The sequence below is a fragment of the Lytechinus variegatus genome, chromosome 15, assembly GCF_018143015.1.
Source record: "Lytechinus variegatus isolate NC3 chromosome 15, Lvar_3.0, whole genome shotgun sequence".
NCBI lineage: Eukaryota > Metazoa > Echinodermata > Echinoidea > Temnopleuroida > Toxopneustidae > Lytechinus > Lytechinus variegatus.
The window spans coordinates 17711008-17855186 of record NC_054754.1 but is presented as its reverse complement, the minus strand read 5'-3'; the positions used below and the strand labels follow the sequence as shown (position 1 = coordinate 17855186).

Genomic DNA, 144179 nt, shown 5'->3' with positions numbered 1-144179 from the left:
CAAGTCACAATCTAACTTATATTTAAGCAAAAGCTCATGGGAGCAGACCGTCAGAATATAAGGTAGACAATATCTCATGGTAGATATCTGAAATACAAAGTAACACTATACGCAGCTACATGTGTATAGGCAGGATCAATATCAAATTCTTCTCTTCATTATTATGGGTGGGGTCTTCCTTCCGATTACACAGAAATGTGTAATCAAGCTTTGAACAAAAAGTGCATGAACCTGAAGTACCAGTGGATTAGTCTCCGGACTTTGAAACAGTGGGTCGTGGGTTCAAATCCTAGCCATGGCATAGTTTCCTTCAGCAAGGAATTTAACCACATTGTGCTGCACTCAACCCAGGTGAGGTGAATGGGTACCTGGCAGGAATTTATTTCTCGAAATGCACTGAACAGTTGACGGCCGATTGAGCTACTGCCGGGGTTTGGAAGCACATTGAGACTTTATTCGTAATGTGTTATGCGCCATACAAGAACTGACTATTATTATTATTACAAGCTAGTTGGGTCATGATTGTTTTTCTATGATTTGCATACAATTCTGTAATTCATTCCAGTCTAAATATTTTTTAAGTTGACAAGTTTTGCAGGTATCCGAGCGAAGCCTTGGTTGTTCTGTTTGTATTGAGTGTTGACTATATGGGAGTTGCTTTGAAAAATACCTTTAAAAAAATGGAGAATAGATTTTTGGCAAATATTTGGGATAACCGTGAAGCTATTGCACTTTGGTATGCAAAATCAGCATTTTTCACACAGTCTGAAGTCCAAATAGATCAAGTAGTTTGTCCAAAATAGACCATTTTGCATAAAAAGAGGGCATAATATGCAATGTTTAAGAAGTGTGGACTTTGCGATCTTTGATGAAGTCGGTGAAAGTTTGTTATCATCTTTGGGTGATTATGTTTGAGATTCAAAGGCAGGATGGGCACATTTTGAAAAGCATATATTAAACTTGGATTAGAAAAATGCATTTCACCAATGAGCGTGAATCTTGATCATCATCATCATCATCACCATCAGTCCATCATCGTCATCATCATCATCATCACCACCATCATCATCATATTCATCACCACCATCATCATCTTCATCATCATCATCACAATCATCTTCATCATCTTCATCATCATCATCATCTTCATCATCATCATCTTTATCTTCATCTTCGTCATCATCACCACAACCACCATCAGCAGCATCATCATCATTATCTAGCTTAGGCTTTTTTTTGTCCATAGTAACCATTTCTAGGTGATTTTCAGACCTTCAGCTCAATATTACAATTGCCATCCCGGATACGATACGCAGAATAAAAGCATGGGCTTATATAGTGGGCTGGAAATTTTGTACATGCACAGCTTGCCAAAACCTTGGCCGAAGACCAACTTTCAACTCGTTAATGACATAATGTACATGACTGCCAGGCAAAACCCTGAATGGCTCTGAGGTACTTCCTGATCAATATTTTTCTTTGATGGGTAATATTGCGGTTTATTCTTCATGATTGGTAAGGTATTGGATTCAAAGCTCTGTAGACCTAAAGCAAGTCTTTTTGAAGATGTTAATTGCCATTTGACCTATAGAAATTCTTTATGATAAATTTTAGTTTTCAATATTTCATTTCAAAAATCTTATTCTCAGTTTTAAAAAAATAATGAAATAAATGCAACTCTCTGCCCAATGCTGCTTTGTGAGAGCATCCATGTCCTGGGTGAACATGTAGGCATAGATAATATTTATGTGAGGTTCTTTGATGATGAGGTGATTTTATCTTCATATGTTTATTTCATTATCTTCTTTGTAGTGACCTATATGTAATCTCAGACCAATGTTATCTTCGTTTTGAACAAGTACTTTGAACTATTTGTTTTCACAATTAGGGGTATTTTATTGTCATTTTTAGGGTATTGGCGGGGAAGAGGGATGCTCCTTGTAGTTCAGTCTGGCCTCTCTGAAAGGGCAGCTACAATTTCTCAGCTGGATGAGTGGGGGGGGGGGTGGCGCTGAGGTAGCTACATCAGAGGCAAGACTGGGCCACCATCACAGCAGTTGTAGTCTTCTTCGTCCTACCCCATCTGACTGGGCAGTATACAAGTTTGAGCTGTTTGAACAGGGACTGTGGAACAGGGGGGGGGGGCTTCACCCATATACTTTTACAACGAATTATGATAGGTGTACAAAACAAAACGTTATCATCTGATTGTATTATTTTTCTTTATACATGGTCAGCCACCCCCCCCCCACCTTTAATAACCATTCAGCAACCGGCCCTAGCTAAATGGCATAGGACATAGGACTGATATCAAGCTAATTAGTCTCACCATTCAGACCCCCACACATGTGATGATGGTCAAGCGTAGAGGCCTAGATTTATCCTTCACCATTCAATGACATTTTCTGCTATGACTGTTTGCCTAAGGCTGTGTTTATGCTTTCACTTTTCAGGCCAGAATCAGCCTTTCCATACGTGATTGATACAAAACATGGTTGCGTCCATGCTTACTTTCATTTAAATCACGTTTCAAAACGCCAATCGTAAACTCACAAAAAGGTGCATTTGTAAACGTCGTTTGACTAGAATCAGGCTTCCTGGGGAAGTAACAGAACCACGATCGTAAACGTGTTTAAATTACGATGCAAATCCAGCTGGAGGTGGTGATTTCACCTCTGAAAAACAGCACTCCCAGAACCATGTTTACGATCAGTGTTTTGAAACGTTTGAAAACGCTGATTCTGTCCTCGCAATGTAAGCATAAACACACCCTATGACTGTTGGCCTAAGAGCCTTGCACTGTCCTTGTTCACCACAGACCTCATACAAAGGTCCCGAGACGAGGACAATTAGTATCAAACTGATGATAATGAGTCATTACTAAACATGACCATGGTCAGCCCAAGAACCCCTCATCATGCTCAGCAGGGATGTGCATAGTAGAAGTCTGTCACTCTAACAACAATTTCTTTAAAAAATTTAAATAAATAAATGTTAAGCTTTTTTGAAATCGTTACAAATTTTAACAACTTGTTTAGGATTTAAAGAAAAAGAAACTGGTTAAAAATGTAAAACTACTTGTTTAAAACTTTAAACAATAGTAAGAGGCGGAAACAATGTGCTTCAAATTTTTGACAGCATTTTTACATTGTGATGAGAAAGAAAAAGAAAAGTAGCTCCCCGCCATTATTTTTACTAAAATCTCCTTTCATGACTAACAGCTTGGTGTCAACATGAATGTGGCATGACATTGTACATTCAATTTACTTTTCTGCAATGCTATTGGTCCATTGTGATTGAAGTTTTATGAGGTACATGCATGCACCATGAGGTCGTTAAACAATAGCACGCTCTTGATAGGCAACAAAGATGTGTTCTCACATTTCCGCTATGGAAAATTTGAAGAAAATTTCATCTAAAAAAGATATCAGGCATTTGATTTTCATGGAGTTATATGATTGAATTCACTTGGTATCGATATGGCTGGGTGTCGTGATTCAAGATAAGATTTCATTTCAAAAGATATCGTGCCTGTAATTTTCATGGAGTTTATATAAATTTACTTGGTATCGATGTGACTGGATGTCATGATTCAAGATTTACATCTTATCAAAGTCCCAACTTCCAAAATATAATCTTACCTGTAGAAAATATATCTTTGAATAAAATGAAATAACCATTAATCACATCATGGATTCATTTCCTCTAGGTACGCTCTGCCAAAAAGCTGTCGATTTTGAATTTTATCTTTAATTTTCAGCAGAAAATAAGACTGAAAAATATATTTGCTTGGTAAGCAAATTAAGTGACGCATTGAACTTCTCATACATGTAGGAGAGGTTCAAAGTTCTTTCGCCTTTCATATTTTGTTCGCACTGTTTCTTGAAACAAGTAGATGGTGGTTTTCACCGACTTTGTTATAAGCTACTGAAATCCTTGCACCTGATTGGTTCAGAGCAAATTTGTCAGTGGAAAATGACAACAGACGCCTCATGAAACACCCCTGATATATTTGAATTTGTCAGCTGCAGCACTTACCTGCTGTCAGAAACTTGTCTGCAAAGGACCATATTTTTTGTTGTTAGTTAAGTAAACTTTTTTTTAAAGGTAGCTAGCTCAAGGGATCGATGTCCAGGGTTTCTGTGAGAAATAGGGCATTGGATCAGTCGCTGACTGGGCCCTGTAACATGAAGCTTATCGTTCGATCGTAGGGTTTGTTTCTACAATCGATTGCATTGAGTATTATGTATGATCATTTATAGATATCAGGCTTATGATCAATTACAAAGCATTATGTTACTAGACCATGTTCATTGGACTATGTATGCTTTAAGTGATTTTCTTCAATATAGCCCCTTTATGTTCTTGGTTACTGTATATTTTTGTAAAGATTAATTATTTGCAAAGTTTTCAATTGTCATTGCCACACATTTTATTATGAAATACATTTTTTGGGGGGAAAAATACATTTTTTTTTATCACAGAATACAATTTTTCATTCCCAGAGGTTAGCAGGTCTGGTTAATCATTGAGATTTTTTTTTTAATGATTTAAAATCTGATACTCATTTCATTTATAGTAAAAATTGGGTCCCCCAAATTTGTGTATTTTAAAGTTTCTGGTATGATAAAATCATGTCTCTATTATTAAATGGTATACAAATTCAAGATACAATCTTTGTATGTAACTTTCTGGTAAATGCAACATCTAAAAATAAAGAAAAATATCAAATTACTGATTACAATTAATATATGATAAATTAAAATGAAGGTCTAATTATTAAAGTGCTAAGTTTACTTCCGTAAACCCTTCATGATGTATAAAGCGTTATATAAAAGTGGAATTTTATTTGTGATTATTATGAGGTGTAAATTAAAATATTTGATCACTAGATCACCTATTATTCAGTGAAGAGCTTGCATTAGGGCCATAACAATAACATCCTAATCATTATTTTTTTTTTGCAAATCTGATATTCCTGCTAAGTATATATATGATGTGTATAAATCAATATAATTGTTGCAATTTAACATGTATTTCAATACAGCGCATAGAAGAGCCATACTAAAGCTTTTTGTTGTGCATTCTTCAGAATATGATGCACAAATGAATGGAAGCGAACACAACAAAAGAATATAACAAAGGGCGCGTAGACAGACTTGCGTGAAATAGTTAGCGCAGATTGGCTATTTATGATGCAAATATTGTCATTCATTCTTCTTAGCTGTTTGATGATAATAATAATGATAAAGCTTTTATTTGGTGCTGATTTTCTTGTTGCCTATTCAGTGACAAACTTTGTACATGTAATACCTCGGCTTTAGATCCATTTTTTTAAAGGCGCTTGGTGCATTTAAGGGATTAATCTTGCTGGGTACCCATTTACCTCACCTGGGTTGAGTACAACACAATGTGGATCAATTTCTGGCATAAGAAAATCATGCCATGGGCTTTTTGATGGCTGGTGTTTGAACCCATGGCCCTCTGTCTCAAAGGCAAGAGTCATTACCACCAGACCACAATGCTATCAAGAGCTGTTTTTTTCGCCACTCCTAATTCTAAAAAAAAATACCTAAAAAGGTACTTGTATATAGTGGCTGAAAAGTGCAGTACAATCCTGGAATGTAGGCAGTTCTGTCTTTATTGTGCGTGTGAGTACCACGTTAATTTGATTAAAAGATGCGGTACTTAACTTTGAATGGAATAATAAACAAATAGAAAACTGGAAAAAAAAAACAAAGTTATTACTAGTGGACATGCTTTGGTTTGTCTAACCTTGATACATATGGTATACTAATGAGCACAAAGAAGGTCATTTTCACTGATTGGCTGGTTATAGTACTAATGCTTTTTTATATTTAATTAGGCCCATTATATAGACCTTGTCATTTGTTTATCCTCTGCTAATCACTTTCTGCAGGCACTGATGTCATTTTCATATGTCATAATTTGTATTATACAACGCCTGCTTTGCTTGTTCTTCGCAAGCAATGGGAGGCTACACGTGCAACATTAGTACCATCATCAATCAAACACGTACTATTCAATGCCATTATTTTTTGCTACCTTAAGAGGCATTATACAAAACGAAATAACAAATATTCATATTCGTGCAATGGTACAAAGCTGCATTCTTTTAATGAGAGGCCCTCTAATCAGAATGTTGAAAAGTATTTTTCTTTCATCTTTGTACAAAATATGGTACCATCACAATCATGCCTATTCGCTTTTTGTAAACTCTTTGTATCCAAATTGCATAATATTCTAAAAAAACGGTTGTAGCTTTGAGATTCAATTAGAGTATTAGACCCTGTTCTCATTACCCCCCTAAAACTAGTTTACTGGAAACATGTTAAGTGGAAACTAGTTTAACGTGTAATGGGAATAGTCAAAACTAGTTTTAGATAGTATAATGAGAAGTTGAGAATGGTGACTTATTTGAATCTAGACTCTTCCAAGAGTGGTTGTGTCTCCTCTACGCTTAACCAGTTCAATGAGGCAAAAAGTTCTTGAAAATTGATTATTAGAACTGGGTCCTAGAGAATTCTGCTGGGTTTGAGTGATTCTTGCAGTAAACATTAAAAACTCATCTTTTGAATGTTTCACGTTTTCAAATTGCTTTCTGAATTGGGTTATATAAAGCTTGTGTAGATGCATTGCAATGCAAGGTGGTGTTGCTTGAACACATCCTTAAAAGCACCCACAAAATAATGAACAAATGGTGTTAAAAGGATATGCCCAAGATTAAAAAGGGATTGGTGGAGTCCTGTGGGGGAGATATGAGAAAACATTTACCTAGCAAGTCAGCCAAGCATTGAACTCTTTTATATCAAGGCGGTTGAAAGGGTATTGAGGATTCTCTTTGATTACAGAAGGATTGTTCAAGCCTTTTCATGGGTTGGATCAATTCTGTAGGTCTGGAAGTATTTCCTCTTAAAGTAGTTACAGGTATTGATCAGGCCATCTCACGTTCAAGTTTATTGTTTCGATTCAAGCATTTAATACATTGTCTGCTGTAACCAGAGAGAGTTCTGTTGGTGAAGGTGATGGGCATAGCTCAAATATGTGATCTTCTCAAGTGTGGCGGCAGAGGATACCCAGAAGATCTACTAATGCAAATTTGTATCACAAAAAGCTACTCACTTTGATTCAAGATCACAAACTTACAAAATATTTACTTTAGAACTTAGCAGTTGTTACTGGAGGATCATTGTCATAAATGTGACTTAAAAGTCTCACTGCTTAAATACCCTTACTAAAAATGATTCAATATTTTCTTCACTTCTTGAGTCGTAATTCAAAATCAACTGTCACAGTCTATGTGTGGGGCGCTGTGGTCTAGTGGTTAAGACTCATCTTTCAATCTGAAGGACATGAGTTTGATTCCAAGCCATGGGGTGTTTTCCTTCAGCAATTTACCCACATGCTGCACCCAACCCAGGTGAGGTAAATGGGAACCGGCAGGATTAATTCGTCAATAAGCTGTGCGCATCGGAGTCTGTAGATAAGCTTAGCCGGGGTGATGTAGGAGTGCCTTGAGCACCTGGCAGGGTGGATACATACACTATACAAATGCTATATACATTTTTCTCCTTATCATTGTGCAATATGTGCAATTTGAACAGAATCAAAAATAAAAATTCATTTTTACCAATTTATCGTGTGCCCTGGCAGTCACTGAGAACCACCAGATGTACATTGCTCTATCATTGAACACCAAACAGGGTTTTGTGTTTTGACTCAGCGGGGCATGATGCTCTACCTAGTGAGCCAACACAAAGATTGCCCACACACGACTAATTCTTCCTGTTTCCTTTTACTAATTTTGGCATTTCTCCACCAACATTGTTTTAAGAGTGTAAGAAAAATATTTGTGTTGAAATTTAGTATCTTACATGGTGGCATCATTTTTATTCCAGCTGACGAAGCATCCAAATGCAGACTCTCCCCTAACCAAACAATAGACCAGTTCCTAGTTACTTCATGGACGATTTTGGTCAAATGACCTTTCATTTCTTTCTTTATGATAGGCAGATTTCAAAGCAAGATATTATGTAAGCATGCCTTACATAGCAGAAATTGAATAGACCAAGTGACTAGAATAGCACACCAATGAACACTCTATGAAGGTATTGTTACATTTCTACTTTAAACAGGCCTGTGAAATCTCCGCCATTTAGCAGAAATCCGCTATTTTCATTTTTAAAACCGATTACAATTTCCGCTTTTTTCGTGTTCCATTTCCATTTTTTCTTAGTCAAAATTCCGCTGTTTTATCCAAAACGGCTGGAAAACAAGTCTAGGTAAATGGATGCGAGTAGAATGTGTGTGTTATTAATATATACACGTTACGGGGCCTTGTATTTTGCCTTCGCGAAGTTTCGAATTTTTAGTATATGTAACTCTATGAAACTGCTGCGGATCACACCGTGCACCGTTGCCTTTGTTGGCATACAAGCGCAAAGCAGCGGCTCAAATCGCGATATTTTGCGACTGGTAAATACGTCTGTAAGGATGATGACGTCATCCAAGATGGCAACTTACGTTGACCAACAAAAGGATCGAAGATGAGATGTTTCGATCATTATTTCAAAGGAATTAGCGGTAACTGCGGTCTAATGTACGATATTTCTGAATTTTAAACATTTTTTCGTAAATATGGATGTGATTTCTTTTTCATAATGTGACATTTTATGTACAAAAAACGATCGGAAAATCTGGTTTCCACTGTTAGATCTAGCGTTACTGCTAAAATACGTTGTCTGTATGTACGGGCCTCCAAGCTCTTCAGTCTATGTATTGGTGAGTGAGCCAACGCAGTTCAGCGGAACAACCAAAATACAAAAACTGAAGCTTTTGGTCTAGAATGCACCGTGAATCGTGATGGGCAAATGCGGCGGCTTGGCGATAGACAATAGTAAGGTAAATTTTCAGATTTTTCCGCTATTTTTTTTAAACCCCACTCACAGGCCTGTTTAAATGAATTGACAAACTGAAATACCAGTTGTTTGTGGACGCATTGTTGTTTTTGTGGATATAAATGAAAAACACAATGCAAAAGAATATATAATCAAGACATCAAAGTTGGTGCTTATCTCATTAGATTTTAAACCACCATGTCACTTTAGTACAAATGACCTCCCTCTGATCATGCGCAGAATCTTCTGACCATAGGCAGAGTTGAACTACAATCTGGCTTATTAACTTTAAAGGGGAATGAAACCTTTGGAATGAGTAGGCTTGTGTCGAAACAGAAAAATCAAAGAAGAAGAAAGTTTGAGAAAAATCAAACAAATAATGTGAAAGTTATGAGCATTCGAATATTGCAATCACTTCTGCTATGGAGATCCTCCCATTGGCAATGCAACAATGTCACATGTGAACAACTTTCCATTTGATGGACCATAAAACACCCTTAAAGTGTCTCTTTCTGCTTTTTCTTGTGGTGATACAACCTCTTTATCCATGATGTATTCTTTAAAAATCTTTATTACATGCCCTCTTATAGAAAGAACATATGATCTACTGATAGATGTGATAAAAGAGGCAATTTAAGTGAAATATACTATAGTAATGGGGAAAGTTGTTCACATGAGACATCACACATCCTTGTCACATTGCCTATGTCAGGATCTCCATAGCAATGGTGATTGCAATATTTAAATGCTCATAACTTTCTCATTATTTGTTCGATTTTTCTTAAACTTTCTTTGCTCTTATTCTTTGATTTTCTGTTTCAAGATAAGCCTACTTGTTCCAAAGGTTTCATTCCCCTTTAATCATACAATTGGTTGGAGCTAGCAATGACTGAAAGTACCAGTCAATGTTTTTATTGGCAGCCTTTGTTCCTGAGTAGGAAATGATGATCATTCTCCAGCCAGCTGATTCCAAGGTCTCGGGTCAACCGTTTGAACTTGACCTGATAGTACTTACCTTTATCAGAAATGTTTGTTTGCACAATGCTGACATTTAGGATGTAGTCTGCCTGTACAGACAGACCCTGATTCAAACTTTGATTGCAAAGTGTGTCTTTACACAAAACTAGCACAAATACAACTACCAATTCAATTTTTTAATAAGGGGGGCATAGTACACAAGTCGTTGGCAGCCATTGGTATACCAACAAATATCTGTCTTTGCTGCAGCCTTTTGCTTTTAGCCAAAAATGGCTGGATTTTATTCCTTTAAGAAAAAAAATCCAATCCTAAAACCAAACACGAACGCCATACATTTATGATGTTCTCCTATTTCTAGACAGTGTCTGGCACGATCAGTCCTATTCACAAAACATGATTTTACCTTTAAACTATTCACATTCTAACCACGCAGTGTGTGAATATAAGGACCCTGTGGTGTTTCCATCCTGTTCTGAATAACAGCCCAGGGGCACGTTGCAGAAAGAGTTGCAATCAATCGCAACTTGATTTTCAACCAATCAACAGTGTGCATTTGGGACTTGCGATTGATTTTTTGACTTGCGTTTTAACACAACTCTTTCTGCAACGAACCCCAGTTGCTTGTCTAACGAGCTTTGCATGGTAAGTAGAGTTTGCACTAGTTTACATGAACTTTAAAGTGATTTTCCTATATTGAGAAAGAAGAAAACGTATTGTGAGCTTTCAATTTCTTTTCCTTAAATTAAGGAGAAATTCGTAGACTGCAAAGAATTAGTTTACAAATGCATGCATTATTATATCATGAGAAAACCATGACAATTGAGCCAAAACAAAATAGTGAAAATACATAGTTTGTTATATTTTGCACTATGAATTTTACCAAAAAATACATTGACAGATTATATGATAACATTGATATTAATAATGAATAATAGGAACTAAACATATTTTTTTCCTTTCAACTAGTTGAAAGAAACAAATACTTAAAGTGAATTTTCATTAACTTGCAGACAACAAGGATTGTTTTAAATGGATTGACTTTGAGACAACCTTTTTTTTTGCAAATTAAAACTTTCAAACGGCCTCTGTACGGCTAAGTGGCTAATGATCCTAGGAATGATTTTTATGATTTATTACAATTTAAAATTTTCAATCATAATGTTCAAGCTTGGAAAACTACTAGTTCTACCCCCTAAACCTATATCACAGTGGCAAGAAGTCAGGCAGTGAAATTCCACCAGTAATTAATTCCAAGTCCATGATGACAACCCTTCCTTCTTGTAATGTTAAATGTATTTCTTGACTTGCTGATACACAATACACGTGCTCTTGCTCTCACGTGGTAGTGTAATGAACGAAGGTTTTGTTTGTCATACATTTCATTATTTACAAAGCATGCATTTTTATATTAGAAGAAAAAAAAAACTACTGAGCCCAAAGAAAATAGTGAAAATACATAGTTTGTTTTATTTTGCACTATGCATTTTACCAAAAAATAAATTGACAGATTATAATGATAACATTGATATTTAATTATAAATAGTAGGAACTAAACTTTTTTTTCATTTCAACTAGTTGAAAGAAACAAATACTTTTTTCACTAACTTGCAGATAACAAGGATTGTTTTAAATTGATTGACTTTGAGACAATATTTTTTTTTTTAAATCAAAACTCTCAACCAGTCCTCTGTAAGCTAAGTGCCTAATTATCGTAGGGATGATTTTTATGATTTATTGCAATTTAAAATTTTCCATCATAATGTTCAAGCTCAGAAAACTGACTACCCACTAAGCCTACCACAGTGGCAAGAAGTCAGGCAGTAAAATTCCATAAGTAATTCATTCCATGATGACAACCCTTCCTTCTTGTAATGTCTTATGTCAATGATCTCTTGACTTGCTGATTCACAATGCACGTGCTCTTGCTCTCACGTGGTAGTGAAATGAACGAAGGTTTTGTTTGTCAATCATTTGATTGTTGACATTGGACATGAACTCTTCCTAAGGATAAGCATTTTATGGCCTGGGTATGTTCTAGACTTCCAGGGTATGTTTCAGGTTGTGAAATGTCAGATGTGGCCATGTACAATGCCAGAAGAAAAGTAATGCATGTTTATATGGTGACACGACATTTGCTCCGGCGACAAGTGCTCCGGGCTTTATTTTATGATTTTATCTAAGATGTAGGGATAGGATTTGAGATGCAATAGGGTTTTATGTTAGGTTTAGGGTATTGTTTAGGATAAGGTATAGTGTTAAATTAAGGTTGAAGTTGGCAATTCCCTTTGTCCTTTGTGATGTGGAATTTCCGGGGGGGGGGGGGGGGGGGTACTCGACCAAAAATGTGGTAGGTATGTGCCGTGGGCGAGACAAAAAACGGGGGCCTTGGAGCGGGCTTATTGTAAAAAGGAGGGTCCTCAGAACGGGCTTCGGAACTAAACATGTTTGTGAAAACGGCGGTCCTCGATATGGGTCGCCTCCGTGTGTATGCATCCCTATGGAATGGCATACATGCATGCAGCTAGCCTGGCGGCACGGGTGCCGAATGTGCTCCATGGTGCGCTCACGCCGAGGCAAAGGTCGGACAGCGCTCTGCGGCCGCTTTTCACCAAAATTGCAGCTCATTGTCGCAGATCAATTCGGCCGGAACGGTGTAACGAAAAATATGTGCAGCTTTGGAGCGGATTTCTTTGTTCTTTTTCCCAATAAGACAAAAAATGCTATGCCTTGGAACGGAAATTTGATTGTACATAATGGTTTCATGTTCATATATCACACCCATTCAGAAAACTCTTCATTGGTTCCCTAGTTATTCCCAAAGCTGTTACGACATGGGGGTTCGGGCTTTTGTTCACGCTGGCCCTGTTGTCTGGAATGATCTTCCCCTGGTAATCTGTGCATGCACATCCATTAACAAACGTTACCTTAAAGACTCGTCTATTCAATGCTTCCTACTCTTAATTGTTCTTGAATCTATTACTATTATATTTGGAATCTATTGTTCTTTACTCTTTCTTTCACTGCACCTTGGGCACTCTGCCGAGTGGATTTGGCGTATTACAAATCACAAATATTATCATTTCAAATTTCGCGCTAAAAATGATATCAACTGGGAGCGTTTCCTTTAATATGTGAAGTGGTTCTGGAAATCATTTCAGGAGATGATGCTGAGAATGCTCGTGAAGCGATTTTCTAAACTGGTTTTGCGAAGTGGTTCAAGGGAAACCAAAACCGGTTCTGGGAAGTAGATGAGAACGGGGTCATTGTACCTTGATCGTGAAGGCCAGACCAACGCTCCTATCTCATTTCATGTAGATAAATGATATCATGTTCAAAGTTGAATTCATTCTCAAATAAAATAAAAGAGGATAACATCATCGAAGGTCAAGAAAAGTTGGATTGAATGGATTAAAAAAAAGCATCACACAGAATATTTCATCATATTCAGGTGGAAACTTTCTGACTATATAGAGTCTTGCTTATTCAGTTCCTGCCGAGCTATAGTATACAAATACACCAGGCTTTGAGTAGTTAGTGGAAATTGTTTGTCTGAGGTTGGACTGGCATCACTATTTTTCGCGGCCCGAGGGAAAAAAAGTGATTTTGCCAGTACAATCAAGGATGAATAATTCCTTTGCTTCCAAAATACAGGCCTGGCAAATTTGTTTTATATATGAAATAGGAATATTCTTTTTTTTGGGGGGGGGGAGAAAATTGCCATTTTAACTTGTGGCAGTTGTGTGTTCCTTTTTCTGTAGTTTGAATAGGAATTTTGATATTGTACTGATTTCAGGAAATTTTGGGGGATTTTTTCCCATTTTTTGTTTGCCAGGGTTGGCAGGTATGTTATTTGCACAAAACAGTGCATTATGCATATTTGTGCAGGTGAGGGAGCCAAGTATGTCTCGCACAGAGGCCACATTCTCATCTGCTCTCTTGAACCGATTCCCCTTCAACCGGTTTAGAAGATCGCTTTGTTAGCATCCTCATCACCATCTTCTGGACTGGTTTCCAGAACTACTTTATGTAAAGTGGCCCTGTTGCTATGCTGGGAATGCTCTCAGTGGAGTCGCGCGTTTTGTGCGAAATTTGAACTCCAGCATAGGAATTCTACACATAGTGTGTACATAATAGCGCCCCAACATGCACACACTTCCTTTGCTTTCATGCAAAGATTGTTTCTCGAAGAACAGTTAAGTGTCCTCATCTATGTTTAAACCAGTTTACGAGGGCAAAGTGGTCTTGAAAACCAATTCAGATCTGCCAACCATTACGTTTTTGCAACCAAAATATGGCAGTATGTTTTTTCTTTAAAAAATATGTTTTTGTAACAAAATCGTAATTTATTGAGAAAAATCATCTCTAAATATCTGTTTCATAGAACTTACTCAAATATTGTTATTAGATCAGTGTAATTTCAGGTAACTTGCTTTTTTTTTCAATCATTTTGTTAAAACCAGGTTGAGATACACATGTTTAATTGTGTTTTTTTTTCATCTGCAAGAACAGTGCGCATTTTAGCTTGGCAGCTTGAGCGCCGCGATGAGCGAGTGCGCCACGCATTTTATTATGAAATACACTATTTTGGGGAAAAATACACCTTTTTTGTCATAGAATACAATTTTTCATTCCCAGAGATTGGCAGGTCTGCCACATTGCAAGGTGGTTTTCAGAAGTGGTTTGGAAGATCACTTGAGGTCGCTATCAAGAGCATTGCTATTACACATTCACCTGGGCCCCGTTGTACGAAGAGTTACAATTGATCCAATCAATCATAACTATGGAAATCCATCAGTGTCATAATTTTTTTCTACAGGAAATTTGCAAAATGTCCTTTGTAATCAAGGGAGAACACCCCTAATTGTCAAGAAATCGATGAATTTATGGATATGCATTCATATCTAGAATTTTTTTAGCAAGCATGCATTTCATACGTTGACTTTGCTGGCTTTCCATAGTTGCGACTGATTGGATCAATCATAACTCTTCGTGCAACGGGGCCCTGGTTTCCACTAAACGAGTTTAAGAATGTAGATGAGAAGGGGGTATAAGTTTCTTTCATGTTTTATACGAGTAGCGTGATGCTGAAAAGCGTTGTCATCACCAGATGTTTCAGCAATCAGAATCCTTTTCCCATCGTAATGACCCCTTCGTTGGAAGGCAATGAATGAAAGAAAATTCCACCAGTTTTTAATCACGTGAACATGCTTGAATCGGAGGTCCATACACGTAGATGAATGTGGAAACTAGGCAGTGCGATGAATCATTCAAACACAAAACCAGCTGGATTCACGTATTTGCTTGTTTCTGCCAGGAAACACCACTTTTTAAAGTAGAACATACACTGTAAATACCAGTTTATTTAGAGTTTAAAGGAAGCCAAAACTTGAGAAGAGAAGCAATCTTATTGGAAAGAGTAAAATGAGTGGAGCAATTTAAAAATAAGTTTCATCAAAATCGGTTAAGAAATAAGGAAGTTATGGACGTTTAAAGTCTTGTTGTACTTTCTATGAGAATCCTCAAATTGGCCACCATGCTTCAGAATCACAGATTTTGTGGACAGCTCTCCATTTGTTTTGTACACAAATTTTCAGATTTTCCCAATTTTCTTTCAATTTGCATATCCCCTCTAGTCTGCTGGGCAAACCCTTCGATTGAGTTAAGGGTCTGAATGTGCAGCCTACTCATGCCGTGCGTACTGAAGGGTATTGGAACAGCAAGCTTTGTATGTTATAGTCTGCGTGGAGGCACACTTGTTGATCAAAGTTCCAATGAGAGTCTGCCTGCAGACTATCTCCCCTCCTGAGCATAATATATGTCAAGGTAAAATATAATTCAGGAGATCATGTGAAATATGTAAAATAAGGGGGGAAATCTGAAAATTTGTGTACAAAAGAAATGAAGAGTTGTCTACAGCATCAGCCATTTTGAAGCATTTTTGCCAATTTAAGGATCCTCATAGAAAGTACAGCAAGACTTCAAACTCGCTTATTCTATAAACAATTCTGATGAAACAAGATTTAGATTGCTCCTCTCATTTTATATTCTTTCTCATTCAAAAGTAGAGTTAAACCAATTCCTCCTATTTACTACAATTTGTTTATATAGGCCTATACAAACACTCTGACAACAGTGAAGTTTATCAGTATTTTATTGTTGATAGTTTGAGTTTACTCTATAAACTACCAAGGAGTTCTCTTTGAACTTTGGAACCAATGGCTTAAAAACAATACTGTTTGTGACAATCGGCTCTGACCATGATATACAAAAGGAGATAAGGATGTCCTACTTCTCGTAATAGTATTTGTTTCAATTGTCAAGAAGATTGAAGTCAAATATTGAATGTGTAATAAGTAAAGGATTATCATGGACTGGTTGTCCTATATACTCTGATTATGTCATTCTTGACAATAAATGTGCCATCTGGTCTAAACACAGGAAAAAGCGTTGCATGATATAACGCAACGCTGTTTACCACAGTAATACTGTATATGAACCTTACAGCTGTTGTGTAACAGTTTTAAACAATCCTGCTTGATTTGTTGAAAATTTGATATTTCAAGTTAAAATTTGAACATTTGTTTTGGCCATGTAAACAAGCAGTGTGAAGTTCATATTTTAAACAGCATTGTATGAAAATTTTAAGCAACATTTTTTCTGTGTACTTGTTTTGTCTTCTTTTGTTTAGGTTCATCCCACATGGTCTTATCCTGGTTTACGTATAACCAGTTTTGTCTGCTAACCATATAGCCCATTACCATACCATTTTGTATATTTTCCAATAAGACTGGACCCAATGAAGAAAGGGTATCTATTTCGCTAAGAAAGCTACGTGTTTAGGGACAAATTTGCGAGGGTATGAAAAAGACTAAAATGTTTTATAAAGGATGTACTTTTTGCCCCAACAGTCAACACTACGTGTTTAGAGTCCGATTCGTGCTACGTGTGGGAGGTGGGTCCGTTTTAAACCCAATGATGTACATGTAGGTGTGACATATGACAATTAAAATATCACTGTACTTGTTTAGGGGTTCAATTCAGGGAATACTTCCCAAGGGTATAGTTTGATTCCAATACTTATTAGGGATAGGGTTTCACATGGCAATACTTGTTGTTAAAGGGGTCCATTTTCAGAATATGGAAAATATTTGTTTAGGGTGCTGACCCCATGGTTGCGCATGTTTCCACTCGTCAATGGAAGAGCCCCCCACCCCGGGACTGGACCCATGTATTTCAGCCATTATCCCCTTGGTCAAACACCACATATATTATACAAATCTACCAGGCTTTGAGTAAGTATAGCAGAAATTATTTGTCCGAGGTTGGAAAGTCATCCCCCTCCCCGAGGAAAAATAGTCATTTTGCCAGTACAACCGAGGAGGAATAATTCCCTCTTTGTACTTTCAAAATAATGGCCTGGTATAATTTTAAGTTTTGAAATAGTGTCATTAACTTTGAAAGTAAATGGATCTGTTGCATGGAACTTGAACATATGGAGTAATCACTGATAATTTGCACTATTGTCAGGGGTCACATGATCAAGGTCAAAGGTCATTTAGGGTCAATACACTGACTTGTGTTGTGGTATCAACATTGAAATCTTAACCATGAAGTTTTGAAATAGTATCATAGTCACATGGTCAAGGGTGATGAACTTAGTAAGAATGGTGTTTTTTGTAAATAATTATTCATCTTTGTTGTTTTCAAAACCAGCAATGCTGTTATATTGAATTGCGTAATTCAGGCAAGACTTCCAGATGCATTCCACTTGTAATATTTTACTCTGCTGTGGTATTCTTTTGTTGTAATGAACACTTTGATTTTTACCAAAGTAAAGTATGATGTTGATGAATGATCCAGATGTTTATGAAATCCTAAAGCTACAAGAGTTATAGGAAATATGGTAAAATTTATTGCTAAATATTGTTTTCAAAAGTTAACATGATAATTGTTCAATGAACACCTTTTAGTATTCATTTCAATGTTGATTGAAATGTTGATTTAATTTAAACAGTATTTTGCAATGACAGTTACTGTACTGTAAACTCATGTAGGATTATGACTTCATAGACATCTGGATTTATTCATGGCATTCATTCATGAAAATGATTTGATGTGAACAGATAAGGAAAAATCAAACAAAACTCTGAAAATTTTTCATATATGCTGTACACACGCGTGACAAAAAAATGCGTTTAAACTTTAAAGGTTTTTTTTTTAAGTTTCAGATGCGGGCCACGCTTGCACTCATTAAGGGTATCAAAAACATAGATTTTCCACAAAAAAGGGGGGTAGTTTTGAAAAACTGGTCAATAGTTTATTGCGGGGTCAAGCGTATTGAGGGTATTTTTTTTCCAAAGTTTTTTTTTAAGACTAGCGAAACATGTTTATGGTATGTTTTTTCCAAAAGTTTTTCCTGGGGTCATATTCTGGTGCAATACATTTGACTGCCCCCCCCCCTGGAGTCTACTCCAAACTCCCTGCTGAAACTCATCTTTTGCCTGACTTTCCAACCATGAACTAGTCCCGTGCCTACCTTGAATCTCTGTATGACGTTCTGTCTAAACAGGAAATATTTGTTATCTCCAATCTCAGTGTCGATCTTGATTATCTATTAGAAACAATGAGAAGTCATATGGATGTATGAGGGTTATGCTTTCATTGTCCAGAATATAGCTGGGTTCTTACTAATACCTAACTCTGTCGATTCCAAAGTTCCATCAAGGATTAACTTTAAACTGTATGGTAGTAAATAATTTTGTTTAGCTTTTTGTTTTATTTCAATAGTTACTTCTTTGTGAAGTAAATGCAAAATATCAATATTCTGCCCAATGAAGAAAACTGATTTTCTAAGTATTTGTGAATATTGGGTCTTGTTTTCCTTTTTCTGTTTTATGTTTTAACCAGATTCCTCCCCCCCCCCTCCCTAAATATTTGGATAATGCTAAACTTCTGGTCCAAGAAGAATTTTTTTTTTAAGAAGCAAGTTCTTTTAAAAAGTATGTAGTCAACCTGTGAAGACCAACAAAAGCTTATTTCCAATGACCAAGCCACCGTTTTCACCACCGTCCTGAAACTAGTTTACTGGAAACTAGTTTTGCGCGTAATGAGAACGGTCGAAGTAGTCATGGAAGCGATCTTCCAAACCAGTTTGGAAAACCACCTCGACATGTAGTTTTCAAGATCGCTTTCCCTCATTAAACTGGTTTTAGCGTAAGTGAGGACACAGCCGTTCTTCGGGAAGCGAACTTTGCAGATTTTGAGCACGCTACTCCACACACTGTGTGTAGAATGTCTACGCTGCGGTTTCGAATTTCGTGCGAAACATGTCACCCTACTGAGAGCATTCCCATAGCAACAAGGCCACTTTACGTGAAGTGGTTTTGAAAACCTCTTTTGGCTGATCAAGTGGGAACGCTAGCCAAGCGATCTTCCAAAATGGTTTTGTGAAATGATTTCCAGTGAACTAGTTTTAGAAAGTATAATGAGAACGGTGTCATACCGTCGCTCATTTTGGTGTCTGTTTAGTTGGTAGAACGGTAGCATAATAGCAATGAAATGTTTGAACACAGCTTATCGAGTGGTAGGAATGGCCATATGTGTCAAATCCATCCATTGTTTCCATACAATGGCCGGGTGTTCACCAAAAAGCATCTAGTTTTTAACCGATTTCATTGTTCTACATGAAATAATATGTTTGTTATTGTGTAATCTTACAAAACATATGCTTGAAATTGTGTGGGTGGATAGCACATTGTGATTAATCTTCTGAAAAAATACTCCTGGGCCCCGTCTTACAAAGAGTTGCAATCGATCAAATCAATTTGAACTATGGAAAGCCAGCAAAGTTAACATATTTATTAAACGCATGTTTGTTCAAAGAAATTCTAGATATGAATGTATATCCATAAATTCATTGATTTCTTGACAACTTGGAGTATGTTCCTTTGTTTACAATTGACATTTTGCAAATTTCCTGCAGAAAAAATTATGACGCTGATGGATTTCCATAGAGTTACAATTGATTGGATCAATCGTAACTCTTTGTAAGATGGGCCCCTGGTTTTTAATTTACTCCTATATTGTTTGTTACATTGTTAGCTTAACTTTCTTCTCGGGCTCTGCATTCATAATTGATACAAAACTTTTCACAATATAGCACACACCTGTGTAATACATAGGTGTACATTTCAGCAATAGATGATATATTGAAACAAATTTTTAGATGCAATTTGAATGTGCTGTGCTAATGAAATTATAAATGTTGAATATCAGTGAATGGTTTTAAGACCCCTGAAATTGTTAAATGAATTTAATATAGTGAATTGTCAAAGATATACAAGATCAAGACCACAGTTTGTAACAGGGAAAAATATTAAATCTCACATGGGGGCTAAGGGCGATTGCCCCCCCCCCAGTAATATTTAAAAGAGCCCTGGAAAATTGAAAAATTGCCCCTGAAAATTCCCATGATATTTTGCAGATTTAGTTGTGGGCTGGGAAAAGTAGCTCCCAAAATAACAAAAATCCTGGTTTATGCATTTTATGGTCATATTGATTATAACATTTATTTACCTAGCAATGTCCCAGTTTAATTACGATGACACATATTGTGGAAAGATTATTAAAAGACCATAGGTTCATGGTTGTTTTGGTTCAGATCATGGTTTATATGAATTCATTTCCAATTTAAATGGAGACAGATCTAAGTAGTGTATTGGATAGTTAGGAAATATCGAGTTAAATGGAGATTACAAATATAAGATTTCAAAAAAAAAACTGTAAATGTGTACTGAGGCTTTACAAACTTTTGTACAACAGCGCAGGGTGGGGTACAGAGGCAGATCCAGGATAAAGCAGGGGCACTTTTCACGAAAATGACCAGCCCCCTTTTTCCTGTACAAATGTATCAACAAAGCAGAAAGGGTGAGGGGTATGCATCCTGTGCCCACCCCCCCCCCCTCCAAGGATCTGTGACTGTTGCAGTAAAGCTGGGCTGTGAAAATAATTTAATGGTAAATCTAATATTATCTTTCATATTGAATAGCATGCATCTAAAGCGTGAGAAACATTTCTGTACTAAAATTTGTCTTTTGGGGTGGAAAACACAGTCATTGACAAATAGTTTTAATACATATGTTTACATTTCAAAGGCAGAAGATTCAATAATTAACACAGCACTTGGTGTGTGGTTTCATATTTTGATTCATTTTTTGGGGGGTCATATTTACTATCTTGGCCATATAGAGCAGGGGAGCTGTTGCCCTCCCCGACATTTTCAATTTTCATTTTTTTTCCTCAAAATTCACAGAGCATTGTGCACTCAAGCCTCTGCTTGTTGCTTTACTTACATTGATAATATAGTTGAATAGTTTGCACACCCGCCCCTCCCCAGAAATAAATTTCTGTGCAAAGTCAATTTTTTTGTTAAAAATCTATGCACTTCTATTCTGTAGACCTCTTCATTTGGAGAAGGAAAAGAACAGCGCACCACACAAGTGTTTAAAACTAGAATGAAGCTACTAACACTAGCTCCGTGATACTAGTATTATTCATAGACACCGTATTCACTATGTTCTTAAAATTAGTTTAGTGGAAACTAGTTCACGTAGTAAGAACGGTTGAAGCGATCTTCCAAACCAGTTTGGAAAACCACCTCGTGATGTAGTTTTCAAGATCGCTTCACCTTGGTAATCTTGTTTTAATAGCGCAAGTGAGGATACAACCATTCTTCGTGGAGCGATTTTCGCACATTTTGAGTGCACTACTCCACACGACAGGTGTAGAATACCTATGCTGCAGTTTCGAATTTCGCACGAATTGTGTCACCCCACTGAGAGCTTTTCCTTAGCAACATGATTGCTTTACATGTACATGAAGTGATTTTGAAAACCACTTTCGTGTGATCAAGTGGGAACGCTAGCAAAGCGATCCTTCGAACTGGTTTCCTGAACCGGTTTCCAGTAAACCAGTTTAAGAAAGCATAATGAGAACGGTGCCATAGTACATCTTTGATTTGTTTTGCATTTTTCTTGCTAGTCATACACTCGACCTAAAAATAAAAAGAAACTGAGTCAATTTGTTTTTGAGGTCTTCTCACAACTGTGATCAGCCTTTAGATTTTGCAAACAGAATCGAGAGAACATTAGTGCAACAATAGTGCAAGTTGGTGACATCAAAGAGTATTGTTAAGTGAGTCAATGCAAAAGTGTTTTTTTTACGGGTCACATTACAGACCTAAATCAAGAAGTGCAGTATATCCTTCATGTCACGTTGGAGGAAGTACAATTGTAGCAGAACCATTCTTGTCAATATGCTCCAGGCTGAAGATAATATCATATGAATAGATAAAGAAACATAAGACAAACGCAACACTGAAAATTTGATCATGCTCGGACAATGCAGAGGAAAGTTATGACATTCCGGTAAAAGAGTTTTAGGCATGTCTTCATGAAAAAAAAATCCTCCAAGAACTAGAAAAATTGGATTGACAACTGATTTAGTGCATTAGATATTCATTCTTGCAACTATTTCACTATAAGGGAGAGATATCATTCACACATGTATGAAATAATGAAACAATTATGATTTCATGTAATAACATAAGAAAAGGGAAAGTGGGGATATGGCATCATCAGCCCTCCTAATGAATATTCATGACAATGTGCATTTAACTGTTTTCACAAAATATTGCTAAGTTCAATTACTACATTATTTGTTATCAGTGTTTTCAGCATTTTGCTCTGTGAATTTTACTCTATTAAATTAGATATCAATATTTTTCAGCCCAGAGTACCCCTTTTAATTCACCTGACAAATTTACTTGAGCAACTAAGAGAGAAACCAGACAAGTACAGTACTGCATTACAGAAATGGTTGTATAACAAGAAAATGAAGAAATGTATGGTTTTAAGTTTTGTTTGTATTCTTTTAGAATGGTTCAGCATTTCTAAGTTACCCATTTTTGAAGAAAAGGGGTGTTGCTTTATGTACATGTACTTAAATGCATTTAATATGGGCCATGGACCAAATTCCTTCACATCAGAATCAACAATAAGCTACCTAATTAAACCATTTACCCATTCACTTGATGTTTCTCGACTTTACTCTTTGCATCAAATTGTATTAATCTCTTTATAAAGCCTTAGTTCCATGAGTGTGGCATGTCCATTATGGTTGTCAAAGATGCTTGAGTTGGTATTCAATTCAATAACGAATTACTTTATAAAGCAGGATACAAGATCAATGTATCCTCTTGATAAAATCAGTCATGTGTAGTAGAGCTGTTTAAAAGAAAGAAATCATCCAAAGACCATGTAGTTGGGTTTTCTTTTATGTGTTAGCAATTTTGAATTCCCTTGTGGAAGGGGCGTGAAATGAGATTGCATTGTGTTGCTTATTGGAGGAAATTTAATCCGTTCAAGACCAGTTTACAAACTGGTTGGTTTTTGTTCATGGACTGGTTGGTAGCTATATATAGATTAGATCGCTCTATTCAATTTACATGAAAGGACTTGAACTTTTCAAGGTATAAGAAGTCTTCAGATGTGTAGAGATGTCCTGGATGATTTCTTCTTGAAATTGATATATAATTGGCCATATAGGCTTAGAAGTTCACCTTTTATGAACTCTGAAACTTGTTACAAACAATAAGAACACATACATAATTGTATTTCATCCCTTTCTTATTTTTTTTTCTTTTTCCATTTGCAGGCTCACATCTTCAATGAACTGGGCTACACGGCTGAAAGGAACAAAAGTGCCCTCCTCTTCCGAGACTTGGACCAGCAGTATTCCATCTTTCAAATACCACCCTTTCAGATCCTATGGCCCATAATATAACCTTATCTCTACAAGGGGACTATTTCATAAAGCCAGTGGAGGATTCGGGTGGGGGCCCTTTTGTCCCCCCCCCCCCACCCTGAGAGCATGAAGAAAGATTTTTTAGTGGAAAGTGTCTGTCATGCACATGTGTAGACTTTTTTCTTTGCTTGTCAAATTAATCTTGGAATAAATAACTATCATTCGAGAGTGAAGACCTTTTTTTTGGGGGGGGGGCTTGTCAATTTTTGTACCCACCCCTGCATAAAGTTATTTACAAAGTTATGCACACCTTTACAAGCAGTAGGAATATAGCAAGCAAAATGTTATAGCATAGTGATTGATCATGTGATGTATATTTACAATTGATTATTTTTATATTATCACTTGAGATCCGCAATGTGATTAATTGCAATGCTTTGTTGAAAAGGACCCAGATGTCAAAATGAAATCTAGATGTTATATTGTACCACAATAAAATGGTAAACATAAGAAATATACAATATAAACAGAACGTTTTTAATTTTGGCTCCCCATAAGTTTTAGCACAGATTGTGGTCTTAGTTAAAACCTGGCTTCAGAATACAGGCCACTGAATCTATGTATGTAGTCTCCAGATACAGACCCAGTCTATATAATTTTATGTTTTCAGCGGCAGCATGTCAAGCAACATATGAGACAAGCTAAGACTAATACCCCTTTCATAAACCCAATTATGCGGCTAATAGCAGCATAATTTGGTCGTAAAATCGGAGGAGGACCAGAGTTATCCGCATTATTTTAATGCTGCTATTATCCGCATAGGCCTAATAGCAGCATTTTGACCAGATTTTGACTTTATGAACGCATTTCCAAATAATGCGGATAATTGCCATGGTGCGGTCACAAGGTCACCCTTTTCCAACACCACCGCATCGGAGGGGGCGTGTCCAATTGTCATGACGATTGTCTGCCTTTTTCAGGACGGGCGCTCGTAAAAATAGTGCGGATTATTTTCGGAGTTTGTGAACGCAATTTTTATTGAATTATCCGCATTACTCTTAGACGGCTGATTGGAGGATTGGTTTATGAAAAGGGTATTAGTCTCCTGGCAATGACAAATTTAAGATGTTTTATGTAGTCTGCGGGCAGACATTTATTGACACTTTAATAAGCAAGTCTTGAGGCAAGTCTAACATAATTTCCACTTCTAACTTGCCCAAATATTCATAACAGAATGAAACACGCCATATAAACTAAAACAGCAAATATTGCTCATTTGGGTTGAGCATGGTTTGATTCAGCGCGTGTAGGCTGAAAATTCAGACCACTCTCCACAAACTAGTGTGTTTGCACCTGTCAACTATTTCCTATGTTTACTTTCAGTGAAGGTCTTTGTAAAAGTGGTAGGTCCATGGTAAAATGTAGTCTACTCAAGCAGAATCTCAGAACTTGTGTGTTCATGCATGATTAATTGTCCAACCTGTGTTTGTGCCACTACAATTGATTGCTTTTACCAGATAGCAGACAGTTCTGGAGAGGAGCCAAGAAACATTGTGGTAAAAGATAGGAAATATTAAATGGCCTTCACGCTTGGAAGTATAGCCACACCCTGGCAAGAATAAGATTTTTCCAATGTGATTGAAAGAATTCTATACTCAGCTTTAATTGTTTAATGGAATCCTACTATATTCATTCCTCATTATTATATCATATTCATTTAAATTGTGGTTTCCAATTCAGGTGGAGCAACTTGTGACACCCCCCCCCCCCCCCCCCGCTGAAAAAAAAATACACAAGTACATGACACGTAATAGTAGTAGACAAGTGGATTTGATAACTTTTATATTTTTTCTGTCTTTGAAAATACTAATTTATATGTATTTCCCTGCATTTTTTCTCACCTGCATAGCAGACCGAGACTTAGTGCTGCTCCGGCGGCAGCGGCGTCAACGTCAAATCTTAACCATTGGGTTAAATTTTTGAAATGTCATCATAACTTAGAAAGTATATGGACCTAGTTCATAAAACTTGGACATAATTGTGTAATCAAGTATAACTGAACATCCTGTTTGAGTTTCAGATCATATGACCGAGGTCAAAGGTCATTTAGAGTTCATGAACTTTGGCCATGTTGGGGGTATTTGTTGATTTCCATCATAACTGAAAGTTTATGGATCTGGTTCATGAAACTTGGACATAAGAATAATCACGTATCCTTGAATATCCTTTATGATTGAGTTTCAGGTCACATGACCATGGTCAAAGGTCATTTAGGGTCAATGAACTTAGATTATGTTGGGGAATCAAAACGAAATCTTAACCAAGGTCAAGTTTTTTAAATGTCATAACTCTGAAAGTATATAGTTTATGAAACGTCAACATAAGAGTAATCATGGACCTATTACATAATAGGTCTATGGAGTAATCAAGCATCAGTGAACATCCGGTGCGAGTTTTAGGTCACGTGACCAAAGTCAATGAACTTTGGCTGTGTTGGGGGTATTTGGTGAATTGCCATCATAACTTTGAAAGTTTATGGATCTAGTTCATGAAATGTGGACATACTGGTAATCACTATCACTGATCATCTTGTACAAGTCTTCAGTCATGATTAAGGTCAAATGTCATTTAGGGTCAATGGACGTATTGATGTTTTTTGTGAATGATTTATTTTGTAGTTTTCAAAGTCAGAACTGCTGCTATATCGAATCGTGTAATGCAGGCCAGACTGCCAGAGGGGCTCCACTTTGTTTTTTTTTACTATCAGAATCATTGCATTTCTCAAAGAGTAATTCTTAAATATTCATGCTGCAGTCACATTTCCCCATACGGCGGCCGTTTTCATTTTTATTCAACCACCTGTATGTAGCTGGTACAAAATATGTTTAAAGGGCAAGTCCACCCCAACAAAAACTTGATTTGAATAAAAAGAGGAAAATTCAACAAGCATAAAACTGAAAATTTCGTCAAAATCGGATATAAAATAAGAAAGTTATGACATTTTAAAGTTTCGCGTCATTTCACAAAACAGTTAATACACATCTCGGTCGGTATGCAAATGAGGGAACTGATGACATCACTCACTATTTCTTTTGTATTTTATTATATGAAATATGAAATTTTTTGATTTTCTCATCATTGTCATGTGAAATGAATTTTCATTCCTCCCTGAACACATGGAATTCCATTATTTTAACATTTTGTGCTTCAGACAAGGAGGTCCTAATCATCAAATTCGTAAAAATTGAAATATTGTATAATTCAAACAATGAAAAACAAAAGAAATAGTGAGTGAGTGACATCATCGACTCTCTCATTTGGATTTAAGTGGCTCGTTCATATAACTATTTTGTTAAAAATAAGCGAAACTTTGAAATGCCATAACTTTCTTATTTTACATCCGATTTTGATGAAATCTTCAGCATTGTGCTTGTCTGATTTTTCTCTATTGATTCAAATCAACATTTTTCTGAGGTGTACTTGACCTTTAAATATTAATGCTGCAGTCACATTTCCCCATACGGCGGTCGTTTTATTCATTTTTATTCAACCACCTGTATGTAGCTGGTACAAAATATGTTTATAGGGCTGTTTTCATCTTGCCCGAAGGCCACCGTATTGGAAATGTGACTGCGCCATAAAAGAGATCAATTCAAACAATGTTATATAATGTACATGCTTCTTTGCTCTTCTCCATCTTTGCCACTGTTTGTCTTGATGTTGATCCACTTTTATAAAATCTTTACCCATCATAAAGTTGCCTGTCTTAGTTAAACGCCGATTGTACTTTTTGTATAGAATGATTAATTACAAATGTGTTGCAATAGTGGATTTTTTTATCTTGATTTATTGTGATGCAGAAGATCAGATGAATTTTCTGAAAATAAAACCCTTGTGGATAATAATTTTATTTTTCAATGAAATATAAATGGTACACTATCTGTTTATTTTGCTATTTTTATAAGGTGAAAATGATTATTGGAAGTGATGGAGACGAGAGTTGAGAGAAAGAGAGGCAGAGGAGAGATGTATAGACAAGGGATTAACAGTTCGATAAGATTCATGTCTTGCTCAATATAGGCTGATATGGAGCTTAAAATACCAAGTTTTGAACTCAATATACCAAATAATTATATTTCCAGCTCGGATATCGAGCTTTCAATATTTGTTTTCATCATTTTCTTTTTTCAAGTTTATGGTCTAAATATTAGATTTTCAGCTCACGCTGCGTGGTCGCATTATTTGATTTGCCAAGTTCCTATTGTCTTGTGTAGTCCATAAAGTTCTCAAAATATCCCCTTTCAGATGTGATTGTAAAAAACGTATTGGGCATATCAGTTAGCGCTGCACGCTCGCATTTTGATTGGTGAGTTATGTAAACCTATCAATTCTATAACAAGATACTGAGCATCCCATTTTCATTGCAGATTATATATAAAAAAAAAATCGGCTCGCGATTTGCGCTAGCATTAATATTTAAAACGTATTAACCCTTGCGCTCTATACTAGTATTTCATAACTACAAAATGCTTAATCTTAATGATTATCAAATTCCACACTCTCATTTAAGCATCTTTAGATTAATAAATAAAAAATAAATAATAAGAAATAAATAAGAAAATACCATTTTCATGAATTCATAATAACTAAATTGGCCCCTTTTCAAAATGGAATATCGAAAAGTTTCATCTCGTGCTTAGGAAAGAGTAATAGGAAGATAGTCATCATTTTCATATATGATGACAATATGTCCTTATAATTTCCCGGTCCTATGGCAAAATAATAATTTTAAAAATATGAGCTAGCGCTTCGCGCTGGCATCATTTATTAAGTGTGATCCACATCCAATTCACATTTTTTTCCTACACAGTGCTTGAAATACATGTAGTGCTTAAATTTACCCTTTTTGCAGATCGGAATATGAATATTTTCAGCTCGCGCTTCGAGCTGGCATTGATCTTCATGAGTAAAAGATGTAAACAAAACGTCCAGATTCTAGGTATACATCTCAGGTGCACGCATGTTTATTGATATAGGCAGCTTGTTCTTTTAAAACGTGCTTAAATTTTCCAGTTTCAGATCAGAATATCAACAATTTTCTGCTCGCGCTTCACGCTTGCATTATTAATGTAGGAAGAATACCAATTTTCATGATTTACAAAACATGAATAGATGTCCTGTTTTAAGGTCTAAATTCTAAATTTTCTCCCGGTCGCGCTTCGCACCATTATTGTTTAAATACCTGTCCCTTCCATGGTTACGTAAAGTGCTTAGAACGACAATTTTTTAGGTCGGAATGTAAAAGATTTTCATCTCGCGCTTCGCGCTCTCATTATTTAATTGTTGAAATATGTTTCATCTTCATCATGGGTAACTGCAAACCTTCCCCAACAGGTCCTGTTTTGATCAGGCCAGAACGATTATTAAAAATTTCTGCTCGTGCTTGGCGTTCGCGGTATTATCTATAGTTACATGCCTACGCATAAGTTGTTCATGATCACAAACATTGCCCAAAATATAAAATTTTCAGGACGAAATGCATGGAAGACCCTCAAAATCAGCTCGAGCTTCGCACTTTTTATATTGCGCTTATAACATATATATATATATTTTTATAAGAACAAAGCTACGAAGTGACTGCGAGACCTCCCCTTGAAACAAAGAAAAATCAACTTTGAGCGGCCGATCGGCCCCACCCTTATTGGCGAAAGCTGGGTTCGCCCATGGGACACATACACACACAGAAAAAATGTAGCCCCCCATTGAAAAGCAAGGACCCCCAACGCCCATCCCCCCAGAAAAAAATCCTAGCTACGGCACTGCCTAGGACACCCGGGGGCCACTTACATTGGCGAGTGGATACCATGCGCGACCAAAAAAACACGTAAAAAAACACGACCAAAAAACACTTTTTTCACGATAGGGCACGTTACGTACGTAACGTGATAAGGGTGTCAAAAACACAAAAATAATGAAAAAAGGGTATCTATTTCGTTAGGAAAATTACGTGTTTAGGGTCGAATAAGCGGGGATGATAAAACAAAATTAAAATGTTTTATAAAGGATGTCCTTTTTGCCCCAAAACTTCGTGTTTAGAGTCCGATTTTCGTGAGGTGTAGAAGGTGGGGTCGTACTAAACCAAATAAGGTAAAGCCGCGACGACCGACGGACCCGTAACAATAAAACATTCCTGTACTTGTTTAGGGGTTCATTTCAGGGAATATTTGCCAAGAGTATCATTTTGTTTCCCATACTTGTTAAGGGTAGGGTTTCACACGCCAATACTTGTTAAGGGGTGCATTTTCAGAAAATGGAAATTACGTGTTTAGGGTGCTTTTCGAGACCCCATGGTCGCGCATGGTATCCACTCGTGAATGGAAGTGCCCCCCCCCCGGGCCAGGACAGCACAACAAGAATCGATGGGCTCCCTTGAGGTCAAACTTTCCCACTCATGATAATTATGAGGGATAACACGGTGATGGGGGGGGGGGTCACCCTGAAAAAAATGGTGAATCTGAGGAAAATCCAGCAAACATTTAGAAAGTTATTAGAATTTTTAAGTTTTGGATCTCTTACGTCTTACGAGCAGCTGCCCCATATGTTATGTATGTAATATAGAATGCATAGGCCCTATACATTTCATTTTTAATGGTTTGTGATGATAAAGTTTTCTTTATTTCAGCTAGAAGGTGTGGAATAATTTATCTGTTGATATACTGAAGGTACAATGAAATCATTTTCCATTTTTTAGTATGCTCCAGGGATGCTACATTTTATAGATTTTTTTACCACTCGATAGATTTGTGGAAACTGCTCGCATAAATCATGACGATCGCGTAGCAAATACTAGTAAATAGAAATTCCCATCACCTGCTAAGTCGATCTGCACCACCAGACACGCCCCTGCCAGCGCCACGACCCGCCCAGGCCAATCCAAACCGTGCACAGTGCCTTAGGTCTAGGTCCACGTGCGTACAGTACACTGACCAGGGACGTGACGTCCCTGGTCCTGCCTCTGCACCATAGAGATTATACTAACTAGTAATATATCTATATGGTTGTCCAGTAGATATTTTTCATACCTGGAAAAGTTGTTAAGTACAAGGTTTTTTTGTTGATTTGCGTTCTAGATGGGTATTGAAGTAAATTCAGCTTGGTTGCCACTTTGGCAACCTTGAGCATTTTTTTTAATTAGCCTAATTAGCATAATCATCTAATTAGCATATTTCGATATGTAATATGCGACTTCTCTTAAACCGGAAAGATTAAAAACATAAATAATGTCATTTTACTAAGAGGTCCGGTGACGAGGAATCGATTTATAGCAATTGTTCAAATATTTAAGTAATGCAATTATCGTAATCAGCCTAATTAGCATAATGAGCTAATTAGCATAAGTGCAATATGTACGTATTTGTGGATGTCTATCAAAAAAATTCCCAATATGTAGATAATGCATCTGTTTAAGGGTTTTCTATAGCGAGGAATTCATTTATGACATTATTTTTCAATTATAACCGATGGAATTGCTGTAATTATCCAAATTAGTATAATACACTAATTAAGACATATACATGTACATGTGTAATACATATAGAAATATATATTTCTTTGTCATTTCATATCAAGAATGTCCGAAAACATGGTTAATACAGCTACCCTATGCTTGTTTTCTATGGCGAGGAATTCATTTATGACATTATTTTTCCCTTCTTACCAATGTAATTGTCGTAATTAGCATAATTAGCATAATGCGCTAATTACCATAATACCATATATGTGCAATATATACATTCCTTTGTCATTTTATATCGAAAATGCCAAATACATAAATAAAACAGCTATCCCATGGTTTTCTATGACGAGGAATTAATTTCTGACATTATTTTTTCCCCTTTTTGGCATTGTAATTGTCATAATTAGTATAATTAGCAGAATGCGCTAATTATGTGCAATACATATATTCATTTGTTATTTTATATCGAAAATGCCCGAATACATGAATAATACAGCTATCCCATGGTCTTCTATGATGAGGAATTGATTTCTGACATTATTTTTTCCCCTTTTTACCAATGTAATTGTCGTAATTAGTATAATTAGCATAATCCGCTAATTATCATATATGTGCAATATATATATTCCTTTGTCATTTTATACTGAGTGAGAATTCCCGAAAAAATAAATAATACAGGCATACAGCTATCCTATAGTTTTTCGATGATGAGGAATTCTTTTGTGACATTATCTTTTTCCTTTAAACAATGTTATTGTTATAATTAGCTTAATTAGCATAATTCGCTAATTAATATATATTTGCAATAAATAGGTTTCTGTGTCAAAGTACTGTCTACATCGGCCTGAAAACATAATATAATACAGCTCTTCTAATGTTTTCTATGTTGATGAATTCATTTATGACAGTAATTTTCTATTTTAACCAATGTCAATGCCTTAATTAGAGTTACTGGCCCAATGCACTAATTAACATCTATGTGCAATATATCAAGTATATATTCCTATGACCAGTGTGTTGGCTCAATTGGTAGAGCATCCGTCTCACAACCGGGAGGTCGGGGGTTCAAACCCCGGCCGCATCAGACCAAAAGACGTTAAAAGATGGGAGTTGCTGCTACCCTGTTTGCAGGGGCGGAAATCTCTCCCAAAAAGTAGGGGGGATACAGGAGCGGATCCAGCCTTCGTCAATATGAGTGGTGAATTTGTTTCAGCCATATTTTCCCCGATCTGCAGCTCGAAGATGATTTTTGTTTGTTTCTTGGAAGGGGTAGTCCTCATTAGTCACTTCTTATAGCTTTATTCTTATAAATTAATATATGATATCATAATTCTTCTTTATATGATGCGAGCGCAAAGCGCGAGCTAATTTTGTAAAATAATTTTATGTATATTTGCTCAATTTTGAACTGATTCTGGGCAATGTTTGTTATCCTGAAAAAGATAAGTATGCAACCTAATAATTACTACGAACGCAAAGCGCGAGCAGAAATGAACTGATGGAAAAGAAACCTGTTAAAGTAGCATTTAACATTCAAATAATGCGAGCACGAAGCGCGAGCTGAATTTTTTTTTACATTTTCACCTAAAGAATGGAAATTCTAAGCACTTTTTGTAACTTAAGCAGAATAGGTATATAAGTAAACAATTAATGCGAGCGCGAAGCGCGAGCGGAAATTTTCGAGATTTAGTCCTATAATATTTACTGAACGAGACACTCAACATATTCATGTTTTGTAAATCCTGAATAGGAAGAGTATCTATATTGCGAGCGCAAAGCGCGAGCAGAATTTTTTTATATACGTTTTGAACTGGTACCTGTTGAAAAGGTACCTGTTAAGGACTGCTTGCACTTAGCCATGAAGGCGTTACATATTTCAAAAATCAAAAAATGCGAGCCGAAGCGCAAGCTGAAAATTTTTTAACGTTCTAAAGAAAGAATGGAAAATTTTAATCAGTTTTTGTAATCGTGAACAGGATAGCTATATAATTTAACGATTGATGCGAACGCGAAGCGCGAGCAGAAAAAATCGAGATTTAGACCTAAAAATGGGCCACTCTGTTCATGTTTTGTAAATCATCATAAGGATGAGTAATATGGGGTCTTCCTACATTAACAATGCGAGTACAAAGCGCGAGCAGAAAAATTTTGATATCGTGATCTGAAACTGGATAACGATTTTGATTAGAGAACAAGTTGAGTTTCTGAATAAACATGCGCGAGCGTGTTTCATATTTAGACCTAGAATCTATACTAGGCATTCTAAATACAACTTTAATCATGAAAATTTGATATTCCGATCTGAAAATAAGAGTCAATTTCAGCTTTATATTTCAAGCACTTTGTAGAAAAATTGTAATTGAGTTTTGACATAGGACCGGGACATCCTTACGACATGTCATTATATGAAAATGATGACTATCTCGAGATGAAACAAAAGGGACAATTTAATTATTGAATTAATATCATATTTATTAATGCCTAATGAGGGCGCAGAATCTGATGATATCATGGCATAAATACTGGACATTTCACTTTTGTGATTATAAATGGGATGCATCAGTTAATATATTTTTAACCATTAATGCGAGCGCAAATCGTGAGCTAAACTTTTTGATAAACTGTCATGAAAAGGGGATTTTAAGTAGTAATTGTTGTATAATCAATATTGAAACATTTATATAACTCGCCAATCAATGCGAGCGTACAGCGCGCTAGCTGATACGTCTTGACAATCAGACCTGAAAAGGGATATTTTGAAAACTTAATGGAATACACGAAAATAATAGGTACCTGATAAATCAAAATTTGCGAGCGCGCAGCGCAAGCAGCAAATGTTAACATTCAGACCATAAAACTGACATTTTTACAGAGCACTTTTTAAAAATCACTTTGTAAATTACACAAAATAATGAAAGTTTGATTTCCGAGGTGAAATATGTTATGTATATTGACTTCCAACCTTCATATTCGAACTCAATATTTAACAAGATATGTAAATCACCTAACAGGCAATGCGAGCGCGAGCGAAAATTTTATGTAGTGGCACGAAAGATTCTTTTTATTTTCCAAGTCTTCCCCTCATCTTATTTCATGCACTCGTCCTTCTCTTCTTTTCTCCTCTCTTTTCCCTCATTTTTCCTTCTTTCTTTCCTTTTTTTATTTTTTTGCTCCACAAGGAGGGGGGGGGGGCTCGGCCCCTGGATCCGCCTATGGGGGCAAGAAGCGGGAAAATTTGACAGGCAAATAAAAATGTTATCATCGCCAAAGTAAGGTCATCTCGTCCCAAAATACATGTTTTATTTCGATTTAGAATTATGTATTTCTTATCATCATAAAAGACCAAAAATAGTAGGGGGACATTTGATATTGTGTCCCCCCTACTTTTTTGAGTTGGGGGGACACGTCCCCCTGTCCCCCCTGGGATTTCCGCCCATGCCTGTTTGACATTCAACGATTAAAGGGATAGAGCCTCGTCGAACTGGCCCTGCTCAGCGGCTGCCGGCCGGGCCCACGATCAATTGGGCAAAGCAAATTTTCGGAGTATTTCATGTCTATTTCGTACAATGAATTATGGATTTTCATTTTTTCATTTTTTCTTTGTTAGTTTATATCGAGTGCGCCTGAAAACATGAAAAATACAGCTATCCTATGGTTAGTGGTAATTAAAATACAGGTGCAATACATATATTTCGTTGTCAATTAAGCTAATTACACGATTAACATTGTTTGAAGTGAAATACGATATCATAAATGAATTCCTCGACATAGAAAACTATGAAATAGCTGTATTATTCATGTGTTCAGGCATTTTTTTAAATATGAGATGACAAAGGAATATATATATATATATATATATATATATATATATATATATATATATTTTTTATATATATATATATATATATGTATATATATGCAATCAAATCGTTAATTATCTTAATTAGGGCAGTATACTGATTGCACTAATTACAAAATAACATTTGTTAAAGGGAAAAATAATGTCACAAAAGAATTCTTCATCATAGAAAACCATTGGATAGCTGTAATTGTTTATGTTATCAGGCTTTCTCAATATAAAATGACAAAAGAATATATATATATCTATATATATTCATATACATATACATATTGCACATATATGTTAATTAGTGCATTATGCTAATTAAAAAAATCACATTGGTAAAAAGGTAAAAATAATGTCATAAGTGAATTCCTAGTCACAGGAAATCATTGGATAGCTGTACTATTCATGTTTTCGGGCATTCTTGATATAAAATGACAAAGGAATATATATTCATATGTAAAATATTGCTCATAAGATAATTAGCGCATTATGTTAATTACGCTAATTAAAACAATAACATTTGTTAAACGGGAAAAATGATTTCACAAAAGAATTCCTCATAGAATAATACCATAGGATAGCTGTATTGTTTATGTTTTCAGGCTGTTGTAGTACGGTACTTATGGACAAATAAATCTATATGTATATGTTAATTAGTGCATTAGGTTGATTATGCTAATTATGCTAATTACAGCGACTGCATTGGTTAAAATGGAAAAATAATGTCATAAATGAATTCCTCGCCATAGAAAACCGTAGGATAGCTGTATTATTCATTTTCGGGCATTCTCGATATGAAATGACAATGAAATATGTATTTTAAATATATTACACATATATATGTTAATTAGTGCATTATGCTAATTACGCTAATTACAGTGATTACATCGGTTAAAATTGAAAAATAATGTCATAAATGAATTCCTCGATATAGAAAACCATAAAAAGGTTGCATTATTTACGTATTGTGAATTTTCTGGATAGACATCCACAAATACATATATATATATATATATATATATATATACAGTGTATTACACTTATGCTAATTAGCTCATTATGCTAATTAGGCTGATTACGATAATTGCATAACTTAAATATTTAAAATATTGTTATGCATGGATTCAACGTCACAGGACCTCTTAGAAAAATGATATTATTTATGTTTTTAGTCTTTCTGGTTTAAGAGAAGTAGTATATTACATATCGTACATATGCTAATTAGATGATTATGCTAATTAGGCTAATTAAAAAAATTGCTCAAGGTTGCCAAGGTGGCAACCAAGCTGAATTTACTTCAATACCCATCTAGAACACGAATCAACAAAAAAAACCTTGTACTTAACAACTTTTCCAGGTCTTGTACATGGCCTATGAGACCGTCTACTGGACTATGGCCTGCACTGACTAAAAAAATAGTAGACATGAACCCCACATGAACACTTGCACGAAACATTGAAATAATCTTCCCCTATCTTCGAACATATAACACGATCAGACATCATCTCAGATTAATTTATTATGTTTATCATCTGGGCATATGGGGGACATTCCTTTTTGACTTTCAGGCAATTCTCCGCACCATTGTAATGCATTCCATAATACTAGTGATGCATGATAATAAAGATCATACAGATATATCTCTGAACATAGTCATAATCATACATTCCATACATCTCTCATATTGTTAATATTCCAATTTACTGGTATTTATCCGGTCCTTTTATTTCGAAGCATGCCACGCAGTCTAAGTAGACTACTACGGTTTTGTTTTCAAACAATCGTGTGTACTTTTCGCGACATCCACCCACGTGCTCTTTCAAGGACATCCATACACAAAACGCGTGATGGTTGATGTCATTGACAAACCATGCTTCCGCAACAACCAATGAGAACCTACATTCTGCACACGGCCAATGCAATGGCCAATGAAATGATCGGACTTGTGACGTCATTTTCGGGGGCTGTTCACGAAAATATATGGAACATGACAATTCACGCAAAATCGCAAGCCGTAACACTCTTGTTGGTCTGCTCAGCGGAGAAGTAACGTCGCGTTGGGATCTCTTCTCGATTTGTACAATTTAGGTGAGTTACCTTCCAATAATGTTACGTTTACTTTTAGTTTTATTGCTTGTTTTTACTTGAATTGGCTTATGATTTGTAACGTTATACACGCCGATTATTGCACATCGACCCGCTTTCATACCGTACCGTATGTTCAACGGATATGCATTCCCCGTCCCCGATTCATTCAGAAAATTATAGCAGTAGCCTAGCCCTAGGCCCTAGCTAGCAGTAGCACGCGCCCATTCCAAGTTGAGCTAAAGACTAAAAAGTGACAAAAATATTTTGGGGAAACACTTTGCCCTTCCTATATTCCAAGAATCCCCTCAGGAAACAATGATTTCTGCTAAACCAACAATTATTAATAAGGAATGTCAAAATCGATATTTTAGGCCATGATGTAATAATATGACGAGTGAAGCTTTTTTTGCGAGTCGGTTACGGTACCGGAAATGGAGACGGCGCGTAGGTTGTTTCATGCTTTTGCAGCGTGTGTCAATAATTTATTGAATTAAACTTATAGATCTAGGATCCGATAAATTTAATTTGCTCGTTAAACTAACGGGTCTGACATTTAATTTTTAGACCCTGTATTGCTCATGCTGTTGTGCAACTTTTGGTCTTCCCGAACATGCCGAATTTTGAAGTCGTTGAATATCAAATATTCTTCGTACGTTCCCGCGTTTGGGTTGGCATTTCGGACAAGAGTTATCAGTTAGACACGGAGTTTTGAGCAATCATGCGTGTCGCGCGCTACATACCGGTACATCGGTATACACGTGGATCTTCTGCAAAATGCAATGTAGTCTGCATGTAAATGTATGTTGTAGGCAGCGCAGGCCTATCAAGGTTTCCCGCGCCGCGCCCAGCAAAAGACAATGCATGAATGTGTATACCGTATGTTGCACGTGGTTATGTGTGTTCCATTTGTGAGTGAGTGACAGAAAGGGCGAAGCGACCTTCAGGTTTCAGTCATTTACCATGGAGCTAATAATACATGGTCACAATACATGCATGAATGAATTACGTGCAGTGGCCCGAGTGGTCTAACAATGAAATGCAAATTGTTGGAGAGGACTGCTGTGTGAGGGTTCTCTTTGAGCCTTTCACTCTTGCACATGATTTAGATTCTAGATCAATGGATCGGATGGGGTCAGTCATGAGAAATAACAGAATCTGAAATATGCACCCTAATGACATTACAGTTCCCCACTCCATGATTCGTCCTATAATTCTATAAGTCTATTCAGTTACCTTTTGCGAAATGTAAATAAATTTCATTGATATTAAAAAAAATGTTAAAAGGTCAAGTCACCCCGGAAAGAGTTGATTTGAATCAATAATAGAGAAAAACCAAGCATAATGCTGAACTTTTGATGAAATTCTCAATTCTGTTTTTTTTTCTCTTTTATTCAAATCCTTTTTTTTTGTTGGTGGACATGTCCTTTAAATTGGCTATTGTAACTAAATTTGACAGAAAAAGTGAGGATTTGAAATTGGCGACATCTGGCATTTTGACAATATGGGGAGGGACAAGTCAATTTGTCCACGATTTGCACCAATGCACAAAATGACTTTAAAGGAGAATGAAACGTTTGTAACAAGATAGACTGAAAATCAAAGAGAAGGATCAACAAAAGTTTGAGAAAAATCTGACATATAATTAGAAAGTTATGAGCATATGAATATTGTGATCACTGATGCTATGGAGATCCTCACATTGGCAATGCGACAAAGATGTGTGATGTCACTTGTGAACAACTCCCCATTACTTTAGTATAGATTTCACTTAGATTGCCTCTTTTTTCACTTGTATCAGAGCATATATTTCTATGGGATGGCATATGATGCAGATTTTAAAGAATACATAATGGAAAAGAGTTTGTATCACCATAATAAGAAAAAGCAAATAGAGACATTTTTGTGGGTATTTTATAGTGCATCAAAAGGAAAGTTGTTCACATGTTGACATAACACATCCTTGTTGCATTGCCAATGGGAGGATCTCCATGGCATTAGTGATTGCAATATATTCAAATGTTCATAATCTTCTCATTGTTTGTCAGATTTTTCTGAAAAGTTCTGGTTCTGATTTTGATTTTTCTGTTTCGACACAAGCCTATGAAGTGTTCCAAAGGATTCATTCCCCTTTAATTTGTAAAACTGTCAATGAGTTTTGCATAGGAGGACAGATAGGAATTACAAGTTTTACTTACTGCCCGGGGGGGGACTATGTGGACTTGGCCCTACTCTAGTTGTCTATATTACATGTACAATGTACATGTACCTCTGCTTCCCCCCGCTTCCCCCCCCCCCACCCAAAGTTGTATAAACATCTTTTTCCCAATGTTTTTATTCTCTATTTTCTTGTTTTTATACGTTAGGTAACTCAAAATGGCTGAATACTCGGCAGCTACAGATAAGACAGTATCAGACAGATATTTGACATTAGATACAGATGGCCATTGTCAGGTCATGTACGTCTGGGTCGATGGCTCTGGAGAAAACCTGAGAGCCAAGACGAAAACAATGGATTTTGTGCCTGAGAAAGCTTCTGGTAAGTTGAGAAGTCGATTATTATACTTTATAGGTCCTTGTAAAATTGCCTTGCATAGAAAATGGCAACATTATGACAAGTGTTTAGTGCATTATATTTTTGTGTGTGAGTATTTATTTCAAATGGCATATGGAATGAAAAAGCATTGGACCAAGGCCTATTTCAAATTTGACATGATTTTAAATACTTATTTAAAAATGAGCATTGGCTTAGTACTAACAATGTTTGTTTTTATTTTGGGGGGTCTAGCTTTTACACTTGGGGTGGGTTTACCCAATATATCCCAGCCATGGCGTAATTTCCTTCAGCAAGAAATTTATCCACACTGCTGCACTCGACCCAGGTGAGGTGAATGGGTACCCGGCAGGAATAATTCCTTGAATGCCTGAGCGCTGAGAGGCAGCTCGAGCTAAAGCCGGGGTAACAATAATAATAACAATGCGCCTCGGAATAGAATATTTCTAGATAGATGGCGCTATATAAATGCCTATTATTATTATATGCTATTAAATTTTTTTTTTGGGGGGGGAGCGAAAGTAACCAAAAAACTGTTACAATATCGACATTTATTTGTTTTGTCAATCCTTAGTTGTAGACCTGCGTGCTAGTCAAGTAGATGTTTGATATGTCAAAGCCAATTAGACTGAAACGAGTGTCCAAATGGTTGAACTTGGAAAGTTTTGGAACATAGTTCATAATAGAGTTTGTTCACATTTTGACATTTAGGTCACATTTGTACTTTATCTTAAAGCGTCTGGAGTACCCCTGTCATACATAAATCAGGAACAATGAGATAATGTGAAGTATATTAGATAAGAAATGATATTGACATTCAACTCTAAAGATGGCTGATAATTTCCTTGCAATAATTGCATTGTCTGGTTTGATTAATGGGTTCTAATTGTGATAACATTTTGATTTTATGACTCGTACCTTCAGATATAAAACTAGCGATAATTAATCCCCTTATCCCTTCTTTCTTTGGGGGGGGGGGGTGTCGTGATCATCAAATCACAAGTTGCAACTTGGAAGTTCAGAATTCCACCATTTTGTCAGCAGTTGAGCAGATCTACAACTTTGTGCCCTCTGAATATAAAAGGCTCTGAATATAAAAGGCTAAGAAGAAGGTACTGGTTAAGATTACAATTGGAAATCATGTACAAGAAAATGATTTTGTGCAGCTCTAAAGTTTGTGAAGTTATGCCATAAGAGATTTCTGGACATGGCTTTTCTATTTTCTTTAGCATCCAATAAAGCCCTTGTGCAGGATATTTTTATTGTAAATTACATGTAGCTGCTCTTCCTCCAATCCAACCCAGTGAATATTCCATGATTCAGTCTCGCTCGTGCTAGGGGTTTGATTTAAACTTGTTTGAAAATTTTGTTCTGTTATAGTTTCTCATTCTTGATCAACCCAAACAAGTATTAAGGTGCTGTGTACTTTAAAAGAATGCATTTACAATGTTTCTCCCATTGAAAATGAAAAGCCTATACTAGAAAGAGGAGAGCTTTGGGAGCATAACAATGAAATGTCCTTGGCAAAAACGTAGTCGTGTCTTCACAAAGAAAATGGTATCTTTGTATACAGTGTTTATTGACATGTTAAATGCAACCCAGTTTGACGCACATCCGCCTGTTAAATTCTGACACACCCAATATTTCAACCACATTCACCGTTACTCGACCAACAGAAGAGAACTTCACTTTGATTTTCTCATGCCCTAACCTTTTGTGTTTATTTAGGAATCCCATTTTTGTGGATTTAAAGCCAAACTCGACCGTTTTGTTTATTCACATGAGCGGTTTTGGCTCTGGATGTGTAGAAATAATGATTGCAATAAACACCATATGGATGTGTTTGCTTCTATTGTTTGCATTCATGCACATACTTAAAAAGTTAGAATTGATCAACTGTTCATGTTTGAATTGTTAGGGTCGATGATGAAACTATTGTGCATGAATTTTCATACCACTTCTCCTTGTACATGTACCTACTACATGTATTAAGTATATGCTCTTGCCTCTTCTGTAAGAAATGTCCCAATTGTACATTAAATGAGTGTTTAAATGAGTGTGTACATGTACTACAGTTACCCGTGTGTGTGTGTGTACATACATGAATGTACATGTAAGCATTGTGATAACATCTGTGTGCAACATGCCATTCCCCATAAGGGAATTCTCAGTATTTGGGATGATGCAATCACATGTGCATGAATGATGCATTTAATATGAGTCACAAGCTTGGCAATTTAATTTTTTTTAACGTGTTAAAAATCTGGATGGATAGAAAAGAAATTGTGGAAAATGGCAGTGAAAAATGAAGTCTTATCAATACTGTAGCTACATGTAAAATATTCATTCTTACAATATGTGCAGCAAGGGAATCATCTAACTACATGTATTGTACATGTGTGTATATGTGTCTACATTGTGATAACATCTGTGTGCATGGTAGTATTCCCCAAAAAGGAATTCACTACTTGGATGATGCAATCATACAGCGTAGTACTGTGTGTATGATAAATTGGTGCCTGCATGTAGGCCTACAGTATAATGTATAAACAAACTTACACATTTGATATCCTGTAAAAAATGTATATTGATGGATAAAAAAAACCTGGAAATGGCAGTGTTAGTGAAAACGAAATCAGCAACTGATGTCAGATCATCCCCACATGTTCTTTTGTATTTTATTACACTATGTTTCTTCCGTTTTTTCCTCAAAATATTAGACTAATGGCCGATTCAATGCATCTGACATTTATTGCTGCAACTAATTTTATAATTAGACTTCACTCACACATATATTAAACAAATTGAATGATTTCTAATAATAATGTAATAACATCAGAAAAAGGAAAATTGGGTATGATATCAGCCCACCGGAATATTCATGAAGTGCATTATAACTGTTTTTCCAAACTTTTGTTATCAGAATTTGATAATTTTGCTGCGTGAATTTCACTCTAAATTCATTTAGATATAATTATTTTCAAATCAGAGTACCCCTTTAAGCATGAATCTTGGCTCTAGCCTGGCAATAAGGAAGTCTGCCAGTGGTAAAGCCATAAATAGAACAGGATCCAAGAATTACTATTTAAGACAAATCCTGAACTATACTAATCAAGCATGTTAGCTAGTATTGATCAGATTTGAATATTCATGAAGACATGTATAGCACGGACCGAAAAATGCAAACATTCTAAAAAGTAATAACTTTGTGTCTTTGTTATTCTTTGTCCAATTTTCATAATCTTTTTCAGTGTTTATTTGTCTGATTTTTCTTCATCTGGTCAAATCATCATTTTCAGCCTATAGTACCCCTATAAGGCTTTGAATGTTATGTACACAGATCGTCATTTTGTACATTAGTATGCAATTACTACAAAATCTTATCCTGTTCTACACTTTTTTATCTACCACTTCATTAGGTACCGTAAATCGAACGTGCATGCGCGTTAGTTCGCATCAGCGGTCTTCATCCTTCTGCGCTTCTCGCCGCCTGGTCACTGCCTGATCAAAATGGTTCTAGAAATCATTTGCAATCCTTGGTAATTTTCTTGATAAGTTCGCTTGCAACATTTGGTTAAAATCTAGAAAAACAAAAAAGTAGCGCAGTCAACGGTCCACTTGCACACTTGGTCTTGGTCCTAATGATCCAAATGATTGGCATCCAATTTTGCTCAGGCGACAATGTCCCAGTCTGCCATTGCGAGCTGCCAATATTTGGTATCAAAATGAAGTTTGAAATAGGAGGGTGAAAATTGCTTGCTATCGAAGTACATGTATGAGTGGGTGTGGCCACTGTGGCGTATAATGTATACAACGCACAGAGGGGCTTTGAGACATGCAATGCAATGATTTACACATACAAAATTACTGTTTAAAACTGCTAATTTTCAACTTTTGTCACAATTCCCCCACCCCCTCAATAAGTATGTTATTTTGTAATACTTAAATTTCATTAAAATATCTTTTTAAAAACTTTTCTTTTCAGACTGCCCTATATGGAACTTCGATGGATCAAGTACGGACCAATCAGAAGGATCCAACAGCGATATGTTCCTCAAACCAGCTGCTCTCTTCAGGGATCCATTCAGACGAGGAGAGAACAAGCTCCTTATATGTGACGTCTACAAGTACGACTGGAGACCAGCTGGTGAGAATGACTCCCATTGATTTGATTAATTAACCGCAGCTGCCATTGTTTGCTTCGTTATTTTAATAGCTGATCAAATATCACAAGATTGAAAGGAGCGTCAAATTTTTACACTTTTAAAACGAGACAAATATTGAAATTTTATAGGACCATCTGAAATGCTTTTAATTTGAATAGTCCTCATCATTTTTTTTTTCTTTTTAAACCAAAAAGATATAGCATTTCTTGAAGGGGATGGATTGTTAGGCAGGGTACAAGGAACTAAAAATTAAAAGTGAAAAAGAAGAATACTTCACAACCAGATGATTAAATAGCATCATATTTTGGAGGGGATACTTTTAATTTAGCCTCGGGTGTTAGTGTTGGAAGAGGCCTATCTCTGAACATAGATGTTGGGATATACATGCATTTAAATTTGAGTGATTTCTGTAGGCACAGTTCATCTTCAATATGCCTAGCATCTGCTTAATCTCAGTTACAATTTCCAACATATCTAATTATGAATTAAATATTCATGGGGGGAGGGGGGAAGAAGAAACCTGGATAAAGTGCTGACGTTAGAATTGTTTTTCCCTTTATAGAAACCAACTTCAGGAAGACATGTAGCGAAGTCATGGACAGGGCTGCTGATACAGAACCATGGTTTGGAATTGAACAGGAATACACTCTCCTAGGTAGTGATAGATGGCCCTTTGGCTGGCCCAAGGGTGGCTTCCCAGGACCACAGGGTAAGTGGAGCAGCGAAATAAAAAGTCCCCTACATGTGATAAAATATAAAACCTGTTATAAAATTCATGTGACCAAATTGGACCTAGAGTTGGCCAACATGCAACAATAGGACAATATTTATGGTTCGAGGCTTATAAATTCCGATTGTTCATGCTTTGATGAATATGTTTAGAGTTTATTTTAAAAGTTCAAGGCTACTGGATGGTATTTTTTCTAAATTAGTTGAGGAGGGTTCCAAAGCATGAAAGTGATTTAGCATGCCAGAGGTTTATTTGTGCAGCTTCAGTGCGTGAAACAGATGTACACATCTTTGAAATCTACTTTCAATCCTCAAACTGGCCATCCAGTTATATTGACAATGAGTAAAACGAGGCGTGAAAAATTATAATTCATGAGATTTTCCAGCTTGCCAATTAAGTGAGCCTTCAGTGCCGAAACTTACCACACCGGAAATGGTGTATTTTCAGTACATTTTTTTTTTGTATTCCATGTGGAATTGGTACTTATTGCCAACATTTATGATTAATAACTGCAGATGTCTCAACTAAATATTTGTAAACCAAACTGCAGTGCCAAGGCACTGTAGTCTGTTTCACACCCCACGCCTTCCCAAGCCCACCCAACCTCCATAAGAGCTTATTTTATAATTTAATGCATAATGATACTTGATCAATATTTCTGAGCTTCCAGTAGTCAAAGTTCTTCTCCAAGTCTTGAGCATCTCATTAAGCTTATGAATTTTCTCTTCCTATTTTCTCTTTGACAGGACCATACTACTGTGGTGTGGGTGCTAACAAGGTCTATGGTCGTGATATTGTAGAATCTCATTATCGTGCTTGTCTGTATGCTGGAGTTAAGATCGCAGGTTCAAATGCTGAAGTCATGCCAGCACAGTGGGAATTCCAGGTAATTCACTGACTTGCTTAAATTAAAGTAACCTTTTTATAAACGATTTTCATTTGTACAAGTAAATCGGGATATACCTCTTGTTAATGTGAGCAAGTCGGAGGGTGTTTCATAAAGATTTAAGTATGACTTAAAAGTGACACTTGAATGCTGATGCATTCATGAAATGTAGCACTCAGTCATGAAATGCAACACGCAATCATAAATGCGAAGTAGTGCCCATCCTCTTGGCATGCCTTTTATAACGCATGCCACTAGGCATTTGAGTCATTCGAGTTGTACAAATCTTTGTGAAACACCCCCCCATGACATTTTTATGTCATAAACAAGCGAAAAATCACAGCATCACGGAGCTCTTTGGCTTGTTTTGTAACTTTCTAAATCAAGAAACTAGTTTTTACTGAAGCTGGACTTTGCATTTAAGTATATTTTTAAATATTTTTGTTTGTGAAATCCAGGTTGGACCTTGTTTAGGAATTGAAATGGGTGATCATCTGTGGATGGCTAGGTTTATCCTTCACCGTGTGTGTGAGGACTTTGGTGTCATCGCGACCCTTGACCCCAAACCCATGGAGGGCGACTGGAACGGCGCCGGCGCTCATTGTAACTTCAGCACCATTGCCATGCGTGAGGAAGGCGGCATCAAGTAAGAACTCTCTTTTTTAACTTTTATTAAGTACCGTTTCATTAGGCTGTTTTTTTTTAAAGAGTACAAACAACTTTGACCGTTTCTTGCGGTAGTCAGATTCTCAACTATTTGTATTCCCATAAAGTTGCAATTCGATCTTTTTGATATTGTAAGCATTGAGATGAAAAATTGAAAACAGAAATTCGCTTCTATGTTACAACAGAAAATTGGATTTAGGCATGACTTCATTTGGCCTTGCAATGACAGGATAATCACAAAAACTACTTATTTTGGCTGTGAACGGACATGCCAAAGTTGAAAAGTGTCTCATTTAACCAGTTGGATGGGCAATACATTTGTACTAGGTGTGAAAACCAGTATACCCATTGGAAACGGAAAAAGTGACCTTTATAGACATTAGACAGGTTAAATAACACACATTCCTCTTTTAATAGGAGGGAACTTCTGTGATCACTAAAACTGCTTCTACTCAGTAGGTGGCCGCTTAGACGTCTTGCCAGTAATTGGCTTATTGTATTTTTTTTTGGTAATCTTTTGATTATATAATTTTCCTTGTTTTTTAACAATCCGTATTTCATGTTTGTTACAGACACATGAAGGAAGCCATTGAGAAACTGGCCAAGAGACATAAGGAGCACATCCGAGCTTATGACCCCAAGAACGGGGAGGACAACGCACGTAGGTTGACAGGCAGACACGAAACCTCCAGCATCGATGACTTCTCATCGGGTGTGGCCAACCGCGGAGCCAGCATCAGGATACCCCGCCAGTGCGGCATTGACGGAATGGGATACATGGAGGACAGGAGACCATCTTCAAACTGCGACCCTTACCGCGTCACAGAAGCTCTGATTAGGACTACCGTTCTCGACGACTGGGAATCTTAAAAAAAAAAATCATTGCCACTTTTTTGTTTGTACTGTTTCAAATTAAAGCTCATGACAAGTTTTCAAAACTTCATTTGCACTTCTCTTCCCCTGCCTGGCCTCTCCAAACTTGTCATATTTTCCAACACGAAACGGGAGGCTTTTGTCAGGAATGAGGGATGAAGCCCTAAATACCCTTGTGGCTTCCATGGTTGATCAAAGAAAAGTTGCACGTCGGTTAGGATATGAGCTAAATTTGGCCATGCTGCCATGGTCGTTTTTTTTAAGTCCCCCATATCACAAGAAACTAGGTATGAGCGAAACGCAATATTTCATTCTGCATTCTTTTATGACAGTGAAAGGCATTCGCTTCCATGATATGATCACAAAAAAAAAAACATTTCACATTTCATATTAGTAAGTCTCCTGCTATGTAGGAGATAAAGTACAGACTAAACATCATAAAGCTATGAGATGCCTTTGTATTTAAATGTGGCTGAAATGCTACTCTTTTTACGCTACCGTCAATGGAGACGAAATAATCTGTTGTAATTGCAATGTTGTACGAGAAATTTAATTGTCTTCCTACTGAAACTGAAAATATGAATAGCTCTTGTAAATGAAAAAGGTCCAAACTTAAAAATAAATTTGCCATGACGACATTGACTATGATGAGCCACTGAAATTTTCAGTCAAATCGAATTTTACCATGTTTATAGCTGTTAATAATAAAACATTGCATACCGATTTTCCAATATTATCCTTGTAAGACAGGTGGATTTCATTGTTTTAAAAACATCAACCGTTTGTATTTTCTTATGTTCTTAACTCATCCCCCAACTCTTCATTTCCTTGCATTGTGTGTGCTGGTTATGTTTATTAATTAAATATTATGTTATCTTTACCTCTGCTTGACATGAACAGTTCAAAATTAGACCAAGATGATCGTATCTGAAGCAAAATAGCAATGCTTGTATGCTACACTTCTAAAATTCACTTTTACTCCCTCTCTTTTGAAATATACTACATTATTAATATTTTGGGGGTTTATCTCCATGTTTCTTTGTAATGTATTGTTAAATATTTTAAATATTGTCTATATATATATTTTTTCTATAGGAGCAAGACTCCCTTGCTAAAAGTATTATGTAAACCATCCTCCTTTTCAGTTGAGAGTATTAAGTCATTCTTGCTAGGGGAGGTATCCATTACGAACGGAGATATATGTATATTTGTTAAATATCGAGTTAATTCTCGTTTTTAAAAGCACCATTTGTGTATTAAAGCTCCAATTATGTTCATAATGTTCTTTGCACTTGAATTTTATTATTACAGGGTTTTAGTTGGGTTTAGCAATGCGTCAAATTGCAGTTCTCCAAATTTATGTAGATTTTCCTGAGGGGTTTATTTAATTTTATTTGTAATTTGAATTTTGAAAAAAAATATTCCAACTTGTTTAAATGTGTTGCACAAATGTTTCTTGTATGTTATTTCAATAAAAGTATCTTTATATATGTATGCCTAGTATTTTTATGGTTTATTTCTGAGAGTCTGTATCGAGGACAAGTCCACCCTCAACAAAATGATGATTTGAATAAAAGAATAATCAAACAAGCATAACAATGAAAATTTCATCAGAATTGGATGCAAAATAAGAAAGTTATTCCGTTTTTAACATCTCGCTTAATGTCACAAATTGTGTATATCCTGATCAGTATGCAAATGAGGGGACTGGTGATGTCACCACTTTCTTTTGTATTTGATATTATGAATATGGTGTATCTTAATTTTTTCTCATTGTCATGCAAATCAAAGATTTATTCCTCCCTGTATATGTGGAATTTCCATTTAAAAAATAATAATTTGTGAAGTGAATTTTGCCGTCAATTCTCTCATTTGCATATCACCAAGGTCTGCGTGTATCGGTTTTGTGAAAAATAAGCAAAACTTCAAATCTGATTTTGATGAAATTTCCAATTAACATTTTTCTGGGGTTGACTTGACAAGGAATATCACGATACTGAGATAATTGCATTGTGTGTAATTTTTAGAATGGGCTGTAGTTTGGGAAGGAATAGATTAGAATTAAAGGAAAGATAGATGAAAAATGGGAGGAAATATGGTGAGAGAAAAGGACGATGGAAGGATTTTCAGCTGAGAGGGGATGTTTTGGATGAGGGATATAGCAGAGCTGCCAAGTAGTAGGGATTTTCAGTATTTAGTACTGAAAAATGAGAATACTGATGGTTTCATGTAAAATACTGATTTCTAAAATTTCTGTTTTATGTGTTGTCCTATGGTATTTCTTTGAAAATACTGATTTCCTCACCCAAATACTGAAATTTCAGCTTAAATACTGAAATGATCTTGTTCAGGTTGGCTGCTCTGATATAGGATGGAAAAGTAGAACAAAAAGATGGAATGAAGTGAGAGATGAGGGAAAACACGATAGAAGGATTGGGAGGAAACGAAAGGATGAGTGATAAGGGGAAGGGTAGAATGAGAAAGGGGGAGAGATAGGATTGAAGTGAGATGTAAAAGGAGCATTTCATGAAAAGACTAGTCAGTTGTTTTATCCGACCCATTTTATCCGTCAGTTCCCATAGGAACTGTGCTCCTCAGAATCAAGGAAAGTTGTAAGATCTGACAAAAATGTTGAAACGCTCATCTCACACGTCTACCTTTTCTCCTGTCCCTAATCCTTTCACTATTTCTTTCCCCTCTTCCTCCTCCCATTATCTCCCTCTTTTCTTTTTCCACCCCTCCATCTTCTCCCTCCCCTCTCTCTCTTCCTCCTATTCCTCATCATCCAACACCTCTTCATCCTTCCACCTGCACTCCCTTCTGTCCATCCCTCCTTTCCATTCCCCTTCCTCTCCATCGCTCTGCGTTTTCATTTACACCAAGTTCATTCAATACAAGTCAAGCCCTTATCATTTTCATCCGCTAAGTTGAAACAAATATGGAAGACCATTTTCACCAAACAGATTTCTGTGGTGCTAAACTATTCCACTTAGCCGACTCCCCTGTATTGTTTTTATACGCCCGTCCTAGACAGGACATATGGTATCACACTTGGTGTTCGTCCGTCCGTTAACTTTTCCTTGTAACCGCGATAACTTTAGTTCGACTTAACCTAGGCTCATACAATTTCATACTAGCATGGTTCCCAGGAAGCCCACTGTTTTTGAGGTCAGAAGGTCAAAGGTGAAGTCGCCACCTTCCACTCTTGCTTGACCAATAACTCCATTTTCCGTGTTACAGACAGGGGTATTACGTGCTCGCCTTGGCATCACTCTTGTTGCTATTAAGAAAACATCAACGCATTTCTCTACAATTTAGTATAAATTATTTAATCAACTCTGTACATGTAAATGTATACAATATCAAATCTGGCAGAATTATCACCTCATACACAGGATGGATAAGCAGAATATGACAAGCAATTCGTCATGACAACTAAATAGTTGGTCTGAAACTAAATCCTAAACAGAATGACAGTTTGACACTGGATAGGAAAAATAGAAGTGTTTATAATCTTACTCTATATAAAAAACAATAATGGTGATAATATGGTAATAATATGATTCATAAGTGAAATAATACTCCAATTCATTTATGTTTCAGAATAAAAAAGAATCCTATTCAAATGATTGTATGCGTACCAACGCCTACGCATTTGACCTCACACATAATTCTATTATCAGTTACGAGAAGTCAAGGGGGGGTGTTTCACAAATATGTAAGTATGACTTTGAGTCGCACTTAAATGCCTAGATGCGTGCGTTATAAAAAGCATGACCGCATTGGTCAGATTGTGCCATGGGGATGTGCACTATCGAACAAATAAGATCGTGCATTGCATATCATGTATGCATCAACAGTTAAGTGTGACTGAAAGTCATACTTCAATCTTTGTGAAACACCCCCCCCCCCCAGGTCATTTTTTTTAACATGAACAAATTTACCCCTTCAAAGGAATCTCTACTATTATTTTATATCAACAAATAAAAAAGTTTTTTCAGATCGGGCATTAGTATAATAATCTCACAAACTAATTAAACTCAAAACACTCTTGAGCATAAAGTAGCAGTACCTTGTGCAGGATATAATTCTTACTAAATGACCTTTGACCTTGATCATATGCCCTGAAACCGATGCAACATCATTGGTGATACTTGATTACCCTTAGGTCCAAGTTTCACAAAATTGGTCATTGGATTACACTTTCAAAGTTATGATGAATTAAAAAAATTAATCTACCATACTCGACCCAGGTGAGTTAAAGGACAAGTCCACCCCAGCAAAAAGTTGACTTGAATAAAAAAAGAAAAATCCAACAAACATAACTCTGAAAATTTCATCAAAATCGGATGTAAAATAAGAAAGTTATGACATTTCAAATTTTCGCTTAATTTCACAAAATGGGTATATGCACATTCTGGTCGGTATGCAAATGAGGAGATTGATGACGTCATCCACTCACTATTTCTTTTGTATTTTATTATAAGAAATATGAAATATTCCAATTTTCTCCCCATTGTCGAGTGAAACAAAGATTAATTCCTCCCTGAACATGTGGAATTAGCATCGTTTGATATTATATGGTTCAGTCAAGTTGATCCTTATTGTCAAATCTGTAAAAAGTGAAATATTGTATAATTCAAACAATAAAAAACAAAAGAAATAGTGAGTGAGGGACATCATGGACTGTCCATTTGCATGTCACTGAGTTGTGCATATCACTGTTTTGTGAAAAATAAATGAAATTTTCAGCGTTATTCTAGTTTGATTTTTCTCTTTTTATTCAAATCAACTTTTTGCTGGGGTGGACTTGTCCTTTAAATAGGTAACCAGTGGGATCAATTCCTTCAATGCCATGGAACTGAGCACTGCTGATAAAATTGGTAGCTTGAGCTAAAGCTGACTTAATAAAACTATCCTCTGGAAAAAAAGCTTAATAAACCAAGCAAATAGAGATATATAAACCCGGCTTTATTACTATCATAAAAAAGGACACAGTTGACAAATCATGTATTAGGAGAAAGCTTGGGGGGCCACTTCCGTTGACGAGTGATATCAGGCGCGACCAAAGAAATGCATAACTAGGATCTCCTTTTCAACATTGGACACGTTACGCGCATAACGTAATAAGGGTGTCACAAACGCTATAAACGTGATATTGGAAAGAGTATCTGTTGTCCAATAAATGGCATTTCATGACGATAGTTCTCCTCACTGTGTAGAGCACTGTTCTGGATCGTCTTCTTCTTCTTTTCGTTTCTTCTTGTTGGTCAAAATATCCAACATCCTGTCACGCAATGTATCTTGGTACTGCAGTGGTGGTGGGGGTGGTGCCCCTCCCTCACTGTCACTGCTATGTACGTGACTTGTATTGCCGTCTACATCTAGAAAAAATGTAAAAAAAAAACATACAGGAAAATAATTACGATGAAAATACGACCGTCCAGTGGCGTACGCAGGATTTTTGAAAGGGGGGAGGGGTTTCAATCTGAAAGAAATATTGACAACCAAAAAAACAATGAAATACAATACCCGTAAATAAATACGAAAATGGTCTTCACCACAAATTTTAGGTCGTTTCGTACCCCAAACAAATTTGACAAGCAAAAAAAGAGGTCTTTACCATAAAGTTTAGGTTGTCTTGTATCCCGACAAAAATTTGAGAAGTAAAAAAAAAGGTCTTCAACATTTTTTTTATTTTTAGGGGGAGGGTTTGACCACCTGTAACCCCCTCCCCCTGCGTATGCCACTGCGACCATCCAATAATATGAAGGTAGAAACGATTTGGTGAATTCACAATACAGTGCAACACCTATAGGTTGCAGCATACACATTGATTTCTAACTCGACATCGTAGGCATAGGCAGCGCAAGGTCATGACAGTGCTAGTGTACTTTTGTGTGAGTGCGTGTGTATACCATCCACTGCACTGTGGAGGAAGAATTAACCAAAAACGGTCTAAATTTCGCAAAGGAATATATGGCAAATTTCTCTCCCACCTCCTAGTGGACCCTGGTTTACAGTACATGTTTATACAAGCAGCATAATCGCATGCATGCAGTGTTTTCACCACAGAGCTTCATTTTGATGTTGACCTTTTTCCCATGAGGCTTTGTGAATCCAATGAATTGCAAAGCCATGCAGGCATGATTATCAAATTCTGATAAGCAGTTAATTTGAAAAAAAAATCAAGAGATTTTTCAACAACAGATGTCATAACTTTATGCAAAGACTGAGAACAGATATGTCAGTGGAAATTACTGACAAAGCTCTCATTAAGCAAGACACTCCCCTGATGGTTAGAGGATAGTGATTCAAACCCAGTTGTATGTTTTAAGAAAATATAAACATCTATTGAGCTGAAAACATGAAAGACTGAAAATTTAATGTTTTGAAAGACCCTAGGACCATGTCATACAAAAATCATTTCGACGCAAGAAGAGAGAAGTGGATCACGATTCAATGACATCATTTGAGTGATTTACTATCAGGTCAGACATGAACTGCTCACACTCCAAGTTGACCTTCATTACCTCGGTCAAAAAACACAGCATGTACAGAGATTATGACATTTGTTCCTGCGATATTTTCTCTGGTCTTGATATCTCAGAGGGCATAGGGTTAGAGCTAGGATCGTAATAGAGTTTTTTGTACAGAATAATATACAGATGAAGTTTAAGGTTTATTTACTTTTGGAGATTACATTTTGTGTTTGGCTTAATGTGCAGATTTTCCATCGGAGCAAATGTCATGGAACCGCATGTGGATGGGCTTGAATGAGTTACAGAATCGGCGTTGACGAACATTTGACTTGAAACTGTCCAACCGCATCCATTAATTGTATTTGTGCTTTGATTTAAAGATTCATGCTTGTGATTCTAAATCTAAAACAAAATAAAATCTAAAACAAAATTGCTTGGATGCATCCTGTCACCCATTTCACAGAACGAAGACCCTTGAAAGACCACTGAAAGACTGAAAATTGGCAAGGTCTTTCAGCAGTCTCCCAGATCACCGAGATTTGCGGTGTCTGTGGAATGGCTTCGAAAGCCTCTGAAAGGCAGATTGGTATTCTTGTGTTGCTGAACTTAAACTAGTTCTACAGTGATCTTCGAATGGTCTCTCAGAGATCTTCATGTATTGATCTTTCAGCAATCTTTCTAAAAGACTTTCACTGGTCTTTAAATGATCTATCAAGGAACTCTTGTTCCTAGTCTTGCTGAACTTAGACTAGACCCACTGTGATCTTCCAATGGTTTTTCAGAGATCTTCATGTATTGATATTTCGGCAATCTTTCTAAGGACTTTCACTGGTCTGTAAATGATCTTTCAAGGAATGCTCTGGAGAATACCAGGAAAAATCTTGACGGACCAACAAAAGATAGTGGAAAGAGTAAACAAGACCTTAAAACGATCATTGAGAGACTGCTGAAAGACCACTGAAGGACCATCTTCAACAAATTTTGGAACCCATGAAGACCACGATGACCAAACATTGAAAGGACAAATCAGAATTGTATAAGACCAAATAGATGGCTGAAAGCTCACTAAAACACCACCTAAGGAGTAAGAGAATTCCATGATCTTTCATCAGAGGTCTTACAATGGACTTGGTCTCCATGGAATGGGGGTTTAATGAATTCCTACCTGTCAGGGGTTGGGAAGGTTGTATTTCTTGTGTTTTCTTCTCAGCAATGCTCTTCAGCTTCTCATACTTCCCTTTCCAATATAACAAATGTTGTTTTAGGTTGGAGTTCCTTTCACTGAAACACAAAATAAAACAGTGGGTGACTTGAAGCAAGAATAATTTGGTTTAAGTTTATGTGAATCTCGCATGGCTTTTATTCGAAATTCCAATATTCAACTCATATGGACAAACAGAAAGAATGCCAGCTGGATGGACAAACGACAAGGAAACAGAATGCCTCAAGCAACAACATCTGATTAGCAAGGGAAGGCATTTTAACACTTGAAATAAATATTCCTGAAATTCAATAAAAGAAGTTTAGTGTTGATAGATGTTTTGGTGATAGACAATATTAGCACCTGCCTCAACACTAAACATGAAATCAGACTGGTGTAAGAATTGACACCATTGATTAGGTGATAAGCTATGCAATGGTCATGACTGGTATTACAGTATGTAAACCACCAATCAGTGTATGAATTAGATTCAGCTGAGGAAAGATTAAACTACCAACTATAGCACTGTACTGAAAGTCAACAAGTGTATTTCAAGGTAAGTCAAATAAGGTACATGAGAGCATTGAATCATAAATGCTAAAACCCCAATATTTTGAGTAATATCCAACTTTGTTCTGTGATAAAAAAAAACAACAGAATTATGATCATTCTATCGAAGGTCAGAGCGAATTTGAAAAAAAAATCTTTTTTCTACCATATGTTGTTCTACCAATTAAATTCTTTATCAAATGTATATCAATCCTTTCTTCACTTATTTTATAATTATTTTTTAGAATTAATTTATTAATTTACTCATTATCATTATCATTTTGGGGGAGAGTCTCCATTAGTTATAATTATTTTTTAGAATTAATTTTTTAATTTACTCATTATCATTATCATTTTGGGGGAGAGTCTCCATTAGTTCAAAGATAATTCAATTCTTTTTCATTAAAGTTTATATTTCAATGATGAAAATTAATATAAGATATCGTTTTTGATTGATAAAATCAATGCAAAATATAATTGTTTGATGGGTAAGACTTACACTTGTTCATCCCGCTGTTCTTTTACGGCACCATACTTCTTTTCAGTTAACTTCAACTCCTTTCCCATCTTCTCAATTTCAGCACGTAGGGAGAGGATCGAGACATCGTATGATGCTCCCGACCCACAGATCCCGGCTTCCGCATAGTTTCCCAAGGAGAGAACTGAATGGAAGATAAGAACAATATTAGTTACTACTGACTATTTTGATATTAACAAAATTATGCGATATTACCGAATAGTGAATATTAATGGTTTCATGATTATGATGATATATCGCAGTGACAAGATAAACCAGCCCTGTAGAATTGACGTCCTTAATTACAATACCAATACATACATAGATAGGGGCATTAACAAATCTCATAAAATGGATTCTATCTTATGTACATCTGATTTTATCTATTAATGAACCACTCCACGTAATAATGTATACAAAATAAGAGGCAAAATAACGAAAATGGACGAACCACCTGAATGAGAACCTGCCCATTTGTCCTACATTATCTCTCTCTCTCTTTCACTCAGTCTTTCTCCCTCTCTCTATCTTGCTCTGTTAGAAGATATCTAAATATCATATTACGCTATTAAACACTGACATTACGTTACAAAGCACAAAAATTAATTACTTGAATTATCAGCCACTCTATTGTGTTCTCGTCTCAGCTCGTGTCTATATTCTTTGTTTTTCTCATCAAGGAACTTCCTCTCCGACTCTAGATCTCTGATTCTGTAAAAAGAAAGGTCGACATATAAGTATTAACGACTATTTCTAGTTTTGGTAAGTCCCCCCAAAAGTAAATGTCACTATTCCATATTATTACTAAATAATACCGGGTGGAGGGGACTTCCATTGACGAGTGCATACCAGGCACGACCATGGGGTTTCGTAAAGCACCCTCAAGCAGAATTTTCCATAGTCACCTCCCAACAAGTATTGGAAACAAAACGGCACCCTTGACAAGTATTCCCTGAATGGACCCCCTAAACATGAACAGCGATATTTCAATTGTTTTATCACGCACGTGATCACGGACGTCGGCTTTACCTTTAATTACATGCATTGGGTTTAGTACCGCCCCACATCCCACACACCTTGCTCAAATCGGACCCTAAACACGTAGTGTTGGGGCAAAAAGTACATCCCTTTGTAAAGCATTTTAGTCTTCTTTATACTCTCGCAAATTTGACCATAAAAAAGTAGCTTTCCTAGCAAAATATATATCATTTTTTAGTGTATTTGTGTTTTTGACACCCTTATTATATTTCGTATGTAATCTGCCCAATCTTGAAAAAGAGATCCTCTTAACTCGTTTCTTTGGTCGCGTGGGGTATCCACTCGTCAATGGAAGTCCCCCCCTCCCCCCTCCCCGTTTCTTTGGTCGCGTGGGGTATCCACTCGTCAATGGAAGTCCCCCCCTCCCCCCTTCTTTGGTCGCGTGGGGTATCCACTCGTCAATGGAAGTCCCCCCTCCCCTCCCCTCCCCCCCGAGATTATATCACTGCATGTGCCCCAAGACAGTTGCGGCGTGAAGGATATAAACTGAAAATGTGTTTTATTGCATGAATTTAATAATATTACACCAGATTTTAATTCATTCGGGTGCCCAATAAAAATACAATATCTGATTATTTTTTTGCTGTCTTTTTTTGTATGAAACACTGTTTCAATCTTTGAATCTTATAATTATAAAAGGCATTTGTATAGTGCCATCTATCTTGAAATAATCTATTTTGAGGCACATTGTTATTATCATTACCCTGGCTTTAGCCCAAGCTGCATTTCAGCACTCAGTGCATTCAAGGATCGTTAGAATGAGAAAATAAAAAGATCTTTTTTTTTTATATTTCCAGTGTCCAAAGAGGAGAGTTTACATGTGTGATATCACAGAACTTGTTCCCGTGGCCAATCTGAGGATCCACATAGCAATGTAGTGATCACAACACCCCAAACAGTCATAACATTCTTTATTCTTTGTCCAATTTAACTCAAACTTTCGTTGATCTTATTCTATGACTTTTCTGCTTTCACACAAGCTAACTTGATCCGAGGGATTCATTCTTCTTTAAGGTAGCATTATCCCAGTCTTACAAAGAGTCATGATTGATCCAATCATTCTCAACTTATGGAAATCCATCCATACCATAATTTCATTCAACAAGGAATTTGCACATTCTACTTTACAAAGAGAATCACACTGAATCTGCAAGAGAACGATGTATGTATGAATATACGACATATCCAGAAAATATTTTGAACAAATCTGCATTTTAGATGTTGACATTCACTGCTGGCCATCCACAGTTGTGTTTGATCGGATCAATCGCAACTCTTTGTTAGACGAGGCCCAGGTGAATTTGCTTCCAATTCAACATCCACTCTCTGTGATTCATCCTTACCTGTCCTCTAACTTGACGACTTTTCTCTCATGCTCCATTTTTAGTGCGTTGATTTCCCAATTCTTGATATGGCAGAGAGAGAGAGAGAGAAGATGCATATTAATGAGTCAGAAAGAAGAGGATCGACAGTATTTGAATTCCAGTTCATCGTGATCTAGCCGTGAACCAGAATAGCCTGGTGGTTAAGTCGCTGCCCGGAAGGCAGTAGATGGCAGGTTCGAATCCCACTGGTTCCAATTTATTCTGACTTATGATTCTCATTAAAGATCGAGCATGCGATCTTAATACCGGTACATAGGAATAATGCCAAAAAATTTGTTTGCAAATCATAATTTCCTCCGACTAAAGTCTCTTTATTTACTATAGAAAGAAGATGAGTGTGATCTGGATTACACATATGAACAGGGCAAACCGTATTTTGGGTTTTTCAGACCAAGTTTCTACTGGGGTGACACAACATTTGCTCCTGCGACAATCGCTCCGGGCTTAATTCGGTCCAAGATGTAGGATTAGGGTTACACTTGGGTTTATGTTAGGTTTAGTGTTAAATCCAGAGTTGAAGTTGGTCATTACATTAGTGTGTGGAATTTACAGCGGAGCAATTATCGGCTGGGCAAATATCTTGAAACTTCTACTGGAAAAGGAGGGGGGGGGGTCAAATTTGTCTCAGCCATGAATGAAATGTCCTAATTTTATATGAATTTTGCATATCGCACAACCAGGTATATATAAATGCTGTCAACATACAGTTTCTGTACAGCTGACCCAATATTCTTAAACTAATTTTACTTCATGTCCGTTTTCTTAATCCGTTTTTATGTCCATTTTCTTAATCCATTTACTTTTGTAACCTAAGTTCTCATATATGCTTTGATTATTGTATACACACTAAGTAGCCTCCAAATTAGCATTTATTATTTTTAGGAGACTTTAGCTCACTTGGCCAATATTGGCTTTATTTAAAGTCCTCCTGTTTATTTCTCATATCATTACTGTACATGTACACAGGCCTAATTATACACGAATATCATTGTATTTATTTTTAAGTAGTGTTATGCATGTTTACATTTTTAAAATACTGATGTGTATATTCAAAGTGTATTTTTTCTATGTAAAATACATACCTGTACTCATTGTCTTTTTTAGAAATGAATAAATGCACTGAACTGAACTCATCAAATTATGCAGATTTTTGTTATAATTTCCCTTCAAACCAGGTGTTCTGAGATTCATCCTAGGACTGGCTTCATAATCAATGTGCCTTTGTAATACAGTCATCCCAACACCAAAAAGTTCAACACCAAACTTTGAATTGGAACCAACATTTATTTGGGCAATTCTTGAAAATTAAAAAACCTCACCAATCATGAAAAGCATGTCTTTTGACCTGAAGCTTCTATCCCATGCACTTAACCCTGGGGGTGGTTTCACAAGGAGATCAGTGTGACTTAGGGGGTGTTGCAAGAAAATATTTGCAATCAATCGCAAATATTCTGTTACAATTTTACAGTTGATCGATCACTTTTAAAGGAGAATGAAACCATTGGAACAAGATAGCTTGTGTGAAAACAGAAAAATCAAAGAAACAGATCAACAAAAGTTTGAGGAAATCGGACAAATAATGAGAAAGTTATGAGCATTTGAATATTGCAATCACTATAGCTATGGAGATAGCAAATTGGCAATGCGACAAAGATGTGTGATGTCACTTGTGAACAACTCTCCCCATTACTTTAGTATACATTTCACTTGAATTGCCTCTTTTATCAAATCTATCCATAGATCATGTGTTCTTTCTACATGAGGGCATGTAATACATATTTTTTAAGAATACATCATGGATAAAGAGTTTGTATCATCATAAGAAAAAGCAAAACAGAGACATTTTGAGGGTATTTTATAGTCCACCAAAGGGAAAGTTGTTCATCAGTGACATCACACATCCTTGTCGCATTGCCAATAGGAGGATCTCCATAGCATTAGTGATTGCAATATTCAAATGCTCATAACTTTCTCATTATTTGTCCTACTTTTCTCAAACTTTCTTTATTCTTATTCTTTGATTTTTCTCTATCTACACAAGCCTATTTGTTCCAAAGGTTTCATTCCCCTTTAACTTTAGCAAAAGGGATTACCCTCCTTGTTTCATGGAGCAGAATAGCAATCAATCGCAAATTTGCAGTTAATTGCATGGCATATGCTTGATTTCAGGAACAAAAATAAACTTGCAATTGATCGCAAGTTTCTTGCAATGCCCCATTTGAGTCATGCTAAAACGCCAATGCACACTTATATTTTACACAGAATCTGACTGATGGATACACGGAAGCGCGCGTGATCGGACAAATGTCACGCTTAAAGGGATGCTCCCGGCTGAAGATATTTGTATCTCTCTAAAATGGAGTAAAATTCACAGAGCAAAATGTTGGAAATTTGATCGAGATTGGATAACAAATAACAAAGTTATTGAATTTTAAAGATTTGCATTATTCCGGTGGAACAGTTCTAGGCATGTCTTTATGAATATTCATTAGTTGGGCTGATGATGTCATATCCACACTTGTTCTTCTGTATTTTATTACTAGTATATGAAACTAGGTCTATTCAAAATTTTCTACCAAGAATTAAAACAATTGGATTGACAACTGATTAAGTCCATTAGTTATTTGTTGCCGCATCTTATTTCATCATAATGGAGACACACCATTTACACATAGTATGATTTCATGCAATAACATAAAAAATAGGGAAATGGGGATGTGACATCATCAGCCCACTGAATAAATATTCCTGAAGACATGCCGAGAACTGTTTTACTGGAATAATACAAATCTCTAAAATTCAATAACTTCGTTATTTATTATCCGAGTTTGATGAAATTTTCACCATTTTGCTTTGTGAATTTTACTCTATATATCTAGATATAAATATCTTCACCCCAGAGTATCCCTTTAAATCTTTATAAAACACCCACTGGTTATTCACATAGTCGAGCTTTCAGGTACAATAAATGAAACTCTTTCCCCCTCTTTAATATGTTTTTCCTGCTTCCCCTTACAGCACCATCAGCATCATCATATAATGGATACCGGCCAATCACAAATGTCCATATTGTTATTATTATAATATCCATCTAATAAAGACAATAACACAAAATTATATTTGCGGACATACCACTCTATCTCGGGCTTCTTTGACCTTGGTCTTTTCTGCCTCCAGCTCCTCTTCCAGTTCCTTACACACGGCATTAGTCCTTGACTCCGCCTCGCCGACATCTCGGACAGAGCTCATTGCCGTTTCCTTCACCTGCTTTTTCATCTTCGCGCATTGTTTCTCCAAAAGCTCCTGGTGATCAAAATAAACAAGATTGGATAATAAAGTACTGAAGTGATGATGTCACAATTTTATTTTGCATTTCAACATTTTGGATACCATATTCTGGGAGAGCATGATGGACCAGGCCAATAATACATCGACTTCAATGAGGTTAATCATGATGATAATAGTATATGTGATTTGTAATGCGCCAAATCCATTCTGCAGAGTGCCCAAGGCGCAGTGAAAGAAAGAGAGAGGGAGAGAGAGAGAACAGTATAAATACAAAGATAAATCAAGGAACAATTAAGGAATAGGAAGCATTGAACAGACGCGTCTTCAGGTAGCGTTTAAATATGTCAATGGAAGTGCAGTCACGGATAACCAGGAGAAGGTCATTCCAGCGAACAGGGCCAGCATGAGCGAAAGCCTGTACCCCAAATCTCAGCAGATTTGGGAACAGTTCGGGAACCAGAGTTGGATGAATGTAGGGACCTGACAGGAGTGTATCTGTTAATTAAATTAGTATTGTATTGTGGAGCAGCCATTAATTGCATGGAATACTGGGAGAGGGGTTTTGAAGATGATCAATCGCTGACCTTTAACCAATGAAGAGATTTCAGAATGGGTGGGATATGAACATGTTTTTTGTAAAGGGTGACTATGCATGCTGCACCGTTTTGGAGTTCTTACAACTGGGTGTTGGGTAAATTCTAAAGCAAGACATTCCCAAAATCAAGTCATGCAAAAATCAGTCCATGAACTAATTATTCAGTTGCAGATTTTGACAAGTATTACCTGATGAACCCAATATTCATCTTCGGATTGATTTCATTTTTATTTTTTATTTCATTAACAATTATTTGCAATTAATCGTACAAGTTTGAAAACCCAGGGCTGTTCCAGTTTCATAAGATATGACCATTTGAATAAAATAAACCCATAAATGTTTAGAATCATAACCACAAGTAGAATCTTGCTTATGTTAACACCACATTAAATTCTATTAAGTTCGCTGACCTGAAAGGAGCATTCAACTAAATTGACATGAAATTCATGTCAAATGATCAGTGATACTTCCAGCATTTCATTATGATTATGTATAGGTTTTTTAAGAAATAAGGACATGATACTTACAAAATTATGAAGCTTAGGTTAAAATTTGTCATGCTGATGCCATCAGAAAAGCAGAGCTTAAGTGTTAATTCTGCTTTTTACATGTTAAACAAGTAAAATATAATTTGATAGAAGTAGATTTACCTTTTTATAAGAGATGTCTCTCTTGTCTTCTTTGACCCTGTCAATTTCTTCATCTTTGGCTTTGAGATTGTCTTTCAATTCGTCACACATACGCTGAAATTGTGACTGTTGGGCAGACAAAAAAAAGACATACAGCTAACAATGAACTAAATAACAATGGTTAACATTGATTAAACTATTACAAAGTGGTTACATACAAGTTAAATGCTACAGGAATTCTTGTGAGACTTAGGGCCTTTTCACACGTGAATCTTGAATCATCACTGTAATAATGATTGTGATTGTAATTGTGACTGTGATTAGCGTTCTTGATTCTAATCATGTTCTAGTTTGGTTTCACACGTGCTAAAAATTTGTCATTAGCCTTACATTTTTTACTGGAATCATCATTCAAATTACGATTTTTATACCGTGTGAAAGGGCGGATAGTCTCTCCAAAAGGGGCTCAATTTATCTTTGTTTTTCAATTGGGTACAATATCATTAGAACTTGCCTCCATTTTGAAATTTTCAAAAGGTGATTTCTTTAAATTGGTCTGAATAATATATTTTTGGGTTGAGTTTGGTTGATAAACAAATTTCCAACAATTTCAAAAGAGAGAATTAGTAATGATAAAAAAGGAGCTACCTATTGATACAATAATATCTCATAAATTCATTCTCATTTTATTTGGATTTCGATATTCAAAATGTCACTTACCACTTTTTCTTTTTCTTGTCGAACCTTATCCTTCTCGGCTTCCAGCTCTTCTTCTAACTCTTGACAAGCAGCGTCAGTTCTTGACTCTATATCATCAATTTCTCTGCCTTTACTTAGTATCGTTTCTTTTACCCGATTCTTCATTTGGACACATTGTTGCTCAAGTTGTTCCTAATTTTGGCAAGTGAAACAATTGAAGAAAAAAAAATATAAGTAGACAACCACATACAAAATAATACTGATGAATAATAATGGGTTACAGATAAGACATACATTGTCTGTATCTAAGTGCTTACAGATATATGATTAGCAAGTATCATTAAAGGGATGGTCCAGGCTGAAAGTATTTATAGCTTGATAAATAGAGTAGAATTTACTGAGCAAAATGCCGAAAATTTCATCAAAATCGGATAACAAATAACAAAGTTATTGAATTTTTAAGTTAAGCAATATTTTGTGAAAACAGTCATCATGAATATTCATTAGGTGGGCTGATGATGTCACATCCCCACTTGTTCTTTTGTATTTTATTATATGAAATTTAGGCTTATTCAATTTTTTTCCTCCAAGAATTAGAAAAATTAGATTGACAACTGATTTAGTGCATTAGATATATTTATTGCTGCAACTTATAATGAAAAAATTATGATTTTATGTAATCACATAAGAAAACGGGAAAGAAATTTAGAATTTAAATTTAGAAATTAGAATTTAGCATGAAACCGTCAGTATTCTTCTCATTTGTTCAGTATTAAACACCGAAAATCAGTACTACTTGGCAGCTCTGGGGCCCATCTCACAAAGAGTTGCAATTGATCCGATCAATCGCAACTATGGAAAGCCAGCAAAGTCAACACATAAAATATATGTTAGTTCAAAAAAATATCTAGATATAAATACATATCCATAAATTCATTGATTTCTTGACAATTTGGTGTGTTCTACTTTGTTTACAATTGAGATTTTGCAAATTTCCTGCAGAAAAATTTATGAAACTGATGGAGTTATGATTGATTGGATCAATAGTAACACTTTGTAAGGCAGGGCCCAGATCTATTATTGCATATCAAGTCTACTGCACTTCTTACCTGCTTTTCCTTTGCTTTTTGTAAAGCAGCTTCTAGTCTCTGTTTGTCTCCTTCTGATTCTTGTACCGTTCTTCTCAAGTCCTCATACTCTCCTTGCAATCTCATCTCCTGTTTAAAGTAATCGATCATTATTATATAAGATGAAATTAGATGAAATTTTATTGTGCAATATCAATGTTATGTACTACTCACACAATACGAGATGACATTTTTTCCTTTCTTTCTTTTTTTTTCCTTCTGCAATCTTTCTTTTCTTCCTCTCTCCCTGTGTCTCTTACTCTTCTTTTCCCTTTCATTTTCTTCTTCATCTATATATATTATGCATTATTTTTTATTTGCCCTGTCATTGACATTTAGTTTACACTTTTCCTGGGTTTCAATTACATTCTTTTGATTTAAATGTAACTAAACATGTTATTTCCATCTTTATTAAGCTCATTTTAATGTATTGTTGATGTTTTGATTTATGGCAAATGGCAAATAAAGATGAATTATATATCATTTTATTTATACTCAAAAATTGATGTAAGAGAATCAAATCGAAATATCTAGGGAAATTTTATATAAAGGGCAAGTCCAACCCACCTTAACTTGATTTGAATAAAAAGATAAATAACACACAAGCATCACACAAAAATATAACAAAAAACAGATATATATGCATCCAGGTGAATGTTTCATAAAGCTGTTGGTAAGTTCAAAGTGACTTAAAGAACGACTGGTGATCCTTTCTTGTGGTAAATGGTATATTTATTGGCAAGAAACATGCAAGAAACGATCCCCAGTCATTCTTACAGTCGCTCCTAAATTTATTTTGAACAGCTTTATGGAACGGGCCCCTGGTCGACATGCACATGCGGGATACAATGACATCCACCGAATACTATTGTGAAATATGCAAAAATGAAATATTGTATAATCCATGCAACAAAATACAAAATATGAGCGAGTGGCATCGTCAACTCTCTCATTTGCATATCACTGTGTTTTGCATATTACTGTTTTGTGAAAAGTGAAATTCTAAAATGACACAACTTTCTTATTTCAAATCCGATGTGATGATGAAATTTTCAGCTTTATTTCAAACATATTACCCAAGTTTTGTCATCGTTGGACAAACAGCAACCAATGTTCGCATGAGGAGAGTTTTGCAAGTAAACTACATTTGTGACGGACACACAGCAGACGGACGGACGACACTTGGATCCCTGGGTCTCGCCTTCACCTCCAGTGGGCGAGACAAAAAAATGAAACTCACCAGTCCATGAAAGTTTGTACTAGAATTCTATTTCAGCCCGACCCCTGTCCAAGTTTACATGTAATTATCAGAATACCATATAATTAATCACACAATTTTTTTTCAATATCAATTTTACAGGACACCTAGTTCATTTTGTCATTTAAAAAGAGCTACATTCAGTAGAAAAGTGAAATATGTTAAAGGAAATTTACCTGTTTGTAAGAACTATCTCTCCTGTCTTCTTTAAGCCTGTCAATTTCTTCATCTTTGGCTTTTAGATGATATTTTAATTCATTGCATGTCTGTTCATACTGAGACTGTTGGAAAGAAAGTAATTTAAAAAAAAAAGTGAACCTTGAAAGTTTCAATAACTGAAAAAAAAAGTTTATTTAATTAAAAATACCTGTGCCCTGACAGGCAGAATCAAATGAATAATAGAAGTCTTAAAATTCAGAAAAAAGTGATGTTTTGGTTTTTATTTTAAAATAAATGTGTAATTTATTTGTAATTAATTTGGGTTTATTTTAGTTATCCAATGTTTATTGAAGAAAAAAGTGAAAATCTAAACCAAGAAACAACAATGAAAAAGATTTTAAAAACATGAGGAACAATAAAAATGTGAGAATAATGGCAAATGAAGAACATGTAAATGTCACTTACCACTTTCTCTTGGGCTTGTCGAACTGTAGTCTTTGCAGCTTTCAGCTCTCTTTCTAACTCTTCACAAGCAGCATCAGTTCTTGACTCTATATCATCAATTTCTCTGCCTTTACTAAGTATCGTTTCCTTGACCTGATTCTTCAGTTTGATGCATTGTTGCTCAAGTTGCTCCTAATTTTGGCAAGTGAAATAATTAAACATAAGTTGAAAATAAAGTTGAATATTAATTTGAAAAAAACCAACAGCAGTTATGATAGTAATAAGAATAAATCTAATAATGATAAAAATGATGACAATACTGCTACTAATAATAACATAAAAATAACAAAAACAAGAATAATAATGCCCACATAATGAAAACAAAATGTATTTTTTAAGGAAATATTTACCAATGGCTTATCTAATTAGACATGAAATCAACCAACATTTACAGCAAATAAGAACTTGCATCCAAGTTTGAAATTTTAAAAAGGTGATTTCCTTTTAAATCTTATTGGCTGAAATAATACGTATTGGGTTGAGTTTGGTCGATGAAAAATTTCCTACAATTTTCGTAGAGAAAAATAAAAGTAATGATAAAATGATAAACAAAGGAGCCGCCTATCGATACAATAATGACTCATAAATTCATTCTCATTTTAATTGGATTTCGATATTGAAAATGTCACTTACTACTTTTTCTTTTTCTTGTCGAACCTTAGCCTTCTCAGTTTCCAGCTCTTCTTCTAACTCTTGACAAGCAGCATCAGTTCTTGACTCTATATCATCAATTTCTCTGCCTTTACTAAGTATCGTTTCCTTTACCCGGTTCTTCATTTGGACACATTGTTGCTCAAGTTGTTCCTAATTTTGGCAAGTGAAATAATTGGAAAAAAAAAGAAGTTGACAACCAAACACAAAATAATACTGACAAATAATAATAAGGTTACTTATAAGACATGAAGCTGTTCAGAAGTTACTAACAATTTTACTAAAACCTTTCTTATGGTAAATAATACACACTGGATGTTCATTGATGTCAATTAAGTTCTAAAGAAAGGGTCACCATTTGTTCATGAAGTCAATCATAATCTGGAAACAGCTTTAAGAAACACCACCCAGTGCTTCAATGAATATATCATCGCACGCACCACGAACCGTCCTCTCTGCGCACTTTGATGCAAAAGTTAGTTTGGCAGAAAACGCATTTAAAGAAAAGCTTTTTTAAAACCAGCAATAAGTCCACCTACAAGGAGAGCAACTTATTTACCGGTGTCTTCATTCCAAAGTTTCATCCCGTATCTTTATATTTTTTTCAAGTGAATTATTTACGCAACGGTGGGCATCGAAACAGAGCGGACGGTTCGTGGTGAAATCGCGAGGCGCGATAGCGCACAGTATCTATTCCACGAACTGTCCTCTCTGTTACGATGCCCACTGTGGCGTAAATAATTAACTTCAAGAAAATATAAAGACACAGGATGAAACTTTGGAACCTGAACTTTTGAACGAATAAACTAGTAAATAATTTGCTCTCCTTGTATGTGCACTTATTGCTGGTTTTAAAAATGCGTTTCTTTAAATGCGTTTTCTGCAAAACTAACTTTCGCATCGAAGTGTGCAGAGAGTACGGTTCGTGGTGCATGCGACGATATCTTCCTGCTAAGTATTTACTTACTACACATGGGTAAAGAGAAGTAAAATCTATGATGAAAACAGCCAACACAGACATGCACACCTGTTGGGTGTTTCATAAAGCTGTTCAGAAGTTAAGAGGAACTTTAATTAAGCGAAATTTTAAAATGTCATTACTTTCTTATTTTATATCAGATTTTGATGAAATTTTCAGAATTACGCTTGTCCTTTTTATTGGGGTGGATTTGTCCTTTAAAGTTACGAACAACTTTTGGCAAATGATCTTGGGACTGATATCTATGAATGATTGCATTGATTATTGTGTATGAAACAATCATAGATATCAGACTTATGATCAATTACATCAACCATGTTACTGCATCATGGTTGGAGATACGTGACCCTGTCTTAATGGAGAAACTTACATCAGGGGCCTCGTAACATAAAGCTTAGCGATTGATTGTGAGACTGATTTCTAGGATTATTGTGTATGATCTGTCATAGATATCAGTCTTATGATCAATTACAAAGCTTTTAATATGTTACTGCATCATGGTTGGAGATACATGACCCTGTCTTAATGGAGAAACTTACATCAGGGCCCTCGTAACATAAAGCTTAGCAATCGATCATTTGGCTGATTTCTATGGCTGATCACATTGATTATTGTGTATGATTAATCATAGATATCAGCCTTATGATCAATTACAAAGCTTTATGTTACGGGGTTGCAGATACGTGACCCTGTCTTCATGGAGAAACTTACATCAGGGGCCCCGTAACATAGAGCTTAGCGATTGATCTGGGACTGATTTCTAGGATTGATTGCATTGATTTGTGTATGAATCAATCATAGATATCAGCCTAATGATCAATTACAAAACTTTATGTTACAGGGTCCAGGGTTGAAGATACATGACCCTGTCTTCATGGAGAAACTTACATCAGGGGTCTGTAACATAGAGCTTAGCGATTGATCATGGGCTTGATTCTTATGATTGATGACACTGATTATTATTCATGATCGATCATAAAACTCAACCAACAATCAATTGCAAAGCTTTTTGGTACAGGATTTGAACCTTGAACCTGTCATCTACGGACTGCCTGTCAGCGATTCTACCACCAGGCCACCAGGTCATTCACAGGCTCCAAGATTTTTACTCCATCTTTTCTTTTTAGTTTTTTTATTCCTAACATAACAATGCAAATTTAATTGTTTTTAAACGTAGAAGTATACTGATTATGAATATAATCTTATCATATTTCAATAACTCTACTGCACTTCCTACCTGCTTCTCTTTTGCTTTCTGTAAAGCAGCTTCTAGTCTCTGTTTGTCTCCTTCTGTTTCTTGCACGGCTCTTCTCAAGTTCTCACACTCTCCTTGCAATCTCATCTCCTGTATAAAGTAATCGATCATTATTTTAAAGTTTATTTACACTTGCAAATTGATTAGTAATAGAATCATTTCTGAATATCTATGGAAAAAAAATTCAATTAAAGGGATGCTACGGGTTGAGAATATTTATATCTAAATAAAAAGAGTAAAATTCACAAAGCATAATTTTTTTAAATTTCATCAAAATCTGATAACAAATAGCGAAGTTATGAAATTTTAAAGTTTAGCAATATTTTGTGAAAACAGTTACATGCACGTCATCTTGAATATTCATTAGATGGGCTGATGGTGTCACGTCCCACTTTCCTTTTTCTTATGTTATTACATGAAATCATAATTGCTTCATTTGTTCATACATGTGGGAATGATATCTCTCCCTTGTAATGAAATAAGTTGCAGCAATAAATATCTATTGCACTTAATCAGTCGTTATTTAAATATTTTGGGTTCTTGAAGGAAAATATTTGAATAAACCCTATTTCATACAATATAATACAAAAAGAACAAGTGGGAAAGTGACGTCATCAGTTTACTCATTGAATATTCATGAAGACATGCCTAGAACTGTTTCATCAGAATGATGCAAATCTTTAAAATGCCATAACCATGTCATTCTTTCTCTGATTTGGATCGAATTTTAATAGTTTTGTTTGTCTGATTTTTCATAATCTGTTCAAATCATATTTTCAAACTGGAGCATCCCTTTAAAGGGCAAGTCTGAGTTTACATACATTATCAGAACACCACTCTATGTAATATTTGGTTAATCACACACTTCTTTTTCAATATCAATTTTCCAGGACACCTAGTTCATTTTGCCATATAAAAAGAGCTACATTCAGTAGAAAAGTGAAATATTTTAAAGGAAATTTACCTGTTTGTAAGAAATATCTCTCCTGTCTTCTTTAAGCCTGTCAATTTCCTCATCTTTGGCTTTGAGATGATGTTTTAATTCATTGCATGTCTGTTCATACTGTGACTGTTGGACAGAAAGTAATAAAATTTTTTTTTTTAAAGTGAACCTGGGGCCGTTTCATAAAGCTGTTTGTAAATTAAGAGTGACTTTAAGAACGATTGATGATCCTTTTTTGTGGTAAATGTTCACCATTATACTGTTACAACTGTTTGCCTTGAATTCTGGATTGCTTCCCCTAGCTCCAAAGCTTATTCAAAGTTTGTAAAACTGATCAAGATCACACTATTGACATCTCAGCAAAGGGTGGGTGACTTTTCGGGACCATCTTAATTTTACATTTGGTGTTATAATCCTGTAAAAAAAATGACCTCACACCAACACCAAAGGTCAACACCGTACTTGAAATCACCCATTGTCATGTGAACTTAAAGAATGGTCCATTACAAATGTTTTTTAACATTTTACTTGGTCTAAATCAGGACGTAAACATGGCAGCACCTCTCCAACAACAAAAATTGAAGTGGCCGAATCTTTTTTTTATATTTATTTCAAAATCTAGGAAAATCAAAGAAACAAACATTGCTTCACCACTCATCAGGCATGCTTAGTGGAGAAAAAGCATGCCTGGTGAAAAAATGTTGTTTCTTTAAAGACTTGAAAAGATATTAAATTCATGATGTGGGTCAGTGGTAATGCTGCAGAAATTCTTGTGAGACATAGAGACCTGTTACATCTGAAAGTTTCCTACCCGAGACCAGACCGAGTCCACTTGCAACCTTGACTGGATTATTGGTGGATTAGCTTCGCAAACGGACTGAGTCCGAAATGTGGTCTGTTTACATCACAGCGTTCATTCCCTCCCCTATCGGTACGGTTTAGAGCGGTATCTGATTGCTGACACCAAAGGGCGCTCTCGATCTAGGCTCTGAATAATTTGCGCGAGCTAAATGAAGTTGTTAACATTTCGTTACACTCATCGGCTGCTAGCTCGCCATTTGGTTACGATCGGATAGCGTACGTTAGTTATTTCTATATATTTGAAACCCTGAAAAGTACAGACACTCGAATACATTATGAAGAATATTAATGTGTATTCCCTGATTTGGGAAAGGGCAATCAGAGTGAGAAGGTTTGAGGAAAGGCATCGGCAGAGAATAAGGATGGCGATGATGTTGATAATGGCGATGAGCGACAAGGTACTCAAGGTACTGTTGCACAAGCGACAGGGTACTCTGGAGCAAGTACCGATTGGGGCGCATTTCTGGCAACGAGTGGTGAACGAGCAGTTTACAGCTGCAGATATGATTGACTTGAATAGGATACGTATAAAATGCTTCCTTCTTTCCACTCAAATCAAAGACTTTATCAATCACAATTCACATGCCGTATACCGCAAAACATTCAAAGAACGATGGGGCTGGGGAGGGGATTGCTATGACGTAATTGACAGCTGGCAAACGGACCAAGATAGGTTTGAAAGCTTGTGTGCGTTTACATCTACGAATCGGTGGACCTGGGCCGGCCCGATACCTACCCGAGCCTACGTTTGGATGTGGTCTCGGGTAGGTTCGCTAAAAGGTGGCCCGAGGTAGGTTTGGGATGTTTACATCTGATTTCTTTCCGACCCGAGGTAGGCCCCGGGCCAGCCCGAGGTAGGGAATCTCTCAAATGTAACAGGGGTCATAGTCTCTTCAAAGGGGCTCAATCTATCTGTTTTACAATTGGGTACAATATCATTAGAACTTACCGCCATTTTGAAATTTTCAAATGGTGATTTCTTTAAATTGGTCTGAATAATACATTTTGGGGTTTCAGTTTGGTTGATGAATAAATTTCCTCAAATTTTTAAAGAGATATATAATAGTAATGTTTATAAAAATGACCCAACTATCAATACAATGAGAACTCATAAATTCATTCTCATTTTCATTGGATTTTGATATTCAAAATGTCACTTACCACTTTCTCTTGTTCTTGTCGAACCTTAGCCTTCTCAGTTTCCAGCTCTTCTTCTAACTCTTGACAAGCAGCATCAGTTCTTGACTCTATATCATCAATTTCTCGGCCTTTACTAAGTATCGTTTCTTTAACACGATTTTTCATTTGGACACATTGTAGCTCAAGTTGTTCCTAATTTTGGTAAGTGAAATAATTGAAACAAGTGGAACACCTCTGACAGTCTTGCCTGCATTACGCGATTCAATATACCACTTTGAAAAGTACTATAAAATAATCATTCACAAAAAGCACCTTTCATATAATGATATAAAATACTATGTTCATTTACCCTAAATGAAATCTGTCCTTGATCATGTGACCGAAAACTTGTCAGTGATACTTGATTACCCCTATTTCCATATTTCATAAACTATATCCATAAACTTTGAAAGTTATGATGGCAATTCAGCAATTACCCCAACACTGCCAAAGTTCATTGATCTTAAATGACCTTTGACTTTGGTCATGTGACCTGAAACTTGCTCGGGATGTTCAGTAATACTTGATTACCCTTATGTCCAAGTTTCATGAACTAGGTCCATATATTTTCTAAGTTGAGATGACATTTCAAAAACTTAGCCTCAGGTTAAGATTTCGATGTTGATTCCTCCAACATGGTCTAAGTTCATTGATCTTAAATGACCTTTGACTTTGGTCATGTGACCTGAAACTTGCTCGGGATGTTCAGTAATACTTGATTACCCTTATGTCCAAGTCGGAAAAGTGGCGGCTAAAGTCTCACTCTGCTATGCAGGCGAGACGAAAATTTAAGTTGACAACCAAGCACAAAATAATACTGAATGATAACAATAGAGTTACTTATAAGACATAAAGCTGTTCATAAGTTAAAAATGATTCTACGAAAAACTGGTGATCCTTTCTTGTGTTAAATGATACACACTGGATTTTCATTGATGTCAAGTAAGAGTCACCTGTCATTCGCAAGTTACTAGTAACTTACGAACACCTTTAAAGGTCACGTCCACCCAAGGAAAATGCTGACTTGAATAAATACAGAAATATCAAACTAGCATAGTGCTGAAAATTTCATCAAAATCGAATGTAAAATAAGAAAGTTATGACATTTTAAAATTTCGCTTATTTTTCACAAAACAGTGATATGCCCAACTAGGTGAGGCAGTCGATGATGTCCATCACTCACTATTTCTTTGTTTTTTATTGTTTGAATTATACAATATTTCATCTTTTTATAGATTTGACAATAAGGACCAACTTGACTTAATCATATTCGTGTAGTATTAAACAATGCTAATTCCACATGTTCAGGAAGGAATTAATTGTTGTATCACTTGACAATGAGAAGAAAATTAGAATATTTCACATAATAAAATACAAAAGAAATAGTGAGTGGATGATGTCATAGTCTCCTCATTTGCATATCAGCCAGGATATGCATACAACTTTTTTGTGAAATTAAGCGAAATTTTAAAATGTCATAACTTTCTTATTTTACATCCGATTTTGATGAAATTTTTAGTGTTATACTTGTTGGATTTTTCTCTTTATTTAAATAAACTCTTTGTTGGGGTGGACTTGTCCTTTAAGAAACACCCACCAGTGCACAAATGCTTCAAGGAATATATCTTCTTGCTAAGTACACCTGGGTAATGAACAGCAAAATCTACGAAGAAAATAGCCAACACAGACACGCACACCTGTTGGATGTTTCATGAAGGTGTTCAGGTGAGACAAAAAAATGAGGAACAATGGAAAACAGGAGATAAATGGCAAATGAATGAAATGAAGAAGTCACTTACCACTTTCTCTTCCGCTTGTCGAACCTTGGCCTTCTCGGCTCCCAGCTCCCTTTCTAACTCTTGACAAGCAGCATCAGTTCTTGACTCTATATCATCAATTTCTCGTCCTTTACTAAGTATCGTTTCTTTTACCTGGTTTTTCAGTTTGATGCATTGTTGCTCAAGTTGCTCCTAATTTTGGCAAGTGAGATAATTAAAAATAAGTTGAAATGATGTTGAATAATAATAAAAAAAAACAGCAATAATTATAATAACAATGAAAATGAATTAATAAAAATAATGATAATAAAACTACAATACTACTAGTAATAATACAATAGATAAATAATATTAATAATAATGACCAAATAATGAAAACAACAATAATGTGGTTTTCAAAGGAAAAATTAACCAATGCTTTAACTAATTAGACACAAATCAATCAACATTTCAACTAATACCTTGAAATGGGTCCAAATGAGAAAACTGACTCGGAAATTATGACTCTCCTCGTCCCGCTCCCCTTCATCTCTAAAACCATCATTGATGAAGAGTGATTTATGAAATGAATAGCGAGCGTTCGTCATTGACCACTGACAAAACTTTTCACGCAAATGCTCGATTGATTCTTACCTGTGCTTCCATCGCCTTCTCTAGAGCAGCCTCTGATCTCTGTTTCTCACTCTCAGCGTCTTGCAGGGCTTTTCTCATCTCTTCACATACTCCCTGCCATCTGGACTCACTCTCCTCATTTATCTGCTTTTGTTAGTGATCAAATGTAGATCATTAATAATAATGATAATTAATAATAATAATAATATCAATAAAAATAACAATGATAATAATATTAATAAGAATAATAACAATAATATTGATAACAATAATAATAATAATGATAATCAATAATCATGATAACAATACTACTACTAATAATAATAACAATAATAATAACAACTAGAATTTAATTCGTCATGCGGACGAATTAGGTGGTCTGTCATGATTTTTCATTCAGAGTCGGCTAGTGTATAAAATGAATAATTTAGATATGATTGATAATCTTGATTCTAGACATCCTAAGAATAAATTTTGACCATTGCTCAATGTGATTATTAATGTTTCCCATAGACTTTACACGTAAGCAATTTTGAGAATTACAATTCCAATATTGCAAGTGAAAAACGGGCATGATCCCGGCATCTGATCAAAAAGTGGAGGGCACTTAACCGAAAGCCCAGAATCTCAGCTATAACATATTAAAAGCTCCGGCAAAACTGACAAGAAGAAATGGAGATATGGCTCACGAAATAGAGGAATGTCGAATCTAGTTTTGAGAAAAAGTCATGTCCCATAGAGATTACACACAAAATACATGTGATATGAAAAAAAAATTATAATCTGTTTTATCTTGCTAAATTTTAACTTTCATACCTTTTAATTATCATAAAGGATCATGTAAGAGGTGGCAAAAAGAAAAAAAAAATGAAAAAAAAATCATCTTTTCTACCCCAGGAATCGAACCTCCGCCCTCGAGAAAGCAAGTCAAATGCGTTATCCATTGAGCCACGATATTCCCCATAGAGATTACACGTAAGCAATTTTGAAAATTACAATTCCAATTTTGCAAGTGAAATACGGGCATGATCCCGGCATCTGATCCAAAAATGAAGGGCACACTTCCGATAGCCCAGAATCTCAGCTACAACATGTTAAAAGCTCAAGGAAAGCTGACAGGAAAAAATGGAGATATGGCTCACGAAATAGAGGAATGTCGAATCTAGTTTTGGGAAAAAGTCATGTCCCATAGAGATTACACGCAAAATGAGGAAAAATGACATGCCTCTTTTCATCGCTGTTTTACGCAATGATGCGTTCCTCAAAACGAATATTCATGTAACTGAGGAGAAAGAGTACCTTCTAAACTACAACATATCGAAATCTGGGCGAAAAATGATTTATATTCGAGAAGTTACAGCCAAATTTGCATAAATTTGATGACGTCATTTTTGAATAAATGAAATTTTTAGTTTGGGCGCCTATTTGATGACGTCACGAGATAATTTAGGGACAATGGTGACATGAAATCAAATTTACAACTCATAATCTATCGATATATGAAAAAAAAATTGGGGGTCAACGGACTATTTAAAGAGCTACAGTGAATTTGCAATAGGCATGTTTTTGCCCATATATGGCCTATAGTGAGAGCTCGCGCGCACACGTGCTGCAAAGTTTAACGGGTGTTAATTTCGTTATTAATGGTTGTAGAAGGTTGATCAAGGTATCAAATTGCTCAGAATTTTATTAGCAATGCAATGATATTAAAAGAAACGGTTTTTCTGCGTTGCGTTAAGGTGTAACGCGCGGAAACGCGCGCGCATATGTGCGCGCGCGCAAATTTTTGAAATGCTTAAAATGACCTGAAACGTACCCAAAAAATTTTACAGGTCATTTGGACGATTTTTTTACCTTTGACGCGCGCGTACGCGCGCGTCATGACCTCTACATGACCTTTGATGACATTGGCATTTGACCCCTGACATGAAGTTAATGTCATGCAAATATTGTTAATTTTTGATAATTGATAATGAAGATATGATCAAATGAAGAATTTTACAAAATGGCGCGTAGATGACGTCATCATGACCATATGACCTTGAAAAGCTTATTTTGCCGTCTCTATGATAGATTCTATATATGACAAAAAAATCAGCAAAATTGATTCAGCCAATTTCGAGAAAAGTTGGCGACAAAAAATAGGTACAATGAATAAAGATAGGAAGAAAGAAATAAAGAAAATTCTGACGAAATCAATAGGTGATCTGTCATAGACAGACCACCTAATAATAATCATAATAATAATAATAGGCATTTGTGTAGCACCATCTATCTCGAAACAATCTATTCCGAGGTGCATTGTTATTATTATAATTACCTCTGCCTTAGCTTGAGCTGCCTTTCAGCGCTTGTTCAAGGAATTAATACTGCCGGGTACCCATTCACCTCATCTGGGTCGAGTGCAGCACAGAGTGGATAATTTGCTTGCTGAAGGAAACCATGCCATGGCTATGATTCGAACCCACCACCCTCTGTTTGAAAGTCGAGAGTCAGAACCACTAGACCATGACGCGCCCACAATCAGTGTATGCATTCATTTCTAACATCGGAATGTCGGATTGTACTCGACTATTTACCAACCTTTTAGACAGCCAAATGAGGGAGGTCACACTGACAGTATGCTAGTTTTAATAAAAGAATGAATTTGATAAAAATAATGGTGAAGGTTTGATGAAAATCCATCGAAGAATAGCAAACTTATGAATTCTTTAAAATTTCACTTTGTGACATTTTGTCACAATTCAATTCAAATAAAACATTTATTTTCTTCCATTTTATCACATATTTTTCTTGTAAACATAAGTTCATACATAAATCAATTTGTTATGAAAAATATAAATATGTACAGATGGGCAGCTCTTCCATGTGTCCTAAGGTGTAAAGTCCAAAAAATTGAAAATGGTTTTACTACGCAGTGGATATAATAATACACATTTTTAAGGTGCTTACTACTGGTGTATCTAAGTGCACAATATCACGAGACACATTGTTTCATACCCTTTTTTACAAGAGGGGGTTATTTTATTTGCACTGAAATTAAAAAAACAAGGCAAAGCGATGTTGTGTCTCACCCACTTGTAAAAGTAACCATAAATATTGTGATTTGAGAGGGCACGCAACAGAATTGCATCAAAAGTTCATTGTAAAATAACTGGGATGGAATAACATTTGTCATAAGAATCTTGCACAAAAACTTTAATGTTGACATAAAAATGACCTTTGACCTAACCATGTGACCCCTGAACACAATAACATGTAGGTCTCCTAAGTACAGCTACAACCCAAGCTTGGTTCAAAAGTGACATATAGTTGCGTAGTAACAATGACCTGAAAATGACCTTTGACCTTACCATGTGACCTCTGACTGCACCATGACAAGCAGGTCTCCTAAGTACATCAACATCAGAAGTTTGGTTGAAAAGTGACTTGTGGTTGCGGAGTTGTGTGTCATAAGACAGTCCTGCATGTCAACTTTAACGTTGACCTGAAAATGACCTTTGACCTTACCATGTGACCTCCAACTGAAACACATCATGCAGGTCCTCTAAGTACATCTACTATCAAAGTTTGATTGAAAAGTGACTTACGGTTGCAGAGTTATGTTTCATAATGTTTGTGATGGACGGAAGGACGACATTTGGATCCCATACATGTAGTCTCGCCTTCACCTCTGGTGGGCGAGACAATTAATGAAGTAAAATAACTTATGTAGCACTAACCTTTGTCGTAACTTCAGAATATTCTGCTTCAAGTTCAGCCTTCTCAACTTTGACTCTGCAAAAACATGCAAAATTAATATTAGACAGGTACAGATACATGTAGTGCAAAGGTGTGTTAGCAGAGACCCAACACATTAGGGTATATTAACAATGGAGCAGCAAGAACAATTTCACTATTAAATGTCAAGTCCACCGCAACAAATATGTGATTTGAATAAAAAGAAAAAAAATCCAACAAGCCTAACAATGAAAATGTGATCAATATTGGATGTAAAATAAGAAAGTTATGACTTTTTAAAGTTTCTCTAATATTTCACTAAACAGTTATATGCACAGCTCAGTGACATGCAAATGAGAAAGTCGATGTCCCTCACTCACTATCTCTTTTGTTATTTATTATTTGAATTATACAATTTGACAGTAAGGACAAACTTGACTGTACCATAAATAAGACAATAATAATTCCACACATTCAGGGAGGAATAAAACTTTGTCACATGACAATGAGGAGAAAATTACAATATTTCACACTAAAATACAGAAGAAATAGTGAGTGGGTGTTATCATCAGTCCCCTCATTTGCATACCAACCAGGATGTGTATATAACTGTTTTGTGAAATTAAGCAAAACTCACCTAGTGAGATCATCTTGCATTGTCTCCATCTCATCAATCAATTCTGCATGTCTGGTTTCTAGCTTAGTCATCTGGTCCTCTTTCCGCTTCTCTTCTTCTTTCAAAGCGTCCATCTCCTGTTGGAGACTGGACAACCTAGACTCCAATTCCAGGATTTCTTCCGCCTTCATAGTTTCCTGCTCCTGCGACACTCTGGCTAACATTTCCTCGAGCTCGGTCAGCTGCTGTTCTCTTGAGTTCTTCTCTTCTTTCAGAGCTTCCATTTTCTCAAGAACATCCGCCATCTGCTTATCTTTCGAGTCCTTTTCTTCCTTCAAAGCCTCTGATTCTTCAAGAACAACAGCATACCGTGACTCAAGCTCCACTGTTTTGTCTTCCTTTACATTCTTCTCTCTTTGCAGTGACTCCAACTCTTCCAGTACTTTGCTCAGTTGAGATTCCAGTTCTGCCACTCTGTTCTCCTCGCTTGTCGACCCTGAAGCGTTAGCTAGTCTAGATTCCAATTCCATTATATGCGCTTCTCCAGCATCCTTCTCCTGCTTAAGACTTTCTATCTCCTGCATCCCAGTGGTCAACCACGTCATCAGCTCGGCTATTTTCTCTTCTCTACGAATCTTATCTTCCTTCAGGGACTCCAACTCACGCAGGACATCATCTGAGTCTGACTCGACAGCACTACCTTCTGCTTCACTTTCTTTAACTTGTTGGACACTGGCAAGCCTTGACTCCAGCTCACCTATTTGTTCTTCCTTCACTATCTTCTCTTCCCTTAGTACATTTACCTCTTGGAGAGCAGAGTCCAGCTCTAATTCCAGTTCTGTCACTTTGATCTCTACTTCCCTCTCCTTCCCATAAACAGCCTCACCTAATCTTGACTCAAGTTCAGAAATTTTTGCATCTTTCTGTGCTTCTGCTTCTCTAAAGGATTCCATTTCTTTGAGAACGCTCGCCAAACGAGATTCCAGCTCTAAGACTTTATCTTCTTTCACATCAAAGTCTTCCTCTGGTGCACTAGCTAGTAGCAACTCTAGTTCAGCAATCTTCTCTTCTTTCAAGTTCTTGTCTTCGTTAAGTTCTGTGGTTTCCTGCATGAGATTAGCCAACTTCATCTTCAGCTCTGTAAGTTCCACCTCTTTCTCACCCTCCTGCTCTTGGAAAACGGACAACCTTAATTCTTGCTCCATCATTATCTGTTTGTTCAAGGTCTCCTCCTCCTTCAGGGTTTCCCTTTCCTGGATAACACTGGCAAGCTTTGCCTCTAGGTCACACACCTTCTGATCTTGGACAGCTGCCTCTTTCTTTCCATCCTCCATCTCCTCCGGCATACTGGCCAGTCTTGACTCCAGCTCACCTATTCGCTCTTCCTTCACTATCTTCTCTTCCCTTAGTGCATTTACCTCTTGGAGAGCAGAGTCCAGCTCTAATTCCAGCTCTATCACTTTGATCTCTACTTGACTCTCCTCCCCATGTACAGCCTCACCTAATCTTGACTCAAGCTCAGAAATTCTCTCATCTTTCTGTCCTTCTGCTTCTCTCAAGGATTCCATTTCCTTGAGAATGCTCGCCAAACGAGATTCCAGCTCTAAGACTTTATCTTCTTTCACATCAAAGTCTTCCTCTGGTGCACTAGCTAATAGCAACTCTAGTTCAGCAATCTTCTCCTTTTTCAAGTTCTTGTCTTCATTGAGTTCTTTGGTCTCCTGCATGAGATTAGCCAACTTCATCTTCAGCTCTGTAAGTTCCACCTCTTTCACGACCTCTTGCTCTTGGAGAACGGACAACCTTAATTCTAGATCCAACATTATCTGTTTGTTCAAGGTCTCCTCGTCCCTCAGGGTTTCCCTTTCCTGGATAACACTGGCAAGCTTTGCCTCCAGGTCACACACCTTCTGATCTTGGACAGCTGCCTCTTTCTTTACATCCTCCATCTCCACCGGCATACTGGCCAGTCTTGACTCCAGCTCACCTATTCGCTCTTCCTTCACTATCTTCTCTTCCCTTAGTGCATTTACCTCTTGGAGAGCAGAGTCTAGCTCTAATTCCAGCTCTGTTACTTTAATCTCTACTTCACTCTCCTTCCCATGTACAGCCTCACCTAATCTTGACTCAAGCTCAGAAATTCTCTCAACTTTCTGTCCTTCTGCTTCTCTCAAGGATTCCATTTCCTGGAGAACGCTCGCCATACGAGATTCCAGCTCTAGGACTTTATCTTCTTTCACATCAAAGTCTTCCTCTGGTGCACTAGCTAATAGCAACTCTAGTTCAGCAATCTTCTCTCCTTTCAAGTTCTTGTCTTCATTAAGTTCTGTCATCTCCTGCATTAGATTAACCAACTTCATCTTCAGCTCTGTAAGTTCCACCTCTTTCTTGCCCTCTTGCTCTTGGAGAACGGACAACTTTAATTCTAGATCCATCATTGTCTCTTTGTGCAAGGTCTCCTCCTCCCTCAGGGTTTCCCTCTCCTGGATAACACTGGCCAGCTTTGCCTCCAGGTCACACACCTTCTGCTCTTGGACGACTGCCTCTTTTCTCCCATCCTCCATCTCCACCAGCATGCCGGCCAGTCTTGACTCCAGCTCTTGAACTTTCTCCTCTTTCACACCTTCTTTCTCCTGCAACGCAGTGGCAAACTTTGTCTCCAGTTCCATAATCACTTCATCCTTCTGGACACCCTTCTCTTTCAAAGTCTCCACCTCCTTCAGTGCTTCAGCTAACCTTAACTCCAGTTCAACCACTTTTTGCCGGATCTCCTCCTTGTCCTCCATCTCTGCACCTTCTGCAGTTGGTCCCTCTGCCTTTTCATTCAATTTATCATAAGCCTCCTGCAGTTGCTGCCGGAGTTCAGAGGTCATTGATCGGTGGCGCTCTTTCTCTGCATCCAGCTGGAACTCGAGATCCTTCTTTTCATTTTCTGACTGAGTCAGCTGAGCTGTAAGCTTGGCCTGATGAGGGAAAAAAAGCATCTTAATTAATTGGTGTTTGTCTCAGTATTCTTCGGTTATGGTGCCCTGCATCAGAGCTTTCTAACATTTCAGAGTGTTCAGACATGAAAATAAATGAAGCCCAAACTGCAGGAGAGGGAAATTTGTGGAAATTAGCTTGCATGAAAGCAGAAAAATGAAAGAATAAGATCAACGAAAGACTGAGTAAAATTGGACAAAATATAAGTTATGAGCATTTGAATGTTGAGAACACCATTACTACAGAGATCTTCCCAATGACAATGGAAACAAGATCCGCAATGTCACACTTGTGCAACTTCTTGCATTTGACACTGAAAATATACCCAAAAAACATTTCTTTTCCTCAATTGCATAATAGGGCAAAAACAAAATCATCCAAGATACAATGTAATGATAGCTGTATTACATATCCTCTAATAAAACAGAGCACTTGATCTTGCAAGAGGCGAAAAAAAATAAAAAAAATTGTACCAAATTAATGGGGAGGTTTTACATGTGTGACATCACAGGGATTGAAGGATCTACGTAAACAATTGCCCATCACTTTCTTACGGTTCATTCAAAAACTTTTTCATTGATCCGTTTCCTTGATTTTGCATCAAATATGTGTCAAATATTGAATATGTATATTTTTTAATTACCCAAAAATTACACTGGCGAACTATGAACATGACATGGTAGCATTCTCATAGCGGCAGTTAAGTTATTGCTAGGTTATTTTAGACTTTCATGGAGTGCTAGTTGCCCTCTCATTTACCACATACAAATTATTTTAATCCATTGGCAAAAAGTTGTCAAGAATTTTTTTTTTTGTAAAATAAGACTAGAATAATATGAGTATACAGTGAACTTCAATCAATAATTATTTAGTACATGCCTTTGTTATGAACAACTTTAGCATTTATTTATCAGGGTTTTTTTCTTTTTGGGTCTAATCATCCTGTTGACTTTCTACACAAGTTGTTGGCAGACAATCCTGCAGAGGCTTGTCCAGAAATAAACCTTTACCAATACCTGATTTCCATTCCATATTTTAAATAAGTCTATCCTGACCCTGAATTTTTCGGTTATGATTGTTTGAAATTTCATTGACTGAACATGATAGGATTTGACCTTTGATCTTATGAAGACTCAATGGATAGATGAGGGAATAAATGAAATAAACCAAAACATACTAACCTCAACATTGCTAAGATCTTTCTCCTTCCCTTTCAGATCCTCTCTCAGATTGGCAATTTCACTCAGGTATTCAGACTAAAAGATAAATAAATATTTGGGGTTTTTTATCACAAGGAAAACAGACGATAACAGACCAAACTGAAAAAGTCAAATATACTTTAATAAAAATGTGTTATCAAACAAACAAACACAGAAGAAAGAGAGACATATGGAGAGATTCAAAGAAAATATTGATACATCTTTCATGGTTTCATGTATGGGCTTAAAGGTAAAGTGAAGTCCACCCCAGAAAAATGTTGACTTGAATAAATAGAGAAAAATCAAATTAACAAAATGCTGAAGATTTCATCAAAATCGGATGTAAACTAAGAAAGTAATGACATTTTAAAGTTTTCCTTATTTTTCACAAAACAGTGATATGCACAACTCAAATGAGACAGTCGGTGATGTCCCTCACTCACTATTTCTTTTGTTTTTTATTGTTTGAATTATACAATATTTCATTTTTTATAGATTTGACAATAAGGACCAACTTGACTGAATCATTTAGTACAATACAATGCTAATTTCACATGTTCAGGGAGGAATTAATCGTTGTTTCACTTGACAATGAGGAGAAAAATAGAAAATTCCCTATTTCACATAATAAATTACAAAAGAAATAGTGAGTGGATGACGTCATCTGTCTACTCATTTGTATAGCCACCAAGATGTGCATAGAACTACATGTATGTGAAATCAAGCGAAACTGCAAAATATCATAATTTACTTATCTATCCAACAACTCAGTGAGATGCAACTGAGAGAGTTGATGATGTCCATCACTCACTATTTTTGTTTTTTATTGTTTGAACTAAACAATATTCAAATTTTTACAGATTTGACAATAAGGACCAACTTCACTTAACCATAAATGTTAAAATGTTCAGGGAGGAATAAAACTTTGTTTCAAAGGACAATGCAGAGAAAATTGGAATACTTCATATTTCATATTATAAAATACAAAAGAAATAGTGAGTGTGTGACATCATCAGTCACCTCATCTGCATACCGACCGTGATGTGCATAGAACTGTTATGTGAAATTAAGCGAAACTTAAAAATATCATAACTATCTTATTTGACATCCAATTTTGATGAAATTTTCAGTGTCATGCTTGTTGGATTTTTCTCTTTTGATTCAAATCAACTGTTTGTTGGAGTAGACTTGACCCTTTAATTCAAATCTATCCTGAAGACATGGCTCAGGTTTCACAAAATGACCGTTCTCCTCACCTCTTGATCTTTGATGCACTTGTCTTCCCATTTGGTATATTGAAGAAGTTCGTCATACTCCTCGGATTTCTGCATCAACTGAAATCTTAGATCTCCAATCTCTTCCTTCCTATTGGATTAGATATAATAGTCAGGGATGAGAAATCCACAGAAAGACGATATTCAATGACATTTTTTTCCTTCTAACTTTTTCTTATATTTATTTATTTCTGCATTGGTAAAAGTTATCATTAGGCACTCCCATTTTCACAGCATTAGAATCTTACATGATTCATCATCATTTTGAAATGTTTAAAAGAAAATGATCACTGAATTCTTAAATTGACCACAGGCAACTTGATGGAACAACACAAGGGAAGTTATCTGTTGTAGTTGCATTTGTTTTTGAGAAAGCCAACATGATTCCTCAACTAGCGGTGAAAAGAACATTTTGAATAACGGGGTCTGTTATGTGTATTATCGGATAAAATGACTCTTATACATCCGACAGCGAAAAAAATGATGATCAACTGATCAAGGAACAATGCTGTTGCTACTTTTTTTTGGAAAGAATTGTGCTGACTTATATATGAAGTAGAATAAAAACTTTCATGGTCTCGTTGGCTATGAAATTTGCATATGAGATTGTCTATAAGACACACCATAAACATGTAGGTGTATGATTGAAGAAATTTTACAAAAAGATGCCACATTAATTGTTTACTTTTTAAGAAAGTCCACGCAATTCCTCGACATTTGTGAAAAAAATTTATGAAGTGAGGTTATGGTGTGTGTATTATCGGATACAGTGATTTTATACATATACGATTGAAGAAGAGTTGATGATTTTGATGATTAAAGCAATCTGTTTGTTCATTTTTATTTAAACATTGTGCTAACTAGAATTGGAACTGATCAACTCTTACAAGAGATCTGAGTTAAATACAGTGTAGTCTCTTTGCCAAAAGAAAATATGAGTTTGTCTAGAGGACTCATTAACATGGGAGGAAATTTGTATGAACATGCTGAATACAGACGTTAGAAAGGAATAGCATTTTATCCCTCTTTTGGGGAATGAACTTTGAATATTTAAATGAGAACTAGTCATCAGGACTGTCTTCTGAGATTTGAAGGCATATTCTCTTTTAACGAAGCAATTTTCTTTCTTTGACAGAGTAAAGCCCCCCCTCCCGCAATAAAAACAAAACCAAAACAAGACTGATATAATGTATTGTTGTTCAATGTTCATGCAGTAAAATGTGATTGTATCACTTTCTATCTCAGTTGACTGGAATGAAGGACACCTGCCGTATGAAGTGAGGAAAGATATATCAATACATTGAAAGAATATTCATTTTTATTACATAGGTTATGTAGATTCGAATCAGTGATAGGTCAATACGCCATCACGTGATCATAGCTGCGAGGATCGCATTTGTTATATTCTAGGTTGTGACGTCACTTTAGGGAATATACTGCGTTGTATTTTCAATTGCGGCGTTATATTCACTAAGGTGACGTCACTCGCTGCATACAAGTTGCGTACCAAGGTAGTTTATATGATGTACGCGCTAATGTTAACGCGTCGATTGCATGAAGAACGCGCTTGATGTATTTTCCAAAAAAAAATCTATTATGACGTAGATGGATCAGAGCTGTAGCAAGAATTTCGGGTTTGAGCCAGATGATGAATGCAATTTCTGATGGCGAATCCACATATACTATATAATATAACAGATATTGCCTGGTCTATCGTTTTAATAAATTACATTTCAACTCCCCTCCGAAGCTATATTTTTCCCTCGGGATAATATTTTCCCTCAGCGCTGGGCGCTTTGGGCAAAATATAATCCCTTGGGAAAAATATAACTCCGTCGGGGAGAGGAAATGTTATATTCAAACTCTAGGTAGGCAATATCTGTATATTATTCCTTTATCATGTTTATGGAACCGCTTCGTTGAACAGGACTTGTTTTCTATATCAAAGTAGTCTTACGAATACTTGAATCATTTACTTGTAGCCTCCAAAGTTTTTGATTGTATTTAATTCAATGTTATTCCTCAGACGGATGTGGTATGCAGAAAACATGCAGGGTAACGTTGCTCTTATTAACTGTCACAGTCTAAGAGCTAACCGCAAAAGACAAGATGTTTTATTTTACATGAAATCCATGAAATATGAGGTTTGTTGCATTCAAGTAAAATATTTTGTTCTGGAAATAAAGAATGAAATCCGTTTAAATACGGCAGATAAACTTCTTTCTGATTTTTAATGGAATTTGTTACACTATTTCACAACGTTGGTATTTTCTCAGGTTATCGTACAGATCAATCTTTAATTTGTCCACGTCTGAGGTTGACTAACATAAAGAGAGTTCCTAGTTTGGGGAAATTTCATAATTCATTATTTAAATATTATGACTTTGTTTCTCATATCAAAAAGAGGATAAATTATGTTTTATGCAAAAGACGAAGTAGAGTTTGATCGAAATCAAGTACTTGGCCCATATTCCACGGCTCCTTTTTTGTCACATATTCAATTTTAAGTCATATGAAAGGAGGCAATTCCTGTACAGTGCAAAATTTATAAACATAGTTTTCTTCTGTTTGACAATTTTTCCACATCATGAATTACGTCTGTACATTGTGCTATTTTCAAGAATGTGACACAATGTCACATTCATATTCTATACATGGAATCTGATGACTTACACTGCAAGGAGTTCTTCCGACTTATCGTCTTTAGTCATCATCTCCTCCAGCCTATCCTTGAGGGCACCGTTCTCTTTCGTCAAAATTTCTACAGCAACTTGTATCTCTCTGTCATCATCAGCCTTCACCTACATTGAAAAAAAAATTATTAGTAAGATATAACATAGAGAAATATTCATGCTGAGAGAGGATTCTAATCCTAGTGTGCTGTTGTAAGAAGATAAAACTATTTTCAAATATAACATATTTGCTTTTATATCCTACATGAATTAAATTTCGTAACTATAGAGGGAATTATTTATCCTCGGTTGTACTGGCCAAATTTGTATTTGTATTGTATAATTTGTATGCTAAACAACACATGCCCCAGCACCCAACCTTACACTGATTCCTATACATCCCCTTCAAACTTTGTATAATTAGTTCGGCATAACGCTATGAATACCAATTTACAGAATTCTGCTTTGCTGGAAACCGTGAGGTTAAAGTAATGTCAAAATCGGCTTCAAATTACAGTCAATGATCAGAGCTGCCAACCTTGAAAGTAAAAAGTAGTAATCCAGAAGCTAAAAAGTCATAATTTTGAGATAAAAGTAGTAATTTCATACACCCGATTTCATCTTTCAATTAATTTTAACCTCAATTAAAATGATATGTTCCATTCACATTTTCAGAAATTGAGCAAATGTGATTCGTTCCAAAATCGGATCACGAGCAGTCGTAAGGTGTGCGGTGGCCTTAATGAACATTACGCGATGTGTGTTTTAAATGTGTACACATGTACCTATTCATGCTAAAAAGCGTGATGATCAAGGTCAAACGCAGATTGGCATAATTTGACATGAAAATCACAGTAATTATTACCTTTTCTTAATAGTTGGCAGCTCTGTATGATGATATCATTAATGGATTATGATTTTTCTAATTGAATCTGCTTTTATGCCTTGAGAGAGGTTCAAAATAGTATGGAATTTTCATATCAGTATTCATACCACTATTCAGGACTTTAATAGTTTGAATTTGAACTTGAACCGGTGTGTTGGCTCAGTTGGTAGAGCGTCCGTCCCACAACCGGGAGGTCGGGGGTTCAAACCTCGGCCGCGTCAGACCAAAAGACGTTAAAAGATGGGAGTTGCTGCTACCCTGTTTGGCGTTCAACGATTAAAGGGATAGAGCCTCGTCGATCTGGCGCTGCACAGCGGCTGCCGGGCCCACGATCAATTGGGCAAAGCAAATTTTCGGAGTATTACATTTCATGTCTATTTCTAACAATAAATTATGGATTTTTTTTTTAATTATGGATTTTAAACCTCCCCTTGTTTGTAAGCTTCCCCCATACATACCTCCTCTGTCTGACATCCCATTTCCTTGCTATATTCTACAGGTTCAAAGCTGTAGACCGCGTCCTCCCCAAAGCGGACGCTGGCCCTCCTACGCTTGGTCTTCCGAGAGTAATCGATGTCCAGGTCCGGTAAGTCGGCAGCCAGGTCTTCCTGACACACCATAGCTCTGAATTCCTCTGCATTTTCTTCGTTGAATTCTGCAAAGACAGGGTATCCAAAAGATCCAATTACTTGGAGAGTTCACAGTTTAACGGGACCCTGAAGTGACAAATTTCTGGGGGAAAGGCTTTAAAGCACTCATTTATAAATCATAACAGTAATTTACTTGGAACAAAGGGGAGCCTTACCTTACACCCCCTGCTTTTTCAGGGGTTCTCCTTGTCTTTTCCTTCAAAACTTAATAATTTGTTGCGTTTTCCATTTCTATCTACGATACTTTATAATTATACTGACGATTTGTAATACCTGAATGTAAAATAACACACCTTGTATGTACAGAAAAGAAAGGCGGATAAATATCTTATCTTATTTTGAAATAAATATGACTAACATGAAGAAAATGATATCATAATCTGTCCATTAAGAGAGCCCATCGGACAGTACCATGCTCCTACATTCTAAAAAAAATGCAGTTTACTTCTGTTTAGTCACTCTACTACGTATTGCGCTCTCTTTCTTTCTTTCTCCCAGCCACACCGGCACTAGTTAAGTAGCACCTTGTTAGCTCAGTTGGGGAGCTTTTTCATATGACAATCTGTTTCATCGATTTATCATCGTGAATGATTTGAAACATCAGGCAAAAAATCATGTCTAATCTACATTATATTACCCGTGTATAAGAACCCAAGTCAAGCATATAACTGCATTCACTTTCTCTTCTCTGGGATAGGCCTGTTCTTCCCATGACTTCTCAGTTGAGCACCATTTTTTTTCCAAAAAATGATAAGTCTTTACAAACTGGGCCATGGAAGATTCCACTTTGATCATTTCGTACCGAAAACTTGGATACGAGACATGACAAGGGCTTGTGAACAATTACCACTCTATTTACAATCTTCCATTAAATCAAAAAGGTTTTCAGGTTAGCATGTAATACTACAAAGTCAGTCACAACACTGCGTAATTGACTTGTTTACTGAGTGTCACAAAAAGCCTATTGTACAATGTACACAGTCATGACCAGTGAAGCTCAGTAAAACAAGATAACTACCGTAAGGGCACTAGTATTCAACCCGGTATAATTCAAAGATTTTGACATATTTCCAAAAATATTTAGAAATATGGAAACTATCTTAATTTCATACCTTTGTTATTTCCAGGGTAATCTGTTGTCGGTATTTTCTTTATCAATCTGTCGACTGTATGCGCGTAGGATCGAATTATGCGCCGATGGCCTTTTGCACTGAATTGCACTAGTATTCAACCTAGTGAGGATAGATAGCAAATCTCAAAAGGGTTTATATTGGTAAATTAGATCTAGATCTATGTAAGTCTCTGGCTTTGATTAATTCCCTGTTTGGTCTCATCTCAAATGGTCTAGTCCATAGTCGGATGGGACAAGGGCAGATTGAGAGACAGGACCATCTTTCATCGCTAGGTTGAATACTAGTGCAGACGGGTTGAATACTAGTGCAAAAACCATCGCCGTATAATTCGATCACCCGCGCACACAGTCGACTGGTTGAAGAAAAAAATAACGGAAAAAGAATAACCAGCATTTGCTCTTAGAAATAAGACGGGTCTGAAATTCAGGTAAATTCTATGTTTCTATATATTTAAGGAAACTCTCCAAATGGGTTGAATACTAGTGCCCTTACGGTACCTAGCATAATACAGCACTAGTCACTCATTGAGACAAGACACATCTTCACTATCGCAAAAAAGTACGAGGTAAAAATTGCACCTTTCTCAATTTGATTTGTTTCATTTCAAAAAGAAAATTTGCTCTGCACGATTGCCGGTAAGGTTGAGCCAAATCTTGCAAATCCCTTTATATCAGCACTTGAATCAATTGAAACATTTTGTCAATTGCTAGACTGCATATTCAGCTTGTCTGTCATTCACTTTTATGTAAGTTACTTACAAGCGAGACAAGCTGTAGTATAACCATGTTCTTGATGTGTACTGACACAGGGTTCCCAGCTTTTCAAGAAAACAAAATTCCCTGATTTTCCCGATGAAAGTTTAAAAATTCCCTGATAATTATTAAAACCCATTCCCAGTTTCGCATGTTTTCTAATAATGTAAAACTAATTAGTACCACCATAACCAGTCATTCATTGGATGTTGTTTTGATATGCAACAAAATATAAAAGAGTCTGACTGATAAACGTGCTTTCGGCTTTTGTGCCGATCAAAATTCCCCTTATTTGAGGCATTTTCCCCTGATTTGAGGTATTTTTCATCAAATTCCCTGATTTTTCCCTGACTGGAAAAAAGTAAATAATTTTCCCTGATTTCCCTGATGGGCTGGGAACCCTGTGGCAACGCAACAGGAGGTAGCAAATTACGCAAAGGTGTTACCACGATCAATGAACGGCAAGACACACATACACACGTACGTAAGCAAGTAAACAAACACAGATCTTAAAAATAACTTTGCGTAAGTTCCCTTTATAGAACATGCATATTGTGACAGCATTATAAAAAAAGTTCAAGCACTCCATGCAATTAATTCAGGTGACTTGTCCCATATAGATGCAAGTTGTTTCACTCAAAGAGATTAAAGGTCAAGTCCACCTCAGAAAATGTTGATTTGAATCAATAGAGAAAAATCAGACACGCATAATGCTGAAGATTTCATCAAAATCGGATGTAAAATAAGAAAGTTATGACATTTCAAAGTTTCGCTTATTTTCAACAAAATAGTTATATGAACGAGCCAGTTAAATCCAAATTGGAGAGTCGATGATGTCACTCACTCACCATTTCTTTTGTTTTTTATTGTTTGAATTATACAATATTTCAATTTTTACGAATTTGATGATTAGGACCTCCTTGCCTGAAGCACAAAATGTTAGAATAATGGAATTCCACGTGTTCAGGGAGGAATGAAACTTCAATTCACATGCCAATGACAAGAAAATCAAAATATTTCATATTTCAAACAATAAAAAACAAAAGAAATAGTGAGTGAGTGACATCATTGACTCTCTCATTTGGATGTAACTGGCTCGTTCATATAACTGTTTTGTGAAATGAAGCGAAACATTAAAAATGTCATAACTTTCTTATTTTACATCCGATTTTGATGAAATTTTCAGTGTTATGCTTGTTGAATTTTTCTCTTTTTATTCAAATCAAGTTTTTTTGTTGGGGTGGACTTGTCCTTTAAATTTTCATTCCATTCTATTCTGAAGAACACTAACACAAGCTTGTCTGGGCCCCATCTTACAAAGAGTAACAACTGACCCGATCAATTGCAACGATGGAAAGCGAGGAATATCAACATCTAAAATACATGCTTGTTCAAAATACTTTCTAGATATGATGTATATTCATACATTCATTTTTCTCTGGAAGATTCAGTGTGATTCTCTTTGTTAATTTGTTTAAAGGAGATTGTGAAAATTTCGTGAAGAAAATATATGACATTGATGGATTTCCATATACTTGAAGTTGATCGGATCAATCGTAACTTGTAGTAAAATGGGGCCCAGGGCCCTGTTGTACAAAGAGTTACAATTGATCCAATCAATCACAACTACATGTATGGAAAGCCAGCAAAGTCAACATATGAAATGCATGTTTGTTCAAAGAAATTCTAGATATGAATTTTGTATATATCAAAAAATTCATTGATTTCTTGCCGAGTTGGGGTGTTCTCCGTCGATTACAAAGGACATTTTGCAAATTTCCTGTAGAAAAAATCATGACACTGATGGATTTCCATATAATTGAAGTTGATCGGATCAATCGTAATTCTTTGTAAAACGGGGCCCTGATGTAACAAGATACAGGGTAGCAAAGCGGTGAAATCATGCATACATCTTGTATTGTAAGGAATTACTTACCAAACAGATTCATGAAGTTATTGATGGCACATGGAAGATGGATTTTGGATGAGGAAGTGAAATATTCATTGTGAGAATGAAAACACAAAATTAACATACTAAATATACTAACTCCCCCCTCCCCCCATGTCCCAAAGAGAAAAAAAAGAGGAAAAGGGAGGGGAAAAAAAAGCAAAATGATAAGAGGGAAGAAGGGTATAACTTTATTGTCATTCCTTCTTATTTTTTGTAGAAAGAATAAAAACCTAAACGAGACATTCTTCTCTCTCTTCATACAAAATTTTGCTGCCACGCTTCATGCTGGATAGCATCGAAAATGCCTATCCCCTTTGTTTCCAATACTTGTTTCTACTCTGTTTTTTTTTCCCTCCCCGGCTAAGGGTCTTGTGCATTTCTTGCCACAAATTATAAAGTATACAAGTTATTGATTTTGAATATGAAAAGTATTTTTTAAAGTGCATAAATTGACATAAAATTTCTGCTCTTCTGGTCAGAACAGGTAACCACTACCGCCACTCCCTGAGTCCGCATATGCTATTTCTGCTTTTCAGCAAATTATTTTTGCGAAGTATCTGCTCAAAGGGGCGGGCATTAAATTTGTGCCGTGCTATATGCAAAAAGTATATACAATGAAACTTTATTGTGCATCGCTGCACATATATCTCCTTTCTTGTTTTGCGTTATTAATGTCATTTCTGAATATTAACCATACAAAAGGAAGCGCTCGATATGAGCGAAATTACACCATTTTTTTTCTTCCAAAATAAATCATAGGGGTTTGCGTGCATGGGATAGGAAAATCCCTTTTCTAACTTGCATCATCCCTTTCACATTTTAAGCTCTTTTTTCTCCGTAATCGAGTTATATAATCTGAGAAATATCAAAATTAGGGCAGGTTAAGGTTTCAGACAAAAATTTTTCGAACTTTTCAGAGCCAAAAACGCAATTCGAGGACAGGAAAACTTCCTACCTGCATACCTGTTTTCTACTCTGTTTTGCGCGTGTAAGTAAATCTTTTGCTATGAAATCTGATCTGACCAGGGTAGGCATTTTATACCTCTCTTGTTTTCAATTTTCATAAAACATCTTAGCTTTTGCGCAAAGACAAAAACTGCAGCCTCCACCTAGAATGTAGGCCAGGGCACAGGTGATTCTATACAAGTAATAATTATAACTCCTAAATATGAAATAGGATACATTCCAAATAATCAGGGTTTCCAGCTTTTCAAGAAAACAAAATTCCCTGATTTTTCCCTGATGAAGCTTAAAAATTCACTGATAATTATTCAAACTCATTCCCAGTTTCACAAGTTGTTGCAGTGAATTGTATGTAGTTTCAGTATAAAAACAATAATTTAAAACTGATTAGTACATTTACAACCATAACCAGTCATTCAATGGATGTTGTTTTGATAAGCAACAAAATATAACAGTGTCTGACTGACTACCGTGCTTTCGACTTTTGGGCCGATAAAAATTCCCTAATTTTTCCCCTCATTTGAGGCATTCTTTCCCTGATGGGCTGGGAACCCTGACAATCCCTTACCATTGCTGCTGATGCTGCTGACTGATTCACTGGAGATTGAAGTTCGAGGGTCAGTCTCTGATGTATCTGGGAGCGATGACATGTCAATGCTTGGTGTCTCCGAGACCGGGCTTGCCTGGATTTTCAGCATGGCAGGACGGGAGGGTAGTATAAGGGGCTGCAGCTGCATGCCGGGGCACCAGGTCTCGCGTCGGGGCTGCCCAGGTGAAAGAGAAAATTATTTAAAGTTTAAAATGCCATTCGTAGAAATAATTTTAAAACAAGTTAATACAGAATGCGATAAAATGACCACCCAAGTGTCTATGTATGAATCAAAGTTATGTGGCAAAGGATTCTGCAAGAATTTGTGTCATTGCTGAAAAATTAGCACAATAAGCATGACATTCCAGCTGCTTGTCAGTTCCTTTGCCAATACATATATTAATACTGTGTCCCATATGTGCTTAAATCCGTGCAGTGATCGTCAGGGTTAACGTTTTTCAGCTAGACTTCATGATTTAACAGAGGTACATGTAAGTTTATGCAAATGCAACACATCTAGATCCACGACAATATGACAATTATCCTTGTTTTTACGGACTTTCTTGTAAAATCAGTGTTTAACCCCATTTACTACACCCGGGGGGAGAGTGGAAATTGTAAACAAACGCATTGCCAAAGGGGGAAAGATCATTATTCTATGATATGAGGTTAGTTGGTTCTGTTTGCTATGCTGCTGAAAGGAAACGCAAGATGTGGTATTTACAGACAGGTGACAGCTACAAACAGGTTCTTACGTACAACTGCTTCCATGGCTTTTAAAAGTCACTATAGACAGGTGGCTGCTATTGAGAGGTTGTCACTAACACAAATGACACTGTACACTGATATGTCGACATCATAGTGTTATCATTTCTAATAATCAGATACTCTAATTTAACATTCAAAACACACAGCAGACTGCTTAGCCAATCCCTCACAAGTCAAATTTCGATGAAAAGTAGGTATGCCAATCTGACCTTTCTCTTCAGCTGTTTCTTGGGGGTTCCCCCACCCTTCGAGACGACCACCATGTTATTGAAGTAGTCCATTTTTTCCTGCATTTCTTTCATGACTTCCTTCTTCATCCTGTCCCTTTCTTGGCTCAAGAGGGCCTCCTTCTCACCGTCTGTCAATGCCGATGGAACCTGCGACTGAGTTTGAAAAAAATCCAAGGCCCATTTACATGAAGCTTAGTGATTGATCATGGGATCGGGTTTTAAAAGTGATCATACACAATAATCGATGCAATCAATCGTATTAATCAGCGCCATGATCAGTTGCTGAGTTTTATGTTACAGGGCTAAGGCTGATAAAGTGACATATCACATACAGCTGCAAGGGAATATCATACAAATATTACAGATATTGCCTACCTAGAGTTTGAATATAAAATTTAATTTGTGTAGTTCTTTTGTACTTACTTCTTCTAATCTTTTCTTGAGAGTGTGGATCTCTCTTTTCATCCTCTGCATGAGGGCCTCGTCAGACAAGATTTCATTCATCACTGGCTTGTTCTTGATCGTTTTAGCCCGAGTCGCAAACTGCATTGGAGAGGGTTTGCGAGAGAAGTGTTGGTTACTACATTCATCTTCAAAGCAGTGGTGAAAACCCTAATGACCTGTAATTCAGTTCAGCTTATTTCTTATTTTTTGCATAAAACCTTAAAAAAAATGGTGTGGGGGGGGGGGTCAGAAGTAATCAACTGACAGGTACATTTGCCTGTTTTTACACATAACCCGAAGCACAATCCTGTAAAATAATGTACATCTGTCTCCCTGTATGTGAAACCGCGTCACATAATTTTCATCTGTTTTCCAGTTCTTAAAAAAATATGCAATGCTTTGAAATGAGTAGGGCTTGAGCTGTTAATGATGAAATACAGTAAGAATGGGGGGAAATGAAGGTCAACAAACAAAACGTATTATTCTATGAAACGGCCCAACTGTGTTAATTTACTTATTTCATTCCTATTACCAATAGAGGGCAGCACAAGAGATTTAACTTGGGACTCACCTGTAGGGTAGATTGTGTCTGTTCCAGTGAGGCTGCCGTGATAGTACAGATGATGGCCGTCTTGGCGTTCCCACCCAACGATGACGATAAGATCCTGGTGAGTTTGGAGTCTCTGAAAGGCACAAAGTCAGCTCCCGAGGCCAGACGATTGATGACCGTCCCCAGCACGAAGAGAGATTGGTTGATATTACAGGCTTCCTTGAGTCTTGCGCCTTCCGCCTTGGTTTCTGTTGCCCGTTCCGATCCAGCAAGGTCGACTAGGTTCTGAAAATTAGATGGGGACATCAGAAAGGAAACAGTAAAAATATTCTGCTCTGTTAACAAGAACTTATTCTGCTCAGGGGCCGCGGTAGCAGGGGAGGGGGTGGTTCAGCCCCCCCCCCCGGAAAACTGTTCCGTGGCCCCTGCTGCTCAAATCAAATCTCTTGGAATTTACAGAAATATCTTCGACTCAGGCAAAATTTCTCAGGAGTGGCATATAACTCATGCTTTCCATGATATGTTCTGAAAAAAAATGATTTGATTTGGCTGTTTGATTGACTTATGGAAGGTTGCAGCCTGAACTATTTTCCTATTCATTTCCTAAAGAGGTATAAGTCATATGGGGGAAAGTGGTTAGGGTCATGCCAGAGAATCTCTTACTCTATGGCTATGGGTAGCTGCTGACTCCTGTGTGAAATGTAATATGCTTCTCACACTAGCAACAATTTCCTTTCCCTGTAACTATTGGTGAAGCTAAATTGCCATTTAGCTCCACCAATAATAAAAGCTAAACCCACTTACTTTTTAAACAGCATTTTTGCAAAGTGGGCTAACCTCATCTATAGTACAGGAATATTTGGCCCTCCAAAATAGCAGCACTAAGAGTGATAGTCTAGGATTAAGATCACTAGTGTAAAAAGAAACCTGGCCATGCCAAAGGACAGTGCTTGATTCATACCCGAGGGGCAACGGAGCCAGCGCTGTTGTCCAATGAGAGATAAGCACTCACAAATGGCTACCGGCCACGAGTCAGGGATTACTAAATTACGTTTGAGATAAAGCAAGCATTTCCTCAGACGGGGTCAGGCAGAAAATGTTGGCGTGTGTAAAACGGAAAACAAATTCAGTACGGAGTAAAGGATAGTACAGAGTTAAGAAAATCCGGTGTAAAAAGCATGTAAGTGAATGAGATCATTTAGGAGCTGATGGGTTAATACTTACCAGATGGGCTACTTTGACTGCGCCATCACCTTCCTGTCTTCTTCCTCTTGATTCAATGATCTACACACAAAAAAAATTGATTTGAAGATACCATATCAAACTCTGCTCTGTCTGAAGACATATGAAATAAACAAAAATGCCAGTTAAACTAACAATAGGGAGCTTTCACAATCACTAGAAGCTTTCTGAAAAAAGCAGTGTTGTCTTGGACTCTGGAAAAATGACATCTTGCAATTTTTCTGCAGCTCTGAAAACCATGAATTATGCAGATTTCTTGTCTTAAATCATTCACCGTTCGCGAAAGCGTGCATTTATAAATGGACTTCTTGGTGTACGCGATGAAACAAGCGTAATTATAAACACAATATCTGCATAGTCCATGGGTTTGTATCATGGTACTCTTGAAACCTCTTGAAAATATGGGCCTAAATGTGTTATTTTATTCATATATCAAAAGTTTTGTAGAACTGGTGATAATTAGTCGTTTATGTAAAATCTTTTAACCCTATCTAGGCCGGGGGGGGGCCTCGGAGGCCCCCCTCAACAAATTGTGCAATATTTTCGCCGCGCAAATTTTTTTGACCGCGCCACTCGCTGACTTTTTACTTTCAAGTCTTGCGCAACTTTTGAGACCAACTTTGCGACCTCCGGGTATGTAGTTCCGAAATTACGCAACATTATGTAAGTGCATGTCAGACCGAAAATTGCTCAAAAACGTGATTTCGTGTACAAAGTCAATGCAAATTGTGTTTTCAACCTAAATTCATAAATGTATGATTATTTTTAGTTTTGCTGCTCTAAATGTATTTATTTTATGCTTTTTATGATCACAGAAGAGTCCCCAACAAATTTCATTGAAAAAACAATGAAAAACAAAAGGTCAAAAAACAAAGAAATACATAAGAAATTGCAAAAAACAATAAAATACATAAGAAAATGATTTGATATCGCAATTGTTTTCATGTACACTTGCTAAGAACACCACAAAGAGTTTCAATACCAAAAATTGGTACGTTTGGAGCTTTATTTAGGGAGTTAGAGGAAAAAGTATGATTTTGCATACTAATTACGCATAAATTAGCATAATCACTTAATAGCGATTCGCACGAAAAAAATTACTATACAATCTTGGAGATTATGTCGAAGGCAACCAGCATGCCAATTTTCGGCGCGATCGCGCGGTCGACGGCCGAGATCTTAGGGGGGGGCCTGGGAGGCCCCCCCCCGGCCATATGAACTCCCAAAATACCCCGGCCTAGATAGGGTTAAAATATAAACAAAACAAACATAATTTTCCTCAAATTGGATAGAGATGTCATTTTGACTCACTAGTCCCTGACAATATTTCTGCTCAATCATTGGGCAAAAAACTGTTTAAAAAGCATTTGAAGTTAAGAACCAATTAAAACTAAATAAAGTTGGTCAGTTTCGGTCTGTTCAACCATTTCGCTACTGCATTAAGGCCTGTCTTACAAAGATTTGCGATTGATCCGATCAACCACAACTATGGAAAGACAGCAACATCAACATCTAAAGTGCATTTTTACTCAAAATATTTCTAGATATGATGTATAATCATGCATTCATTGCTTTCTTCAATGTTCAGTGTGCTGCTCTTTGTTTACAAAGGCCATCATGTGAATTTCCTGGAAAAGAAAAATGATGACATTGTTGGATTTCCATATAATTTACGATGATCAGATCAATCGTAACTTTTTGTAAGACGGAGCCCAGAACTTACCATACAGAATATGGTGTGGGAACGGCTACTGTGTTCATTCATATTGGTTCTCCCTACATGTCGCCTGGCATCGCCCAACCTCATGAATTTCAGGATTTGGCTTGAGCTTGTGCATACCTCTTCAGTAAGGTTACTGACGTAGACACGCTCCTGGTATAATAATAATGATAATAATAAAATAATAATAGTTACATTTATGTAGGGGCTACAAGGCTGCATACTTTTTTTTTAGGATCCATAGTATCCATCACTGTTCCACACATAAAGTGCACCATTTCCACTCCCTGGGTAGTATCTTGGCCAGGCAACCTACATCCTACTGGGTACCTATTTTACACCTGGGTGGAGAGTGACAAACATGGATAAGTGCTTTGCAAAGTGATTCATTTCTCTGGTAATTCCGGTACCATTGCACACATCAGTCATTCACATCTGAACGTGTGAGGGGTTTTCTGTAAAAAACATGGGTCAGAATAAAGCATAAGTGGCCATGTATAGTATGAAGTACAGAAAATGTGAAAATAGTAAGATATCTGGATGCTGTGAGCAAAAATATTAGCCAAAATCCTCTGATTTGTAATTTTGTTACTCTGGAATTGCTTTGTTAGAAATGTAAAAATAGATACTCTCACAAAAAATTAGCATTCTATTAGCTATATAAAGTGAGCGAAAGGCAAAAACATACAAAAAAAAACAAATTTAGGGCAAATTTCATAAATATCTTTGTGCGCAAGATAACGTATCGAGATTCTCTTATCATTGCATTAAATTTCTTGCAAAATACAAGAATATTTACAAAGGTAGGGGGCTATTGTAAACAATATTTGTCCGTCTGCAAAAATAATTTCTTGCTCATCCCGCAGGAACATCATGTTTTACAAAAGGAGACATTCCAAAGACGGATTGGTAGCCTTTCCAGCAATTGAAAATTGGTATTCTAGATGATAAATCTTTTCAGATAAAATATGGCTCTGAGAACAGCCACATGTATTTTTAGCACAAAAGCACACAAGCATAAGTTTCTATTGGTTGACCTAAAACATATAAAAAGTTTATTGATTGGTTGATGATAAAATATTGGGCGTGTTGGTGATAAAATAGGGGACGTCCTTCGGGAAATAAGACAATTTTCAGAATAAAGATTTGAGACAATTTTAGCAAGCTGTATCCTGCTGAGTTACAAGAAGAGTTACAACAATATTTAAGACAATTTTCAGAATACCACCCCAGGTTATTTTGCAGCTGAGGAAAGGGGAAGGGAGAGGAATTTGCCTCCCTATCCCCTTACCGTACAGCGTACCGTTCAAATTCATGATGCAAATCATTATCATTACTTACCCCATTTTCTCTTATGTTGAGTTGCTTCTTTTCACTGGTGTTGGACAGGAGGTCTGTGATGGCCTCATTGTACAACTCCACGTAGCTCACTCGAAGCAAAAACTCCCTGTCTGGTGTATTTTCAATGGAGTCAAAGACCTCATTGATGGTACTGGGGATGATACCAGGTGAAAGACGCGACCCTTGCATGGTGAAGGTTTTCCCACTGCTCGTTTGTCCATAAGCAAATATTGTGCCTGTGAATTCACGAGTAGTGATATCAACAATAATAGTATTTCATTTCAATTTCACATTCGGGCCAAAACTGTATGGAATACCAGTAATTTGCAAGGTGATTTCAGAAACATCACCAGTAGAAATGTATTCAGCAAATTGTTAAAAGAATGCTGCTTGAAAAATATAAATAATTACCGGAAGATTATTTGTGTATAATGCTAAACAAATAATTTCTTTGTAAAAATCCTGTGAATGATAAAGATGTTTTTTCTGTAAATAGTGTATGTATGTAATTACATTTGTCATAGATTACTACAATTATCTGATTCAGTTTTAGTCAAATTAATCCTGAATTGATGTACAAATATTGTCATTTATTTCCAATCAATATTTAAACTACAAAAGCCATCATATGGAGGAAAACCTCGATTAGCACTTTGCTATCATGTTAGCTACAATTACAAAATTTTCCTTTTGTGTGTGTGTAATGTACTATGTCATTTACTTGGCAGTGAGATTTGGTAATAAATTCAATTCAATTCATTATAAGATGTTTGAAAAAATACAATCCATGTAATTCCAATATCTGCATACGATTACCCAGGCTACATGGATTACATCCTACCAACTTAGTACACCTGGGTGGAGAGTGGCATATGCAGATAAATGAACTCAAGCACTCAATTAAAATAAAAGAAACAATATTCAGGGTGCAGCAGATCTGTACTGTAATTCAATGAAGAACATACTTATGCAGTGCACAATTAAAATAAAGGCTTATTATCTTATCTAAAAAAAAAATTAAAATGCACAATGAGCACAAAAATTTGTTTCTTCAGTTGCTAAGGAAAAGTTTTTATCTTTTTTTTTCATTAAACACAATGTGTAATCACATTCCTCATTTCCTTTTATTTCGATGTTACTAATTATTTTGGTTTGGTAGTGGATCGTATAACCGAACACTTTTCATGAATTCAATCACATCAAACACATTATTCTCATAAAATTCACTGAACTTTCACCATAAATACACAAATAGCTCCATAATATAAATTCATAAAAATGTTGCCAAAAATCGTTTTTCTGTTAAAAAAATTACAATATAAGCTTCCAATCAGACCCCTCTTCGCATGTGAAGTATTTTGGTAACTTGAAAAAGGTATCAAATTACCGAACGTGTGTTTTCTATGGGAAAAGTTGAGAAAACAACAAAATCACTGATGAGCTATTTTGACCATATTTTATCAGTTTTGAGATTATACAGACTGAAAATGTGTTTTAGACAATTTTTCATCATCTTTCGATGATGAAAAAGTTCCCTTTGGAAGGATGTTGCAAAGCTTTGAGCATATGAAATTATTTTCTGACATGCACGCGTTCGGTAATACAAGGCCAGTCAGTATTACAATCACTCGTAATATCAAAATCTTTAAATGGTCAATCACAAGTTACATCCTTCTGTTATCATTTCCTCAATTTGCATGTGAAACTGGCCAGCCCAAAGAAGATGGATACCAAAGATATGTTACTTTGTTACAGCAATACATGTATATCTTACCATCGTAGCCATCCATAGCTGATGCAATGATTGGATGTGCTATCTCTTCATAGACGTCAACGGTTGTCTCATTCTCATCAAACACACGATCTTCATACCAGAAAAAAAGTGTATGGAATATTATTTCATTTTAAAGTGCAGGTACAGGTATAGAGTGAAAAAGGGTGAAGTATCAATAATTATCAAAGGAAAAGGTTGCCCTGGCAATGAGTTATTTTTAACAAAAGCAGAATTACAGAAAAAATATTTGTTTATAAAGGTGTGACGAATAATCCAGCGAAGAATTGAAGAAGAGTTAGAAAAGTTTTTAATTGTAAGACCATCCGCCAGCAAAAATCCATCAATACTAATTCCATGAATTCACAATTTTTAATGGTTCATGGGGAAGAAAATCATTGTTATTACAGAAGCAGGTAGGAAATGATGTGTCCTCTTAGAAATATTTGAGGATTAATACCTATCCCAAAGGTTTAAATAGGCTTTGATCATAATTATAACAATGAAAGGGGAAGTTCAACCTGACAAAAACTTTGTTTTAAAATAGAAGAAAAAATGATAATAAAATATAATTGATGAAGGTTTGAAGAAAATCCATTAAAGATTAAGAAAGTTATTAGGATTTTATTAATTAAATTTTTTATTTGTTACATCATAAATGAGCAGCTGTCCCATACATTATGTAATATAATATGCATAAATTTCGTTTTTTAGAGTTTGTGATGACTTATATTTTATTTTTACTCTTAGGAGCAGATGTGAAATAATTTGTGTGTGACATACTGAAGGTACAATGAAAACCATTTTCAATTATTTCAGAAAAAGACATTTCATTGATTTTTTTCCGTACGATGTGTAGGAAAGCTGCTCACATATGACATCACAAATCAAATAATATAACTTTTTTTTAATTTTTGAAGGATCTCCCTCAAACCTCAAGTCATTAATTCAAACCTTTTTATTATTTTTTCTGCTATTTTTACAATAAACCTTTTGTCAGGGTGAACTTCCCCTTTTTAAAGAAAAGCTGGAAAGTCTCAGTCATACGGGCACAGAACAATTGGAAGAAAAAATGAAAGTAATAAAAAAAATACTTTAAGGCTATAATTTTTACCGAATGTATATGGCTTTCCTGTGGCCTTCCCCCTTGCATCGTATTGCTGGACGTTCTTGCCCTCGGCCTTCCAATAGTGAAGAGCGTCACTCTCTGTTTCTCTGTTCAGAAAAAAAATATAAGGTCATCAAATTGGCAACAAAACTGAAAATGACAATTCATAATAAGTTCAAGATAATCTTTGTAACAACAGAAAATGAAATGTTCACAAAATTGAACCAAAACTTACACAGAATTACGAAAACCTAAAATAAATGATATCTGTCAAATGATTCATTAAAAAATGTATAGAACAAGGTTTGAAAACCTAATACCAAAGCTTTAGACAGGCTTTTTAATATCTTTGATAATTCAAGAAGAATATATGGCCATTTCATGATGTTAAATATATATTTGATGATATTAGAGCACTGTAAATCATTTTGTCTTACATTGCACTTGACTTGCAGTGAATAAAAAACACTATCTTTATAATCACCAATAATAATTGGCTATTATAAAGCGTAATATTCTACGACTGTTAAAAGTGGTTCACAATTATTATTACCCGGTCACTGGATTCATAGCTTTCTAGCAGCCTGTTAGGCACACACTTACTAAACCAATCTCAATGATGGTTGTTTCCTACCATTGCCCAATTATCACCTTGGTGAGAGTGGATTGACGTCTTGCCAAAGGATGCTAGGCCATGGTGGGATTCGAGTACACGACCCTCTGATTACAAGGCGAGAGTCAGAATCGCGACACCAAGATGCTTACACAATCACTACCCTAGAGACCCTTCACACAAAGGTTTGATGAATAGCAATATGAAAGAAGGATTCTGATTGGTTCCTGGTCAGAGTTGTGAACAAAGTGTGCATAAAACATCGATCTTGATTGGATATTGCCTTTTAAAAATTGATTGCAAACCATTGTGTAAAAGATCCAATTTTATTTAAACATACCACCATAAGCTGAGTAAGCCTACAACTGTAAATATATGAAAATCAAGGTTCTTTACCTTTTGATGAACGGCCTTAGCCGAATGGCCACGTGAACATTATCCATTCTGTTCTTCTAATAAAATTCTCAACCTATACAACAAGTAAAAAGAAAACAAAAGAAAACAAAAATGGCTATCACTTTTTAATTACATCAAAAGAAACCACTTAGAAGATCACCTGAGGCACACTTTTTTTGCTCCGGATGCTGCTGTGCCATCTTCGTGATCACTGGAAACAAGGCAGTGCTACTTGTCTTAAAGGGGTAAGCTACAGGAGTAACCATCCTGTGTATTATTAAAGGTCAAGTCCACCTCAGTAAATTGTTGATTTGATTCAATAGAGAAAAATCAGACCAGCACAATGCTGAAAATTTCATCAAAATCGGATGTAAAATAAGAAAGTTATGACATTTTAAAGTTTCGCTTATTTTTAACAAAATAGTTACATGAACGAGCCAGTTACATCTAAATGAGAGAGTCGATGATATCACTCACTATTTCTTTTGTTTTTTATTGTTTGAATTACAGTATACAATATTTCAATTTTTTTTACAAATTTGACAATTAGGACCTCCTTGCCTGAACCACAAAATGTTGAAATAATGGAATTTCACGAGTTTAGGGAGGAATGAAACTTCATTTCACAAGACAATGACGAGAAATCAAAATATTTCATATGATAAAATACAAAAGAAATAGTGAGTGATGTCATCAGTTCCCTCACTTGCATACTGACCGAGATGTGCATATAACTATTTTGTGAAATGAAGCGAAATTTTAAATGTCATAACTTTCTTATTTTACATCCGATTTTGATGAATTTTTCAGTGTTATGCTTGTTGAATTTTTCTCTTTTTATTCAAATCAGGTTTTTGTTGGGGTGGACTTGTCCTTTAAAGGGAAATCCTGCCTTTGTCATAAAATGTTGTGTTAGAAAGGAAAAAAACCCAGAATGGTGAAAGTATGAAACTTGAAAGTAATCGGACAAGCAATAAGAAGATTATGGCTGCTTTAAAATTGAGATCCCTAAGACTATGTAGATTTCAAATTGGTAACTTTGTAAGGAAATTATGACAAGGGGCAGGGACAACTTTCCCATAGGCCATGTACTTAATTATCAGGGATTTGTGGTTTTCTCCAAGTACCCATTCCCCTGGGGCAGTAATATAGATATAACCCAGGCAAATAGTATATTCTTTTATGTCCTCATATAAGAAAAATATGATTTGAAGTAAAACTTTAGAAAAAATGACATTTTAGCCATTTTATGTATTGGAGAACACAGAAGAGTAGTCCTTGTTTTACATCATTATGACATCACATATGGAGCCAATTTGAAGTTTCCATGGGTATAATTAGAACTTTAAAAAATTTCTAACTTTCTTATTGTTTGTCCGATGTTGTATAAACTTTCACCTTTCAACTTGTCTGATTTTTCTTTTTCTTCTAAAAACAAGTTTTTATTGGGATTCCCCTTTAAAGAAGTGAAAAAAAGGAGAAAAAAAGAGAAAGAAAAGCATTAGAGAGAGATGTGGTGATGTTACTCTAAATATTACATATTAGAAATGTCATTCATCTTGCTGATCATCAAAGTATTACCAGGTGATGCCCCTGCCTAGCAATATGGAGACATTATGACAAAGGAACAACAGTAAATGGGCATTACACTGCACAATTTTACACACTTTTTAATGTGTGTATGATTATCTCTTAAACAACAAATGATGGGAGTTTGCTAAAACAACAAATGATGGGAGTTTGCTTAAAAAGCAAACTCAAAATCCCATCATTTGTTGTTTTAGAGATGGCCCTCGGGAGAATAGTACTATGTTAATGATGTTCCTGAGTGCGAATAGTTTTAGCCTGCTCTGAGAATGGGTCATTGTACATATTTGTTTTATATCCCTTCCACTCATACCATTTTACAGCGAAACGATTTTTAATAAGTCGATACATATAGAACAATTGTTGAGAATTTGAGAAAATAATAAGTCTTGCTGTATGGACCGTCTGTTCAGCAAGCGCACCTGGTTAGTGCAGCTCGCCAAAAGTTTCCCTTGGCATGCAGTGGAGAGTATCGTTTGGCTGATCAGCACTCTGCTCACATCGCGCCGCACACCTCGCGAATCGCGAGATGGGGGTATAAAAAAAAACGTATTGAGGGTCTAGTTCACTTTTTCCCTAGGGAAAAAAATGGACTATGCGTGACGTCAGCGAGGAAAATGAACTATTTCATGGCAAATGTTTTCCGTAGTAAAACTATTCTTTTTCTCCTTGTGACTTGTGTACACTATCAATACAACAATCTTAAGTTATGGGATATAAATAATATAAAATTGATTCTAGTCATTAGGCCAAGTAAAATAAGAAAGTAGTTGATCGTCCTCGCGCGCATCACTTTTGGCCGCCGCATGAAAATTTTTGCTATTTACTATTTTCTAAAAAAAAAAAAAAAAATTGTGTTGTTTCTCGTCCTCGCCATCTTCCCTTTTTAATTGCAGCATCAATTTTCTTGTTATTAACTATTTTTATGGCTGCTGAATAACGAAAAAAACAAACAAGATTACTCTGGGATCTCTCTCGCAACTTCAAAAACAATTGCAAAGTCCGATATCGCCGTAATTGCAAGAAAGAAAAAAATTCTGATTTGTTTTTTTATTGGATTTTGAAGATACCATCATAAATTAGCGAGGAAATAAAGTTTGCAAACTCTTCTTCTTCTTCTGATAAAGTACAGTCCACCGACTGGTGTATTGTCGTACTATATTAGGCAGGTCTGGTGTGGAGTATGTGCAGTGCCATTTTAAAATATACTAAAAAGTTACTACTTGTAAGTGCAGCTAAAAAACCATGCTCCTCTCTTAGCGAAGCAGGATGCTCTGTACCTCTTGTTTGAAGAGGCTAACAGAGGTGACATTGGGTAGTTCATCTGGCAAGGAATTCCATAACCTGATGGTGTCTGGAAAGAAGGAATTCTGATAGATGAGAGTCCTTGCAAAAGGTATTTGGAATCGCTTGGAGTGTCCACGGCTTGATGTCATCGCCGGAGTCAGAAATGTATGTCGAATCTCTCGGAAAAGATCGCGGATTTCTTCATTTTTAGTGCATTCTCGGGGACCCCGCTTACTGAATCTGAACTAATCCGTCGCATGCTCTTGAAATATGGCGCAGATAAATCAATTCTAATGACGTAATTTGTATTTCAGCGGGTTTTTTTGGTGAGTGATACCGCCTGTACTTAGATGTGTGTTACGGTGATTGTGTGCTTGTGACTCTGTTGGGAGAACTGCATGTGTGCTAGGATGATGTGATTGACTGTGCTGGCGTGACATGTGAATTTGTGAAATGCATTGAATTTTCTGGCGAGTTTTCTAATGTCAGGAGGCAATGCATCGAATATTCAATGAGGGATTTAATATTCAATATCAATTTTAAAAATGAATAAAAATTGAGCAGTAGTATTAAACATTATGTAAACGAACAAGCACCCGAAAACTGCGATGCGAAACCATACCCAGAGCTAAAAATGAGATTGGCTCTGGAAAATTGAACAAGACTCCATGACAATAAAAAAGACCCCCCCATGCATTTTTTTTACCCTTACATAAATTAAAATGTTTAAATTATTCACTTGACATGAACATTCTGTTTGACAACAATACAGTACCAGTATACATCAGTAATAATACATCAATAGATTTTATTTTCCATAGATTTCCAATCAATCATAGATGTATATATATATTTCTAATCATTTATTATTACTATTGAGCATACATCGATCACATAATTCGAGCTTGACATGGCCTGACAATCATTTGAATAAAAAATAGCAAAAAAAATAGTAAATAGTAAGGACCTCCCTCATCACTGATGTCAAAAATCGGACCGAGAAAATGCCTCCGTGTTCTTAAAAAAAATAGTAAGATAGCAAATAGCAAGGACCTCCCTCATCACCGCTCTCAAAAAACCCGGACGATCAACTACTATCTTTTTTTACTTGGCCTTACCCTCCTAGTCCTACAAATACAATTTCAAAACATGTCCTGATTGATCATTATTCCAATCATTTACTTTTCCAACTTGATAGTTTTTTATACTTGAATTTCCTTCTGTCATGTCTGTTATTTATTTTTAATTTATTTTTATATAGATTATAGGCCTACCATATTTAGTAATCTCTAAGTAATTTCAAGTCACAATATACAACAAATCGGCCCACACCTCTCTCTCTCGAGCTCTCTCTGCTTATAAGCAGAGAGATGGTGATGTCCGAACCAAGCGGAGGGCCGAGGGATATACCGGATAAGCCTTATCCCTCGGCCCTCCGCTTGGTTCCGAGATCACCATCCATGCGCGGATGCGCCGCGTCACCAACTCCGCACCTCCGAGCTCCCCGGCTCACCCCAGCTCTGAGGCTAGGCTCAGGCTCTAGCCGCAAGCCGCGCAGCAGCGAGACTGGATTTCCGAAAATCAACATTAAGTTAAACTTTCTCGGCACTGATTCCTTGCTTATGGAAATCAAATTAGCCAGTACATCCGAAAATCTTATTATTTTACAATGGAAATGAAATTCATACCTCAAACTAAGTGAAAACGCAGTTCAGGGAAGAGGCCGACAGGCGATCTGCATCGCATCGAATTTAAAATTCAAATTATCCGCTAAACTAAAAAGTTCGTTGAACTACTCACATCCGAGGATAAATACTATGGTATCTTCAAGGGGATTTTTCCCCATGTACGAGTCCAATACTATAACCACAACATTGCTGTTGATATTACTGTATACAGGCGCGATCGCGAATCAATCAAAGGGGGGGGGGGGGGGGAACATGGCCCTGGATTGGGAAGCAGGGGTGCTGGGGGTGGTTCGTGTATTATCTACCATAGGCAGCACCCTCTGGAAATCTGGTAGGTATGATCGAATGACAGAAATGTAATGAAAATTAACTTTCTGTAGGACCCCACCCCGGGCACCCCCTTTAGAATTTTCCTACACATTGAAATAGTTCTTAAATTTAACCTTTAATTTTCAGAGCGGAATATCAAATATTTTCAGCTGGCGCTTCGCGCTCACATTATTGGTTTTCATAATAAAGAGAATGTATTTAGAATGCCCTTAACACACGCCCCACATGCACACATGTTTATTCAGAAACGCAGCTTTTTTGTTGTTGTTGATATTATTTATTTAAAATGTACTTAGATTATGAATTTAAAAGTGGGAAAGAGAAAAAAAGAAAAGGGGCTAAGCGAAAAAGAAAAACTACAGAAAAACAAACGGAAACAAAAGGAAGGGGAAAAAAGGAGAGAAAGAATGGGACGGTAGGCGAGGTTTTGAGATAAACCTGTAAACTTGTGGAAATACAAAATGAGGAGTTTGAGATGCTGTCCGTTTGGGAAAATAATTATTGTCTGTTATACAAGAGCAGCTAGGGGCTGTTGGACTGACGCCTAGTGTCGGAAAAAAAATAAACTGTCTGGTCGCGTAGGATTGATCCAACTGCTAAATCTGCCTAAAATTTTCAAGCTCGCGCTTTGCCTCACATCTATCATTTCATAGGCGGAAATCCGAGGGGGGGCAGGGGGACGCGCCCCCTACCCAAAATAGGAGGGGGAACACAATATAAAATACCCCTTGCTATTTTTTTTCTTCATCTGATTGATCAGAACAATATTTTATTTTCTTTAGTGTTTGACAGCTTAGAAGGCCATGCGATTCAGTGTTTCTAAAAAAATAATATGATAAAAAAAAACAGCTCGCAGTATGTTATCCGTATATATATATCTATGTATAGTATGCATTTAATTGGATTGTTTATTGAGATGCAAAGCTCGTTCATTATTGCAAAATGTTTTGATCAAGTTGGTATATCAAAATTTTGTTGGGCATGATTACCCTTCGTTTTCATTATTACAAGAAGTGCAAATAATGTCCCGTATTAAGTCTAGACCATACAAATTCAGCTTGCACTTCGCACTCGTAATAATTTTTTATTGAGAAACATAATATGCATTGATCTTTTTTAAGTGCTTAGAATGTTCAGTTGTCAGGTCAGAATATTAAAACTATTTTGCTTGCGCTTCCCGCTCACATAGTTTGATTAGATCCCCATCTAGTTTTCATGTCGGAAAATAAAAATAAATCGGCTCGAGCTCTGCGCTATTAAACTGTAATCTTAATTAAAAACGTGTTTAGTCTTGTCAAGTTTTAAGGAAGGAATAGCTTCAGCTCATTCTCACATCAATTGTTGATCGTTTATTCCTATCTTGTCATGATTTTAAAGAAAATACTTAAAATGTCTGTTTTCCCGTATAGGAATATCACAATTTTGCGCTCGCATAAATTGTTTGATTACACACCCATCTTGTTCATGATTACAAAAGGTGCCTACATTACTTACAGTGTCTTGTTTTCAGGTCGGAAAAAACAACTTTAGCTCGCGTTCGCGTTATTGTTTAGTATACCTTGCTTTGAATGTCTTAAAGGGATGGTCTGGGCTGAAAGTATTTATATCTAAATAAATAGAGTAAAATTCACAGAGCAAAGTGCTGAAATTTCATCAAAATCGGATAGGTGGGCTGATGATGTCACATCGCCCCACCGATCGCCCCACCAATGAAAATATTGGGGGGGGGGCAAACATCATTTTGCCCCCCCCCCCCCAATAATTCCGGATACGCATGAAACAAGATTGTAATGTCCAGCAAGCGAGATTGAGATACACAACTCGTTCTTTATTTAAAATCGTGCTCAAAATGTCCGCTTTTCAGATTGGAATATAAAAATTTCAGCTCGCGCTTCGCGCTCGCGTCATTTCTGTAGCAAAAACCTATACTTTTCATGACTAAATAGGTGAATGTAAATGTCCCGTTTTCAATTCTAAGCCTCAAAAGAACTCCTGCTTCGATTTGCAATCATCTTTTCTTGGATATATATCTTGTTCTTTATCAAAAGCGTCCATTGTCATTTTTTCAGGACGAAATATCAAAATTTTCAGCTCATCTATTCTTCTTTTAGATAGTAATCAATGGTACCATATGCTTAGAATATCAAGTTTTCAAGTCAGAATATAAAGACACTCGTACTATCAGTGTAGTGAGATATGTATCCTCCTCATGAGTTACAACAAACAGTCCTAAACAGGCGCGCTTTTCCTGTCAGTATACTAAAGAAATCAGCTCGCGCTTCGCGCTCGCATTAATTTGTTGGTGAGATACGTGTCTGTGTCTCATGTGTCATATATATATATATATATATATATATACACACATGAGTGTGTGTGGGTGGGTGGTTTGTACGATCCAACGCCTTTGGAACGTTAATGATTTTGCCCCCCCCCCCATCTGAAAAATGGATCGACGCCCCTGTGCATGGGCTATAAATAATTTTAAAAAGGGGATTAAATAGTTTATTAGAATCAATCCTTTTCCGGTCTGATTGTCAAAACTATCAGCTGGCGCATTTTGATCACTAATCAAAATGCAAGCGCGCCGCGCTAACTGCATGATATGTTTTGTCCAAAGGTTTTGTCAATCAGACCTGAAACCGGGGGGGGGGGGGGGCGTTTCATGAGAGGCTTGTCAGAGTGTTTTATCGGACAAGTCCCATTTTATTCGACAGTTACCATCACAAGAGTAGCTCTCAGCCAATCAACGTCAGAGAAAAAGATGTCAGATCTGACAACTTGTCGGATGAAAATGCTGATGAAATTAACACTCCCCTAAAGGGATATATGGATAACAAGAAGCTAGAGAATACGGATACTTGCCATTTCAATAAATGCGAGCGCACCGGTAGCGCGAGCTGAAAATTTTGACAGACATTTTACAAAACTTTTCTTAAAAATCAATGTAAATCAAATTATTAATGAAAGCTCATTTATTTTTGCTCCGCCCCCGGGGCTCGATCCGCCATGGGGGGGGGGCCTGGGTTCGCCCATGAGATATATCCCCCATCTGGCCATCCCCGTGGTTTTCATGCCTTTCTTTTCCTTTTTCCATGAAGGCCAGTTTGACCGCGCCCAATTACTAATTAAGACCCCGCCCATATTGACCGTTTTGGTTTTTCTTTTTTTATTCATTAGCTGGATCAGTGTTGGTAAAAGGGGGTAGAATGGTATAATAAAGTCGAGGGGTTCTTAATGTTTAAAAGTAACAACGGGCGGAGCAATAATTTCATTATGGTCTATTTCTATTCGATGGGCAAGCCACGACCAAGAACCATATTTTCTGAGGAAATCACGCCATTAAAACAAATCTAACCCTACAAACAAACGGTGCTGGCAAAGATCGCACGACTGCCGCGCCGCTGCTCGACCGCTCGCATTATAATGCTCTTCGCTTCGCGAAGCTTATAGTTATATAGAGGAGCAATTTTATGTCGCCGAACCTCGCGCCCAATGACCATATGCATTGACGGTCAAAGTTGAAGTTCGTGCGTGTACGTAAACAATAATGGTTCACCTCGGTCCCAGTCCATTCTCATGACGGAATTGCTACATTACTATGGACTGGATCAATACACAAGCTAGCTGGGATTGAACACTGTCAGTAGCTTTTGAATTGGCTTGGCATGAATGTGTGCAGCGGCCAACCTGAATGGGCTAACCTGCTTGTAATAATGTATTTCTGCTAGCTGCTGTGATCCCTGATTTGCCTAATATTAAGCCAAAGCCAAGGCAAGCCAAAGGACCTTCTCAGTTCTATAGCCTAGCCTAGGTAGGGCCTAGGCTTAATTTCATTCAAAGTAAACTCAAAAGAGAGCCTGGCCTGGCAGGCCCTGAGCAGGAAGATCTAAGCTTGGTGCCGTTGTGCCGGTGGTTCTCTAAGATTGAGAAAACAAAACAGGATGGAGCTCGACTGGATACAAATATTTGTGATAAGTGTGTTACTTGGACTAATACTCTTGTACGAGTTAAGTAACACATTCAAGTACTATGCCAAAATGACTCTGTACTACACATTGCTGCAGATTGAGGCATTTATTGTCGTCATATTGTCACTTCCCAGGCCTCGAGATCCGTTGAATCATCGGTAAGATTAATGTCTCTTGTGAAACTGAAAGGGGAGGATATGGAGAAGGGGAGATTGAGGCAAGGGAGGAGGAACAGAAGAGAATGGAAGGGTGGTAAGCCCTAGAGGATCGAGGAGGTGGGGATGAGGCCGAATTAAAAGTAGGGGACAAGAAGACGAAGACAAGGTACCTCGGGTAATGGTTAGTGTAGGTCTATGACTACATGTATGCACGTAGTGTTGTGTTGCACGAACCACCACTTTCGGAAGGGACAATCGACAAGGAGGGATGAATAATGACAGGACAAGAAAGAAGTGAAGGACCTGCTCAGTGCAAATTAGGATTAATAGGAAGAGGAGATGTTGAAGGGGGCAGGAAGGCGAGGAGGAGAAGGGGATAAGGTAGATTATAGATGAGAAGGGGGAGGGGGGGGGTAAAGAAGGGAAGTCATGGGATACGGAGGAGAGGAGGACGAATGAGAGTGAATTGAGAGTAGGAGGAGAGGCGCAGAGAAGGAAGTTTAGGAGAGGTGGTGGTAGAGGAGAAAGTGAAGGAGGAGAGAAAGACGAAATGAGGCACAGAGAAGGAAGATTAAATCAGTGGTGGTTCCATGGTGGTAGAGGAAAAGTAAAGGAGGAGAGGAAGGTTAAAAGGAGGCACAGACTGGGAGTAACGATGACAGAACAGTGTCATGTCTTTAACAGAGAGTTGTGATTGATCCGATTCGATATGGAAATCCATTACGTCATGATTTTTTTCAACAAGGTGTTTGCAGTTGCACAATGCCCTTTTGTAAACAAACCCCAAGAGAGGATCATTCTGAGTTATGATAAATGTATGCATCATATAGATCTGTAAAAAAAAATTGATCTGTTGCAGCTCTGTAAGGCAAGGCCTTGGATCATGATATTTGATACAAATAAATCATGTCATTTAATAATTTTCATTTGAAGTTGATCATGACAATTTCTTTTCTGGGGGTATAATTTTTTTTTTGTAAATTTGCTTTACATTTTTAATTGGATGTTCGTTCTGTATGTACTCTACTTATTTCTAGTATCATTTTAATTTAATTTAGTTACCCTACTTTATTTGTTATTTTATCAATGTGACATCAGTCAGTTTTTGGCTGCTATGTTTAGTGTTAATTTGCGATATCAATTGGTTCTAACATACTAAATATTGTTTTTAGAAAGTTTAAAACTTTTGAACATAGTCACATGACACATACTGCACACATTTTATGGGATCAGTTTTCAAGAGTATTCTCAAACCTGATGGCAAGTTCACCACTTTAAGCATAAATGTTTGTCCACCCCAGCAAAATTTGAAGCATAAGCAATGCTGAAAATTTCATCCAAATTGGATGTAAAATTAGAAAAAGTATGACTGGTGACATTTCAAAGTTTCATATTCTTTGACTTATTTAAGAATAGCATGCATTATAAATATCCTGGTAAATGAGCAAATGAAGGAACTGACATGACCCACTTACTATTTCTTTTGTACTTTATTATAAGAAATTTCAATTTTCTACTCTACAGTATATGATGTGATACATGCTTTCTCTAGGAATGCATGGAATTAACGTTATATTGTCAAATCTGCAAAAAACAATAATTACCTCTGGTTTTGATGAAATTTTCAGCAAACTTCTTGTTTGATTTTTCTCCTCTTCTCCAAATCATCTTTTTGGTTGGTGGACTTGCCCTTTAAAGAATGAATTGAAAAAAAAATCTGATATAAATGTTTAACTTCAATTTCCTTTCATGAAGAATTTATGAAGCAACAGAAATAAATTAATTCAAACATTTTTAAAGATTTACCAAAGTTGTGATCAAGTTGGAAATATGATAATAATGATAATGGAACGTTTTTGTATAGCGCAAATACATAGGCAAAAATGCATGTCTCTAAAGCGCTTTTTCTAATTTAAGTGGAGATGGAGTGGAGAGCACTGGGTTCCTAGTTGTCTACAAAATGCTAAATAATGTGTTTTTAAACAATTTCTAATTGGGAGCTATCACGATTCATTCCTTAATTTTTAGGAAGGATATCATGAAAATTTGTCGATGGTTGCAAATGAAAGTTTTTCCAATGTCCTCACACATGCACACACATAAAAAAAAGAAAGTTGAAACTAGTTTCAGGTATATGATGGTGGGCCCCACTCTGCACAGTGCACACCTAACAATTTGAGTTCAGATTTAACATGAATTTCGTCTTAGTTCACAAAATCTTTCAGTTGATAATGTTCCTTACATCATAATGAGTTAGTGTGCCAAATATCCACATCTGGGAAACTAAAAGTTCTTTTAAAAAGTCCACTGGAAAAAAAAAACGGGCCCTGGAAAAGCCCCATTTGTGACGATGTACAGCAGTAGGGTGTCAGTAGTAGCCCTCGAAATAAAATAATTTCTTTGCCTGGTCCACATATGATGTATGTGGGCTGGAGTCTGTGGAAAAACGTGTTATAGTGAAATCATGTGGAGCGTTGTGACCCAGTGGATATAGTCTTATGACTTTTAAACAGGGGGTCTTGGGTTCGAATCCCAGCCAGGATGTAATTTCCTTGAGCAAGAAATTTATCCACATTGTGCTGCACTCAACCCAGGTGAGGTTAATGGGTACCCGGTAGGATTAATTCCTTGAATGCATGAGCACTGAAAAGCAGATCAAGATAAAGCAGGGGTAATAATGATAATAACGTGCCTCAGGATAGAATATTTCTCTATAAATGGTGCTACATGTATATAAATGCCTATTATTATTATCATTCAGTCTCCATCTGGGTTATAAGTCCATTATATGACACTTACATTGTAGATCCTTGTGATTTGATTGGTTGTTTGATATCGTTCATTCAGCCCATTTAGCAATGACGTCATCAACCGTGCAATTTCGGATCCATACGATTTTGTCCATTGCACTCGTGCACCGAGACTGCAGCTCTCATCTCTTGCACCAGCAGTGCGTTTGTTGCAATGACGTACATGTAACAATCAACAGACCGAACTCGCACTGCAAGAACATGTTTTGCATCAAATTCATGAGTTTGATATGAAAAAAAAATATTTTTTAGGTGTCATATAAACAAAATAATGAATGTTTTTTCATTCGTGCAATGGACAGAATACTTCATTCAGTGAAAGATGAAATAATGTTCCATTCAACGAGGCTACGCCTCGTTGAATGGATCAATCATCTTTCACCTTCATTATTTGTATACTAATAATTGCATGATTGTACACTGTGTTAAATGAAATTAGGTGACAACTACATGGAGACTCATTGAACAGGTTTTATGAATATGGACCCAGAAGTATGTTGTATTTACATGTAATATCAGCTTGATTTAAAGAGAAATTCCAGTAGTTGCAGTAAACACTGATTTCATGAAAAAGTCTGTAAAACAAGGCTTAATTGTCAGTAATCATCGAGAATCTAGACCTGGTACAGTTACATTAACTGAACTTTGTGAAATCTTGAAATCTACGCTGAAAAATGTTCATACCAAAGATCCCCAACACAGATCAGCGCACGTGGGACAATGTATAATTATAGCTTAGAGCGTCCGGCCCGACGCTCTTCCCGAATCCTGTGCTTATTTGATGATTTCTCAGCAATTACACAATTTCTTCCAGAATCCGTTGGCACATGCATTTAACAGACACTTTGGTGGTCATTTCATTGGATTCTGTACGAACTCATTTTGATATCGTTACCAAAACTAGCATTTACCTTTAAAGCTTCTTTTCACTCCCAAAGTTACAGTATACAAACAAATCTTTCTGTGCTGTTGTTGTCAAATCTGATTGTGATTACCAAAGCCAAATGTTTTGTCAAGAATTCTTTCAAATATTGACTTAGTTTTCTTTCATGAACCTCATAGTCATATGCATATTGTTTTTTTTTTTTTGTAGATGGGTCTGTGCATTGATCTCCAACACTAATGGCCTGTTTGGAATACGTGCTGAAGTCCGAGGCCTTCACCACCTTGACTACAATAAGCCTGCTATTGTCGTTGCAAATCACCAATCTTCCATTGATTTATTCAGTAAGTATTATATACGTAGGCCAAAGGTCGTTCATGATCACAGAATGAGCTGAGCAATTAGAAGTAGATTTATGTTTTAATAAAAAAAAAAATTTACAGTGCCGTTGTGCAGTGTTTCATAGCAGGGATGGAAATACCTTCCATCTCGAACTCTCAATTACTGGATGTTTGTTTTGTTTGATTACTTTAATATGGGGTATTGCAAGAAACTTGCCATCAGTTGCAAATCTATTTTCAGTTCCTAAATCAACCATATATGACTTGCAATTACTTGCAAATTTGCGAGCGATTGCTAATCTGCTTCTTGAAACAAGCAGTGTAATCTGATTTGCTCCAGTTAAAATTGATCAATCAATTGTAAACTTGCTACAGAATATTTGCGATTGATTACAAATATTGTCTGTAACACCTCCTTTGTTATACAGTGCGTCCCACAAAATAGGAAACCCATTTTCAGAGACAGATTTCACAATTATTAAATATGTTTTTACTATAAATTTGATATTCATAGTAAGAGTGGAATTTCATCTTCAATATGAGACAAACATTTTAGCAAATCGCTCCCAAATGGCAGAGTACAAAACATAAATTTTGAGGCATGTCAGAAATGGTTTGTGCAGAAACTCACATGTGAATCTGAATCCACTCTCATTTTAGGGATCAGTGAGAGAAACTTATCAAAGAATACAAAAGAAATGCTGATAAGCCAATCGTCAGATACCGTAAACGCAGTCCAATCTTGTTCAACTTTACTGCGTAACCTGATTTTGACATTAAAATTTCAAACTCTTCTTGCTCATTAATGCGTGAATTGTTCATCTCATATTGGGTATCAAAATATAGAGAAATAATTGAATTGTATTATGTAAATGAAAAATCACAATTCATTTTTCTTTGAAGAAGAAAGACATGAGAATCCTGGTTTCCTTTTTTTTCTGGGCCGCAATGTATATCAAGAGATGATTTTCAAATTTCAGCCCTTTATCTAAAAATACATACAAAATCAGGGAAAGTAAAGCCATAATATACGGTAAGAGCATGCTTTACGCCAGACTGTGTTACAGGATATAACTTCTGAAGGTTTCCATGGCGAAGAACAATAGTATAGTGGATTTCACGGTACACCATGTATCTTTCTTGGGCAAATGTTGGTCCTGAAAAGGACCACCCAATCTCGACGTTTCGACAAGTGTGTTCTTGTCGTCCTCAGGAGAATGAGCATAGTTTGTAAAAAGCAAGTCTTATATACTCTGTCGAAGTGCCGTCTGCACGGTATCTCGCAGGGTACATGGGTCTGATTGGCTAGAAATGTCACATGACATCCACATATGCGGACGTGGGTGACAACACACAAATTGGGCGCGCAAAACCAGCTACGACCGGAAATGCCGTCATCTATCATTCCCGCTAAGATTAGCATGAATGACAAAAGCCACCACTTCCGCCCGTGCGCCGCAGTGCTCACACGTGTGTGTAGAAACTCCCGGTAGGCTAATTAGGCAAATTAGCCCCTTTGTCCAGAACGGTAAGCCAGATATTGCTAAGTTGGAGGCCGCTGTCTTGAGGAACAGTGTTATGTTCCTCAATCTCCAACGCTTCTCTGACTCTCCGCTGATGCCAGTAGGGGACACGGGTGACTAGTCTACTTTCATCCCAGAGGATCCGGTGATCATGTGTATGAGCATGATCGATGATTGCAGACTTGTCCCTCTCGTCTCGCCTACCATGGGCCCTATGTTCCTTAATCCGAGTGTTAAAGGAACGACCCGTCTCTCCGATGTAAACTTTACCGCATTCACAAGGAATTCGGTAAACTCCAGGAAGGTCCTTGGAGTTGCGCTTGTCCTTATGGCTGGTGAGGGCAGATTGAAGCTTATTTGAGGAACTATGACGAACCTCAATGTCGGCTTCTCTCAAAATCCTCTGAATCTTGTGAGAGGCTGCTCCCAGATATGGAAGAATAACTCTCGCCTTGGGTTGTCTGACATGAGGGTTCCGCGAGGGGGAAGCTCAGTGCAGATCTTATGTGAGGGGTAGTTGTTACATTTCAAAACACGTTTGATATGTACAAGCTCACCTCTCAGGTGGATCTGGTCACTAACCTCATGTGCTCGTTTGACTAAGGTCTTGTTGATGGATCTCAACACTGATGGGTGGTGGAATGAACGATAGTTCAAGTACCGATCAGTGTGAGTAGGTTTCCGATAAACCTGATGGGATAGGGATCCCTGTGCCGTCCTCGTAATCTTTGTATCAAGAAAGGGGATAGACCCCTTATTCTCCATTTCCATGGTGAACTTGATACACTCGTGTTGAGAGTTGAGGTGCTGTAAGAAATTGTTAGTTTCTTCTGCTCCATGTTGCCAAACCACAAAAGTGTCGTCCACATATCTAAGCCACACTTTGGGTTTGTGGGTGTACCGTGAAATCCACTATACTATGTGTTACTATGTGTTACAGGAGTCTTTTATTCTTCACTCACCCAAACATTTCCTGATTTGTGGTTGATATGTAAATCTTATTCATTCTAATTTAAAGTTTACCTAATTCTATTTGATCTGTAGGTATGTTTTCATTCGGCGTCTGGCCTAAGCGATGTGTGTGCATTGCGAAGAAGGAGCTTATGTTCTCGGGACCATTTGGTGCAAGCCTCTACCTATGTGGGACTATTTTTGTGGATCGCCTTCACCCGGATAAGGCCAGGAATACCATGGACCAGACAGTCCAACACATCAAGGATAAAAATGTAATCCCTGTTTTTTATGTCGGCTTTTTCTTTCTGAAATTCATATCTCTTTTGTTTACACATCTGTCTATCGATGTAATATCTGTCTGTCTGTCTGTCCGTCCGTCCATCTATCCATCTAATCTGTTAAAAGATCTATCTACATCTTTCTCTATAATTATATAGTTATATATTCTATCTACCATATCTATCTATTAAAGGTCTATCTACATGTACATCTATCAGTATCCTCATGTACCTAGCTATCTAGCTATCATTGCCAGTTATTGCATTAGGGATATTAAACCTTTCATTTTATAAACAAAGTGAGTGTTTTTTACTGATAAAACTTTATAAGAATCCATTAGTATGTCCTCCCTATCCCCTATGATCTGCACAATAGCACACACCTTCAGAGCTGAGCTACTGATATGAGAATGAGGAGGTGCGATAGCTCAGTCGGCAGAGCAAGGGATTCGTATTCCGGTGGCCCGGGTTCGATTCCCACTTGGTGCGCTAGTGCCCTTTGGTAAGGAATTAATCCTCAGTACCAGGTCCTTCGGAGAGGACCTTAAGCTGTCGGTCCTCTGGTTGCTTGCTTACAAGCATTCATGCTTAGCAATCAGGTAAAAAATCACCACCAATCAATCACCAATCCCCCCCTGTTTTTCAAGGCTCCAAATATAGTACTGAAGTAATGTCACATTTTTTTTTGCATTTCAGCATTTTTGATACGATATTTTGGTAGAGCGTGATGAAAACCCCCACAACCTAAATTTGGTGGGAATTGGTCTCCATGGGACCCCAAGATATGACCTCATGAATACATAATTTAGCCCCATTGAAGTTAATGTATTATTGGCCTAGTTCTAATAATAATAGTAGGCATTTATATAGTGCCATCTATCTAGAAATATTCTATTGCGAGGCGCACAAGAAAGAAAGAATGAGAGAGTTCGGATGAGTGTCAAAGTGCCAATAACTAATACTGTTAGAAAAGATAAGACTTCAGTTTAGATTTGAAGGTCTCCAGTGATGGTATAGTTCTTAAATTCAACGGCAAATTATTACAGAGAGGAGGTGCTGAGGCAGAGAAAGCTCACGTACCATATGCTACACATGTCCTGGGAGTCTTAAGAAGTTGCTGGTGTAATGATCTTAGGCTACAAGCATGTGTATAAGGCATGACAATGTCTTGTAGATATTTTGCCGCCATACTATTTTACACTTTCCAAATGAGAAGAAGTATTTTAAATTTTATATGCTTCCAAATTGGCAACCAATGTAACTTTTGGAGAATTGGTGAAATGTGTTGATATTTTGACGTACCAGTTAAAACCCTGGCAGCTGTATTCTGAGCATACTGAAGCTTCTTGACATTGTGTGAAGTTTTATTAAAAAGAAGAGCATTTCCAACATCTTAATATTAGGATCCAGGCCAAAAAACTTGACTTCATTGGGGCTAATTATGTATTCATGAGGTCATATCTAATTCCCCCATGGATGGATTCCCACAAAATTTGGGTTGTGGGGGGGGGGGGGTTTCATCATGCTCTACCAAAAATGCTGAAATGCAAAAAAAAAGTGACATCACTTTGGTGCTCTATTTGGAGCCCTTAAATACAAGGGGGGGGGGGTAATTTTCATATCGGTAGCTCAGCTCTGAGGGTGAGCGCTATTGTGTATCCATTTAATTAGATCATGCTTTAGAATGTTTCTCAAACTGAGAAAAGTTGATAGTTCTGTCTGTCTGATTGTGAAAATTGGTTTCAATGGACATAAAAGACGATCTGACAATGGGGGGATGGGTGATGAAAGCGGCAATGAGATTATCGAGGATTGTTAGACAAGATTAGAATTACGTGTAGCCCAATTTTTCATGCGTTCATTGGACCAAATTGCAGTCTGACATGTTTACATGTAGCACTACAGTCATTAGACACTTTTAGAATTAGAATTCTAATTTGAATATAGGAACCCACAGTACTATGAACTCGGGTGCCAATCTAACAAAGTGGTGCACTTGATTCAAAATCAAACACTTAGATGAGATTGATTTCAAATGATTTATTATTAAAGAGATAGGAATTATAAAGATCAATCACAATGATGAAGATCTCTTTAATACCAATCTTTGTGAGACAGGGCCTGAATGGGACTACAAATAGTAAAAAAAAAGAAGATCTGGGCCCCGACTTACAAAGATTTACGATTGATCTGATCAATCGTAACTCCATGGAAATCCATTAGTGTCATAATTTTTTTCTATAAAAAATTTGCACAATGCAAACAGAAGTGCAGTGAATTTTCAAGAAAACAATGAATGCATGAATAAATATAGCTAGAAAATAATTTGAACATACATGCATAATAGATGTTGACGTTGCTGGCCGTCCATAGTTGCGATTGTTTTGATCAATCGTAACTCTTTGTAAGACGGGGCCCTGTACACTTTAATACTTTGTAGAAAAGGTATAGTTATTGAAAAGTGTATCTTCGATAAGAGACCAAGACCATGTGCGGTCTCACATTGACTGTATGTAAATAGCTACTACTGTACAAATGTGTTCACATATAATTTTTGAGATACACCCAACTATTGATATTTAAATGAAAGAAATAAATTGCTTTTGATTCTATTCGTAGGCCTATCTCGTGAAAATTATTTTGAGAGGAAAAGTGCTTGTTCTACACATTAAGAACATAATTATTGTGGCATTGAGTAGTGAATTAGAATGATATCATTTAAGTGGGCCTATATCACTGGCGTATCGGGGGGGGGGGGGGGGGGGTACAGCCGGCCCATGCCCCCCACTTTTGAGAGGCACAATTAACATTTGTAATATAAAAATGCTGTTAAAGTGTGCCCCCTCCCCCTTTTGATGGTGAAGACCTTTTTTTATTTATTTTTTTGCCTGGCAGATTTTTCCTTGGGGGAAATGTGCCCCCCCCCCCTTTCTGAATATCCTGGATCCACCCCTGGCCTATATATATATTGCAAGAGTATACTCCTCAGAATGTTGCATTATGGGTTAGAAACGTGGCCAGATTTGATTACATGTAATTGAGGACTTGATGGGGTGTTATACGAAGTGGCTGGTTTGTATTTCCTTTTAAAGAGAATGAAACCTTTGGAAACAAGATAGCTTGTGTGAAATCAGAAAAATCAAAGAAACAGGTCAACGAAAGTTTGAGAAAAATCGGACAAATAATGAGAAAGTTAAGAGCATTTGAATATTGCGGTCATTAATGCTATGGAGATACTGACATTGGCAATGCGATAGAGATGTGTGATGTCACTTGTGAACACCTCTCTTCATTACTGTAGTATATTTCACTTAAACTGCCTCTTTTATCAAATCTATCAGTAGATCATATATTCTTTCTATAAGAGGGCGTGTAATACAGATTTTAAAAAAGGAATACATCATGACTAAAGAGTTTGTATCACCATACAAAGTAAAGCAAAAAGATACATTTTGGGGGTATTTTATAGTCCATCAAAGGGAAAGTTGTTCACATGTGACATCACACATCCTTGTCGCATTGCCAATAGGAGGATCTCCATGGCATTAGTGATTGCAATATTCAAATGCTCATAACTATCTCATTTTTTGTCTGATGTTTCTTCAACTTTCTTTTTCCTTTTCTTTGATTTTTCTGTTTTCACACAAGCCTGCTTGTTCCAAAGATTTCATTCACCCTTTTAAATGTAATGGAATATAACGGCATGATTATTTTAAAGTATTGTATGATATTTATCCATTTCCAGGTCAAAGTTTGGATATATCCAGAAGGGACAAGAAATCGAGAAACGGGTCTACTTCCTTTTAAGAAAGGAGCTTTCCATCTTGCCGTCCAAGCTCAGGTAAATTAATTGACAAAGGCCCTGTTTCACAAGACCCTCATTAATTCTGTGACAGCACATAGAAACTTGGTTTTACTGAATGTTAGGCTGTGTAAATCATGTGAATAACCTTTATTGGATCAACATATTTCTTTCAAACAAGAAAATCTAAAATGATAATTGTAACACATTAAGTGAATTAACATGTATTTTGCTATTTGATGAGTGAGTATCGATTTTAATTTATTTATGATATACTTACATATATGTCAATATTGAAATTTGTTTGTAGTACTGTAAGTTTTTATTGTCTCGCCTGCATAGCAGGGTGAGACTATAAGCGCTGCTTTTCCGACAGCGGCGGCGAAGATGGCGGCGTCAACATCAAATCTTAACCTGAGGTTAAGTTTTTGAAATGACATCATAACTTAGAAAGTATACGGACCTAGTTCATGAAACTTGGCCATAAAGTTAACCAAGTATTACTGAACATCCTAATAGAGTTTCATGTCACATGACCAAGGTCAAAGGTCATTTAGGGTAAATAAACTTAGACCATGTTGGGGGAATCAACATCAAAATCTTAACCTGAGGTTAAGTTTTTGAAATGTCATCATAACTTAGAAAATATATGGACCTAGTTCATTAAACTTGGACATAAGGTTAATCAAGTATCACCAAACATCCTGCAGGAGTTTCACGTCACATGACCAAGGTCAAAGGTCATTTAGGGTCAATGAACTATGGCCGATTTGTGGGTATCTGTTGAATTACAATCAAAAAAGTTTTTTGGATCTGATTCATGAAACTTGGACATAAGAGTAATCAAGTATCACTGAATATCCTGTGCAAGTTTCAGGTCTCATGATCAAGGTGAAAGGTCATGTGAGGTCAATGAACTTTGGCCACATTGGGGTTATTTGTTGAATTGCCATCCTATCTCTGAATTAAAAGTGTTTTGGTCTAGTTCATAAAACGTGGAAATAAGAGTAACCAAGTATCACTGAACATCTTGTGCGAGTTATAGTAGTTTTCAAAGTCAGCACTGCTGCTATGTTGAATCACGTGATGCAGGTGAGACGGCTAGAGGCATTCCACTTGTTAACTTGTTATTGATGATTTTGTTTGAAATGTAAACTTTTGCAAATAAACCATTTTGAATTGAATTATCTTGAATTTATGTGAAAACATGCCTTATTATTTGCAATTTGGTGGATTCACAATACTGTGCGCCAACTATCGGTAGCAGCAAACCGGCCAAATTTCTAACTAAGGGGTCAATATCCATTTCGCACCTGGGTGGAGAGTGGCAAAGTGTGGATTAACGCCTTGCCAAAGGATGCTAGAGCATGGTGGGATTCGAACACCCGACCCTCTGTTTACAAGGCGAGAATCAGAACCACTGCACCGCGGCTCTTCCGTGGCATAAACCTGTAAGATTAGACAAGCTTCAACTTTGCAGCGAATCTGGAATTTTGGGGGCTCTTATGTAATTTTTCAGGACTCTTGGGCATTTCGGGGTTGATACCAATCTTATTTATTTATTTATTTATTTATTTATTTATTTATTTATTTATCTTCAATCATTCATTCCTTTGTACAGGTCCCTGTGATTCCGGTCGTGTTTTCATCGTACTCCGATTTCTACAGCCAAAGAGAAAAGCGATTTGGAACTGGTGAGTATTCTTTGGTACCTTTTGAAAAATACATTTCATTCACTCTGTGCTCAACTCGCCAAACGGATGTATAGCACCTGCGGACCTTGGTGCTGTATATCCATTGGCTCTTCTCGCACATTGTTCATTATTTGGCCCTGCATGCACGCGCTTGTGTGCATTATTTGTATACTCTGACGTCATGCCAAATGGACTATCCTGCTCTCTGACGTCAGAGTGCAGGATAGTGCGAGGTCTGGAATTATCTAGAATTTAGATCAAATATAGCATTCAGGGCAACTCAGTAACATATGGGGCGGGTTATAAAACAAACAATACACGCATTATTGTGCATAGAGGACCTAAATGGAGCGTTGTGGCCCAGTGGATTAGTCTTCGGAATTTGAAACAGAGGGTCGTGGGTTCGAATCCCAGCCATGGCGTAATTTCCTTCAAGAAACTGATCCACAATGTGCTGCACTCAACCTAGGTGAGGTAAATGGGTACCGGTAGGAAGTAATTCCTTAAAAAGCTGTGTGCACTATGAACGCCTAGCTTAGCCGGGTAATATAGGAGCGCCTTGAGCACCTAACAAGGTGGATATGTGCGCAATATAAATACCCTATATTATTATTAAATAATGAACTCTGTGCTCGACTCGCCAGATGAATATACCGCACTCGGTCCTGCGGATCTCGGTGCGGTGTATCCATTGACTCTTCTTGCACATCGTTCATCATTTGGCTCTGTATGCACGCGCTTATGTGCATTATTTGTAGAATAATTCCCTCTGCCTTGTAATAGGAAGCTAGATAGAAGGCACACTCTAATTGCTATATACTAGGGTGATCAAATTGTGTTTTGAAGCATATCAATGAGTCTCTTGCAATCTTGACTAACCACATTATGATCTAGAATTCCGATGACACACGATTGATTCATACATAAAAATACATTTAAATAGGTAATGCGATTGTTGAAGGGGAGCCATTTTAGTTCATGAAACATTTCTTTTGAGGGGGTATAAAAACTGCATTTTGGGATTAATCTCGCCACTCTTTTTTAAAGTTTGATTATACGTCCAGTGTACGTAATTATAATATAGGATTTGTATAGCGTACATATCCACCTTCCTAGGTGCTCAAGGCGCTCCTATATTACCCCGGCTAAGCTAGTCTACGATTCCGGTGCGCACAGCTTTTTGAGGAATTACTTCCTGCCGGTACACATTGAAAAGCAATTCCCAGATTCCTTAGCAATAATCAAGGTGTGATTGGACTAGGAGGTATTTTCATCAACATAAGGTCTGACCCAGGGTGCTACATAAGCACTTGCCCGATTGCCCGGGGCAAGTAAAAGTTAGGGTCAGGCAAGTGTTTTGAAGTAAAGACCAAAACTACTTGCCCAAATTGGGCAAGCAAAATTCTTCCAGTAGAATGACCAAAATTAGGCTCGATATATGATATTGACCCTAATTTTAGTCATGGCAGGCAAGATAAAATCAATTTTGAAAAAGAAATGCAATAACAAGGTAGATCTGTTCATGTAAAAAGAGAGACATGTCAATGGTTTATAAAACTGCAAAACTTTCCTTTAAAGAGGTAACACTATTTTTTCAATGATTTTTCGGGCAAGTGAAATAGATTTATGGGCAAGTATATTTCAACTATCTTAAAATTTACTTTCCCGACTGGGCAAGTGCTTTTAAAAAGTTATGTAGCACCCTGGTCTGACCCTTATGAGCATACCTACAATGTAGGCTGGCATACACCTTTTTGCATCATCAACTTGGTATAACAGAGATAAGTGTAAATCAGTATGACTCTGAGACATTTGATCGTTGTACATTTTTTTAACACCTCCATTAGATTTGATAGTTTCATTTTCCAGAGATGAAATATTAGATAGGGGAGACCGGGGTTAGTTGGAACATGGGGTAAGTTGTAACATTGTAATTTTCTTTAAAGCCTGTAAAATAAATTTATGCAATACTGCCCTCACTTTATTGCAATAATAATTCAACACTGTTGTATTATGAATGTGGAGCGGAGAGAAAAAAATCATCACCGATCGCTACCGTTCACCATTTTCGATATCGATTGTTTTTTGTTTTTTTCCCCCAATTTGTGAGCAAAATTCGACCCTCTCTCCCTACCGCTCCAACAAAGCTCGGGCGGTGTGACAAGGTCTATAAGAAAAAGAGCTACATTAAAGAACAAGCTTGTGGATCACCTTGTCCTATAATGAGTATTAAAGGATCAATGTATAATACCTTCAGAAGAATATGCATGTACATGTAAGCTTGTGAAATTCCCTTTAATACTGCACAAAGAAATACTTAAGCTATTGAAATGTAGTAAGGTGATTATGACCCACAAGAACAACATAAAACAGGGAAGTCATACAAACTACCAAAATCTGTTCAAATCTGGCCTAAGGTCATTTTGATAAGCTTATTAAAGTATATATATCTATTTACTTTTCAGTATTAATACCATTGTGAGAAAGAGAGTTAGAGGGAGGGGGAAGACGGGGGGGGGGGGGGGGGGGGGGAGGGAGGGGGGAGAGTACCAGACCAAAAATTACAAAAGATCAAAAGTGAAAGATAATATTTGTGCATGACATATCTCGCATAGCAAAATAACCATCTCAAGTTGTAAAATAGCCCATTTAAACACATTCCTGGTTCAACACACCTTGTCACTTGGCTGTGGGCAGGAGGGGGGGGGGTGGCACCTGTTTTAATAACTTTATGTAGCCCCAAAACTCTGGAGTAGCTTCAGTTCCTGGAAGCAAGGAAAGCACCATCAAAATCAAATCAAAACACATTTAACAAGCATATCAGGAGTCTTGTATTGTGCAATAGAAATACACTTCATATAGTTTCTGTAAATATATGATCAGTAGTGGTAGTGTTTACCCCCCCCCCCTCTTGAAGAACACTACATGTAGATTTGACAAACATTTAAAGGGAGAGTGAACTGTGTGTGGTAATTCATTGACTGTGTGTTAATACATAGTCTTAAAAATAGTTAAATTATATGTTTTCAGATATCTACTAATACTACAGAGAAAACTGAACTTGTAATTGTATTTGTAATATAGAAACTAAAGTGTTTTGAGAGGAAAAGTAATTGTGGTGCTACTTGGTAACATACTTACTGTGGTATTTAATTTATTGAGTAGTTGATTAGTATGTTATCATTCAAGTGGGTCTACATTACTAGCATTATGGGTCAGGAAACTGGCCAGGTATGAGTAGTTCCTGCGAGGACTTGAGATGGAGCTATTGGTTCGTATCTGCTTTGATACATTTGAATGGATGATATAGCTCAGGGAGGAGAGGGAACAGATACAAGGAGATGGGGGGGGGCACAGATATGATTGGGTGTCCAAACTTCGTGCACTTTTCAAAAATATTCATCAGGCTTCAATTTTTCCACAAAATATTTATAATTTATACATAACCAATTCAAGAAATAGATTACCATATTGACGGCAAGATCGTAAACTATAAAATCGTGGACGAAAATTTAAAGTAGGTCAAGGGGTTCCGCAGGTATCGCGATCTCAAAATTCTATTCCGATAGACGAAGTTTGGACTCATTGCCAAACAAAGAGACACACAGACAAACAGACAGTTTGTTTGGGGGGGGACAGGTACATGTAGTTGGACAGGGGTAAGGAGGATAACAGAGATGAGTACATTTCACCTACCTCATTCACAAAAGTTTGAACTACAAAGTGAAGATTTATATTGACATTACTCAGTCACTCTTGTTATCAGGAACAAGAAATGATGACGCCATCATTTCGAGAATTAATTGCATACATGTAGTTTACAAACAGTAGTAATTATCAAGATATGTAATCTCAAGTGTGTTAATTACCTGTCCAAAGTGTATGAACTGGAATCAGATGTGCTTATTTACAAAATTTTGTTGCATGTACATGTTAATTCTGTAAAAAGTTTAAAGGGGTACTCCAGGCTGAAAATAATGTTATTTGAACAGATAAAAGAAGTCAGACAAACAAAAACCTGAAAATTTGACAAATCAGGCAAGGGGCAATATTCACTTTTTTGTCTGAAAATGTTTTAACATGAAGAATAAATATCCCTGTTGATCGAGTTAAGGGGGAAAAATCTAAAAATTCAATAAACTCATCAGATTTTGATGAAAATTTTAGCATTTTGCTCATTGAATTTTACTGCTTTTTATTCAGATATAATTATTTTCAGCCCGGAATTCCCCTTTGAGTGGAATGAATGGATGTCAAAGAAAAATAGACTTGGAAAAACATTTAGTTCCCATATAGGGGTTTGTGAGTTTTAAGGTCCCATGAAATATAGCAAAGATGCTGATTTATTCGTTAGCTTAGTGGTTACTTATTACGATTCCATCAAAATTTTACCCGAAAAACGTCCCACATCATGTTCAAAGGCAGTTTTATATTGAAAATTGAGCCAAATTAGCCCCGCCCACAAAAATTCAGCCCGATTTGGGTTTTGTATATCACGTGACAATTATGACGTCAGGGAAGGAAACTGCTGAGTGTTGTTGATGTTTGGAGCGTGAAGTGCCTATGGTGGTTGTACGTGGAATGTGTACAATAACTAGGGGTCCAGCTGCACAGCTGGGAAAACCTGCCTTCGATGACGTCACAATGATTGACAGGTCGATTGGTTGACTCTTTCGAAAATTTTAGTGGGTGTTCCGGTTTAACTTCATTTCCATGGAATAACTCAACACGCCAGTTCGTTGTACACAGGAACTGATGGCAAATTCGTATTTTTCAAATAAAACTACCTAGATGTGTATCTAGAATAAGATGGAATTGGTGTCATAGGACCTTTAACAACTACCGGTAGGACATCTCCAAATTATTCATATTACAACTATCACACTACTGAGTTCCAAGCCTAACTATTAACTATGTCTCAAAACAGGAACTTAATTCACATGGAACATTAATCAAGCTTGTGATGACTAAAACATGTAATTTTCACATTAAATTCCTTTTTTTATCTGCTTGATAGCCAAACTTTGAGGACCTGCTGACTCCCTTGATTTTGATTAGCTTTTGAGAATTGTTACTATTGTTTATTTTTTCGTATCGATGTTTGTTTATTTTATTTTGTATTTATTTTATTTCCAGGCAAAAGACAACAAGAATATGTACAAAGGAGAAATTGCCACCGACGAATGCCTGAGGATGACTTAAATAAAAAATAGTTTCTGTTATGAAGCTCTCCTCACTAGTCGGGCTTTACAAATACACAAAAATGAAATGAGTATAAAATGGCAATATATGTTTAAATGTATTACTTATTAAAACAAAGAACTTAGAAATAAAGAGTGCTTGTTTCCATGTGCAGTTATAATAGTCCAGTCAATATGAGAGTTCATGTAAACAATGTTATGCTATAATAAGGTAGAAAAGCCTAAGGAAATGAAGTTGCATATATTGTGAGAACTTAAATGTTACCATATCAGAGAATACGCAATAGTCGAATGTGACAACAGTGATCATGCTGCAAAGTAACAAAAATATAATATCAACATAATTGTCAGATACATGTATACAATATTCAGAGAGAGAGAGAGAGAGAGGTGGGGAGGGAGAGAGAAGAAGAAGAAAAAGTTTGTGTTTATTTGTAACTCAATTTGTGGAAATGAATTTGAATCTGATTTTGTTCTTGCAGGAAAGTTCACCATCACAGTGCTACCACCCGTCCCCACCGAAGGAAAGACTAGCGAGGACGTGAACGAGCTGACCGAGACCGTTCGGAAGCAGATGCTTACTACTTACAATGAGACGTCTATGCAAAGAATGGAGAGCAATGGCCTTAATTAAAGGGTCAAGGGTCAAAGTTCGAGGATGACGGGTCAGGTTATGTAAATCTTCCACAAGGGAATGTAATGAAGGTGGAAGCGGACATGGTCACTTTTAATAACAAGACGTCGTGGCAAGGGTCTTTACCATCAAATCGCATCTGATTAACAATCAGGTCAAGGGTGAAGGGTCAGTCTTGCCTCAGTGAATTTTCGTATGAATGGTACTGATGTCTGATCAGAATTGCGGACGCGACCTATCTGAGAAAGCCACTCAGTAACGGAGTGAGAAACTTGACCCCAGGAGGATAGGTGAAAGGTCAGTCAGTCAGACATTGTAAAATGAGATGTAATGATCCTTCGCTGACCTGTGTGGAGAATAGAGCCCAATGACCTCACTAAGGTCAAAGGTGAAAGAATAGGCAAAGGCCTAAAGGCTAAATGTCTTCCAGGTGATTTCTAAATCTTGGTCATCGTCCATAATTGTTTAACTTTTCAGTGATTCGAGGAAGTTACAGTTTTGAGAATCTGGGAGCTGTTTCATAAAGCTGTTCGTAAGTTAAGAGCGATTTTAAGAATGACTGGTGATCCTTTCTTGTGGTAAATGGTATATTCATTTACGATGGTTTTTCGCGTAAGAAAGGATCACCAGTTGTTCTTAAAGTTGCTCTTAACTTACGAACAGCCTGATGAAACGGCCCCCTGGTATGTAAGGTCAAAAAACTCATTGACCCTTGATATCAAAAGTACATTGTACTTCATGGGGTGTTGATGAGAACAGGAGCGGGAAGAAGCAGCAATACCTTTTGTTGAGAAGTCATCTGTAATCAAAGGCATTAGTCAGATTGAATTTACCTTTCATGCTGATTGCTTGGAGCATATGAAGTAGACCATGGCTCATGAGAATTTGATTTGTCATCTCAACGTGAGGATCATCTAATAATATACAATAATTATGAAAGTTTGAAAGGTACTTATAGATAGTTGAATTTTTAAGAGTAGTATTGTTTTTGTTCCTTTTATATCAGGATTTTGTTAAAGGCATTGAAATAATAACGTGTCTAAAAATGGGGAAATGTATCTTGGTATCATTAAGATCCATGTACATGAATATTATAGAAATTTTGTGGCATAATGGAGATTTTTTTTTTCTTCATAAATTCCCATTTTTGATGATCCATGATGACTTGAGATATTTTTCCCACCAAAGCAGGTAATATCTCTGATGATATATGGAATCTGTTAAATTATTTCACATTTTGTTAGAAAATGGCATTTTATTGAATTTATGTCACGTTACATATTGGAGAAGTGCTCGCATGGTGTGACACAAAATTGAGACTTTGATGAAAAATCTGTAACTCGGGCATTTTTGGTGAAGATTTTCACCAAACCTTCATTTTTGGCATGTTTTTCTCATTTTTTTCTGCTTTTGCCATGACCAACTGTGAAAAGTCCCCTTTAAAGCTACAAATAGCTCGTATTACAGTCACCGGCTGTCATTACACCATAAACATACCACTATCCCTTCAAATTGTCATTCTAAATCGTGCATTCACTAGTGGTCTAGTGGTTATGACACTGGTATAGTAATTCAGAGGTCGTGGGTTCGAATTCTGCCCGGTCTGACAATGAATTTTTTTTATAGGCTCCACACAGCAGTTGCTGTGTAGCCATTGTGGTATTGTTGGACAAGCATGAATAACTTATTTATGGGCTCACTATAGGACTCATCTATAAATGAATAAGAGAAATAATACGGTTATTGGTTTGAACGTTCATTTGTGGGAAATTATATTTTGAAGGTATAAGTAGAGGTGTTGTGTATGAGTAGATAATTCACTGGTACAGTATTTTACTCTGTACACTTGGTGAAGTATGACATTATTATTATTAATTGTACAACACTTACTTAGCTTGTTGTACACGAGCACATGGGAGACTGAATGTCAAACATTCTTACCGTTGCACACAAGGCGTACCATCCAAAAATGTACCATTGCACGGCTTTGGGAGGTGACGTCACAATGCGATTTCATTGAATAAGGTGACAATGCGTGTATGGCAGTGAGTCCAAACTTTGCGTGTGCCAATACTTCATGGATGGTCATTATCTAAAAAACTAGCCAATATCCTTAAAATCTGACAACATCAATGTGAAAAGCGACCTAAAATTACCCTTTGGTGAAAGTTTCTTTAGGATGAGTTCAGTATTCATGAAAATATTGACAAAAGATCAGCAAATTTGTCACCGTTAGCGTCCGTTTTGAAGAAATCAACAAGCATTACGATAACACCATTTTGCAAGCAGAAATCATAAAAAATGTGAGTTAAATTTGGTACTAACCGATTCTATAGCATTTTGCCATCAATCTGATATAAATATTTCACTTTTTGAGCTTGAGTTTTTATTTAAATCTCCACAAAAGCTTTGGTGCGTGAAATTAGGTCACAATTTTTCTGAATGGTTTTCCAGCATAGCCCGCATTAGAATAAAATTTTGAGATCGCGATACCGGCGAAACCCTTTGACCTACTTTACACTTTCGTCCATGATTTTATAGTTTACGATCTTGCCGTCAATGTGGTAATTATTTCTTGAATGGGTTTTCAATTATGAATATTTTGTGAAAAAAATTAAGCCTGATGAGTATTTTTCAAAATTGCGCGAAGTTTGGACACCCCATCATACAGCCCGCTGGCTAAATGCGCAATGCTGTCCAAGATCATGTGCGCTTGTGGGCCCGGCTTGTGATATTTTGCTTTTTTCTTTCAATATTTTTGCTCCCTTTTCATAGATTACTGGAGGGAAAAACTCTGTTTTTTCATATTTTTGCTAGATTCCGAGGCGTTGTACAACATAAATAGCGAATATTCTTATTCGTGCAATGGTGCGAGATTTCGCATTCAGTGAAAGAAAGAAACGCTCTATTCAACTCAGCGAACGCCTCGTTGAATAGAGCATTTTTCTTTCACCTCATGCGAAATCTTGCACCATCTCACTCATGCCTATTCGCTATTTGTATATTATTAATAATTAGGAAAGTTAGAATTAGTATGAAGGTTCTGGATGCTAACAACTTTCTTTTTAAAAGTGTGACCTGAAAAAAAGGAGAAATGTTATGGTCAATGATGTGAATATTAAAAAACAGGAAATTATATTTCAACAGATTTTAAGAATATTATGAAGGAAATAAAGACGAGAGTAACGGCTATTATTGTGGAGCATTGTAAGCAATTGGATTAGTCTCCAGACTTTGAAAACAGAGGGTTGTGGGTTCAAATCCAAGCCATGGCATTATTTCCTTTAGCAAGAAATTACCCCACAATGTGCTGTACTCAACCCAGGTGAGCTAATGGGTGCCTGCAGAAAGTAATTAAAAAAGCTATGAATACTGTGGTAGCCTAGGTTGTCAGGAGTCGTGTAGGAGCGCCTTGAGCACCTAGGAAGGTGGATATGTGTGCTTTACATCTACAAATACCCTATATTGTTATTATCAGCCTCCTTTTTATAAAAATAAACTCAAGACCTCATTATAGTTATAACATTGCCATTTTTATTTTAGCTGTGATTTTAAGTTTGTGGCTAATACTCCATCCAGAAGGCTTTCAGTCACTACACCAATAACAATAAGAAAGTTCCTTTATTTTCTGTACTATTCAGGTAGGATAATTTTACTTATTACTTTTTAAGAAATAGGCAAGATGGCTTATCTTTACCAAGATCAGTTTAGTGGCTGATTTTTTAGTATGCATTGGAGACGAATGGAGATCAGATTTGTAAAAAAAATTTTTGTAGTTCGATATCTTGATGTGAAGTCAAGATGTACTTGTGTCATAACTAGGATACAGTTTCATTTATCCATTTGTCATCGGTGTTCACTGACCACCGTTACAAGCCACTGAAATCTCTGGATCTCATTGGTCGAGAGCAAGCTTGTCAGCAGAAATGCACTGATGGATAACCTTACAACACAATCCTCGTGGGTCTCTAGTGGGATGGAGATATGTATAATAAGGCATATCAATCCATCACCCTTTCAGAAGTAGTAGTGACATAGATGGTGTGGGTGCCTGCAAATATATGAGAGATTGTCATTGACTGTATGGAGATATATTCATTCTGACCTTAGATTTGACTTAAACTTTGGTTTTAAAGTTGTGGTTTAACTATGGATGGCCAATTGTGTCAAAAGCGTAGCCGTTGTAGCGTTTGTGTAGTATACATATATCACTTGAAGTGTATAATTTTTCATTGTTTTGTATTATTAATTTTGCATTTTTTCTGACCTTTTTTGTACTTGAGAAGTTCACTTAATTTTTAAGTTCATACCCAAACATTAATTAGCAGTAAAGTTCATTTGATAGGTTTAGTTTGGATTGATATTATTGATTGTTATTATCTTTATGAAACTCTATATTGTATAAATGGTGCCAGAATGTAAATATCAGGTGCGTCGGGGAAAGCTTTGTTGATATTTGAATGAATCCTTGCCATTTTTCAAGACAGGAATCTAAATTTTATATATTTTTTAGGCAGGGTTAAACTTTGCATTTTGTGTAATCACTCCCATTTTTATGCTTTCAGAGTTAAACTTATAACACTTGTTATCAAGTTATCTTGGGAAGTGAGTTTTGCAAATAGCGTTGTTGGCTTGTAAATACAGATTGCGGAGTATAGAATATCTTCAGTACTGGGTAATAAAGCTTGTGACTTCAGAGTTTCTTGACATTGGTCTGTCACAACTTTTGAGTAAATAAGCATTTACGGATTTAATCATTATTTTCCTATCACTTTTCAGCATTGATTAAATGATACTGATGCAATAAAATTTGATTTATTATATTTTTCTCTTATTTTTATTATTTTGCAAAATTATTTTTATGGCTCTTCATTGTGAGGTCTTAGGTCAAAACACAAAATGTGATATTTTTATCTAAATTCTTCAAAGCTGTAGAAATTTGTTTCTTCAATTTGTTAATCTTGATTTGATGATCGTCCGTGTAGTGAATGTAACTCCACATGTGTTAGTCAACATTTAATGTAGAATTTAATCAGGTCTAAACTCAGTAATGTGTGATGCATGTAAATATCTATATTTTCACTGAAATATTGTATTTCTAATTTGGAGAGTATATTTTTTATCTTCTGAGGTATGGTGAGTGGTGGATGATGTTGAAACTAAATGGGGATGGTGCTTTGCTAAAGAGAATGTAGAATTTCAGTTGAATGACAAAAGAAAAGCTACCATGCTTTGTAAAAAATGCAATGTCTTCCTATACGGTGTAGTGATTTTATTCATGGGTTAAAGAATTTGGCAGAGACTGTGACATCACTATTTCTTCTATTTTTTATTTATTTTATTTCCAGGCAAAAGACAACAAGAATATGTACAAGAAGAAGAAATAACCACCGACTAGTGCCTGAGGATGACTAAAAGAAAAAATAGTTTATAAAGCTCTTCTCACTAGTCGGGGGTTTACAGATATATAAGGTAGTCTAGGTTAGTGATTGATGAGTGATACAAATGATGATAATCTTCAATGCTAAAGGCTTACTTTGGAAGTTACATATTGAAGATATGATTTATGGCTTTCATCCAGTAAATTATTGATTGCACAAAAAATCTTGGAAAAGGCAGGATTTGAGCCTCATCTACTTCTTGCCGGCCAGTGATTCTATGTGTACCCAAGCAATCGTAAGCATGGTCAAAATGAAATATTAAGAACAAAATTTTGTTACCATGGACTATGCAGGTTTTGTGTTCATAATTACGCTCATTTCATCTCGTACACGAAGGAAAGTCCAATTATAAATGTGCGCTTTTTGCCAAAGGCACTGACTTCATGAGTGATAATACAAGAAAAGTACTTAGTACAAGGTTGTGTTTCATTGTACAAATATAAAACTCCTTTGTGAAGACTGGCCATGGTAAATTGCCAATTCGTCCACTGGCAACTCGTCCACTCACCACATGGACTACCTTCATTTAGTCTAATGGCATTCCATCCATCAATATTTTGTCCAATAACCATTTGGTCCAATCACCATTTGGTCCAATCACCATTTGGTCCAATCATCATTTTGTCTTATCCCAATTTCATCTATTACCATTTCGTCTAATAACCAGTTGGTCTAATACCCATTTTCTTTTCATTCATTTTGCACAATTAACACTTTAGTTTAATTAAACCAAATGGTATAAGGACTAAATTGCTAATGGACCAACTGGTTATGAGATGGAATGGCATTAGATTGACTAAATGAAACTAGACCGTGTGGTGAGTAGACGAACTGATGATGGACCAAATGGTAATTGACGAGTTGGCAATTGGACGAATTGGAAATAAACCCGGGTAATTGCGTCTCATCACATACATTAGCTTTGCCTGATACAGGGGTGTGTTTGACCTTGGGAAAGTGAAGAAGAGAAATACAACAATTGGTCGTAAATCTTGACTTTCTTTGGATGATTGACAACACCTGTTATATTGCAAACATCTTAAGGAGACCGCACACCTTACGATTGGTCTGCGACCCGATTTAAGAAATAAATGTTGTAGAATTTGATGCTAATATTGAAACTTGGAATATTTTACTGTAATGTCCAAAACCATCGTAACAATACCTATGTTCAAATCTGTGACTATGCTATCATCCTTCTTAGAATAAAAGCGATTTTTTTGTATATACAGTTGTAATGACGTCATAACAGTCGTACGATTGGCTACGATTTGAAACTACATGTAGTTTGGCCTTTACTCCAAAATAAAGGTTTGCAATCTTTCAACATGGTTATATTGGTATCCTTTCAATTAATTTCAACCTCTAATAAAATCATATGTTCCATTCATATTCTCAAAAAAAAAGCAAAATGCAATTTGTTCCAAAATCGGATCGCGAACAGTCGTAACGTGTGTGGTGGCCTTTACAGGTGTCAAATCAAAACACATCCCATGGAAGGCGATGCAATGCAATTAAATGAAAAGAAATCTTAAGGAATTTAAACCTTCATCTTAATTTTGTTTATATTGTTATCAAAATACCCATTTCATTCTGTGTTTTATGTCGATATTTGTACTTTTTAGAGGTGGCTCTAAATAAAATTTACAAACCAACGCTATTTCAGACAAATAAGTTAAGTACAATAAGTTAAATGTATGTATGTCAACGTAACCTTTTATATTTCAATCCATTTGCTGATCTTATTATATGATTTACAGTATGTATATTGTATTTGCATTTAAAATATATTTTGTGACAGTAAAGAAAGTTAACAAATTAATAGCTCTGCAAATCACATTGGTACAGTCCAATCAGCATATTCTGTTTTATGTCTATATATTTCTTTGTCTTTTTTATTTTATTTAACTCATTCATTTGTTTTCATACCTTTTAGTCTTTGATTCAATTTCAAAATTAAATAAAGCAGCTCTATTTTCCCTAACTAGATCTTTGTTATAAAAAAAGGATATATAAAACCACATCTGCAATGAAATTCATGCTATAATGATTTGTTGACATCTCTGAAAACACATACAGTATATATATAATCATCTCAAGTTTCGATTTCTGTGTATATTTTGTTGGATGAAATATATGTATACCAATGCCTTGTCGTGTTATATAGAATATATAGCAATAAAATCCAGTCTTTGATAATGAAACTATATTTAATGTCAGCATAAGCTTTCTGTTACGTATTTCTTGTTCAGTGAGGTATCCTTGTCCTACTTTATTATGACACAATGCTGTTATTTTGAAATCCACATATCAGATAGTAATTTAATCTCTTTTAAAATTGACAACTTTTTTGCTCTATCCTGTTTTTCTTCAAACCTTTATCTACTTCTCAATTTTTGTTCCAATTACTCTGATTTTCCATTTGTGTTTGATTTCCCTTGATACAGGCCTTTTTACCTTATATTTTTATGGTAGCATATCATGAAGCTTCCCGCAAAATATTGTATCCTGAATTCCTGTCCTATTCAATGTATGAGACAAGTTTTCAGTAACCCCCCTGAAAAAAATCATTAGAAATAATAATTTGAATTACTGATGCATGAATAAATATGAATAATGGTGATGGCAGTGATAATGATGATTTTTACAAAATCAATAAAACCTTATAAAACCGAACTTTTAAATCTGAAGGCATTTTCTTTCAATTTTATTTAGTCTAATGTCATTCCGTCCAACATTTCGTCTAACAACCATTTAGTCCAATATCCAGTTGGTCTAATCATCACTTCGTCCAATCACCATTTCGTCTATGACCATTTCTTATAACCAGTTGGTCTAATATCCATTTTATTCATTTTGCACAATTAACACTTAGTCCAATTAGACCAAATGGTATATAGACTAAATGGCTATTGGACCAAATGGTTATTAGACGAAAATGGTGAGTGGACCATTGGCAATTAGACCATGTGGATATTGGACGAACCGATGGTAGACGGAATGATAGTAGGCAAGTTGGCAATTGGATGAATTGGCATTAGACGAATTGGAAATATACCATGGGGGTAGCATCCGCATTGCTCCGATCCGCTGCTTAACCCTATCTGGGGGGGGGGAGCCCCCCCCCTCAACGAATCGCGCAATATTTTCGCCGCGCGAATTTTTTTTACCACGCCGCTCGCTGACTTTACTTTCAAGTCTTGCGCAACTTTTGAGACCAACTTTGCGTCATCAGGGTACGTGGTTCTGAAATTACGCAACATGCATCTCAGACCGAAAATTGCTCAAAAACATGATTTCGTGTACAAAGTCAATGTAAATTGTGTTTTCAACCAAAATTCATACATGTATGATTATTTTAGTTTTGCTGGTCTAAATGTATTTATGTTATGCTTTTTATGATCACAGAAGAGTCCCCAACGAATTTCATTGAAAAAACAATTAAAAAACAAAAGGTCAAAAAACAAGGAAATACATAAGAAATTGAAAACAAAAACAATAAAATACATAAGAAAATGATTTGATATCGCAATTTTTTTCATGCACACTTGCTTAGAACACCACAAAGAGTTTCTATACCAAAAATTAGTAAATTTGGAGCTTTATTTGGGGAATTAAAGAAAAAGGTATGATTTCGCATACAATTACGCATGAATTAGCATAATCACGTAACAGCGATTCGCATGAAAAAAATTACTGTACAATCTTGTAGATTATGTCCCAGGAAACCCGGTGCCAATTTTCGGCGCGGTCGACGGCCGAGATCTTGGGGGGGGGGTGCCTGGGAGGCCCCCCCCCGGCCATATGAATTCCCAAAATACCCCGGCCTAGATAGGGTTAAAGAGCTAAAATATGTTTAGGGGTAGCCAAAAAGTTTATTGTTAAAAATAGCATAAAATATAATTCAACAATATTGCCAAATGTTTGAGAAAAAACCATCCAAGAATATAAAAAAAAGTTATAATTTTATTTATTTGTGACGTCATATGAAATGGAAAAAAATCAAGGAAATATAATTTTCACAGAAAATTGAAAATGGATTTTACTGTACCTTCAGTATTAGTAGACCGGCCATAATGTGGTCTGAAACCATGTTTTCTGTATAGTTTCTCTAACAAATTCACTATCAGCCAATCAGAATGAAGGATTTCAGTAGCTTTAAACTGTTATTGTTGATTTGTTATAATAACAAGTTTTATGAAACAGGTTACCTGCAGGCTAGGCAGCTAGACCCTTAATTTTCGTAATTCGCATAGAGTCTGAGGTAGTGAGACTAGACTCACTATGTGGCTGGCTCAACAAAGACATGCAGAGCCTTTGGCGTCTAGTCTTTACCCTATAGACCTGTTATTGGTTAAAGTGTTACTTGGTACTTGGTAGGAATCCTCCAAAAGACGCCACAAAGGTGTTTAAACTGGAGGTGTGTCGTGTACGGTCACCAACTTAAGGTTTCCGTTTTAGGGTTTTTTGGAGTGCTGACTTAAAGGTTCCTAAGGATGGTTGGGATATAACTGAGGAGGGGAGATGCTCGGGGGAGATGGTTCCAGTTTTTGACAGTCCTCGGAAAAATGAGTTTGCGTGTGTGTCTGTTCTGACATGTTTAATGTAAAATTGTTGATCATGACCCCGTCTTGCTCGATTTTCCTTCAGAGAGATGTATTCCTTATAGTTGACGTCCATTTAACCGTGGATCATCTTGAATGAACTGGTGATTCGGGAACCCTGTCTTTCCTCTTGGAGGAACATGGGTCTGTACAGGCTAGTCTCTGTGTAGTGCATTAAGTGCACCAAGTATCTTTTATTGGCATAGAATGACCATACACAAATTCGACGTTTCGACGTTTTTCGTCTTGCCGTCGTCAGAATAATTATGATTAGATTTTGTAATCCATCAATTCATGTTCTGAAAGTGTTAGAACTTGTGCTGGTATTTTGCACCTTTGATGTGTTACTATAGCAAGACACGTGAATTTAACCTATTACATTGTGATGAATATCATACATATTTTTGATTGACAGACATCAACCTACATAGTACAGTCGACGCAATATCATGTTTCAGGATGCAGTCATGTGTTAAAAATTTTGAAATGCAATTTATTTTCAACAGGTCTTGGAACTTGTGCTGGCACTTTGTCACTTCTAGTGTGACAATAGAACACTAAATCTTTTTATACCCCGACAAGGGGCTAAAATTTTGCTTGCTCGATGTATCCGTTATGAGTACGTTTTGTGTCCGTCGGCCAGTGGGACCAGGCCTTTGCATAATTGATATTAATTAATATTCTTTGCATTAGAATAGTGACCATGAAGACCATCTGTAAATGCATTTTAAGCGCTTTTGAATGCAGATTTATTCCTTCCATCTTGATAATGATAACAAACCTAATGATAAATTCAAATCAGTCCAAATGAATTCAAATGAAATACAGAATGCACCCGTTTCTAAGGTCAACTTTAGATTAAGCGCCATTCTCTTTTCTTGACTATTTCCTAAGAGACAGCGCCATTTTGTATTAACAATCGTGATATTGTTTTTGTTGTTTTATTTTGGTTGTAGTGACGTAATTTAGAGCACATCTTCTGATTCCCTAGTTAGAGGCCGCAAATTTCAACCAATATAGAAGCATGTTGTAATGAATATTCTCGTCAAGGACAGTTGGATTGTGGCGCTCCTAATTTTGCTGATAAATATACGAGTCGTCAGTCGTTCTGACTCTTTCTGAGTTGCAATCAATCGCAACTCTAAAAATCACGCGCAACTTGATATTCAACCAATCAACAGCGCGCATTTTGGACTTGCGATTGAATTTTTGGCTTGCGTTTAAACGCAACTCTTTATGCAACGGGCCCCTGGAAGATTGAACCATAAACCATCTGATCAGCTCAGCACCTTGCTTGTCTACAAAGTCTACAGAGTGAAATGAGAGTCAATTTTTCTGAACCTGCTGGAGAAAGCTGGAGCTAATGTAAGTATGTATTTTCCTGAACAAATACATTTTTAAAAATTCAAATCCAACTTGCCAAGTGGCCCTTTTGGAAAAAAAGGGTTTTCCTATTTCTGAAAAATTCTATGTGATTTGTTCCTATTTGTTTGCTGTCAGGGTTGGCAAAGTAGGCATCCTCACAGAATTTGGAGCTATCCACTAGCTAGTAAATCGCTAGGGGCACAGGCGTCGATCGGGGGGGGGGAGGACAGAGCGATCGCCCCTCCAACGAAATATTTGGGGGCAAGCCCCCCCCCCAATAAGTATGTAGAAGCAAAAAGAAAAGCTGAAAGTTACACAGAAATTGGCAAGTTAACCAAATACAATATAATTTTTTTACATCTATAGTACAATACAAAATTATGATTTTCCACGCGCTCCGCGCGAGAAATGATTCCATCTATAATTGGAGCTTTTCTTACTGTACATTTGCGCTGGAATTTAAATATAAAGGTATTTTATTTTGTCAATTAATATACGCTTTTTATAGGCTTATTCAGGTGAGTTACGTATATATAGGCCTATATCTATGTTGATTTAGAAAAAAAACTACTTAAAATTTCCCTTTTCATAAGAGTTTTATCATAAATTTCAGATCGCAGTTTGCGCTCGCACTGTTAAAAAATATATGTACCCATGCATCCTATTCATGATTAGATAAGTACTTAAAGTGTCCATTTTTCAGGGGTGGTATTCTGAGATCCATTTTATCTCAGATAAAATGAAATATTTTATCTCCGTTAAAATCAGTGAGATAAAATGCCCTTAAAATCTCTCCAAATTGGTATTCTGAGAACCATTTTATCTTCATTTTATCTCTGTAAGACACACCTACTTTTTAATCAATATCCAATTAGAAACGCGCTTTTATAGCTCTTTCGTGTCAGTCAACCAATGGAAATCCATTCCACAAGGAGGTGTGGCAAAGGGGTGAGATTGCGTCAATTTTTGACTTCAAATACGCTTGCACTATACGCTCGCGCGTCTTTACAGAGATTTCTTTTTAACAAAAAGGACAATGCTCTCATCTTTTTTCGAGGTCTGTATCGCATCTTTTCAAGCATCATTTCAAAGACAATATTAGTAAAGACAAGTCTTATGACATTCTTTCTTATTGTACAGGAATAATGTTAAGGTGTTATTCTTAATAAATGTATAATTTTTTTTCATTTTCATGTCAACATTTGGGGTTAATTCACCTCGAAGTATTGGTGAAATCAACGTCGCGGAGATAAAATAGCCCCTACCCTCTTTCAAGTTTTTTTATTTTTTTCTTCAAACTATCTTGGGCGCAAGCACATCATCTGCGTTGCAATACCCAGATACGCGATG

At 36.5% G+C, this 144179-nt stretch overlaps 3 protein-coding genes and 1 long non-coding RNA gene across 9 annotated transcripts; 3 read left to right on the top strand and 1 right to left on the bottom strand.

The window, feature by feature from the left end:
- Nucleotides 1-22956: 22956 nt before the first annotated feature.
- LOC121429237 lies at nt 22957-23705 on the top strand. 2 transcript variants are annotated; one of them, XR_005971882.1, is made up of 2 exons: nt 22957-23358; nt 23610-23705. It is a non-coding gene; the product is annotated as an uncharacterized LOC121429237 (long non-coding RNA). The 2 variants fall into 2 exon arrangements; XR_005971881.1 differs by having other exon boundaries at nt 23356-23424.
- Nucleotides 23706-37015: 13310 nt separating this feature from the next.
- Nucleotides 37016-48516, top strand: LOC121429138 (glutamine synthetase-like). The gene is made up of 7 exons (XM_041626059.1): nt 37016-37150; nt 39514-39686; nt 43687-43848; nt 44430-44576; nt 45344-45483; nt 45942-46129; nt 46722-48516. Exons 2-7 carry the CDS (start codon nt 39524-39526, stop codon nt 47017-47019), a joined length of 1098 nt encoding a protein of 365 aa, XP_041481993.1. The 5' UTR covers nt 37016-37150; nt 39514-39523; the 3' UTR covers nt 47020-48516.
- A 3255-nt stretch (nt 48517-51771) lies between these two features.
- Nucleotides 51772-108920, bottom strand: LOC121429136 (kinesin-like protein KIN-7I). Of its 5 annotated transcripts, none has more exons than XM_041626054.1 (34): nt 108844-108920; nt 104282-104354; nt 103279-103379; nt 102168-102257; nt 100394-100629; nt 99056-99205; nt 97315-97374; nt 96112-96375; nt 95520-95639; nt 95076-95249; nt 94078-94273; nt 88519-88715; nt 87176-87303; nt 84485-84593; nt 83211-83285; nt 79069-82010; nt 78434-78488; nt 74733-74861; nt 74121-74291; nt 72304-72474; nt 70303-70407; nt 69321-69428; nt 67087-67257; nt 66415-66585; nt 65967-66071; nt 64515-64622; nt 63427-63597; nt 62728-62832; nt 61327-61497; nt 58153-58214; nt 56382-56482; nt 55754-55916; nt 54670-54785; nt 51772-52406 (listed from the first exon to the last, which is right to left on the bottom strand). In XM_041626054.1, the coding sequence occupies exons 2-34, from the start codon at nt 104326-104328 to the stop codon at nt 52234-52236; spliced, it is 7245 nt and encodes a 2414-aa protein (XP_041481988.1). In that variant the 5' UTR covers nt 104329-104354; nt 108844-108920; the 3' UTR covers nt 51772-52233. The 5 variants fall into 5 exon arrangements, with proteins under 5 accessions (XP_041481988.1, XP_041481989.1, XP_041481990.1 ...); XM_041626055.1 differs by having other exon boundaries at nt 88519-88703; XM_041626056.1 differs by lacking the exons at nt 69321-69428; nt 70303-70407; nt 72304-72474.
- A 3735-nt stretch (nt 108921-112655) lies between these two features.
- Nucleotides 112656-131995, top strand: LOC121428906 (1-acyl-sn-glycerol-3-phosphate acyltransferase alpha-like). The gene is made up of 6 exons (XM_041625789.1): nt 112656-113299; nt 117203-117336; nt 119901-120082; nt 123834-123929; nt 125512-125584; nt 131268-131995. The coding sequence occupies exons 1-6, from the start codon at nt 113115-113117 to the stop codon at nt 131417-131419; spliced, it is 822 nt and encodes a 273-aa protein (XP_041481723.1). The 5' UTR covers nt 112656-113114; the 3' UTR covers nt 131420-131995.
- The last annotated feature ends 12184 nt before the right edge of the window (nt 131996-144179 follow it).

What these genes read in the sequence shown, in the direction of transcription:
- LOC121429138 (XM_041626059.1), top strand. Translation starts at nt 39,524, where the DNA reads ATGGCTGAATACTCGGCAGCTACAGATAAGACAGTATCAGACAGATAT. An exon ending in TGTGCCTGAGAAAGCTTCTG is followed by an intron (nt 39,687 to 43,686) that starts GTAAGTTGAGAA and finishes TTTTCTTTTCAG; the next exon opens with ACTGCCCTATATGGAACTTC. An exon ending in GTACGACTGGAGACCAGCTG is followed by an intron (nt 43,849 to 44,429) that starts GTGAGAATGACT and finishes TTCCCTTTATAG; the next exon opens with AAACCAACTTCAGGAAGACA.
- LOC121429136 (XM_041626054.1), bottom strand. Translation starts at nt 104,328, where the DNA reads ATGGATAATGTTCACGTGGCCATTCGGCTAAGGCCGTTCATCAAAAG. An exon ending in TCAACATAAGAGAAAATGGG is followed by an intron (nt 99,206 to 100,393) that starts GTAAGTAATGAT and finishes TTATTATACCAG; the next exon opens with GAGCGTGTCTACGTCAGTAA. An exon ending in GAGACATCTCTTATAAAAAG is followed by an intron (nt 61,498 to 62,727) that starts GTAAATCTACTT and finishes TTTGATCACCAG; the next exon opens with GAGCTTTTGGAGAAACAATG.
- LOC121428906 (XM_041625789.1), top strand. Translation starts at nt 113,115, where the DNA reads ATGGAGCTCGACTGGATACAAATATTTGTGATAAGTGTGTTACTTGGA. An exon ending in ATCTTCCATTGATTTATTCA is followed by an intron (nt 117,337 to 119,900) that starts GTAAGTATTATA and finishes TTTGATCTGTAG; the next exon opens with GTATGTTTTCATTCGGCGTC. An exon ending in ATCTTGCCGTCCAAGCTCAG is followed by an intron (nt 123,930 to 125,511) that starts GTAAATTAATTG and finishes TCCTTTGTACAG; the next exon opens with GTCCCTGTGATTCCGGTCGT.